This window comes from Taudactylus pleione, unplaced genomic scaffold (genome assembly GCF_031769625.1).
Source record: "Taudactylus pleione unplaced genomic scaffold, aTauple2 ptg000635l, whole genome shotgun sequence".
Taxonomy (NCBI): Eukaryota; Metazoa; Chordata; class Amphibia; order Anura; family Myobatrachidae; genus Taudactylus; species Taudactylus pleione.
In genome coordinates, this window is record NW_028285037.1 from 721,399 (window position 1) to 865,577 (window position 144,179).

A 144,179-nucleotide genomic window follows, 5' to 3' on the forward strand; every position below is an offset into this window, starting at 1 on the left:
ACACAGGCTCTGACCTTACTCAGGAATTACTAACCTCATCACACACAGTGATTACACAAAACTGAGAAACCATCAGTAACATGGAGTACCATCACAGCCTCACACACACTTACACAGGCTCTGACCTTACTCAGGAATTACTAACCTCATCACACGCAGTGACTACACAAGACTGAGAAACCATCAGTAACATGGAGTACCATCACATCCTCACACACACTTACACAGGCTCTGACCTTACTCAGGAATTACTAACCTCATCACACGCAGTGAATACACAAGACTGAGAAACCATCAGTAACATGGAGTACCATCACATCCTCACACACACTTACACAGGCTCTGACCTTACTCAGGAATTACTAACCTCATCACACTCAGTGATTACACAATTCTGTGAAACCATCAGTAACATGGAGTACCATCACAGCCTCACACACACTTACACAGGCTCTGACCTTACTCAGGAATTATTAACCTCATCACACACAGTGATTACACAAGAATGAGAAACCATCAGTAACATGGAGAACCATCACATCCTCACACACACTTGCACAGGCTCTGACCTTACTCAGGAATTACTAACCTCATCACACGCAGTGATTACACAAGACTGAGATACCATCAGTAATATGGAGTACCATCACAGCCTCACACACACTTACACAGGCTCTGACCTTACTCAGGAATTACTAACCTCATCACACGCAGTGATTACACAAGACTGAGATACCATCAGTAACATGGAGCACCATCACAGCCTCACAAACACTTACACAGGCTCTGACCTTACTCAGGAATTACTAACCTCATCACACGCAGTGATTACACAACACTGAGATACCATCAGTAACATGGAGTACCATCACATCCTCACACACACTTACACAGGCTCTGACCTTACTCAGGAATTACTAACCTCATCACACGCAGTGATTAGACAAGACTGAGATACCATCAGTAACATGGACTACCATCACATCCTCACACACACTTACACAGGCTCTGACCTTACTCAGGAATTACTAACCTCATCACACGCAGTGATTACACAAGACTGAGAAACCATCAGTAACATGGAGTACCATCACATCCTCACACACACTTACACAGGCTCTGACCTTACTCAGGAATTATTAACCTCATCACATGCAGTGATTACCCAAGACTGAGATACCATCAGTAACATGGAGTACCATCACATCCTCACACACACTTACACAGGCTCTGACCTTACTCAGGAATTACTAACCTCATCACATGCAGTGATTACACAAGACTGAGAAACCATCAGTAACATGGAGTACCATCACATCCTCACACACACTTACACAGGCTCTGACCTTACTCAGGAATTACTAACCTCATCACATGCAGTGATTACCCAAGACTGAGATACCATCAGTAACATGGAGTACCATCACATCCTCACACACACTTACACAGGCTCTGACCTTACTCAGGAATTACTAACCTCATCACACGCAGTGATTACACAAGACTGAGAAACCATCAGTAACATGGAGTACCATCACATCCTCACACACACTTACACAGGCTCTGACCTTACTCAGGAATAATTAACCTCATCACATGCAGTGATTACCCAAGACTGAGATACCATCAGTAACATGGAGTACCATCACATCCTCACACACACTTACACAGGCTCTGACCTTACTCAGGAATTACTAACCTCATCACATGCAGTGATTACACAAGACTGAGAAACCATCAGTAACATGGAGTACCATCACATCCTCACACACACTTACACAGGCTCTGACCTTACTCAGGAATTACTAACCTCATCACATGCAGTGATTACACAAGACTGAGATACCATCAGTAACATAGAGAACCATCACAGCCTCACACACACTTACACAGGCTCTGACCTTACTCAGGAATTACTAACCTCATCACACGCAGTGATTACACAAGACTGAGATACCATCAGTAACATGGAATACCATCACAGCCTCACACACACTTACACAGGCTCTGACCTTACTCAGGAATTACTAACCTCATCACACACAGTGATTATACAAGACTGAGAAACCATCAGTAACATGGAGTACCATCACATCCTCACACACACTTACACAGGCTCTGACCTTACTCAGGAATTACTAACCTCATCACACACAGTGATTACACAAGACTGAGAAACCATCAGTAACATGGAGTACCATCACAGCCTCACACACTTACACAGGCTCTGACCTTACTCAGGAATTACTAACCTCATCACACGCAGTGATTACACAAGACTGAGACACCATCAGTAACATGGAGTACCATCACAGCCACACACACACTTACACAGGCTCTGACCTTACTCAAGAATTACTAACCTCATCACACACAGTGTCTACACAAGACTGAGACACCATCAGTAACATGGAGTACCATCACAGCCTCACACACACTTACACAGGCTCTGACCTTACTCAGGAATTACTAACCTCATCACATGCAGTGATTACACAAGACTGAGATACCATCAGTAACATGGAGTACCATCACAGCCTCACACACACTTACACAGGCTCTAACCTTACTCAGGAATTACTAACCTCATCACATGCAGTGATTACACAAGACTGAGATACCATCAGTAACATGGAGTACCATCACAGCCTCACACACACTTACACAGGCTCTGACCTTACGCAGGAATTATTAACCTCATCACATGCAGTGATTACACAACACTGAGATACCATCAGTAACATGGAGTACCATCACAGCCTCACACACACTTACAAAGGCTCTGACCTTACTCGGGAATTTCTAAGCTCATCACACACAGTGATTACACAAGACTGAGAAACCATCAGTAACATGGAGCACCATCACATCCTCACACACACTTACAAAGACTCTGACCTTACTCAGGAATTACTAACCTCATCACATGCAGTGATTTTACTAACCTCATCATACGCAGTGATTACACAAGACTGAGAAACCATCAGTAACATGGAGTACCATCACATCCTCACACACACTTACACAGGCTCTGACCTTACTCAGGAATTACTAACCTCATCACACGCAGTGATTACACAAGACTGAGATACCATCAGTAACATGGAGTACTATCACAGCCACACACACACTTACACAGGCTCTGACCTTACTCAGGAATTACTAACCTCATCACACGCAGTGATTACACAAGACTGAGATACCATCAGTAACATGGAGTACCATCACAGCCATACACACACTTACACAGGCTCTGACCTTACTCAGGAATTACTAACCTCATCACACGCAGTGATTACACAAGACTAAGATACCATCAGTAACATGGAGTACCATCACATCCTCACACACACTTACACAGGCTCTGACCTTACTCAGGAATTACTAACCTCATCACACGCAGTGATTACACAAGACTGAGATACCATCAGTAACATGGAGTACCGTCACAGCCTCACACACACTTACACAGGCTCTGACCTTACTCAGGAATTACTAACCTCATCACACGCAGTGATTACACAAGACTGAGATACCATCAGTAACATGGAGTACCGTCACAGCCTCACACACACTTACACAGGCTCTCACCTTACTCAGGAATTACTAACCTCATCACACACAGTGATTACACAAGACTGAGAAACCATCAGTAACATGGAGTACCGTCACAGCCTCACACACACTTACACAGGCTCTGACCTTACTCAGGAATTTCTAACCTCATCACACACAGTGATTACACAAGACTGAGAAACCATCAGTAACATGGAGTACCATCACATCCTCACACACACTTACAAAGGCTCTGACCTTACTCAGGAATTACTAACCTCATCACATGCAGTGATTTTACTAACCTCATCACACGTAGTGATTACACAAGACTGAGAAACCATCAGTAATATGGAGTACCATCACATCCTCACACACACTTACACAGGCTCTGACCTTACTCAGGAATTACTAACCTCAACACATGCAGTGATTACACAAGACTGAGAGACCATCAGTAACATGGAGTACCATCACAGCCTCAAACACACTTACACAGGCTCTGACCTTACTCAGGATTTACTAACCTCATCACACGCAGTGATTACACAAGACTGAGACACCATCAGTAACATGGAGTACCATCACAGCCTCACACACACTTACACAGGCTCTGACCTTACTCAGGAATTACTAACCTCATCACATGCAGTGATTTTACTAACCTCATCACACGCAGTGATTACACAAGACTGAGACACCATCAGTAACATGGAGTACAATCACATCCTCACACACACTTACACAGGCTCTGATTTTACTCAGGAATTACTAACCTCATCACACACAGTGATTACACAAGACTGAGATACCATCAGTAACATGGAGTACCATCACATCCTCACACACACTTACACAGGCTCTGACCTTACTCTGGAATTACTAACCTCATCACACACAGTGATTACACAAGACTGAGACACCATCAGTAACATGGAGTACCATCACAGCCTCACACACTTACACAGGCTCTGACCTTACTCAGGAATTACTAACCTCATCACACGCAGTGATTACACAAGACTGAGACACCATCAGTAACATGGAGTACCATCACAGCCTCACACACACTTACACAGGCTCTGACCTTACTCAGGAATTACTAACCTCATCACACACAGTGACTACACAAGACTGAGACACCATCAGTAACATGGAGTACCATCACAGCCTCATACACACTTACACAGGCTCTGACCTTACTCAAGAATTACTAACCTCATCACACACAGTGACTACACAAGACTGAGACACCATCAGTAACATGGAGTACCATCACAGCCTCACACACACTTACACAGGCTCTGACCTTACTCAGGAATTACTAACCTCATCACACGCAGTGATTACACAAGACTGAGACACCATCAGTAACATGGAGTACCATCACAGCCTCACACACACTTACACAGGCTCTGACCTTACTCAGGAATTACTAACCTCATCACACGCAGTGATTACACAAGACTGAGAAACCATCAGTAACATGGAGTACCATCACATCCTCACACACACTTACACAGGCTCTGACCTTACTCAGGAATTACTAACCTCGTCACACGCAGTGACTACACAAGACTGAGAGACCATCAGTAACATGGAGTACCATCACAGCCTCATACACAGGCTCTGACCTTACTCAGGAATTACTAACCTCGTCACACACAGTGATTACACAAGAGTGAGAGACCATCAGTAACATGGAGTACCATCACATCCTCACACACACTTACACAGGCTCTGACCTTACTCAGGAATTACTAACCTCATCACACACAGTGACTACACAAGACTGAGACACCATCAGTAACATGGAGTACCATCACATCCTCACACACACTTACACAGGCTCTGACCTTACTCAGGAATTACTAACCTCATCACACGCAGTGATTACACAAGACTGAGAGACCATCAGTAACATGGAGTACCATCACAGCCTCACACACTTACACAGGCTCTGATCTTACTCAGGAATTACTAACAACCTCGCACACTATGTGTCCTCAGACTGCGTATGGCATCACAGTGGATAATTTATGTACACCCCTGCAACGGCGTGTGAACGCTCTGTCATGCCTGGGATTCGCCGACCACCCCCCCGTCACCTCCCACGGTGCTTCCTGTCAAACAATCTGCGATAGCAGTCCCGATTGCAATAGCTAGTTCACGCACGTGCACTGCATACGCATGCCGAGAACGCAACAATCGGCTGATTGTGTGCGTATTCGCAGTTGCATACAGTAGTGAATCAGGCCCTTAGTACCTGACCTGAATGAAGGGAAAGTAACCTCCGGTGCCTCATGGAACAGATTATTGTGCAAATTCAGCTAACGGCGACAAAGAGACCAAATCATCTTGATTGGCTGAGAAACTCAAATTAACTTCAAACCATTTACATAGTGACCGCCAAACTTTTCATGTCAATTGTACCGTGATCCAAAACAATGTCCTTGGGAAACCCGAGCAGCCTGAAGATGTCTCTTATGTCGCTTCTGCCAGTTTCGGAGCAGGAGGTAGACTGGTAGATGAGCAGCACAATGATGCTTACAGGAAGCACCTCCCCGGCTGCGGGGGGAGACGCCGTACAGAGGGGATACACAGAGAGAGATCTAAGTGGTATTTTGTTTTTTTACCAATTAGAGAATTTCTAGTCTGTTTTACTACAGGTAAGACTATGGAGAGGTGACATAGGGGCCCATTTATCAATCTTTGCATTTTCAGTGCGATCTGGGAGCGATATTTTGGGCTGAAATCACAGAACGTATAGGACAATACCGCTGGAATGTATGTACTGTAGCTCTGCTTGCTGGGACAGTGGGTGCGGAAAATGGCTATCCCGGCAAGTAGCTTCCCTTTGCATTATATGGAGAATCCCCCCCATCTCAGCCCGGACTGCTGTCACCGTACTGGAGCCAGGCTACTCCCCCAAGCTCCACCCTGCAGCCACACTCGACCTTGTAGAAGGCATTCTTAATCACTGTGGCTAGCTGACCTAATAGATCAGGGGGTGCAGTGCAATTTGGGGGGGTGAGTAATGAGGCAGGGGGCTTTATTGTCTGTAGAGCGGCTGGCCAGCTGCTGACATTATTGGAAACCTCCTGGGACTCCCAGATGTGGTGGCACCAGAATGTAGTGCAGCTACGGAGTACAGGAGAGTGTGCGGGCTCCAGCAGGGTGACCCACGGGCAGTGATCTGTAAAACATATGAGTTAGTTAATGGGGTAAGTTTTGCTACATCTGAGGAGACTGCAGTTCCCATTACAGAGATGGGAACTGTGGGAATAGAAGGTAAATGATAGCTGTACCGGAGTTTTCCACTAAATCAATGCATTTAAGAGACACTTCATTCTCACAGCGCTGCACAATCTTCACATTATGTAATTTTCACAATAAATGGGTTCCATAGGGAGAATGGGTGATAGAGCCGCAGACCGTCTCCAGCAGTAGAGAAGGGATAGAGCCGCAGACCGTCTCCAGCAGTACAGAAGGGATAGAGCCGCAGACCGTCTCAGCAGTACAGAAGGGATAGAGCCGTAGACCATCTCCAGCAGTAGAGAAGGGATAGAGCCGCAGATCGTCTCCAGCAGTACAGAAGGGATAGAGCCGCAGACCGTCTCCAGCAGTACAGAAGGGATAGAGCCGCAGACCGTCTCCAGCAGTAGAGAAGGGATAGAGCCGCAGACCATCTCCAGCAGTACAGAAGGGATAGAGCCGCAGACCATCTCAGCAGTACAGAAGGGATAGAGCCGCAGACCATATCCAGGAGTACAGAAGGGATAGAGCCGCAGACCATCTCCAGCAGTACAGAAGGGATAGAGCCGCAGACCATCTCCAGCAGTACAGAAGGGATAGAGCCACAGACCGTCTCCAGCAGTAGAGAAGGGATAGAGTCGCAGACCATCTCCAGCAGTACAGAAGGGATAGAGCCGCAGACCATCTCAGCAGTACAGAAGGGATAGAGCCGCAGACCATATCCAGGAGTACAGAAGGGATAGAGCCGCAGACCATATCCAGGAGTAGAGAAGGGATAGAGCCACAGACCGTCTCCAGCAGTACAGAAGGGATAGAGCCGCAGACCGTCTCAGCAGTACAGAAGGGATAGAGCCGCAGACCATCTCCAGCAGTAGAGAAGGGATAGAGCCACAGATCGTCTCCAGCAGTACAGAAGGGATAGAGCCGCAAACCGTCTCCAGCAGTACAGAAGGGATAGAGCCGCAGACCATCTCAGCAGTACAGAAGGGATAGAGCTGCAGACCGTCTCCAGCAGTACAGAAGGGATAGAGCCGCAGACCGTCTCCAGCAGTAGAGAAGGGATAGAGCCGCAGACCGTCTCCAGCAGTACAGAAGGGATAGAGCCGCAGACCATCTCCAGCAGTACAGAAGGGATAGAGCCGCAGACCGCATCCAGCAGTAGAGAAGGGATAGAACCGCAGACCGTCTCCAGCAGTACAGAAGGGATAGAGCCACAGAACGTCTCCAGCAGTACAGAAGGAACGGATACTGTAATATGTATAATACATGGGACAAACCTAGGGTTTCTGGTAGGCTACACACAAAGAATATGAAGAGAACACCCAGAGCGATGGCAGACTATGGAGAGTAGGGTCAGTCATGTAGTTACATTAGTGTGTTCATTATATGATGTTCTATGTGGGACAGAGAGACATGGAACACTTACCAGCTTTGGGCCCCGGTAGCTCTGACAGGCACCGTTTTTGCTTTGGCATAGGCTGGCATGGGAGATTTATGCGATAATACACTCACTCCCACAGGAGTAGCCCCCATGCTGTCCATCGGTATATTACATGTTACTGTACAATTGGCCCCGAGGTGTTTTGCAGCCATCGGGCCCTTGTGTATAGCCCCAGATGACTGGGAGCAATCATAGTGTAAACCAAGGAGACTGATTATAATTAGTCCATGCTGTGCTCTGTACACGAGTCATTGGGATTAGCTGATTGGGGAGCTGGGGAATGGCACCACAGACTGACAGTGACCTTAGACGAGTCAGGAGTTTGGCTGGAGGGTAAAGGTTGAGGTGCCAGGTCTAATATTTCTATTTTATATCAAACTTATTACATGTCAGGAAAGTAATAATATGGCATTAACTAAATGGTGCTAAACTCCCTGTCATTGATATTACCATTCTTATCAGTGTTCTTGGACAATAGGGGCTGTTCTTTCCTCAGACTTCATGTCAGAGACAGGCGAGCGTACGTAGTGCAGGATTACAGTGGTCTGTTCTTCTCATATTGCCCTTTGTCTCAGACCTAGAACCAGGGTTGGGGTAGATTTACTAGTTCGGAGTTTGTCAGTCACCGATGATCGGCGACTTTGACTGATGGACTTATAACAGCGTCAGTATTAAATGCTAAATCAGCCTGGTGTTGGATTAATTTCTGTTGCCGCTTTAAATCCATCAAAGACACTGACTATTGGCGACTTTGACAAACCGCGGGTTAGTACACCTACCCCCTTGTGTATTGATACAGTTTTGATATAATTGAACCTTATATAGAATAATTCAGCCACCATAAGGGTGTAACGCGTTTTCAATGTATCTAACATAACATTAATAATTGTATTCTCTACATAATTATGGAATAAATATTTTAAGGTATTTGGCTACACATATAAGTTGTAGCTGTAAATCACAATAGACCATCTGTACACTTACACATGGTCACCGGAATTCCTGCCCGATCAGCTGGGTCACCGACGCCTTGTGTTACAACGAATACACAAAATATGTTTAATATTAAAATGAAGACACCATATTTTCTTAATGTACAACTGTATTAGTCATTGTTCAGTATCTATTAAAAATATTTCTATCAGTGTTCGTCATGGTGACAGCAGAAGGTGCTTTAGTTGTCGGTATAACAATGGCTGCTGCCGGTGCTCAAAGTTCCGTGATGCACCAGTTGAGTGTCAGAGTTTTTGCAGGAGATGCATCGAGGGAACCTAATAAAGGTGTCTCCACTGTATATTGGTGCACTGGACGAAGGAGGCCAAACACTGGTGTCCGGCGTAAGCTGTATCCTAGAATGGTGGGAGTGGAGAAAAGTTACCTAAAAATTGTCACCTATCCCTGAAACTGTGAGCTGTGTAAGTGGCCACCAGAGATTGGCTGAACCTGTGACCACACAAGGTGCCATAGAACATCTGAGAAACTCCAGATACACCAGTCACATATATAATATCATAGGTCATCACTCCAAGAACGGGAGACAAACTGCAAGAAAAACTCAAAGGTAAAACTGACATAATGCAGGACATCAATATAGGAGGAGCTTGTAAAGTATGGCGGGCCACCTGTCAGGGTCATAACTGGGGTGGGCTAGAGGTTATACTGCCCCTGGAGTAGGTCCTAGGGGGTGGAAACTGTTGCTCCTCTGTGGCACCAACAGTTGGCTTGCAAGGTATCTTGGGCGGCCCCCTGCAGCCTAGAAACCACCAGTAGTGTCGATAGGATGCTCCGTTCACCACTACAGAGCTGCCCAGAGTGTCCTTTAAACATTCCGAGCATTCTGCTCCTGAAAACCGACCATAAACCTGACTTTTTAACAATCAATACTTTTACTTACAGAAGAATAGGATCTGCACATCTATTAAATGTCGGTTTTAAAATCTCCAAAAGCCGATGACAAAACTCCGGGAAGCCAGCCCAAGCAACAGACCTGTTTGTGGAAGGAGAGTTTTTAAGAAACACTGCACAGATCACTATGATCTGTGCAGGCCTCTTAGGTGTGAGCCCGATCTGGTACTGGAAAATCTGGGGAAAACCAGAGTGGGGAATATACTTTATTAATAGGGTCCAGACTTCCCGAGGATTTCCAGGCCTGGGGAGAACAGTTTGGGGCTGGTTTATGGTATGGCTGGTTCAAACCTATGCTGGTTACTGGAAAATAGGGGGGACCCCCCACACCGGTTTTACCCCAAATTTTCCAGTACCAGACCAGACTCAGAGGTCCGCGGCTTGTTATGCTTTGTAGGGGGACCCTACCCCATTATTTTTTAAAAGTAGCTCTTTCCTTACATGTTTTAACAAAAAGCCTGCACAGATCATACTGATCTGTGTAGTGGTTCATACAAACAAGCTGCTCACAGGTACAGTAGGTCTCTTCATTGTGATTCTGATCGATTTGACAAACAAGATTTTTAGTAAATCCGCGATCTGTATTCTTGGCAATGTTAACCATATGATGTTTGGTCCAATTGTGTATTGGCGAGTGACGTCACGTTTCACCTGCAATTTGCTGTTCATAGGGCCTTTAGTAACTCTCCGACTTGCAAAATGACACCCAAATCAGAGAAAAACACCAAACTGAGCAAAAACGAATCTTAGTAAATTTACCCCCGAGTCTGGGAATCGTGCTTAAAAACACGTTGGAACATGGAGCAGAATATAAGAAATCAATAGAAGAGCCTGTGAGCTGCGTGTTCTGCCAAGCGCTGCACACATCAGTCAGATCCGTGCGCACAGCGGTCAGATCCGTGCTCACAGCAGTCAGATCCGTGCGCACAGCGGTCAGATCCGTGCGCACAGCGGTCAGATCCGTGCAGCGCTTTTGTGTGTGTACAGTATAACTAAAGGTTTAAAGATTTTATAAAATATCGACGTGGCTTCCCCCTTCCCCCGAGGCATCACTAGGGTTGGTGTCACCCCCCCGTCACTTAGGCGGGATATAGGGTGTGATAAAACAATTGTATTGTCCCCAATGACCAGCTATCCATTGACTTTTTCCACCACCTCATCCCCTCCTCACGTTATACTCATAGTAACAGTAAGATCATATTATAAAAACTAAATTACATGTAAAGAAATATGATCTATTATGCAATAATACAAAATGGACCCTCTCTCCCCCCCTCTTATCTGCAGCCAGGTGTTTATTCAGGGCAAAAGTTTCCAATGCCCCAGCAACGCCCCTTAACCTGTGCCCCCAGTAGCACCTCTTATGCAGTGCCCCTTAAGCTGTGCTTGGTGTGCCCCCAGTAGTGCCCTTATACAGTGCCCCCAGCAATGTCCCTTAAGCTGTGTTTCCAGTGCCCTTTATGCAGTGGCCCCGGCCCCCAGTAATTCCCCTTATGCTGTGCCCCTCCTGTGCAGTGAGTCAGTACTTACCTCTGGGTGTGTCCGGGTGGGGTGCGCACTGCGCACTTAACTTGAGTCCTTCTTCCGTTCTTGGCACGCAGCACGCTCACAGGCCCATAGTCCCTCCTCCATCAGGCTGAGCGGCTCCCAGAAGTACAAGCGGAACCGGCGTGAGCGATGACGTCATCGCGGCCGGCGTCCAGAGCAACACACAGGCACAGAGAGATTCTCTGTGCCTGTGTGTGGCTCTGGACGCCAGCCGCGGTGAGAGAATGTGCAGCTCACCCCGACGGCAGTGGGCAGAGCAGAGGGCCAGCGCGCGGCAGTACGGACCTGCATATACAGTAAATGTGTCTCCTCCGGCCCTAGCAGCATGGTCGGCAGTGGTGCCATGGGTGTGCGGCCCGCGAGTGTGACATGCTGCTCTTCTTGGTGTCACCCCCTTGAAGGGTGACACCTGATGCAGGCCGCACCCCCCTAGTGACGCCACTGTCCCTCTCCATTAAATTTGTTTCTACGCCTCTGGTTGATAGTAATATTGTTTTTTACAGTGGGACTACACGTCCCAGCAAGCCTTCCCTGGCATGGTGGCACTTGTACCCTCTCTGTGAAGAAAATATAAAAAACCCACAAGACACTTTATTACCCGCTCATGCACACTGTACACTTACCTGCTCCATGGCACTGGTCTCCCCCTTCTCCAGGTACTGTACATACTTACCTGCTCCATGGCACTGGTCTCCCCCTTCTCCAGGTACTGTACATACTTACCTGCTCCATGGCATTGGTCTCCCCCTTCTCCAGGTACTGTACATACTTACCTGCTCCATGGCATTGGTCTCCCCCTTCTCCAGGTACTGTACATACTTACCTGCTCCATGGCACTGGTCTCCCCCTTCTCCAGGTACTGTACATACTTACCTGCTCCATGGCACTGGTCTCCCCCTTCTTCAGGTACTGTACATACTTACCTGCTCCATGGCACTGGTCTCCCCCTTCTCCAGGTACTGTACATACTTACCTGCTCCATGGTACTGGTCTCCCCCTTCTCCAGGTACTGTACATACTTACCTGCTCCATGGCACTGGTCTCCCCCTTCTTCAGGTACTGTACATACTTACCTGCTCCATGGCACTGGTCTCCCCCTTCTCCAGGTACTGTACATACTTACCTGCTCCATGGCACTGGTCTCCCCCTTCTCCAGGTACTGTACATACTTACCTGCTCCATGGCACTGGTCTCTCCCTTCTCCAGGTACTGTACATACTTACCTGGGAGCTGGGCAAAAAAACAAACTAGCTCCTAAACCCATGGACGGAAGCGCTGTATGTGAATAATGTACAGTATATACAGCAATTCCCGGACAGTTCCCGTACATGGGCAATCAGTTTCTATCGCAGTGGCCGCCGATTGGCTAAATATAGCGCACAGCCAGCAGTGGCAAACGCAGTATTTTGAAAGGGGGATTTCCAAATCCTTGGTTCCCAAACCAATATATAATATGAGATATGGTAAGAACTTACCTTTGTTATCTCTATTTTTACGAAGTCCATAGGGTTCCACAGGATACCTTGGGGGGTATAGGTGTGATGTCAGTCATCGGGCACCATAGAGTTAAGCTTTCAGCCTCCCAGGATGCACTAGGGTCCCCCTCCTATACCCCGCCCCCGAGCCAAGGCACCTCAGTTAGTTACCAAGCCATAGGCTGGAGGAGGAGAAGGAAGAGAGAAAAAAAGATCTGGATACACACAAGAATCACATTCTCAGCAGAGGGAGACGGAAAAAACGGTGACCAGAGTAAAGCCCATCTGCAGCACAGGTGCGACAGGGCGGGAGTCCTGTGGAACCCTATGGACTTCGTAGAAATAGAGATAACAAAGGTAAGTTCTTACCATATCTCATATTTTCTACTTCAGGGTCCATAGGGTATCCACAGGATACCTTGGGGATGTCCCAAAGCAGTATCCTTTAAGGGTGGGGACGTTCCTGTGCTGAAAGGAGAATCCGCCGCCCGAAGGAAGCAACCTGAGAGGCGAAGGTGTCAAACCTGTAATACCTCACGAAGGTATGGACAGAGGACCACGTAGCAGCCTTGCGGATCTGGACTGCAGAGGCACCACGTCGAGCTGCCCACGAAGGACCCACAGACCTAGTGGAATGAGCCTTCAGAGGAGGAACCGGCAGACCTTCATGAAGATAAGCTTCAGAAATAGCCATACGGATCCAGGCTGCCAAAGTTTGCTTTGAAGCAGGCCAACCCTTTTTACGGGAAGCCATAGAGGACGAACAAGGCATCCGACTTCCTAAACGAAGAAGTGCGGTCAACATAAGTCCTTAAGGCCTGCACAACATCCAAAGTGGCCTCACTCACTGAAAGGCCAGGTGAGTTAAAGGCCGGAACAACTATTTCCTCGTTAACATGAAACTGGGAAACAACCTTGGGAAGAAATTCAGGCCGAGTGCGGAGCACTGCCCTGTTCCCATGAAAAATCAAGAAAGGGGGACTACAAGAAAGAGCCCCTAAATCAGAAACACGTCTGGCCGAAGCTATGGCCAGAAGGAAAACAGTCTTAGCTGTTAGCCATTTAAGATCCACTGAGCCCAGTGGTTCAAACGGCGGTCCTTGGAGAGCCCTCAGGACCACAGCCAAATCCCAAGGCACCACAGGTGGAACAAAGGGTGGCTGAATGCGGAGAACACCTTGCATAAAGGTGCGCACATTCGGGATTGTAGCAATCCTACGGTGAAACCAGACAGATAGGGCCGAAACCTGTACCTTCAAAGAAGCCAGGCGAAGCCCATGATCTAGTCCCGCTTGTAGGAAGGAGAGTATCCGTGACAGACGAAACTCCCGCGGTGCATAACCTCTCGGTCGACACCACTGGAAGAACGTATGCCACACGCGATGATATATCCTCGCGGAAGACGGTTTCCGAGCTCGTAACATGGTACGCACTACAGAGCTGGAAAACCCCCTGGACCTTAACATGGCTGTCTCAACAGCCACGCCGTCAAAGACAGCTGAGTCAGGTCCGGGTGAAGACAAGGACCCTGCGACAGAAGGTCCGGTCGTAGGGGCAACCGCAGAGGACTGTCCACGGACAGACCCTGAAGGTCTGAGAACCAGTGCCATCTGGGCCACGTGGGAGCTATCAACAGGAGCGTCCCTCCTTCCTGTTTGAATTTCCGGATTACTCGTGGAAGAAGGGAAACCGGAGGAAACAGGTAAGCGAACCGAAACGTCCACCGGATGGACAGAGCATCCACCAGAGATGCCTTTTCGTCTCTTGTGCGAGACCCGTACACCGGCAACTTGTTGTTGTGCCGGGACGCCATGAGGTCGATCTCTGGAAGACCCCACTTGTCCACCAGAAGTTGAAAAACGTCCGGGTGCAGGGACCATTCCCCTGGATGAACGTCCTGGCGACTGAGAAAGTCCGCCTCCCAATTTAGCACTCCCGGGATGAAGACAGCTGATATGGCCGGAAGATTGCGTTCCGCCCATACCAGGATCCGAGACACCTCTACGAGAGCCGCCCGACTTCGGGTTCCTCCTTGCCGGTTTATGTAGGCCACGGTGGTAGCGTTGTCCGACTGGACCTGCACTGGGCGACCCTGGCGAACCCGATGTGCCTGCTGGAGGGCATTGAAGACCGCTCGGAGTTCCAAGATATTAATTGGAAGCTCTGCTTCTGTCAGAGTCCACCTGCCCTGGAACAAGTGTGGACCCGAAACTGCTCCCCAGCCCCGAAGACTGGCGTCCGTTGTCAACAGTACCCAATTTGGTACCCAGAACGGACGTCCCTTGTTGAGATGGGTCGTCTGCAACCACCAGGCAAGGGACAGGCAAACCTCCAGGGTGAGCACTATCCTCTGGGATTTGAGAGACTGAGGCAGCCCGTTCCACTTGGACAGAATCAGATGCTGCAGAGGTCTGGAGTGAAACTGGGCATATTCCACCATGTCGAACACCGACACCATGGAGCCCAGTAACCTCATCGCCGAGTGGAGACACCCGGCAACTGTGCAGACAACTGGGCACCCTCGACTGTAAAGCAGATATCTTTTCCCCCGTCACAAAGATCCTTTGCTGTCCCGAGTCCAATAAGGCCCCGAGGTGCAGAATCCGCCGTGACGGGATTAGAGTGGACTTCTGCCAGTTTATTAACCAGCCGTGCCGTTGCAGTAGCGCAATGGTCAGGTCCAAGTGGCGCAGAAGGAGCTCCAGGGAACCTGCCACTAATAAAAGGTCGTCCAAGTACGGCAACATGCGGACTCCCTGCAGCCGCAGAGAAGCCGCCATGACCGCCATCACCTTGGTGAACACACGCGGTGCTGTCGCCAGGCCAAAAGGCAACGCCCGAAACTGAAAGTGGTCGCTGCGGATTGCAAACCTGAGGAACTGTTGATGGCGCAAAAGAATAGGGACATGCAGGTAAGCGTCCTGTATGTCCAATGACACCATGTAGTCCCCAGGTTCCAGCGCCAGAATGATGGACCGTAGGGTCTCCATCCGAAACTTCGGCACCCGCAAAGACTTGTTGAGAGCTTTGAGGTTGAGAATCGGACGATACGACCCATTGGGTTTCTGCACCAAAAAGAGATTGGAATAGAAATCCTGGCCCCTCTGGGAGAATGGAACAGGCACTATAACTCCAGCCTGGAGCATAGTGTGCAAGACCTTCCGCAGCTCCGTGGTCTTGTTCCGGTCTGATGGTAGACCCGTGGTGAAAAATCGAGCCGGGGGTCTGTGCCGGAAAGAGAGGGCATACCGGTGGGAGACCACCTCGAGAACCCAAGTGTCTGTCGTGGTGACCGACCAACAACGGGCGAACTGCAGCAGGCGGCCTCCCACTTTGGGATCCCCAAAGGGAGGCCCGGACCGTCAGGCCGCAGGCTTGTCATCTGGCTTAGGGGCCGGACGTCTGGTACTCCAGGCCTGGTTCCGGGGCTTGGCCGATGTCTTGAGACCAGCCTGTCGGGGAAAAGACTGTGGTTTGGGCCTGCCCTGGGCCCTATAAGACCGAAAGGATGATGGTCCTGAACCAGAAGGGACAGCAGCCGACGGGAGACATGCCGATTTGGCTGCCGCCAGTGTGGCCACAATCTTGTCCAGATCTGGACCGAAGAGAACTTCTCCGTTAAAGGGCAACACCTCCAAACCCTTTTTGGAATCAGCGTCCACCTTCCAGGATCGCAACCACAAGGTGCGACGAGCAGCCACCGCTGCTGAAGAAATTCGAGACACCAGGGTACTAATGTCTAAGGCCGCCTCGTTGATATAAGTGGCCGAATCACTGAGATTACCAATCAACTCCGCCTGCTCAGCCGGACAGTCGGAATCGAAGGACGCCTCCAACGAATCCGCCCAGCGCTCCATAGCTCTGGCAACCCAGCATATGGCCATAGCCGGCCGTGCTGCCCCCCTCCCCCGCAAGGGAATAAGCGGACTTCAGGCAGATCTCCACTTTGTGGTCCGTAGCATCCTTAAGGGAGGACATGGATGGCATTGGTAATGTGGCAGTACGGACAAGACGTGTCACATGAGAATCCACCTGTGGAGGGGATTCCCACTAAGCAAAATAATTATCCGCGAACGGATAAGCCACCGCCAGATGCCTCTGCGGCTGGTATCGCTTGCCAGGTTGTTTCCACGCCTCCTCTAAATGGTCCACCAACTGACCCGAAAGAGGAAAGACTGTGGCGTCACCCTTCACATCCTTAAAAAAGGCATACTTGGATTTAGCCGCTGGGGGAACTTCGTCCTCAATCACCAAGGCTGTGCGGACTGCCCGAATAAGTCCAGGAATATACACCTTGGACCTAGCGTCTGCGTCCTTAGTATGGAGGTTACTGATCGTAAGGATCCAGAATCTCCCCATCATCAGATGTCCCTTCGTCATCCTCATAAGGAGCCGACAGAGACGCCACCGGCCATTTATGTGGCCGCATCACAGACTCCCCTTGCAACACATCCGACAAGTACTGCACAGAACTCGTCAGGGAGTTAACCCACGCCGGCTCCTGAGAAACCGGGAGGGGAAATAGGGAGACTGCGGGGTACCACCAATTGTCTTGGGAAACCCTGCATGGGTGATGACACCACTGATTGCTGGGACAAACCCATCTGCGTAAACGCGGGCTGCGGAGCTAACTGGTCCACTAAGGTTGTAAGCGCCTGAGCGAAACAAGCCCAGGGCGGCTCCTCTACCGGTGCTGTAACCATAATAGGCCGCGCCATTGACAAACACTGCCGACAGAGGCCCTCCGCGCTACCCTCCCCCTCCGCTAAAGGTACTTTACATGTAGTACACTGTAGCCGGAGAGGAAAGTCACTTTCAGACATGATGGTAGAAAAAGTATGTGACCCCTCACCAATTGTTTTAAGGCGAGAGACCACCCTGCAGCACCGCACCGCAAGGACTTTAGCAGAAAGAACAGGGACAGTAATAAGGCTGACAGTCAGAAATGGAAAGTACAGGCAGCAGCGCTAGCACAGTCACATACAATGCAAAGAAACTCAATTCCTGCACTAACCAGCGCTGATAAATCAACTACACAGACAGAGTCTGGTAGGACACAGCGTTGCATACACAGACCTGACCACAGCGGAGGAGAGGTATGCGGGGGGACCAAGACGCCTCCATCCAGACTTCCAGCAGCGTTCACCATGCGTTCTTGAAGATGGCCGCCGAGGAGCAGAGAGGAGGCTGGCCTGGGGGAGGAGCGCTGCCACAGGGCCAGTCGGCGTGTTGCAGAGAGGGCTGTGTGCAGTGGGGGAGGCGCCGGCTGTGAGACAGGGAAGGCGCGCTCCCCTGGTATGCATTTAACCCCCGGGACACCGCAGCGCTACCGCTCTGCTGCGGTCCGCTGTCCCGGGGGGGTAGTGGAAGCGCAGATTATATAACTGGCTCCACGCTGCAGCCAGTCCCCAGGGAGCCCCCTGCCTGGGGACTCTGGACCATGTAACAGCGGGGACCCACCGCGGGACCCCGCTGCTTACCTTGCTGTCCCCCCAGGACTGACTGTCCATGCTGTACTTCCAGATGTGCAGCCACAGCTGCATGCAGAAAACTTCAGGGGCTCTTCTTAGCCCCCACTCCAACAGGTGCACCCGACTCCGGCCGGGCACCAAACTAAACTGAGGTGCCTTGGCTCGGGGGCGGGGTATAGCCCCTCCTATACCCCGCCCCCGAGCCAAGGCACCTCAGTTTAGGGTCCCCCTCGACCCTAGTGCATCCTCCTGGGAGGCTGAAAGCTTAACTCTATGGTGCCCGATGACTGACGTCACACCTATACCCCCCAAGGTATCCTGTGGATACCCTATGGACCCTGAAGTAGAAATATAAATATACACACACTGACTGACACACACCTCTATCACTAAAAAACATGAATGCAGCAGGCAAATAAAAACAGCCAGCATGATTTATTAAAGACCCCCCTCCCACCAGTAGTGTCCCTTATACAGTGCTCCCAGTAGTGGTCTCCCCTATGCAGTACCCCCAGTAGTGGTCCCCCCTATGCAGTGCCCCAGTAGTGGTCCCTCTATGCAGTGCCCCTTATATAGTGCCCCCAGTAGTGCCCCTTATACAGTGCTCCCAGTAGTGGTCTCCCCTATGCAGTACCCCCAGTAGTGGTCCCCCTATGCAGTGCCCCAGTAGTGGTCCCTCTATGCAGTGCTCCTTATATAGTGCCCCCAGTAGTGCCCCTTATACAGTGGCCCCAGTAGTGGTCCCCCCATGCAGTGCTCCTTACATATAAAACACAAGACACACACAATGCACTTACCTGAATCCCCGCTCCTGTACCCGCCACCGTCCGCTCCTCTGTTCTCCCTCTCCGCACTATGTGTGGGTTTCACACAGTTAATTGAGTTCCTGTGACCCCGGTACCAAAATCCATCTTGGTTCCATTTTACCCAAAAAGCCATTCCTCGGTTGTACCAGGACGATAAAAAAAAAAACAACGAATTATTGGCCTACAAAATGCCAATATACCCACTGTCTACCTAACCTCAGATATGTGGACAAGCAGTAGTGGGCAAACTAAAGATTACATGACTGTGACAGCCCACCGGGTAATTCGTCTTTAACAGCAGTAGCAGTAGTATCTAATAAACAATGCCAGCTCACTCAGAGGCAGGCAACTCTGTGTATCACTGGTTTTACTAAGAGGCATACTGCTGACAACCTCTTACAAAAACTAAGGTATACAGAAAAAGAGATTTGCCCCCCAGCACACTGCAGCAAAAACAATACTTAAATCCTACATGATAATAGAGATTTAGAGGTATTAATTACATACATTTGCAAATATATGAATAAGTGCCAGGCCAATCGTCAAGGCTCCTCTATACTGGCGTCCCTAACATTAAGGGGTTTACGTCCGAGAAGCAAGGCACCCCAAAAAAAATCCAGCCAAGTGCCATCCCCAGGGCATCACACGAAAAAGGTGATAGTGAAGTGTAAAGAAAAGATGTGTAAGGATAAATCAATTATACGTCAGTATAGAGGAGCCTTGACAATTGGCCTGCACTTATTCATATATTTGCAAATGTATGTAACTAACACCTCTAAATCTCTATTATCATGTAGGATTTAAGTATTGTTTTTGCTCCAGTGTGTGGGGGGGGGCAAATCTTTTTTCTGTGGTCAGTGTAAACCCCGCCCTTTACAAGCACCTGTGTTATGCAATTAGCTTATTTGAGCAACTACCATTTTTTTTGCAAAAACTAAGGTATGTCATTTCAAAATGGCTTACCCCACTTGGACTCTCCTCAGGATTTGTGTCTTCTGACAACGCCACCAATATTGTGAGAGAATTACTGCTGGGTGAATTCCAACAGGTCCCATGTTATCCTCACACAATTTGGTGGTACAGGGTTTTCAAAAAAATGACAGAGGCGTGCAGGAGATGCTGTCTGTGGCCTGAATAATTTCTGGATATTTTCGCCATTCAGCCACAGGATGCAGGAGATAGCAGCAGCTGCAAGAACAGTTGAATTTGCCCTTCCACCAACTGAAGCAAGAGTTGGTACACAGGTGGAATTCCACCCTTTATATGCTTCAGCGGATGTATGAATAGCAAAAAGCCTTCCATAGCTACATAACAAACCATAACATTGAGAGAGGAGGGGGAGTGTTCCGAAGTCCAGCACAGTGAAGAATGCTTTCCATCTTGTGCAAGGTGCTGAAACCCATCAAAGTACCCACCTGTGAAGTGAGTTCAGACACTGCTAGCTGTCAGGTGATTCCCCTAATTAGGCTTCCGGAAAAGCTCATGAAATTGAAGGAGATTAAACAAAGCGCTTCAGCTAAGTATGCCGGACTTGTAGATAAAGTACTTTGTTCACTTCGCCAAGATCCAAGAGTTGCCAATATCTTGAAATCGGATCACTACATTTTGGCGACTGTGCTTGATCATAGGTTTAAGTAGTACATCGTGTCTTTCTTTCCAACTGACCCAGATCTTAAGAGATAAAAGAGCTCCTGGTGAGCAAGTTGGCATCTCAAGCGGTACACGACACGACAATATCTCCTTCAGTTTCTCCGGAAGCTGTCAGGAAAAAAAAGACCCGGTGGTGATGCAGAGGAGTCAATTTGTGACATCTGGTCGGGTCTAAAAGAATTGCCGAAAATTAGTTACACCGCTACCGTGACTCCATCTGGTAGGGTCACCATCCAAAGAATGGTAGAGGATTATTTTCATGTCACAGAGTTCCTTTGACTACTGGAAAGACAAAAAGGCAATTTGGAGGTTCTTGTACAGAAGGGCTATGCATTACCCTCCAGTGTCTACTCAGTTGTCAGAACAGCCAGGAACCTTATCAGTGATCGGCATAGGAGGCTACTTCCTCAAAATCTGGAAAAGATGATGTTCATCAAAATGAACTGAAAATTCCACAAGGAATACCTTTACCAGCAATTACGTAAAAAAAAATACAACATATAGGTGGATGGGAGGGATCTTTTCTTTGCATTATGCGCTGTTTGGGTGCATTGCTGTCTTTTTATGTAGGCGACAGTTTTAAAATGTATTAAACATCCTGTCTGCCACTGCAGTGCCACTCTTGTTTCCTAGATGTGCCATGTTGGGAGTTGCACTGCCACAGCCGCTGAAGTCTTCGACATGTGGTTGATGAATCCCAAAAATGTCCAGAATTTGTTATGGCCACAGACAGTATCCCCTGTATGCCCATTTTATTTTATTTTTTAATTCTAAACCACCAAGTTGATTGGGCTGGCAAAACATGGCAGAGTTTCAAATGTACCCAGTTTTTTTTAATTGCTCCCACCCCCAACCCCTACCAGCTGTCCCAGGGTTCTGGTGAATTGATAAGACTGTTATAAATAATGGTTCAGCTTAATAAACACTTTCCTCCATTGTATGTAGGTGACTCTAAGCGGAATAACTGGATAATGTGGATGGTGGGTGTCATGCAAGAGACCAGAAATACGAGCAGCAGCGCAGAGCACCTTCCTGCCAGGATCTGTACAATAATGTGCTAATACGTTTAATTCAAAAATTAGTTGTGTATATTGGTCACATACATACATATTTACATAGTACATACAGTGCGTAAAGCAGGCTGAAGTAACCTGAGGCACTCCACCCGTTGTTGACAAACAACTTTCAGCAGGCCCGGCAAACAGCATGAATGCTGGGAGTTGTAGTTCAGCAGGAAAGCCACAGGCTGCTTTCCTCTGATGCAAACAGTAAGTCTTGGTCCTATTATCCCTAACAACCTCCCTGAGCACAAAGTAAATGTCTGTTTACAGTGTGTACTATTTAGCAGCACCTCCACAAGCAAGGCCACCGCATTTCTATTAGATGTATACAAAATATACAGTGTATATGGGCTGAATCAATATTCAATCAGGATGTGGCACAAATGGCTGCCCTCACTGTGTGTTAGCGACCGGTGCTCGGCAGATGTTACTCAGGTGATCAGTGTCACAATCATGGGATTTTGATAAATTGAATAAGCTGCATTTGTGAAGTCTCTTGTCTTTCCAGATGAGATAGAACATTCTGGGAAGAATCCACTCCAGATCCCTGACCACTTGCCGAGTCCATTAGGCCAGTGCAAACTGTCACAATCATGGGATTTTGAGGCTATGTTCCCGGGCTGGGCCTTGGACCTGTATTACTCAACTCAGATGCTCTCTGGAGGAGACTTGGTTTTATGAAGTTTCTCCGCATGAGAGGGTGCAGAAGACTGGAGGAAAGTTTGGTTAAACACAAAGACTGCTTGATGTGGCTGGGGAGCCGTAAGGAGGGTGATGGTAGCTCGGAAGCTACTTGATGCGGCTCGGCAGCCGTTAGGTGAAAGGTGGCAGTATGGACTGCTTGGAGCGGCTGAGATGCCGTGAGGTGAAAGATGGCAGTATGGACAGCTTGGAGCGGCTGGGAAGCCGTGAGGTGAATGGTGGCAGTACGGACTGCTTGGAGCGGCTGGGAAGCCGTGAGGTGAATGGTGGTAGCGTGGAAGCTACTTGGTGCGGCTAGGGAGCCGTAGGAGAATGGTGGTAGCGTGGAAGCTACTTGGAGCGGCTGAGAAGCCTTATGGAGAAGGTGGTAGCGTGAAAGCTACTTGGAGCAGCTAGGGAGCCGGATGAGAATGGTGGCAGCACGGGCTGCTTGGTGCGGCTAGGGAGCCGGATGAGAGTGGTGGCAACACATACGGAGCGCAGTGGGGAGGCTCACTTAGTTAGACTAAGGGCTTGCTGCACTGGCAACTTGTGTCAGCAGTAGGGATCCTTTAATAGGGAACACAGGGTGCTGGCAGGCTGAGAGAGAAGGAGAAGCATCCTCATTGGTGGTAGTGGAGTCACATGGGCAAATCCAAGATGGCCGCGCCCATGGACCGGAGGACAGCACTACCTGGATGTGAGCACCGATGACAAGGCAGTCAGCAGGAGCCGGCATGGAGGCGGGAGAGCAGCGGGACCCATCAGAGAGGACAGCAGCGGGACCCGCACCTGAGGGAGAAGCACCAGCGCACAGCGCGGGAGCCGGAAGACACCGTGGGTCAGCGCCCACAAAGGTAAGTGACGAGGTCTGATCCTGGGGTCTCTGCTGCTGCTTGTGACAGTACCCCCTTCTTCATGAGTGACCACCAGACACTTCCTTGATTTATGAGGAAATTTCATATGGAACGCCTTGACTAGACGGGGAGCATGAATATCGGAAGCGTTTATCCAGATTCGTTCCTCCGGACCATAACTTTTCCAGTCGATGAGGTATTGAAGACGGCTGTATCGACAACAGGAATTTAGGATTCTGTCAACTTCAAACTCCTCTCTTTGCTGTGTCTGAACACTAGAAGCCTTAGGAAGATCCTTCTGGAATCTGTTTAAGACCAATGGTTTCAGAAGAGAAATATGGAAGGAATTAGGAATGCGAAGAAACGGAGGTAGCTTTAGCTTGTAAGCCACGGGGTTCAGGACTCTTGACGATTGGAAATGGACCAATATAACGTGGGGCAAATTTCATTGAGGGTACTCGGAGTCTTGGGTTTCGAGTAGAGAGCCAGACCATATCTCCAGTTTGAAGACTTGGAACAGCTCATCTTTTGTGGCCAGCAAATTTCTTGTACCGAGCTGAGGTTTTAGTGAGAGCGGGACAAACCTTTTTCCAGAAGTTGGAGAATCGCTGAAGAGACATCTTGGCGGCAGGCACATCCAGTGTTGGAAGAAGAGGGAAATCTGGAACCCGAGGATGATGACCAAATACTGTAAGAAAAGTAGTTGAATTGGTGGATGTGTGATAATGGTTGTTGTGAGTGAATTTGGCCCAAGGGAGATGCTCAATCCAGTCATCTTGGGAGGAGGAGATAAAGGTACGAAGGAACTGTTCCAGGTCCTGATTGACCCTTTTGGTCTGACCATTGGTCTGGGGATGATATGCAGTGGAGAATTTAAGTTTTACCTGAAGGGCCGAACAGAGTGACCTCCAGAACTTCGCCATGAAATCTACTCCTCTGTCGGAGATGATTTCTTGTGGAAGACCGTGAAGTCTGAAGATCTCTTTTATAAAGTTTTGGGCAAGTAGGGGTGCAGACGGAAGCCCAGTAAGAGGTAAGAAATGGGCCATTTTGGAAAATCGGTCCATGATAACCCAGACTGTGTTGTGGCCTCAAGATGGAGGAAGAACAGTGATGAAATCCATTGACAAGTGGGTCCATGGTGTAAACAGAATAGCTAGTGGTTGGAGCTGTCGGGGTACCTTGTGCTGGGCACACTTGACACATGACGACACGTAAGACCTAAAGTTCCCTTTCATTGAGGGTCACCAATAGGACGGCTGGATGAATTCAAGAGTCTTGTCCATTCCCAAGTGACTAGAGAGCTGGGAAGCATGAGCCCACTGTAGTAACTTTTTGCGGAGATGAGGAGCAACAAATGTTTTTCCAATAGGTGGAATCGGGGTCACATTAATAGTGGAAAAAATAGTGGGGTCCAAGATCGGATGAGGCTGTTCCAGGGAAGACTCAAGACCACCCTCCATGGAACGGAAAAGAGCGTCGGCCTTGTTATTTTGGGACCCAGGACGATAGGCGAGCTTAAAGTTGAATCTTGAAAAGAACATCGCCCATTTAGCCTGTCGAGGACTCAAACAATTTTCAGATTTTAGATTTAACAGATTTTTATGATCGGTGTAGATGGTGATTGGGTATTGAGCCCCCTCTAAGAGGTAATCAAGTGATAATTTTATAGCAAGCAGTTCTTGGTCACCGATAGCATAGTTCCTTTCAGTGGGCAAGAATTTTCGGGAAAAGAATCCACAGGGATGAAGTTTGTCATCTTCAAATCGTTGGGATTGGATGGCTCCAACCCCTATAGAGGAGGCGTCTACCTCCAGAATGAATGGTCGAGTTAGATCTGGTTGTTTCAAGATTGGAGCGGAAATTAATGCTTGTTTGAGGAGTTGGAATGCGGAAGTGGCTTCGACTGGCCATTTGGTTGGGTCTGCAGTCTTGCAGGTGAGGGCTGAGATGGGTGCTACTAATGTTGAAAAACCCTTCACAAACTTGCGGTAATAGTTGGCGAAGCCTAAGAACCGCTGTATGGCTTTCAGAGATGTCGGGAGAGACCAATCAAGGACAGCTTGGAGTTTGGCAGGATCCATTTGAAGATCAGCTCCAGAGATAATGTATCCCAGAAATGGTACACTTGATACTTCAAAAAGACACTTCTCCAGCTTGCAGAAGAGTTGGTTGGAACCTAGAAAGGACCTTTTTAACTTGATTCCTATGGCTTTCCAAATCTTGAGAGAAAATCATGATATCGTCCAAGTAGACAACCACACTTTTGTACAGAAGGTCTCGGAAAATTTAATTGACGAAAAATTGGAAAACAGCTGGGGCGTTGCAAAGGCCGAAGGGCATAACGAGATACTCATAATGCCCATCCCTGGTGTTGAAGGCTGTTTTCCATACGTCTCCCGGGCGACTACGAATTAAATTGTAGGCCCCTCTTAAGTCGAGTTTGGTGAAGACCGTGGCCCCTTTGACCCTGTTGAACAAATCAGTTATGAGGGGAAGATGGTAGCGATTTTTAACGGTTATGTCATTGAGACCTCGGTAATCAATGCATGAGCACAGCCCATCATCTTTCTTTTTGACGAAGAAAAATCCAGCCCCGGCTGGAGACATGGAAGGTTGAATGAAACCTTTACTCAGATTCTCCTCAAATGACATGGCTTAAGACTCGGGAAGAGATAGAGGATATGTTCGACCTCTGGGAGGTTTCTTCCCTAGGATCAGATCGATTGGACAATCCTAGTTAAGATGAGGAGGAAATATATCTGCATTCTGTTAACTGAAAATGTCTAAAAACTTAAGAATAGAATTTTGGCAGGCCTGCCGGAAGCTGTAGATCAGAGGATCGAACAGGAACAACCCGATGGAGGCAATTCTTAAAACAATCAGAACTCCAGGAGATGATCTGCATAGTCAACCAGTCAATTTGGGGAGAATGTCTCTGTAGCCAGGGTAATCCGAGAACTAGAGAGTGAGAGGCTTTGGGAATCACTAGGAAGGATAACTCTTCAGAATGGAGAACACCAATGGTAAGTTTAAGTGGTAGTGCGATGAGTGACGGTACCACTGGTGATGCGACTACCATCGAGGGTGGTTAGAGTGACGACACGAGGTAAAGCTTCAACGGGAATCCAATGTTGTTGGACAAAGTCCATAGTCACGAAATTCTCTGCAGCTCCGGAATCCAAAAGAGCTAGCGTAGCTCTATAACTCGTGGAAGCTTCAACTGAGCCTAGATGGTGGAATCTGACTTTCTAGGAAAATCAATGGCAACTCCTAACTTAACCTCTCTGTTATAAGTTAGGATGAGGCGTTTCCTGGACGAATGGGACAGATTTAGACTAGATGTTGAAACCCACAATACATGCAGAGATTCTGTCTCTGTCTTTTCTGTCGTTCCTCAGCAGACAAATGGGAGCAATTAACCTGCATGGGTTCTTCACCCACGGTGGATGAATGGATGGATTTTTCTTCGTCAGAAAGAAAGATGATGGGCTGTGCCCATGCATTGATTACCGAGGTCTCAATTACATAACCGTTAAAAATCTTCACCCACGGGGGGTGAATGTAGTCGAGGAACTGGACGTGGTCTTCCACAGTCGAAACTGCCCCTCTCCATGGCACGCTCTCTGTGGCCGGAGATCCACTGTGTTTAGGTGGAAGGTCACGGGAAGCCAGATCGTCTTTGAGTCTCTCAGAAAGCCCAGCCCAAAAGGCCGCTACGAGAGCGTCCTCATTCCAATTGAGTTCCAATGCCAGGGTCTGGAATAGAATGGCATATTGTCCTACAGTTTTGCTGCCTTGCCGAAGGCGTAGAATGTCTGCTGAGGCAGAAGTGGTTCTCCCAGGTTCGTCAAAGATCCTGCGGAACGTGGAAACGAATTCTGGGTAGTTCGCAAGAAGAGGATCCGATCTCTCCCAGAGAGGTGAGGCCCAATCGAGTGCTTGCCCAGAGAGCAAAGAAATTATGTAGGCTACTCGGGTCCTTGCTGTTGGGAAATTAGTTGGCTGAAGCTCGAAATGGATCTCGCACTGGTTTAAGAAACCTCGGCATAGTTTGGGGTTGCCATCAAACTTGCTTGGGGATGCCAGTTGGAGTCGAGCAGCTGGTGGCGCCAAGTGAGGAGGTGACACAAAAGAAGGGGCTGCAACTTGAATGTTTATCGGAGCGGGGTTGGATAACAAAACCTGAATGCCATCCAAGCGCGATGACATGTCCTGAATAAATTGAATAAGCTGCATTTGTGAAGTCTCTTGTCTTTCCAGATGAGATAGAACATTCTGGGAAGAATCCACTCCAGATCCCTGACCACTTACCAAGTCCATTAGGCCAGTGCAAACTGTCACAATCGTGGGATTTTGAGGCTATGTTCCCAGGCTGGGCCTTGGACCTGTATTACTCAACTCAGATGCTCTCTGGAGGAGACTTGGTTTTATGAAGTTTCTCTGCATGAGAGGGTGCAGAAGACTGGTGGAGAGTTTGGTTCAACATGGAGACTGCTTGATGTGGCTGGAGAGCCGTAAGGAGGGTGATGGTAGCACGGAAGCTACTTGATGCGGCTGGGCAGCCGTTAGGTGAAAGGTGGCAGTATGGACTGCTTGGAGCGGCTGGGAAGCCGTGAGGTGAAAGATGGCAGTACGGGCTGCTTGGAGCGGCTGGGAAGCCGTGAGGTGAATGGTGGCAGTACGGACTGCTTGGAGCGGCTGGGAAGCCATGAGGTGAATGGTGGTAGCGTGGAAGCTACTTGGTGCGGCTAGGGAGCCGTAGGAGAATGGTGGTAGCGTGGAAGCTACTTGGAGCAGCTGAGAAGCCGTATGGAGAAGGTGGTAGCACAGAAGCTACTTGGAGCAGCCTAGAAGCCGCGTGAAGATGGTGGTAATGTGGAAGCTACTTGGAGTGGCTGAGAAGCCGTATGGAGATGGTAGCGTGGAAGCTACTTGGAGCGGCAAGGGAGCCGGATGAGAATGATGGGAGCATGGGATCCTTGGTGTGGCTAGGGAGCTGGATGAGAATGGTGGCAGCACAGGCTGCTTGGTGCGGCTAGGGAGCCGGATGAGAATGGTGGCAGCACCTACGGAGCGCAGTGGGTAGGCTCACTTAGTTAGACTAAGGGACTTGCTGCACTGGCAACTTGTGTCAGCAGTAGGGATCCTTTTATAGGGAAAGCAGGGTGCTGGCAGGCTGAGGGAGGAGGAGAAGCATCCTCATTGGTGGTAGTGGAGTCACATGGGCAAATCCAAGATGGCCGCGCCCATGGACCGGAGGACAGCGCTTCCTGGATGTGAGCACCGGGGACAAGGCAGTCAGCAGGAGTCAGCATGGAGGCGGGAGAGCAGTGGGACCCGTCAGAGAGGACAGCAGCGGGAACAGCACCTGAGGGAGAAGGCACCAGCGCACAGCGCGGGAGCCGGAAGACACCGCGGGTCAGCGCCCGCAAGGGTAAGTGACGGGGTCTGATCCTGGGGTCTCTGCTGCTGCTTGTGACAATCAGGTTTTAGGTGGTTGGTTCACATAGGATTGGACACAGTGAGCCTGCTCCCATATACGCGCCCCAAGCATTTCTGTACGATGGTGCAGACACTGCAGAATATCTTCTGACAAACTGTCCATGCTCGAACAGTGAACTTTCTCCAGATCAAAGACGTCTTTCAGGAACTTGATCCTATATTGGTCCTCCCTCAGAAATTCTCATCAGAATCAAAAAATGAAAATACATTTACAAACTAATCACTCCTTCCTTCCATTCCCTGCCTTCATACATTCCTGGTTTCTTTCTATGGGATCGTATAGTTTATTAAACTGCCATCCTGTCTGCCACTGCGGTGCCACTCTGTTTCCTAGGACTTATATAAGGAAAGACCTTAGTGTTGGCCAATGCTCCATACTGCACAGAGAAGGGAAAATGGATGAATGAATGAGATAAGAAGAAAGAAATCAACAAAATGAAAAACAGGAGAGGTCGGGAAGGAGCCAGAAGATGAGAGAAATAATATAGTTACCGGGGTCGCTGCTGCTTGGTGGGCACGTGTCTTTATCAACCTCAATTACTTTTACCATAGAAATTTGTGTCACTTTTCTGTCTGTATTATGTTCCCCTGACCATTCACATTGGAGCTGCAGGGACACAAGTCTCTACTGAGCAACTATTTTTAAGCTGGGCAGCACAACGTCTATGTACTATGACTGAGGCAGGCATCTTGCTGAAGCTTTCCACCAAAGGGACATCTCTGGTAACCCTAGAGAAACCACTGCCCAGAGCTGATAACAAGGAAAAGAAGTTCTGTACAGACGCATGCCCTGTTGTGTTTCTTACTGGTTCTTAGCTGACTGGGGTGAAGAGGTGTGGGTGGGAACCTTATATATAACTGTGCCCCCACATTGATGTTACTGCTCACATTCTCACCAACAGCAATGTGATAACCATAGGAAACACCAGACAGGACACTGGCACAGCAGCCGTACGTCCAGGACATCCTGGCACCTAACCAGAGACTGTGTCAGGTCAAGGGCTGAGAATTTATCCTTTATTGAATAGAGATAGAAAACAGCACTGAAATCAACTGCTGGCAGGTCAGCGACATCGGACAAGAGACGACAGCTGGAGAAGCCGGCACAGGGCCCAGGTCAGTGACATCGGACAAGAGACGACAGCTGGAGAAGCCGGCACAGGGCCCAGGTCAGTGACATCGGACAAGAGACGACAGCTGGAGAAGCCGGCACAGGGCCCAGGTCACCGACATCGGACAAGAGACGACAGCTGGAGAAGCCGGCACAGGGCCCAGGTGTCAGACAGTTTTATGCACTTTCTGCAGGAAATCATAGATTAACGGGAGATATTAGATGGGTAGGGGTCCCAGATTATCTTTGTCAGGGCAAGACTAATACTCCTTTCTGCTGGCTCCCACTAAGGTCAGGGGTCCGCAATGTAACAAAACGCTCCCCACCACCAACAGGTGGGGAGCGTTTAGTAGGGATCCTGGGGGAAGACATAGTCATTGAAGTACACTTGTGGCAAGTGTCCATTCATATGTGGGCCGAAGACACCTCTCAAACACACGTTCAACTTTTTCAAATAAGTTTGTTTTGGTTTGTCCCAGACCCCTCTCCTCGCCCCCTCTGTACAGACTTTACCTCCTCTTTGGTATCTGCCATTGACACTATATATAGGTGTATAAATGATTTATCAGTCCCAGCACTGGGTGACTGGTCTCTTCCATTGGAGGGCGCTCACACGGACACACTGTCTGTCCTGCATATTAGTATTGAATCCTGATAGATGAGATAGTAGAACGTTGCTCTGTGTCTCCTGGATGGGCAATGATAGTTCCATACATGGAGTACCCATGTTCGATGGAAACTGCTACCTATCTACATGCCTCCACCTACATTGCAACAGAGCAGGGCCCGATTTCTCCCTGTATAAGGCAAATTGCTCTATGTTAGTGCCCTGGACTCTCTCAGAACAGTGCCAGGGGGTGTTTATCGCTCTTACGTCTGGTGCGCAGCTGTTCATTCAACCGGTTTCGGATTTCGCTGTGATCAGACTTCCTCAGCGTAAAGTGGCGTTCCACGATTTCCATCACCCGCCTCTTGACATTTAACGGTACGCCCTTCCTGCCTCGCAAGCCGTCCAGGTTCACACGGTTCACCCACCCCTTATAGATATCAAATGGAACAAGGGCACGAAACACAAGAGCAGCAAAGCGGCCCGGCTTCCCCGCGCTCCGGCCCAGGAGATTCCATTCTCTCTCCACGCTCATTGGCTGCAGGGCGATGTTGGGCAGGCGCTCCCCCATGCTGCACGGGGCGTACTGCGGCAGTCCATAAAAAGGAGCCTCTAGAGAGGTGCTCATGTCGGACTCATCCTCACGTTTGATGGTAGTTGTGGGTAACATGTCATCTTCGTCGTGGGGATTATCGTACATCCAAGAGACGTGATCTCTGTTCTGTTCAGACAGCGATTCCAGAGCGTAGCCATAGCCACACTGTAGACTGCTCTCCGGAGAGGCACGGCCAGATTCTGTGGACTGTCTGTCTTCTGAGGTCTGGCTCCACACTGGGCAGGAATTCTGCACCACGACAGCAGGGGGATGAGATGGAGATCTGCAGATATCGGACAATGGGTTGGAGGCACAGAGCGAGGCGACCATCTCCTTCAGGCCCTTCATCTCATGAGCTAGCTGGTCCATCGCTGACCTCATCCAGTCTCGCTCATGCTGAGCCCGAGCTGTGCTCCTCCGAAACCTTTTCAGCTCCCGTAACATCTCCTGGTGCATGCGGCTGGGCCTCTTGTTCTGTCACCAAAAGGAAAAGAAAGCAACACTGAGTTGTGACAGTCTGCAAACAACATACACAATACAGAATACTAAACATCCCCTCTATACCTTGCTAGAAATTCAACAACGAAGGAATAGTGACAAGTGTCTGCTAAAGTAAAATAATATTTAATTGGTGTCTTTTGTACTAAGTATGCGTAAAGAAAAAGGTGAACTTTCTAATAATCTCCCTCCCCGAGAGGGAACAGGAACAAAGAGCGATCGGCGCAGACTCCCCAAATCGCGATTAGAGTAGGCCACTTGCTGACAGCTGATGGCAGCCTCCGTCTAGTGTCGCAGCTCCCCGGGGAGACTGAGGCCATTCAGGGGTGATGTGAAGCAGCATCGGGCCCCATTCAGGGTATCTGGTTACAGGTTGTATATACTCTTGTAGGGAGCAGAGGAAAACGTGTTTTAGCGTCTCGCTAGGGTTTTATTTTGTACATATTAAATGATGCACAAGGAAGTGAGAGAAACATAATTTTACTCCAAATCTTTTAAGCCTCTCTGACACCTCATTTTTGTATTTGTGTTATAGCCAGAATGCTTCTGGGCCAATCCATGATATGTAACATACATGTAACATGCATTATAGTGCATTTATAGTATAATCAAATGATCTATTCAACTTAGATGAAGTGCGAGTGTAACACACGTAACCATGGAATCAGCTCCCCAGTAGCATCTCCATGTTAGATCACAGCTGGGACAGAATCTATGGTCTGATAGATGATTACATTGTACCAATGATGCCACCATCTTATCTAACCAAACGGCTACCACTAGGGTATATCAGTGCAGACATCGAATATTAGTGACTGGAATTGCAGTGAATGTAGATTTTACTTGTACTGACCACAAAGTGATACGGCTGCCGGGCCCCTACCTCTGTCTGCGAGGCCTGGTCTCTCCCGGTAGAAGTCTCGGGAATGTGCTTCTCCTCCTCCACCTCGACTTTTACCGGCTCTACTAACCCATCGTCATCTTGTTCCCGGAGCAGCAGATGCCCTCCTTCCGGGGATTCCGCTTTCCCCTCGGTAGCCCATCGGATGCCCAGCTGAAAGGTAACACTGGTTAGATATACCCTGCAATGTGCCACACCTATACATGGTACTGTAACACACCCTCCAATATGACGTATCTATACATGGTAACACACCCTGCAATGTGCCACACCTGTACATGGTAACACACCCTGCAATGTGCCACACCTATACATGGTACTGTAACACACCCTCCAATATGACGTATCTATACATGGTAACACACCCTGCAATGTGCCACACCTGTACATGGTAACACACCCTGCAATATGAGGTATCTATACATTGTAACACACCCTGCAATAACAAGAGATATGGTAATAACTCACCTTTGTTATCTCTGTTTCTACGAAGTACATAGGGTCCACAGGGTTGACCTTGGGGTATAGCTGGATCTGGATCCACGAGCACCACGCAGTTAAAGCTTTTGCTGCTGCTCCCAGGATGCACTTGGGTCCATCCTCCTCTATACCCCGCCCCCGAGCCACAGGCACCTCAGTTGGTAAGCAGCCCAGGCGGGAGGAGGAGACTAAACAGAGAGAAGGAAGACTGGAACACACAAGAAACCATACTCACAGAAATGGGAGACGGACAACTGGTGACCAGCAACACAGCCCATTTGAAGCCAGGTGCGTCAGGGCGGGCGCCCTGTGGACCCTATGGACTTCGTAGAAACAGAGATAACAAAGGTAAGTTCTTACCATATCTCTTGTTTTCTACTTCAGGGTCCATTGGGGGTCCACAGGGTTGACCTTGGGGATGTCCCAAAGCAGTTCAACTAAGGGCGGGGACGCTCCTGTGCAGAAAGGAGAATCCTGCGCCCAAAGGATGCATCCTGAGAGGCAAAAGGTGTCAAACGCATAAAACCTCAAAAACGTCTGAATGGAAGACCAAGTGGCTGCCTTGGACAGCTGAACAGCGGAGGCACCACGTCTAGGAGCCCAAGAAGGACCCACAGACCGAGTGGAATGAGTCTTAACAGAGGCTGGAACAGGTAAACCTTCCTGTACATAAGCCTCCCTAATAACAGAACAGAGCCAACGGGCTAAGGTTTGTTTGTTGGCAGGCCAACCCCTCTTATGAAAACCAAAGAGGACAAACAAAGAATCGGACCTTCTAATAGAAGCAGTCCGATCAACATAAATTCTGAGAGCACGGACAACGTCCAACGAAGCCTCACCAGCTGTAAGATCAGGGGACTGAAAAGCTGGCACCACCAGTTCCTGATTGATGTGGAACTTAGACACAACTTTAGGCAAAAACTCAGGATGAGTGCGAAGCACTGCTCTGTCCTGGTGAAAAATTAAGAAGGGGGGACTACAGGAAAGTGCCCCCAACTCGGATACCCTCCTGGCCGAAGCAATTGCCAGGAGAAACACAGTCTTAAGTGTTAACCACTTGAGGTCCACCGACTCAAGAGGTTCAAAAGGAGGTCCCTGCAGGACCCGAAGAACCACTGCCAAGTCCAACGGAGCCACTGGAGGTACAAAGGGAGGCTGGATTCTAAGAGCACCCTGGAAAAAGGTGTGAACGTCCGGCAGTGTAGCGATTCTACGTTGGAACCACACAGACAGAGCAGATACATGAACTTTCAGGGAAGCAAGACGTAAGCCCAGGTCAACACCTGAGGATCAAAGTTTCTGGACTCACACCACTGAAAGTAAGTGTGCCACACTCTGTGGTAAATCCGTGCAGAGGCAGGTTTACGTGCCCTTAGCATGGTACTGATGACAGAGCTTGAAACCTTAACACGGCTGTCTCAAGAGCCACGCCGTCAAAGACAGCTGACCCAGATCTGGGTAAAGGCAAGGCCCCTGAGACAGCAGGTCCCGACGCTGAGGTAGAAGGAACGGGGCATCGACGGACAAGCTCCTGAGATCGGAGGCCCAAGGACGTCTGGGCCACGCTTGAGCCACCAGCAGAAACGTGCCCCCGTCCTGTTTGATTTTTCTTAGTACCCGAGGTAGCAGGGAGATCGGAGGGAACAGGAACGCTAGGTGAAATGTCCATTTCACCAACAGCGCGTCCACCAAGCTTGCGCCTGCGTCCCTTGTCCTTGAGCCATACACGGGTAACTTGTAATTGTGACGGGAGGTCATCAGGTCCAACTCCGGCAGTCCCCATTTGTCCACGAGAAGTTGAAACACCTCTGGGTGAAGCGACCATTCTCCCGGGATGCACGTCCTGACGGCTGAGGAAGTCTGCTTCCCAATTGAGGACTCCCGGGATGAAGACTGCTGAGATTGCTGGAAGGTGGCACTCCGCCCAAGCCAGGATCTGAGACACCTCCGACATCGCAGCTCGACTGCGAGTTCCTCCCTGGTGATTGATGTACGACACCGTGGTGGCGTTGTCGGATTGCACCTGAACTGCCTTTCCGTGAAGAGCGGTGCCTGACGACAAAAGAGCCCTGTACACGGACCGCAGTTCCAGCACGTTTATGGGAAGAACTGCTTCCTCCGCAGACCAATGGCCCTGAAGAGACAACGAGCCGGTCACTGCCCCCCAACCCCAGAGACTGGCATCTGTTGTGAGCAGAACCCAGTCCGGGATCCAAAAGGGGCGTCCCTTGATGAGATGAGCTGGCTGAAGCCACCAAGCTAGAGACTGGCGCATTTCCGAGGACAAGACCAGTGTTTGGGATCAGATCCGGTGAGGTAACCCGTTCCATTCCGATAGAATCTGCCCCTGCAGGGGCCTGGAATGGAACTGGGCAAATTCCACCATGTCGAATGCCGACACCATGGACCCTAGGACTCTCATGGCCGAGTGTACCGACACCCTGGTACTGCTCAGGCAACTGTGTATCCGCAGTTGTAGGGAAGACACCTTTTCCGGAGTCAGGAAAATCCTTTGCTGACGAGAATTCGGAAGGGCTCCCAAATGAACCATCCGTTTTGATGGGATAAGAGATCACTTCTTCCAATTTATCAACCACCCGTGTGCCTGAAGACAAGCAATGCTCAGGTAGAGATGTCGAAGAAGTACCTTCGGGGAGCTCGCCAGCAGAAGAAGTTCGTCCAGATACGGCAGCAGCCGTATACCCTGGCCCCGAAGGTGGGCAGCCATAATTGCCATCACCTTGGTGAACACCCTCGGAGCCGTGGAAAAACCAAAAGGCAACGCCCAAAACTGGTAGTGATGTTGCAGGATAGCAAACCTCAGATACTGTACCGCTGGTGTGCCGGTGCTATGGGCACGTGGAGATAGGCGTCCTGGATATCCAGGGAGACCATGTAATCACCGGGTTCCATCGCCAGAATGATCCTGAACTTGGGAACTCTGAGGTATTTGTTCAGAGACTTCAAATTCAGAATAGGGCGATGAGAACCATTGGGCTTCTGTACCAGAAACAGAGTAGAATAGTATCCCGTCCCGCGTTGAGACTGCAGAACGGGAACAATGACCCCTACTTGTAGCAAGGATTGTATAGCCACCTGAATCTGGGAAGCTTTGGTCTTGTCCAGAGAAGGACTCGTGCAAAAAACTGGTGGGGCGGCCTGGCCCGAAAAGACAGGGTGTACCCCTGAGAGACTACTTCTCGAGCCCAGGCATCCATGGTGGTATTGTGCCAATACTGGGCGAATTGGAGAAGTCGGCCTCCCACTCTGAGGTCCCCCAGAGGGAGGCCCGTCCCATCAGGCCGCAGGTTTATCCTCCTGCTTGGAAGAAGGGCGCCGAGCACTCCAGGCTTGCTTCTTGGGTTTAGAGGCGGTCTTAGCTGCCGACTGCCTCGGGAAGGACTGACCTTTTGCCTTACCCTGAACCCGAAAGGAACAAAAGATCGAGCTCCGGACCTTGGCAGGCATTGCCGCTGAAGGGAGGAAAGCTGACTTGGGTATCCACTATTTTGTCCAAGTCCGGACCAAATAGCAATTCTCCATTGAAAGGTAAGGCCTCCAGGCCTTTCTTTGAATCGGAGTCCGCTCTCCAGGACCTCAGCCATAAGGATCGGCGAGCAGACATTGCCACAGCCGATACCCGAGAGGTCAGCAGACTAGCATCCAAAGAGGCTTCTCCAATGTAGGAAGCAGTGTCCCTCATCTGTCCTAACAACGCCCTCTGGACATCCGGAGCGTCGTCCGGAAAGGTATCCTCTAATGCGTTGGCCCAACCCTCAATGGCCTCGGCCACCCAGGAGATGGCCATGGACGGTCGGGCCACTGCCCATGAGAGGGAGTAAATGGACTTTAAGCAAGTCTCAACTTTCCTGTCCGTGGGATCCTTCAGCGAGGATATAGATTGTAATGGCAAAGTAGCGCTCCTTATTAAACGGGTGACGTGGGAATCCACCGCCGGTGGAGTTTCCCATTTTTTACAATGTGCCTCAGGAAAGGGGTAATTAGAATCCAACCGCTTCTGAGGAAGGAATCTCTTACTGGGCGCCTGCCAAGCCACCGCCATATGATCCGTCAACTGATCCGACAGGGGAAACACCGCAGAAGCCACCTTAGTTTTTTTGAAACTAGGATACTTCGACTTAGGAGCCGATGCCTTATCCTCTATAAGAAGAATGGCTCGCACCGCACTAACCAGTGCTCGCACATTAATGGACGACTTGGTAACTATCTCCTAGACCGAGTTGTCCGAGTCAGTGTCTTCATGAACCTCCCCATCATCTGAGGACCCCTCGGAGTCCGATAAATGCGCCACCTGCGCCATTAGTGTGCATTTTTACGCCCTTGAAGGCATGTCACTCTGCAACATTGACTGACTGAAAAGCCGAAAACGCAGCCTCCAAATTTTGTACTGAGTTGGAGAGCACATCCACCCAGGGTGGAGGAGCAGCTACAGGGGCCTGGAAGGGCACCGCAGACAGTGCTGCATCACAGGGGAAGCCTGTATATACATAGGTAACCCCGCATAAGGACCAACAGACTGAGACCCGGGGGGGCTACGCAATAATTGTGGGAAACCCGTGGAATGGGGGATGGCAGGCTGGGGCAACGCCCTAGTAGGAACAGCAGTCGGGACCGACAGACAGTCCGCAATAGACAGCAGAACCTGAGAAAACATCGCCCATGGTGGTTTCTGTGTCATAGGGGGTTTGATGGGCCAGGAACCACCTGGCACCGTCTACACAGGCCATCCTGTGACAAATCCTCCCTATCCACTCCTGCAGAACAGCGTCCGCAGGAGACCAACACCGGAGCCACGGAGTGCTCAATCTCCTCGTCCGACATGACAAAATATATTATATAAATAAATATATCTGGCAACAGAGCCGAATCAAGCGCACTCACCAGTGTGCTGAACAACAGCCCACAATATGGCCCTGTGTAGCACACAACTGTATGTGACAGACCTCACAAATACGTGATTTATATAGGTGAGGTCTGTAGAAATGCCCCTCCCCCACACACCTGTAGGGCTGGTAGGAGAAGGAAAGGGATAGGTATAGGCTGACAGTAAGTAGAAATAAGCACAGACAGCAGCACTAGCAAAAGTCACATACCATGCAGGAAGATATACTCACTGCACCTTTCCACTACAATCAACCTGCCCAGATTCAGTGTCTGGGAGGGCTATAGCGCTGTGTACACTGTCCTTGTCGGGGGAGAGGTACACAGGGGGACCGGTCGGCGTGCTCCGTGAGAGATCAGCGCTGCCACATAGAAAATGGCCCCCAGAGACCTCAGAGGAGGAGTGGCCGAGTAACTGCAGCTCAGCGACGCCAGACTACGTGCTGAAAGGCGCGCTGAGCTGAGGGGAGGAGCCGCTAAACAGGGAAGGCTTCCTCGCCTGGCTAGCTATTAACCCCAGGGCTGCCGGCTTCCCACTTGCCATGTGAAATCCCTGGTGGTCTAGTGGTCTCACAGGGTATACCTCCGCAGAGGGGGAGCCCGCCGCCACCACTAGCAGCCCCCGGTCTGTCCCCTAGAACCGGGGGCAAAGGACTGCATTCCTAGTAAGACCCGCAAGCCGCCGCTAATCGGCGACTCGCGGCTTACCGTGTCCCCGGCGACTCCGGCAGCAGTCCAGGGAGGTCCCCAGAATCCAGCTAGTACGGACTCTGGCCTCCCGCGGCAATCCCCAGTGAGATACTTGCGTCGCGGCGCCAGCGGGGAGTAAGAGCGGCAGCGTGGGCGTCTGTACAGACAGTCCTTCGCTGCCACTGAAGGGTGTGTTACCATATACAGACACGTCGTATTGCAGGGTGTGTTACCATGTACACTCATGTTAAAAATAAAAAACCTAACAGGCTCTTATCTTTTTTTTTTTTTTTTTAAATAAAAAGCTTTTGGGGGACCCGACTCCGGCCGGGCACCAACTCAAACTGAGGTGCCTGTGGCTCGGGGGCGGGGTATAGAGGAGGATGGACCCAAGTGCATCCTGGGAGCAGCAGCAAAAGCTTTAATTGCGTGGTGCCCGTGGATCCAGATCCAGCTATACCCCAAGGTCAACCCTGCGGACCCCCTATGGACCCTGAAGTAGAAATGACGTATCTGTATATGGTAACATACCCTGCAATGTGCCGCACATGTACATGGTAACACACCCTGCAATATGATGTATCTGTACATGGTAACACACCCTGCAATATAACACACCTGTACATGGTAACACACCTGCAATATGCCGCACCTGTACATGGTAACACACCCTGCAATACGACGTATCTGTATATGGTAACACACCCTGCAATATGCTGCACCTCTACATGGTAACACACCTGCAATATGCCGCACCTGTACATGGTAACACACCCTGCAATATGCCGCACCTGTACATGGTAACACACCCTGCAATATGCCGCACCTGTACATGGTAACACACCCTGCAATATGCCGCACCTGTACATGGTAACACACCCTGCAATATGACGTATCTGTATATGGTAACACACCCTGCAATGTGCCGCACCTCTACATGGCAACACACGCTGCAATATGACGTATCTGTATATGGTAACACACCCTGCAATGTGCCGCACCTCTACATGGTAACACACCCTGCAATATGACGTATCTGTACATGGTAACACACCCTGCAATATGCCGCACCTGTACATGGTAACACACCCTGCAATACGACGTATCTGTATATGGTAACACACCCTGCAATATGCCGCACCTGTATATGGTAACACACCCTGCAATACGACGTATCTGTATATGGTAACACACCCTGCAATATGATGTATCTGTACATGGTAACATACCCTGCAATGTGCCACACATGTACATGGTAACACACCCTGCAATATGACGTATCTGTATATGGTAACACACCCTGCAATGTGCCGCACATGTACATGGTAACACACCCTGCAATGTGACGTATCTGTATATGGTAACACACCCTGCAATGTGCAGCACCTCTACATGGCAACACACCCTGCAATACGACGTATCTGTATATGGTAACACACCCTGCAATATGACGCACCTGTACATGGTAACACACTCTGCAATGTGATGCACCTGTACATGGTAACACACCCTGCAATATGACGTATCTGTATATAGTAACACACCCTGCAATGTGCCGCACCCCTACATGGTAACACACCCTGCAATATGACGTATCTATACATGGTAACTCACCCTGCAATATGCCGCAGCTGTACATGGTAGCACACCCTGCAATGTGCCGCACCTGTACATGGTAACACACCCTGCAATGTGACACACCGTACTTGGTAACACACACTGCAATATGACTCACCTGTACACGGTAACACACCCTGCAATATGACACACCTGTACACGGTAACACACCCTGCAATATGACACACCTGTACTTGGTTACACACCCTGCAATGTACAGCACCTGTACATGGTAACACACCCTGCAACATGCCGCACCTGTACATGGTAACACACCCTGCAATATGACACACCTGTACATGGTAACACACCCTGCAACAAGCCGCACCTGTACATGGTAACACACCCTGCAACATGCCGCACCTGTACATGGTAACACACCCTGCAATATGACATACATGTACATGGTAACACACCCTGCAATATGACATACATGTACATGGTAACACACCCTGCAATGTGACACACCTGTACATGGTAACACACCCTGCAATATGACACACCTGTAGATGGTAACACACCCTGCAATGTGACACACCTGTACATGGTAACACACTCTGCAATGTGACACACCTGTACATGGTAACACACCCTGCAATATGACACACCTGTACATGGTAACACACCCTGCAATGTGACACACCTGTACATGGTAACACACCCTGCAATATGACACACTTGTACATGGTAACACACCCTGCAATATGACACACCTGTACACGGTAACACACCCTGCAATGTGCCGCACCTGTACATGGTAACACACCCTTCCTCTGTGCCGCACCTGTACATGGTAACACACCCTGCAATATGACACACCTGTACATGGTAACACACTCTGCAATGTGCCGCACCTGTACATGGTAACACACCATGCAATATAACACACCTGTAAATGGTAACACACCCTGCAATATAACACACCTGTACATGGTAACACACCCTGCAATATGACACCTATCCATGGTAACACACCCTGCAGTATGACACCTATCCATGGTAACACACCTTGCAATATGACACACCTGTACATGGTAACACACCATGCAATATAACACACCTGTACATGGTAACACATCCTGCAATTTGACACACCTGTACACTGTGGAACATGCTGTCACATACAACCTGCAGCAGCAATATCTATAACTGGTGAACAGAACACAATCAGTACCTCCCCTGTGGTTTCGGAGGGAGGGAGATTTGGAGGTTTCTCTGTAGGATACTGAATTTTTGGGTCCATGTCCATAAAGCTGTCGTTCTGCTTCCATCTGGGGTAGTTCAGCTCCCATCCTTCCCGCAAGCTTTCTCCAGAGTGTTTCTGTAGATGCCTCTGTAGAGACTTCTTGCGTATGAACCTGTCCCAGCAGTAGGGACACTCGTAGGGACGCTCCCCGGTGTGCCGTCTCATGTGGGCCACCAGGTCGGTCTTACGGCTGAAACGCTTGGTGCAGCAGGTACAGTGAAAGGGTTTATGTCCAGCATGGCTCCACAGATGGGTGGTGAGGGTAGAACTCTGCCGGAAACTCCTCCCGCACTGGTTACACTTGTACGGTTTGTCCTCTGTGTGGGTTCTCCTGTGAGCACTGAGGTGCTGCTTCTTCACAAAGCTCTTAGCACATATACTGCATTGGTAGGGCCGATCTTGGCAATTTCCCATTTGATGGGATAAGAAGTCAATGAGGCGGCTCCAGCTCTCTCCACACTGAGTGCAAGTGTGCAGGTTGTCTCTGCCTTCCAGTACGTCTGAGGTCTCCGGGACCACACTCTCCTCCTTAAAAGGTTTCTTCAGATTTACAGCGCGGAGATACTGGTTGGCCGCGTACATAGTGGATCTACCTCTAACACGTGACCGCACCTTGCCAGCAATGGGAGACTGGTAATGACTGAGATTGTGTCCTGAGTTATGATTAAACAGAATGGGGGTAGTCTTCTCTGAGTCACGGTTGTGCAGAATGGGGGTAGTCTTCTCTGAGTCATGGTTGGGGTCATGATTGGGCAGATTGGGGGTAGACTTTGTGTTGTGGTTGGGTAGAATGGGGGTAGTCTCCTCTATGGTACACTGGCTGGGCACAATGGGGGAAGTCTTCTCCATGTTGGTGGCATCTGTTTTCCTCGCAGTTCCCTCATCTGTCCAAAGAATGGGGTTTCTCTTTACCAGACGTAGAGATCTCCTACTGACTGCTCTTCCTGCTGCGCAGTTTCTGGAACCTCTCAGATTACCGCGTCTCCTCTGACGTTCCTTACCCGGTCGCTCTATAAGGACCTCAGGAGTCCAGAGAGTCTCTATGTCACTTCTCCTCCTCACAGTTGGCTCAGTGCTTCCGTTTACCTCCCAGGCACCTGTAAGAGAGAAGACTGTTATGTGGGTGGTGACAGGAAATGTCCCTCTGAGCACAGCACTGACACAGCATCTCCTACTGATATAGGTGGCAGCAGTACAGCAGTAAATAATAAGACATTATTACAGTAGTAACCCTTTTCACTGTAACTAATAGAGACAGGAACAAATTAAATAGGGGTTGGGTACGAGATGCCGGCATTCGGGATCCCAGTGGTCAGAATCCCGATCCCGGCATCTCAACTAGGTTACCATCCCGACGGCTCTACTGTAGATAAGTTTCCTAACCTAACCCTCCGTCCCCGATGCCTAAACCTAACCTCCACCTCCCTGCACCCTAAACCTAACCCTGCCCCCTACTGCCTAAACCTAACCTCCCCCTCCCTGCATCCTAAACCTAACCCTCCCCCTTAGTGCCTAACCATATCCCTCCCCTAGTGCCTAACCCTAGTGCCTAACCCTCCCCCCTAGTACCTAACCCTCCCCCCTAGTACCTAACCCTCCCCAGTGAATAACCCTCCCCCTAGTGCCTAACCCTCCCCCTAGTGCCTAACCCTCCCCCTAGCACCTAACCCTCCCCTTAGTGCCTAACCCTCTCCCTAGTACCTAACACTAACCCTCCCCCTAGTACCTAACTCTCCCCCCTAGTGCCTAACCCTAACCTCCCCTTACCTGCACCCTAAACCTAACCCTCCACCCAGTGTCTAACCTTAACCTCCCCGCACCCTATCCCTCCCCCTAGTACCTAACCCTCCTAGAGCCTAATCCTCCCCCTAACACTAACTCTCCCCATAGTGCCTAACCCTCTACCTAGTACCTAACACTAACCCTCCCCCTAGTGCCTTACCCTATCCCTCCCCCTACTGCCTAACCCTCCCCCTAGTACCTAACACTAACCCTCCCCCTAGTGCCTTACCCTATCCCTCCCCCTAGTGCCTAACCCTCCCCCTAGTACTTAACACTAACCCTCCCCCTAGTGCCTAACTGTGGCCGGAGGCAGGCCACACGGGGTTAATGGCTGCCACAGCAGTGAAGGGGTTAACCCCCGTGCTGTGCCGTCATTTTTAAAAGGACAGTGTAAAAGCACACTGCACATGGTTTATAATAAACTGTATTAAAGTATATATGTATTGCTGCAATGCATTAGTGCATGAGGCAACGTATATTTAATAGGCTGTGCACTATATGATTTAAATGTATATTGTGTAGAGAAAATGCATATATACCTGTATAAGACATGAGCAGCCTCTGTGTCTGCAGATACTAGATGCTGATTGTGGTTCCCTTAGCAGGAGGTGTGATGAATAGGGTGACTGGAAGTTCTCTGTGTGAAGGTGTGAAGGTGTCATATAGCCAAACACTACATGTACAGAACTTCCTTTGAAAAGACAATTTGTTTTTAAGAACCTTTTGGATGTCACTGAATGTGATAAGGTTGGAAATGAAAAACTGATTGATAAGGAATCAGGATGAATGTCATTTACTATTTCCTGTGACATGTTATACCAACATTTTAGGAGACAGTATAATGTATGATAAATCAGTTGTGTATAAAGTTTAGGTGGCTGGGCTGGTCCCTTAGCAGATTCCTGGAAGTATGGTTTTTTTAGGAAAACCTCCCCCAGCCCTAGACGAGCTGACTCCTGGGTGGTGACCAAAACACCAGGTAGTCTCAGGCTCAGGGGAGTGACCACTCCCCACTGTCCATAGGGGACAATGTTAAATGTGCATGTGGCTAGCACATGCACTTAAGGTGATTGGTTGGAAACCACAAGGTGGGCTTACCCCCTGTGGTAATGTGTGTTAGAATGACATAAAAAGAGGGACTGTGAGCCCTGTATGGTACAACCCTGTAACTTCTGTGTGGAGAAGACCTGCTGATAAGATTCCTGTATGTGGTACATCTTTGGAAATCCTTTGTGGAGAATTGCTGTTTGATTTCTGTGTGATATTCCCCTTCAGATGGAAGGGAGGGTCTTCTTTAAGACATTGAGCAAATAAACACCGTTTGCCTTTACCAATTGCCTCAATCTTGCGACCAACAGAATTGCGCAAAAACGCTATTCCGTTCTCCTGCTGTTCTGGGTAAGAGCTCCGTGTCTCCAAGTTCACGCCCTCTGCCAGCTACCGTGCAGACCTGGTCCATTGCGAGGGATCAGGTGGGAACAGCCGACACCAAACAGGAGGTGTGTCCGCAGTTAATCAAATGCATACGCAGCAGAAGCGGTTCCAGGTTCCAAGGCAGGAGCCTGAGTGTACCTAGTAAGCGGTTCCAAACGCCGATGGTAGAGTTTGGTGGTGGCAGCATCGTTACACGCCCACGGCGCAGTGGGCGGAGTCAGTGACAGGCGGTCACTGACGGTGAGTGGGAGTCCAAAAGCGCTAACCCGTGACCAGGGACGGCCTAGGCGAAAGGCGTCCGGTCACACTAACCCTCCCCCTAGTACCTAACACTAACCCTAACTCTCCCCCTAGTACCAAACACTAACCCTCCCCACTTAGTGCCTAACCCTAACCCACCCCCTAGTGCCTAACCCTCCCCCTAGTGCCTAACCGTCCACCTAGTGCCTAAGCCTCCCCCAGTGCCTAACCCTCCTCCTAGTGCCTAGTCCTCCCCCTAGTACCTAACACTAACCCTCCCCCTAGTGCCTGATCCTCCCCCTAGTACCTAACACTAACCTCTCCCCCTAGTACTTAACACTAACCCTCCCCCTAGTGCCTAACGCTCCCCCTAGTTCCTAATCCTCCCCCTAGTACCCAACACAAACCCTCCTCCTAGTGCCTAATCCTCCCCCTAGTGCCTAACACTAACCCTCCCCCTAGTGCCTAACCCTCCCCCTAGTACTTAACACTAACCCTCCCCCTAGTGCCTAACCCTACCCACTAACCCTCCCCCTAGTGCCTAACCCTCCCCTCATCCCCGCTACTTACCCTCGGCATTCTGACTGCAGGAATCCCCGCTGTTGGGATAGTGAACGTATCCCATTAAATAGAAATCAACTGCATAACAAACAGCCAGTTAACTATTAATTACCATTGTAAAGCTTACCTGTTTTAAAACTATTAAATACATTCGTTGTCCAAAGGCTAGGTGCACGCTAGACGATAAGTAATCCAATCCCGCGGATCGGAGTGACATATTGGGTGTGTACCCATGATATGCGCACTCCCTCAGAGGCCGGTTTACGTGCTCTGAGCATGATCTGGACCACAGAGCTGGAAAATCCCTTAGCCGTTAGGAGGGATGTCTCAAGAGCCAAGCCATTAAAGACAGACGGGCTAGGTCCGGATGTAGACATGGACCCTGAGACAACAGGTCTACTAATAGAGGAAGTTGAAGAGGAACGTCTATGGAGAGACTCTAAAGATTACCAATGGAGTCTGGGCCAAGCTGGAGCTATCAGCAGGACTGTGCCCCCGCCCCCTTCCAGTTTGAACTTCCGAAGAACTCAAGGAAGCAGGGATATTGGGGGAAAGAGGTACGCCTAATGGAAGGTCCATTTCACTGACAAGGCGTCCACGAAAGCTGTGTCGGGGTCCCTTTTCCTGGTTCCATATACTGGAAGTTTGTGGTTGTGTCTTGAGGCTATGAAATCCACATCCGGCAGAACCCATTTGTCCACCAGGAGCTGAAAGACTTCTGGATGTAGAGACCACTCTCCTGCATGCACATCGTGACGGCTGAGGAAATCTGCTTCCCAATTGAGAACTCCCGGGATGAATACCGCGGAGATGGCTGGGAGATAGCGTTCAGTCCATGTAAGAATGTGGGACACTTCTGCCATTGCTTCCCAACTCTGATTGTCTCCTTGGTATTTGAGGTAGGCCACTGCCGAGGCGTTGTCGGACTGTATTTGTACTGGCCTGTCCTGAAAAATATGAGTGAGTGAGAGCTCTGTAGATGGCTCAAAGTTCCAAGACATTGATTGGTAACTCTGCCTCGACTGGGATCCAGCGGCCCTGGAAGGAGTGTTGGCTGGTCACTGTGCCTGGTCACTGTGCCCCACCCTTGGAGGCTTGCGTCCATGGTGAGGAGAGCCCAGTCCGGGATCCAAAAGGGGCGACCCTTGTCTAAATGGAATGTCGGTAGCCACCAGTAGATGGGGTAGCCCGTTCCACCTGGAGAGGATCAGGTGTTGAAGGGGCCTGGAGTGATACTGAGCGAACTCCACCATGTTGACACCATTGATCCCAATATCTGCATTGCAGTGTGAATTGACACTCGGCGACTGCGGTGAAGTCTGCACACTCTGTGTTATATTAAGGAGATCTTGTCTGTTGTTAGAAAGATCCTCTGAACCTGAGAGTCCAAGAGGGCTCCTAAATGCACTATTCTTTAAGAAGGTGTAAGGGAAGACTTTTTCTCAGTTGTTCAGCCACCCGTGCGTTTGCAGGAAGGCAATTGTTACCTGCAGATAGTGGTGAAGAATCTCTGGGGAGCTGGCCAACAGCAAGAGGTCATCTAAGTACGGGAGTAGTCTGATCCCCTGACGATAAAGGGAGGCCGCCATAACTGCCATGATATTGGACCTGAGGGGTCGTTGAGAGACCAAACGGTAGGGCCTGAAACTGGTAATGCTGCTGTAGGATAGCAAACCGGAAATATTGTTGATGACAAGGCGCTATAGGTATATGTAGGTAAGCGTCCTGAATGTCTAGAGACACCATAAAATCCCCAGGCTCCATAGGCAGGATAATAGAAATCTGAGCACCCTGATAAACTTGTTAAGAGATTTGAGGTTGAGGATTGGCTGATGAGACCCGTTGGGCTTCTGAACCAGGAAAAGGGTGGAATAATAGCCCTTGCCTTGATGTGAGGAGGGGAATGGAATTATTACTGTTGAATTCAGTAAGGACTGAATGTCTTTTTGGAGCAGCAGGGCATTGCTTGGGTCCGATGGAGGCCCTGTGCAAAAGAACTGCTGGGGGGGTCGCCTTAGGAAGTATAGAGCATATCCGTGGGAGACCACTTCTCTTACCCAGGTGTCTGATGTAGTCTGACGCCAAACCTGGGCGAATTGAAGAAGTCGGCCTCCCATCCTAGGAGCCCAGGGAGAGGCCCGCCCTGTCAGGCTGTAGGCTTGTCTTCAGACTTGGTAAGTGGACGTCTAGTAGCCCAGGCTTGTTTGGCCATAGGCTTGGAGGCCTTGGCTGATGCCTGCTGCCGTGGAAAGAACTGACCCTTAGCTTTTCCATGTGGGCGAAAGGACCGAAAGGATGACATCCGAGGCTTTGTATTATATGTAGAGGGCAAGAACGCCATCTTGGATGCTGCAAAAGTAGTCACAATTTTATCTAAATCTGGACCAAATAGGATATCTCCAGAATAATAAAGGGCCTCCAGAGCCCTTTTTGAACAGGAGACTGTTTTCCAGGAACAGTGCCAAATAATACGGCAATACCGAAGAGAGGGAGGGAGGGAGGGAGGGAGGGAGGGGGAGAGAGAGAGAGAGAGAGAGAGAGAGAGAGAGAGAGATATATATATATATATATATCTGCGTCTTCTGCCTCCCCAGATGATATATCAGAGTCAGATAACTGGGAAGATAACAGCACGCTTAGTAGGCTTAGTAGGTAAAGGCTTTTAATTTTGCAGCATTTATAGAAAAACTGTAGCGGTATTAGCCAAACTCTGTACTGAGGAAGACAGTATGTCTACCCATGGGGGGCAAAGGATTTGCAGGGAGCACCTGCTGTGACCGTCCCACAGAGGGGGCTACCACGGGGATTGCTAAGTGGTCCACAATCTTTGCCAGCACCTGTGTAAAAGGCAGCCTAGGGGGGTCGCAGGGTCCCGCGGGTGGGGAAATGTGCGGTGACCCGGTCACTGCCGGTGAATAGGTGCTGGGCGCGTGCGCCCGGCATCTATTTTACCTGTCAGCAGCGCTTGGGGGCAGCCCGGCGTGTCCGGGCACGCCCTCAAGAGTGACGAAAAGGAGACGCGTTTTATAGACACAATCCCTTTTCAATGGCCACGCCCACTTTTCAGGTGCGCGCGCGGAATTGCCCTCTCTAGCTCCGGAACCCTGTCTGCCACGGGAGCTACAGTGAACACTAATTATGGTACAGTGTAGTGTGCAACCGCGCTATATAGTATGTGACAGCCCTCACTAATATAGGTGATGTGAGGTACAATGAACCCCCTACATCTTAGTATGTCAGAATATAGAAGAATAGAGGGAAATGTATAAGCTGACAGTATAGAAAGTAGAGATCAGCGCTAGCACAAGTCACATCCAAAACGCAGAGATAAACGTTACACTGTATATCTGTAATTGGCACTATAATCAACTACACAGAGCGCAGTGGCTGGTAGGATATAGCGCTGTATAACCTGGCCCGTGGGTGCGGTATACAGGGAGACTGGGCCCAGCCTTCCCGGAGACCTGTGAAGATGCCGGGGGGAGCCTCCTAGCTTGTCCCACTCAGAGCCCCGCTGGGAGTTCCTAGCCAGGGTTGGTGTCACGGCGCCGCGGAGGGGTGATGGAGCAGCAGCGCAGACGTCCGAGGGACAGACTTTTGCTGCTGCTCACTTTAAAATACTAGAAAAAAAGGTAAATCATAAAAGTAAGCTTGAAGCAGCCCCACTGTTATAATAATGGTGACCCAGCTCCTGCCGGACACCAACAAAACTGAGGGCGGAGTACAGGGGGAAGGACCGGAGCATCCTGGGATTAGAAAACCCTGAAGAAATAGCGACATTTATAGTGGTAGACTTTCTGACATTCCCACGATACTTATTTATAGCGCAAATTAGACAAAAATCCTTTTTATTTCCGGAAAAATCTGTTACTCACCATTATTAATAATGAAATGTATAGTAAGAGGGAGGATCAGCATGACGATAGCAATAATACAGAAACAATCTGATAATATACAGCGCAGTAAGGTGCTAATCTACGTATGAATGTTTGGAGCACTAAGGGCCTCATTCTATTGCTGCATTTATTGCTGAAGTGGAGTCTGCGTCTTTATGCGAATGCCGCTGCAGAACCCTTCCCTGGCGCACATCCGTGCAACCCGAAGGACTGAGACGCAACTGTCAGCGTCCATAGATGCCGAAATACCACTTGGTGTCCCTGAAGCTGTACCATCCAAGCTTGCACCAGTCCTGTGGCGCTCTCCATCAGAGTGCGGTGGTTCAGCGTCTCTGGGCCTGCTAGAGGCGGATACGATGGCGATTGTTGGTAATCCGCATGTGCGAACACTGTACTGCTCACGGGCAGCGACTGCATTGCGATTACGCACACACAGAGGACCCACTCGCAAAGTGAGTGACAGGTAGTCAGCGTTTGGGGATGGTTTCGGGGCTGCTTAGAACGTGTCTGATCGTATAAACGCCACTCAGGGCCGTGCATAAATTAGCCACTGTGATCTCTTCAGCAGCACGAGAGCTCACAGCGTGTCAGGAGCGCTGCCGCATATGGAGCATAGCTGACTGCTGTGCGTCGATGTTACCAATGTTTGCGCAGTTGCACAATGTCGTAAGGATATGAGAAGGCAGCAGTGAGCGTCCCTGCGATCCCTGCGAGAATGCAGCTGCGTTTGCATTACTGTCCGTCTCTGAATCAGGCCCTCTGGGCCCAACCACCATCTCTGAATCAGGCCCTCTATGCCCAACCACCGTCTCTGAATCAGGCCCTCTGTGCCCAACCACCGTCTCTGAATCAGGCCCTCTATGCCCAACCACCGTCTCTGACTCAGGCCCTCTGGGCCCAACCACCGTCTCTGACTCAGGCCCTCTGGGCCCAACCACCGTCTCTGAATCAGGCCCATAGTGCCCAACCACCGTCTCTGAATCAGACCCTCTGGCCCTAACCACCGTCTCTGACTCAGGCCCTCTGTGCCCAATCACCGTCTCTGAATCAGGCCCTCTGTGCCCAACCACCGTCTCTGAAACAGGCCCTCTGTGCCTAACCACCGTCTCTGAATCAGACCCTCTGTGCCTAACCACCGTCTCTGGATCAGGCCCTCTGTGCCCAACCACCGTCTCTGAATCAGGCCCTCTGTGCCCAACCACCGTCTCTGAATCAGGCCCTCTGGGCCCAACCACCGTCTCTGAATCAGGCCCTCTGTGCCCAACCACCGTCTCTGAATCAGGCCCTCTGTGCCCAACCACCGTCTCTGAATCAGGCCTTCTGGGCCCAACCACTGTCTCTGACTCAGGCCCTCTGGTCCCAACCACCGTCTCTGAATCAGCCCCTTACACATTGTGTGTTCTAATCTGTGCTGAGACTTTGTATGTACATAATTAGGTGTCATGCGCGGTGGGACTCAGACGTATGCGCAGAGGAAAAAATATCGTCCATCTGCATCAATATCAGTATAGAGTCTGACACAATCAGGCCCCAAGTAACTAGATCTGTGTAGATTTAGCCGCACTGTACTCTATGGATACACAGGAGCGTCAGTATGCAATGCTAGCACAATGACAGGGCACTACAGAGACCAGAGGGAAGGACCCACCAGCACAGGCGCCCACCTAGCACAGGCTCCCACCCAGCACAGGCTCCCACCCAGCACAGGCTCCCACCCAGCACAGGCTCCCACCCAGCACAGGCTCCCACGCAGCACAGGCTCCCACCTAGCAGAGGCTCCCACCCAGCACAGGCTCCCACCTAGCACAGGCTCCCACCTAGCACAGGCTCCCACCCAGCACAGGCTCCCACCCAGCACAGGCTCCCACCCAGCACAGGCTCCCACCCAGCACAGGCTCCCACCCAGCACAGGCTCCCACCCAGCACAGGCTCCCACCTAGCACAGGCTCCCACCTAGCACAGGGTAGAGGGTCCCACCTAGCACAGTCTGCCACCTAGCACAGTCTGCCACCTAGCACAGGCTCCCACCTAGCACAGGCTCCCACCCAGCACAGGCTCCCACCCAGCACAGGCTCCCACCTAGCAGAGGCTCCCACCCAGCACAGGCTCCCACCTAGCACAGGCTCCCACCTAGCACAGGCTCCCACCTAGCACAGGCTCCCACCCAGCACAGGCTCCCACCCAGCACAGGATCCCACCTAGCACAGGGTAGAGGCTCCCACCTAGCACAGTCTGCCACCTAGCACAGTCTGCCACCTAGCACAGGCTCCCACCTAGCACAGGCTCCCACCTAGCACAGGCTCCCACCTAGCACAGGCTCCCACCCAGCACAGTCTCCCACCCAGCACAGTCTCCCACCTAGCACAGGCTCCCACCTAGCACAGGGTAGAGGCTCCCACCTAGCACAGTCTGCCACCTAGCACAGGCTCCCACCTAGCACAGTCTCCCACCTAGCACAGGCTCCCACCTAGCACAGGCTCCCACGCAGCACAGGCTCCCACGCAGCACAGGCTCCCACCCAGCACAGGCTCCCACCTAGCACAGTCTCCCACCTAGCACAGTCTCCCACCTAGCACAGTCTCCCACCTAGCACAGGCTCCCACCTAGCACAGGCTCACACCTAGCACAGGCTCCCACCCAGCACAGGCTCCCACCCAGCACAGGCTCCCACCCAGCACAGGCTCCCACCTAGCACAGGGTAGAGGGTCCCACCTAGCACAGTCTGCCACCTAGCACAGACTGCCACCTAGCACAGGCTCCCACCTAGCACAGGCTCCCACCCAGCACAGGCTCCCACCCAGCACAGGCTCCCACGCAGCACAGGCTCCCACCCAGCACAGGCTCCCACCCAGCACAGGCTCCCACCTAGCACAGTCTCCCACCTAGCACAGGCTCCCACCTAGCAGAGGCTCCCACCTAGCACAGGCTCCCACCCAGCACAGGCTCCCACCCAGCACAGGCTCCCACCCAGCACAGGATCCCACCTAGCACAGGGTAGAGGCTCCCACCTAGCACAGTCTGCCACCTAGCACAGTCTGCCACCTAGCACAGGCTCCCACCTAGCACAGGCTCCCACCTAGCACAGGCTCCCACCTAGCACAGGCTCCCACCTAGCACAGGCTCCCACCCAGCACAGTCTCCCACCTAGCACAGGCTCCCACCTAGCACAGGCTCCCACCTAGCACAGGCTCCCACCTAGCACAGGGTAGAGGCTCCCACCTAGCACAGTCTGCCACCTAGCACAGGCTCCCACCTAGCACAGGCTCCCACCTAGCACAGGCCCCCACCTAGCACAGGCCTCCACCCAGCACAAGCTCCCACCCAGCAGAGTCTCCCACCTAGCACAGGCTCCCACCTAGCACAGGCTCCCACCCAGCACAGGCTCCCACCCAGCAGAGTCTCCCACCTAGCACAGGCTCCCACCCAGCACAGGCTCCCACCCAGCACAGGCTCCCACGTAGCACAGGCTCCCACCCAGCACAGGCTCCCACCTAGCACAGGCACCAACCCAGCACAGTCTCCCACCTAGCACAGGCTCCCACCTAGCACAGGGTAGAGGCTCCCACCTAGCACAGTCTGCCACCTAGCACAGGCTCTCACCTAGCACAGGCCCCCACCTAGCACAGGCCCCCACCTAGCACAGGCCTCCACCCAGCACAAGCTCCCACCCAGCACAAGCTCCCACCCAGCAGAGTCTCCCACCTAGCACAGGCTCCCACCTAGCACAGGCTCCCACCCAGCACAGGCTCCCACCCAGAACAGGCTCCCACCCAGCACAGGCTCCCACGTAGCACAGGCTCCCACCAAGCACAGGCTCCCACCTAGCACAGGCTCCCACCTAGCACAGGCTCCAACCCAGCACAGTCTCCCACCTAGCACAGGCTCCCACCTAGCACAGGCTCCCACCTAGCACAGGGTAGAGGCTCCCACCTAGCACAGGCTCCAACCTAGCACAGGCTCCCACCTAGCACAGGGTAGAGGCTCCCACCTAGAACAGGCTCCCAACACAGGCTCCCACCTAGCACAGGCTCCAACCTAGCACAGGCTGCCACCTAGCACAGGGTAGAGGCTCCCACCTAGCACAGTCTCCCACCTAGCACAGGCGCCCACCTAGCACAGGCGCCCACCTAGCACAGTCTCCCACCTAGCACAGTCTCCCACCTAGCACAGTCTCCCACCTAGCACAGTCTCCCACCTAGCACAGTCTCCCACCCAGCACAGGCTCTCACCCAGCACAGGCTCCCACCCAGCAAAGGCTCCCACCCAGCAAAGGCTCCCACCCAGCACAGGCTCCCACCCAGCACAGGCTCCCACCCAGCACAGGCTCCCACCTAGCACAGGCTCCCACCCAGCACAGGCTCCCACCTAGCACAGGCTCCCACCTAGCACAGGCATCCACCTAGCACAGGCTCCCACCTAGCCCAGGCTCCAACCCAGCACAGTCTCCAACCCAGCACAGGCTCCCACCCAACACAAGCTCCCACCCAGCAGAGTCTCCCACCCAGCACAGGTTCCCACCCAGCACAGTCTCCCACCTAGCACAGGCTCCCACCTAGCACAGGCTCCAACCCAGCACAGACTCCCACCCAGCACAGGCTCCCACCTAGCACAGGGTAGAGGCTCCAACCCAGCACAGTCTCCCAACTAGCACAGGCTCCCAACTAGCACAGGCTCCCACCTAGCACAGGCTCCCACCTAGCACAGGGTAGAGGCTCCCACCTAGCACAGGCTCCCACCTAGCACAGGCTCCCACCCAGCACAGGCTCCCACCCAGCACAGGCTCCCACCCAGCACAGGCTCCCACCCAGCACAGGCTCCCACCCAGCACAGGCTCCCACCCAGCACAGGCTCCCACCCAGCACAGGCTCCCACCTAGCACAGGCTCCCACCAAGCACAGGCTCCCACCTAGCACAGGCTCCAACCCAGCACAGTCTCCCAAATAGCACAGGCTCCCACCTAGCACAGGGTAGAGGCTCCCACCTAGCACAGGCTCCCACCCAGCACAGGCTCCCACCCAGCACAGGCTCCCACCCAGCACAGGCTCCCACCCAGCACAGGCTCCCACCCAGCACAGGCTCCCACCCAGCAGAGTCTCCCACCTAGCACAGGCTCCCACCTAGCACAGGCTCCCACCTAGCACAGGGTAGAGGCTCCCACCTAGCACAGGCTCCCACCTAGCACAGGGTAGAGGCCTTCTGGGCCCAACCACTGTCTCTGACTCAGGCTCCCTGTGCTCAACCACCGTCTCTGAATCAGGCCCTCTGTGCCCAACCACCGCTTCTGAATCAGGCCCTCTGTGCCCAACCACCGTCTCTGAATCAGGCCCTCTGTGCCCAACCACCGTCTCTGAATCAGCCCCTTACACATTGTGTGTTCTAATCTGTGCTGAGACTTTGTATGTACATAATTAGGTGTCATGCGCGGTGGGACTCAGACGTATGCGCAGAGGAAAAAATATCGTCCATCTGCATCAATATCAGTATAGAGTCTGACACAATCAGGCCCCAAGTAACTAGATCTGTGTAGATTTAGCCGCACTGTACTCTATGGATACACAGGAGCATCAGTATGCAATGCTAGCACAATGACAGGGCACTACAGAGACCAGAGGGAAGGACCCACCAGCACAGGCGCCCACCTAGCACAGGCTCCCACCCAGCAGATGCTCTCACCCAGCAGAGGCTCCCACCCAGCAGAGGCACCCACGAAGCACAGGCTCCCACCCAGCACAGGCTCCCACCCAGCACAGGCTCCCACCCAGCACAGGCTCCCACCCAGCACAGGCTCCCACCCAGCACAGGCTCCCACCCAGCACAGGCTCCCACCCAGCACAGGCTCCCACCCAGCACAGGCTCCCACCCAGCACAGGCTCCCACCTAGCACAGGCTCCCACCTAGCACAGGGTAGAGGCTCCCAACTAGCACAGTCTGCCACCTAGCACAGGCTCCCACCTAGCACAGGCTCCCACCAAGCACAGGCTCCCACCTAGCACAGGCTCCCACCTAGCACAGGCCCCCACCTAGCACAGGCCTCCACCCAGCACAAGCTCCCACCCAGCAGAGTCTCCCACCTAGCACAGGCTCCCACCTAGCACAGGCTCCCACCCAGCACAGGCTCCCACCCAGAACAGGCTCCCACCTAGCACAGGCTCCCACCTAGCACAGGATCCCATCCAGCACAGGCTCCCACCCAGCACAGGCTCCCACCTAGCACAGGGTAGTGGCTCCCACCTAGCACAGTCTGCCACCTAGCACAGGCTCCCACCTAGCACAGGCTCCCACCTAGCACAGGCTCCCACCTAGCACAGGCTCCCACCTAGCACAGGCTCCCACCTAGCACAGGCTCCCACCTAGCACAGGCTCCCACCTAGCACAGGCCTCCACCCAGCACAAGCTCCCACCCAGCACAAGCTCCCACCCAGCAGAGTCTCCCACCCAGCAGAGTCTCCCACCTAGCACAGGCTCCCACCTAGCACAGGCTCCCACCCAGCACAGGCTCCCACCCAGCACAGGCTCCCACCCAGAACAGGCTCCCACCCAGCACAGGCTCCCACGTAGCACAGGCTCCCACCAAGCACAGGCTCCCACCTAGCACAGGCTCCCACCTAGCACAGGCTCCCACCTAGCACAGGCTCCAACCCAGCACAGTCTCCCACCTAGCACAGGCTCCCACCTAGCACAGGGTAGAGGCTCCCACCTAGCACAGGCTCCAACCTAGCACAGGCTCCCACCTAGCACAGGGTAGAGGCTCCCACCTAGAACAGGCTCCCAACACAGGCTCCCACCTAGCACAGGCTCCAACCTAGCACAGGCTGCCACCTAGCACAGGGTAGAGGCTCCCACCTAGCACAGTCTCCCACCTAGCACAGGCGCCCACCTAGCACAGGCGCCCACCTAGCACAGGCGCCCACCTAGCACAGTCTCCCACCTAGCACAGTCTCCCACCTAGCACAGTCTCCCACCCAGCACAGGCTCTCACCCAGCACAGGCTCCCACCCAGCACAGGCTCCCACCCAGCAAAGGCTCCCACCCAGCACAGGCTCCCACCCAGCACAGGCTCCCACCTAGCACAGGCTCCCACCTAGTAGAGGCTCCCACCTAGCACAGGCTCCCACCTAGCACAGGCATCCACCTAGCACAGGCTCCCACCTAGCCCAGGCTCCAACCCAGCACAGTCTCCAACCCAGCACAGGCTCCCACCCAACACAAGCTCCCACCCAGCAGAGTCTCCCACCCAGCACAGGTTCCCACCCAGCACAGTCTCCCACCTAGCACAGGCTCCCATCTAGCACAGGCTCCAACCCAGCACAGACTCCCACCCAGCACAGGCTCCCACCTAGCACAGGGTAGAGGCTCCCACCTAGCACAGGGTAGAGGCTCCAACCCAGCACAGTCTCCCAACTAGCACAGGCTCCCAACTAGCACAGGCTCCCACCTAGCACAGGCTCCCACCTAGCACAGGCTCCCACCTAGCACAGGGTAGAGGCTCCCACCTAGCACAGGCTCCCACCTAGCACAGGCTCCCACCCAGCACAGGCTCCCACCCAGCACAGGCTCCCACCTAGCACAGGCTCCCACCAAGCACAGGCTCCCACTAGCACAGGCTCCAACCCAGCACAGTCTCCCAAATAGCACAGGCTCCCACCTAGCACAGGGTAGAGGCTCCCACCTAGCACAGGCTCCCACCAAGCACAGGCTCCCACCCAGCACAGGCTCCCACCCAGCACAGGCTCCCACCCAGCACAGGCTCCCACCCAGCACAGGATCCCACCCAGCACAGGCTCCCACCCAGCACAGGCTCCCACCCAGCAGAGTCTCCCACCTAGCACAGGCTCCCACCTAGCACAGGCTCCCACCTAGCACAGGGTAGAGGCTCCCACCTAGCACAGGCTCCCACCTAGCACAGGGTAGAGGCCCTCTGTGCCCAACCACCGTCTCTGAATCAGGCCTTCTGGGCCCAACCACTGTCTCTGACTCAGGCTCCCTGTGCTCAACCACCGTCTCTGAATCAGGCCCTCTGTGCCCAACCACCGCCTCTGAATCAGGCCCTCTGTGCCCAACCACCGTCTCTGAATCAGGCCCTCTGTGCCCAACCACCGTCTCTGAATCAGCCCCTTACACATTGTGTGTTCTAATCTGTGCTGAGACTTTGTATGTACATAATTAGGTGTCATGCGCGGTGGGACTCAGACGTATGCGCAGAGGAAAAAATATCGTCCATCTGCATCAATATCAGTATAGAGTCTGACACAATCAGGCCCCAAGTAACTAGATCTGTGTAGATTTAGCCGCACTGTACTCTATGGATACACAGGAGCATCAGTATGCAATGCTAGCACAATGACAGGGCACTACAGAGACCAGAGGGAAGGACCCACCAGCACAGGCGCCCACCTAGCACAGGCTCCCACCCAGCAGATGCTCTCACCCAGCAGAGGCTCCCACCCAGCAGAGGCACCCACCCAGCACAGGCTCCCACCCAGCACAGGCTCCCACCCAGCACAGGCTCCCACCCAGCACAGGCTCCCACCCAGCACAGGCTCCCACCCAGCACAGGCTCCCACCCAGCACAGGCTCCCACCCAGCACAGGCTCCCACCCAGCACAGGCTCCCACCCAGCACAGGCTCCCACCTAGCACAGGCTCCCACCAAGCACAGGCTCCCACCAAGCACAGGCTCCCACCTAGCACAGGGTAGAGGCTCCCAACTAGCACAGTCTGCCACCTAGCACAGGCTCCCACCTAGCACAGGCTCCCACCAAGCACAGGCTCCCACCTAGCACAGGCTCCCACCTAGCACAGGCCCCCACCTAGCACAGGCCTCCACCCAGCACAAGCTCCCACCCAGCAGAGTCTCCCACCTAGCACAGGCTCCCACCTAGCACAGGCTCCCACCCAGCACAGGCTCCCACCCAGAACAGGCTCCCACCAAGCACAGGCTCCCACCTAGCACAGGATCCCATCCAGCACAGGCTCCCACCCAGCACAGGCTCCCACCTAGCACAGGGTAGTAGCTCCCACCTAGCACAGTCTGCCACCTAGCACAGGCTCCCACCTAGCACAGGCTCCCACCTAGCACAGGCTCCCACCTAGCACAGGCTCCCACCTAGCACAGGCTCCAACCCAGCACAGTCTCCCACCTAGCACAGGCTCCCACCTAGCACAGGCTCCCACCTAGCACAGGGTAGAGGCTCCAACCCAGCACAGTCTCCCACCTAGCACAGGCTCCCACCTAGCACAGGCTCCCACCTAGCACAGGGTAGAGGCTCCCACCTAGCACAGGCTCCCAACTAGCACAGGCTCCCACCAAGCACAGGCTCCCACCAAGCACAGGCTCCCACCTAGCACAGGCTCCCACCGAGCACAGGCTCCCAAATAGCACAGGCTACCACCTAGCACAGGCTCCCACCTAGCACAGGCTCCCACCTAGCACAGGCTCCCACCCAGCACAGTCTCCCACCTAGCACAGTCTCCCACCTAGCACAGGCTCCAACCCAGCACAGGCTGCCACCTAGCACAGGGTAGAGGCTCCCACCTAGCACAGGCTCCCACCCAGCACAGTCTCCCACCTAGCACAGTCTCCCACCTAGCACAGTCTCCCACCTAGCACAGTCTCCCACCTAGCACAGTCTCCCACCCAGCACAGTCTCCCACCCAGCACAGTCTCCCACCCAGCACAGGCTCCCACCCAGCACAGGCTCCCACCCTGCACAGGCTCCCACCCAGCACAGGCTCCCACCCAGCACAGGCTCCAACCCAGCACAGTCTCCCACCTAGCACAGGCTCCCACCTAGCACAGGCTCCCACCTAGCACAGGGTAGAGGCTCCCACCTAGCACAGGCTCCCACCTAGCACAGGCTCCCACCTAGCACAGGCTCCCACCCAGCACAGGCTCCCACCCAGCACAGGCTCCCACCCAGCACAGGCTCCCAAACAGAACAGGCTCCCACCCAGCACAGGCTCCCACCCAGCACAAGCTCCCACCTAGCACAGGCTCCCACCTAGCACAGGCTCCCACCTAGCACAGGCTCCCACCTAGCACAGGCTCCCACCTAGCACAGGCTCCCACCCAGCACAGGCTCCCACCTAGCACAGTCTGCCACCTAGCACAGGCTCCCACCTAGCACAGGGTAGAGGCTCCCACCTAGCACAGGCTCCCAACTAGCACAGGCTCCCACCAAGCACAGGCTCCCACCCAGCACAGGCTCCCACCCAGCACAGGCTTCCACCGAGCACAGGCTCCCAAATAGCACAGGCTACCACCTAGCACAGGCTCCCACCTAGCACAGGCTCCCACCTAGCACAGGCTCCCACCCAGCACAGGCTCCCACCCAGCACAGGCTCCCACCCAGCACAGGCTCCCACCCAGCACAGTCTCCCACCCAGCACAGGCTCCCACCTAGCACAGGCTCCAACCCAGCACAGGCTCCCACCTAGCACAGGCTCCCACCTAGCACAGGGTAGAGGCTCCCACCTAGCACAGGCTCCCACCTAGCACAGGGTCCCACCAAGCACAGGCTCCCACCAAGCACAGGCTCCCACCTAGCACAGGCTCCCACCTAGCACAGGCTCCCACCTAGCACAGGCTACCACCCAGCACAGGCTCCCACCTAGCACAGTCTCCCACCTAGCACAGGCTCCAACCCAGCACAGACTCCCACCTAGCACAGGCTGCCACCTAGCACAGTCTCCCACCAAGCACAGGGTAGAGGCTCCAACCCAGCACAGTCTCCCACCTAGCACAGGCTCCCACCTAGCACAGGCTCCCACCTAGCACAGGGTAGAGGCTCCCACCTAGCACAGTCTCCCACCTAGCACAGGCTCCCACCTAGCACAGGCTCCCACCTAGCACAGGGTAGAGGCTCCCACCTAGCACAGGCTCCCAACTAGCACAGGCTCCCACCAAGCACAGGCTCCCACCTAGCACAGGCTCCCACCTAGCACAGGCTCCCACCGAGCACAGGCTCCCAAATAGCACAGGCTACCACCTAGCACAGGCTCCCACCTAGCACAGGCTCCCACCTAGCACAGGCTCCCACCCAGCACAGTCTCCCACCTAGCACAGTCTCCCACCTAGCACAGGCTCCAACCCAGCACAGGCTCCCACCTAGCACAGGCTCCCACCCAGCACAGTCTCCCACCCAGCACAGTCTCCCACCTAGCACAGTCTCCCACCTAGCACAGTCTCCCACCTAGCACAGTCTCCCACCTAGCACAGTCTCCCACCCAGCACAGTCTCCCACCCAGCACAGTCTCCCACCCAGCACAGGCTCCCACCCTGCACAGGCTCCCACCCAGCACAGGCTCCCACCCAGCACAGGCTCCCACCCAGCACAGGCTCCAACCCAGCACAGTCTCCCACCTAGCACAGGCTCCCACCTAGCACAGGCTCCCACCTAGCACAGGGTAGAGGCTCCCACCTAGCACAGGCTCCCACCTAGCACAGGCTCCCACCTAGCACAGGCTCCCACCCAGCACAGGCTCCCACCCAGCACAGGCTCCCACCCAGCACAGGCTCCCAAACAGAACAGGCTCCCACCCAGCACAGGCTCCCACCCAGCACAAGCTCCCACCTAGCACAGGCTCCCACCTAGCACAGGCTCCCACCTAGCACAGGCTCCCACCTAGCACAGGCTCCCACCTAGCACAGGCTCCCACCCAGCACAGGCTCCCACCTAGCACAGTCTGCCACCTAGCACAGGCTCCCACCCAGCACAGGCTCCCACCCAGCACAGGCTCCAACCCAGCACAGTCTCCCACCTAGCACAGGCTCCCACCTAGCACAGGCTCCCACCTAGCACAGGGTAGAGGCTCCCACCTAGCACAGGCTCCCAACTAGCACAGGCTCCCACCAAGCACAGGCTCCCACCCAGCACAGGCTCCCACCGAGCACAGGCTCCCACCGAGCACAGGCTCCCACCGAGCACAGGCTCCCAAATAGCACAGGCTACCACCTAGCACAGGCTCCCACCTAGCACAGGCTCCCACCTAGCACAGGCTCCCACCCAGCACAGGCTCCCACCCAGCACAGGCTCCCACCCAGCACAGTCTCCCACCCAGCACAGGCTCCCACCTAGCACAGGCTCCAACCCAGCACAGGCTCCCACCTAGCACAGGCTCCCACCTAGCACAGGGTAGAGGCTCCCACCTAGCACAGGCTCCCACCTAGCACAGGGTCCCACCAAGCACAGGCTCCCACCAAGCACAGGCTCCCACCTAGCACAGGCTCCCACCTAGCACAGGCTCCCACCTAGCACAGGCTACCACCCAGCACAGGCTCCCACCTAGCACAGTCTCCCACCTAGCACAGGCTCCAACCCAGCACAGACTCCCACCTAGCACAGGCTGCCACCTAGCACAGTCTCCCACCAAGCACAGGGTAGAGGCTCCAACCCAGCACAGTCTCCCACCTAGCACAGGCTCCCACCTAGCACAGGCTCCCACCTAGCACAGGGTAGAGGCTCCCACCTAGCACAGGCTCCCACCTAGCACAGGCTCCCACCCAGCACAGGCTCCCACCTAGCACAGGGTAGAGGCTCCCACCTAGCACAGGCTCCCACCTAGCACAGGGTAGAGGCTCCCACCTAGCAGAGGCTTGTACTGATTTCTATATGTGACATTCTGAGTGCTGGGGGGGTGACCACACTTATTTCAGCTGCAATGAGATTTGCGCAAGGGTAAACCTGCTATTTGAAAACTGCAATGGTCGTCCGAGCAATCCGGATGGGGTCACACCGTGTATAACCGTCGAGCTGCGGACCCGAACAGCTCTGCGTAAAAGCCGCAGTAAATGTGTCATTTGATCAGTGCACGGACCTGCGGATTCCTGGCAGACACACGGATCTTCCCCTCTCTCAATCTTCACCACAATCTCGGGGGTTGATTCGCTGAGTCCTGCGGGGTGAAAACAAGGTGGATTTTATATACTGTATAACGCTCTGTCCCTCCAGCATTACATCACTATGAAGGGCCCCATGAAGGTGGATTTTATATACTGTATAATGCTCTGTCCCTCCAGCATTATATCACTATGAAGGGCCCCATGAAGGGCTTACACCAAAAAGCACTGACAGTATTATTTCATTGTCCCCTCCATCATAATATTGAATTAAGCTCTTCAGAAAGCTTGGTAATAAAGCACACCAGATGTCTAAACACAAGGAGCAGACCCAAACTAATTTATTTATTTCCTTTTTTTGTTCGTTTTACGAGTAGGCAGCGCTGGGCGTCCTACAAAACACCTGCGCTGCCTCTCCATCAACTCCCGGCGCCGGCGAGCGAGTCCTCATCACACTACACAGAGGACTCCAGTCGCAGCCGGACGCCGGTGGGACGAGTAAGGCGGCTCTCTGCTTGCAGGGAGCCGCATTGGTGCAGCTCTCACCGCTGGTGCTGAAAATGGGTCCCGCACCCCACTAGTCCAAGGCACTCAGTCAGCAGGGGGCGAATACAGTAAGCGGCCACTGCCCTGGGGCTCTTCGTCAGCAGGGGGAGGTAGGCTCGCCATGTTAGCTTCTCCCCCAAGCCCATGGTGTGATCCTCAATGGAGGCTCCCCGCCATTGGGTTACTCCTCCTCCTCCTCCTCTCTCCTCCCTGTCACAGATGCTGAGCAGTCATTGCTGAGCTGGCTCTGGAGAGGCTGGTCCCTGTCTCCCTGTATACCTCCCCTCAGGTCAGGTTATACAGTCTGTATCAGAGAGGCTGGCTCCTGTCTCCCTGTATACCTCCCCTCAGGTCAGGTTATACAGTCTGTATCAGAGAGGCTGGCTCCTGTCTCCCTGTATACCTCCCCTCAGGTCAGGTTATATACAGTCTGTATCAGAGAGGCTCCTGTCTCCCTGTATACCTCCCCTCAGGTCAGGTTATACAGTATGTATCAGAGAGGCTGTCTCCTGTCTCCCTGTATACCTCCCCTCAGGTCAGGTTATACAGTCTGTATCAGAGAGGCTGTCTCCTGTCTCCCTGTATACCTCCCCTCAGGTCAGGTTATACAGTCTGTATCAGAGAGGCTGGCTCCTGTCTCCCTGTATACCTCCCCTCAGGTCAGGTTATATACAGTCTGTATCAGAGAGGCTCCTGTCTCCCTGTATACCTCCCCTCAGGTCAGGTTATACAGTCTGTATCAGAGAGGCTCCTGTCTCCCTGTATACCTCCCCTCAGGTCAGGTTATACAGTGTGTATCAGAGAGGCTCCTGTCTCCCTGTATACCTCCCCTCAGGTCAGGTTATACAGTCTGTATCAGAGAGGCTCCTGTCTCCCTGTATACCTCCCCTCAGGTCAGGTTATACAGTGTGTATCAGAGAGGCTCCTGTCTCCCTGTATACCTCCCCTCAGGTCAGGTTATACAGTCTGTATCAGAGAGGCTGGCTCCCGTCTCCCCGTATACCTCCCCTCAGGTCAGGTTATACAGTCTGTATCAGAGAGGTTGGCTCCTGTCTCCCTGTATACCTCCCCTCAGGTCAGGTTATACAGTATGTATCAGAGAGGCTGTCTCCTGTCTCCCTGTATACCTCCCCTCAGGTCAGGTTATACAGTCTGTATCAGAGAGGCTGGCTCCTGTCTCCCTGTATACCTCCCCTCAGGTCAGGTTATATACAGTCTGTATCAGAGAGGCTCCTGTCTCCCTGTATACCTCCCCTCAGGTCAGGTTATACAGTATGTATCAGAGAGGTTCCTGTCTCCCTGTATACCTCCCCTCAGGTCAGGTTATACAGTGTGTATCAGAGAGGCTCCTGTCTCCCTGTATACCTCCCCTCAGGTCAGGTTATACAGTGTGTATCAGAGAGGCTCCTGTCTCCCTGTATACCTCCCCTCAGGTCAGGTTATACAGTGTGTATCAGAGAGGCTCCTGTCTCCCTGTATACCTCCCCTCAGGTCAGGTTATACAGTGTGTATCAGAGAGGCTGGCTCCTGTCTCCCTGTATACCTCCCCTCAGGTCAGGTTATACAGTCTGTATCAGAGAGGCTGGCTCCCGTCTCCCCGTATACCTCCCCTCAGGTCAGGTTATACAGTCTGTATCAGAGAGGTTGGCTCCTGTCTCCCTGTATACCTCCCCTCAGGTCAGGTTATACAGTCTGTATCAGAGAGGCTGGCTCCTGTCTCCCTGTATATCTCCCCTCAGGTCAGGATATACAGTCTGTATCAGAGAGGCTGTCTCCTGTCTCCCTGTATACCTCCCCTCAGGTCAGGTTATACAGTGTGTATCAGAAAGGCTGTCTCCTGTCTCCCTGTATACCTCCCCTCAGGTCAGGTTATACAGTCTGTATCAGAGAGGCTGGCTCCTGTCTCCCTGTATACCTCCCCTCAGGTCAGATTATACAGTCTGTATCAGAGAGGCTCCTGTCTCCCTGTATACCTCCCCTCAGGTCAGGTTATACAGTCTGTATCAGAGAGGCTGGCTCCTGTCTCCCTGTATACCTCCCGTCAGGTCAGGTTATACAGTGTGTATCAGAGAGGCTCCTGTCTCCCTGTATACCTCCCCTCAGGTCAGGTTATACAGTCTGTATCAGAGAGGCTGGCTCCTGTCTCCCTGTATACATCCCCTCAGGTCAGGTTATATAGTCTGTATCAGAGAGGCTGGCTCCTGTCTCCCTGTATACCTCCCCTCAGGTCAGGTTATACAGTCTGTATCAGAGAGGCTGGCTCCTGTCTCCCTGTATACCTCCCCTCAGGTCAGGTTATACAGTCTGTATCAGAGAGGCTCCTGTCTCCCTGTATACCTCCCCTCAGGTCAGGTTATACAGTCTGTATCAGAGAGGATGGCTCCTGTCTCCCTGTATACCTCCCCTCAGGTCAGGTTATACAGTCTGTATCAGAGAGGCTGGCTCCCATCTCCCTGTATATCTCCCCTCAGGTCAGGTTATACAGTCTGTATCAGAGAGGCTGGCTCCTGGCTCCCTGTATACCTCCCCTCAGGTCAGGTTATACAGTCTGAATCAGAGAGGCTGGCTCCTGTCTCCCTGTATACCTCCCCTCAGGTCAGGTTATACAGTGTGTATCAGAGAGGCTGGCTCCTGTCTCCCTGTATACCTCCCCTCAGGTCAGGTTATACAGTCTGTATCAGAGAGGCTCCTGTCTCCCTGTATACCTCCCCTCAGGTCAGGTTATACAGTCTGTATCAGAGAGGCTCCTGTCTCCCTGTATACCTCCCCTCAGGTCAGGTTATACAGTCTGTATCAGAGAGGCTGGCTCCTGGCTCCCTGTATACCTCCCCTCAGGTCAGGTTATACAGTCTGAATCAGAGAGGCTGGCTCCTGTCTCCCTGTATACCTCCCCTCAGGTCAGGTTATACAGTGTGTATCAGAGAGGCTGGCTCCTGTCTCCCTGTATACCTCCCCTCAGGTCAGGTTATACAGTCTGTATCAGAGAGGCTCCTGTCTCCCTGTATACCTCCCCTCAGGTCAGGTTATACAGTCTGTATCAGAGAGGCTCCTGTCTCCCTGTATACCTCCCCTCAGGTCAGGTTATACAGTCTGTATCAGAGAGGTTGGCTCCTGTCTCCCTGTATACCTCCGCTCAGGTCAGGTTATACAGTCTGTATCAGAGAGGCTCCTGTCTCCCTGTATACCTCCCCTCAGGTCAGGTTATATAGTCTGTATCAGAGAGGCTGGCTCCTGTCTCCCTGTATACCTCCCCTCAGGTCAGGTTATACAGTCTGTATCAGAGAGGCTGGCTCCTGTCTCCCTGTATACCTCCCCTCAGGTCAGGTTATACAGCCTGTATCAGAGAGGCTCCTGTCTCCCTGAATACCTCCCCTCAGGTCAGGTTATACAGTCTGTATCAGAGAGGCTCCTGTCTCCCCGTATACCTCCCCTCAGGTCAGGTTATACAGTCTGTATCAGAGAGGCTGGCTCCTGTCTCCCTGTATACCTCCCCTCAGGTCAGGTTATACAGTCTGTATCAGAGAGGCTCCTGTCTCCCTGTATACTTCCCCTCAGGTCAGGTTATACAGTCTGTATCAGAGAGGCTCCTGTCTCCCTGTATACTTCCCCTCAGGTCAGGTTATACAGTCTGTATCAGAGAGGCTCCTGTCTCCCCGTATACCTCCCCTCAGGTCAGGTTATACAGTCTGTATCAGAGAGGCTGGCTCCTGTCTCCCCGTATACCTCCCCTCAGGTCAGGTTATACAGTCTGTATCAGAGAGGCTTCTGTCTCCCCGTATACCTCCCCTCAGGTCAGGTTATACAGTCTGTATCAGAGAGGCTGGCTCCTGTCTCCCTGTATACCTCCCCTCAGGTCAGGTTATACAGTCTGTATCAGAGAGGCTCCTGGCTCCCTGTATACCTCCCCTCAGGTCAGGTTATATTCAGTCTGTATCAGAGAGGCTGGCTCCCGTCTCCCTGTATACCTCCCCTCAGGTCAGGTTATACAGTCTGTATCAGAGAGGCTGGCTCCTCTCTCCCTGTATATCTCCCCTCAGGTCAGGTTATACAGTCTGTATCAGAGAGGCTGTCTCCTGTCTCCCTCTATACCTCCCCTCAGGTCAGGTTATACAGTCTGTATCAGAGAGGCTCCTGTCTCCCTGTATACCTCCCCTCAGGTCAGGTTATACAGTCTGTATCAGAGAGGCTGGCTCCTGTCTCCCTGTATACCTCCCCTCAGGTCAGGTTATACAGTCTGTATCAGAGAGGCTGGCTCCTGTCTCCCTGTATACCTCCCCTCAGGTCAGGTTATACAGTCTGTATCAGAGAGGCTGGCTCCTGTCTCCCTGTATACCTCCCCTCAGGTCAGGTTATACAGTCTGTATCAGAGAGGCTGGCTCCTGTCTCCCTGTATACCTCCCCTCAGGTCAGGTTATACAGTCTGTATCAGAGAGGCTCCTGTCTCCCTGTATACCTCCCCTCAGGTCAGGATATACAGTCTGTATCAGAGAGGCTGGCTCCCGTCTCCCCGTATACCTCCCCTCAGGTCAGGTTATACAGTCTGTATCAGAGAGGCTGGCTCCTGTCTCCCTGTATACCTCCCCTCAGGTCAGGTTATACAGTCTGTATCAGAGAGGCTGTCTCCTGTCTCCCTGTATACCTCCCCTCAGGTCAGGTTATACAGTGTGTATCAGAGAGGCTCCTGTCTCCCTGTATACCTCCCCTCAGGTCAGGTTATACAGTGTGTATCAGAAAGGCTGTCTCCTGTCTCCCTGTATACCTCCCCTCAGGTCAGGTTATACAGTATGTATCAGAGAGGTTGGCTCCTTTCTCCCTGTATACCTCCCCTCAGGTCAGGTTATACAGTCTGTATCAGAGAGGCTCCTGACTCCCTGTATACCTCCCCTCAGGTCAGGTTATACAGTCTGTATCAGAGAGGCTGGCTCCTGTCTCCCCATATACCTCCCCTCAGGTCAGGTTATACGGTCTGTATCAGAGAGGCTGGCTCCTGTCTCCCTGTATATCTCCCCTCAGGTCAGGTTATACAGTCTGTATCAGAGAGGCTCCTGTCTCCCTGTATACCTCCCCTCAGGTCAGGTTATACAGTCTGTATCAGAGAGGCTGGCTCCTGTCTCCCTGTATACCTCCCCTCAGGTCAGGTTATACAGTCTGTATCAGAGAGGCTCCTGTCTCCCTGTATACCTCCCCTCAGGTCAGGTTATACAGTGTGTATCAGAGAGGCTCCTGTCTCCCTGTATACCTCCCCTCAGGTCAGGTTATACAGTCTGTATCAGAGAGGCTCCTTTCTCCCTGTATATCTCCCCTCAGGTCAGGTTATACAGTCTGTATCAGAGAGGCTGGCTCCTGTCTCCCTGTATACCTCCCCTCAGGTCAGATTATACAGTCTGTATCAGAGAGGCTCCTGTCTCCCTGTATACCTCCCCTCAGGTCAGGTTATACAGTCTGTATCAGAGAGGCTGGCTCCTGTCTCCCTGTATACCTCCCCTCAGGTCAGGTTATATAGTCTGTATCAGAGAGGCTGGCTCCTGGCTCCCTGTATACCTCCCCTCAGGTCAGGTTATACAGTGTGTATCAGAAAGGCTGTCTCCTGTCTCCCTGTATACCTCCCCTCAGGTCAGGTTATACAGTCTGTATCAGAGAGGCTGGCTCCTGTCTCCCTGTATATCTCCCCTCAGGTCAGGTTATACAGTCTGTATCAGAGAGGCTGGCTCCTGTCTCCCTGTATACCTCCCCTCAGGTCAGGTTATACAGTCTGTATCAGAGAGGCTGGCTCCTGTCTCCCTGTATACCTCCCCTCAGGTCAGGTTATACGGTCTGTATCAGAGAGGCTGGCTCCTGTCTCCCTGTATATCTCCCCTCAGGTCAGGTTATACAGTCTGTATCAGAGAGGCTGGCTCCTGTCTCCCTGAAAACTTCCCTTCAGGTCAGGTTATACAGTCTGTCTCAGAGAGGCTGGCTCCTGTCTCCCCGTATACCTCCCCTCAGGTCAGGTTATACAGTCTGTATCAGAGAGGCTCCTGTCTCCCTGTATACCTCCCCTCAGGTCAGGTTATACAGTCTGTATCAGAGAGGCTGGCTCCTGTCTCCCCGTATACCTCCCCTCAGGTCAGGTTATACAGTCTGTATCAGAGAGGCTCCTGTCTCCCTGTATATCTCCCCTCAGGTCAGGTTATACAGTCTGTATCAGAGAGGCTGGCTCCCGTCTCCCTGTATACCTCCCCTCAGGTCAGGTTATACAGTCTGTATCAGAGAGGCTCCTGTCTCCCTGTATACCTCCCCTCGGGTCAGGTTATACAGTCTGTATCAGAGAGGCTGGCTCCTGTCTCCCTGTATACCTACCCTCAGGTCAGGTTATACAGTCTGTATCAGAGAGGCTCCTGTCTCCCTGTATACCTCCCCTCAGGTCAGGTTATACAGTCTGTATCAGAGATGCTGGCTCCTGTCTCCCTGTATACCTCCCCTCAGGTCAGGTTATACAGTCTGTCTCAGAGAGGCTGGCTCCATCTTTCAACTTCTTTTGTCGCCGTTTCCTGCCGGACATCGATTTGATGGCGTCTCGGCACAATCACAAGTTGCCAAGGTACTGCCCTCGCACCAGAGATCCAGGAGCTCTTCTGGTGGACCTTCCATCTCATGTACATATTCTCACCCATCTCGCTCCTTTGGCATGTTCTCTGCAAGTTGAAAGGCGGCACAGTTATTCTGGTAGCTCCTGATTGGTCGCGACAGGCTTAGTACACAGATCTTCAGAGCCTGTCCATCGACGCTGCACTGCGTCTTCCGCTAACGCGGGATCTCTTGCCTCAAGGCCCGTGCTTCCACCTAGACCTGGCTTGTCTTGCTTTCACGGGGTGGCTCTTGAAACATCCGTCTTGAGAGGTAGGGGGATTTCACGGTCGGTCATTCATACCATACTGAATGCACGAAAACCCTTCTCTGCTAGGATTTATCGTCGGGTTTGGCGTACGTACTTCTCCTGGTGTCATACCAGGAGCCTTAACACCAGGTCCTTTTGGCTTTCCCAAGTCCTCTCCTTTCTACAGGCGGGTCTGGACTTAGGTCTTCAACCTGAGCACAGGTTTTGGCCCTTTCGTTCTCTTCCAGGGGAAGATCGCCTTGATGCCTGATGTCTGAACTTTCTTGCAAGGAGCGCTCCACGTGCCTCCGGTGGCTCCATGGGACTTGTCTTGTCCTTGGTGCTTCTTTTGAGCCTTTGGACCCGGTGGAGATTCGTTGGCTCACATGGAAGACTGTCTTTCTTCTGGCTATTGCTTCGGCCACCAGCACAGGAGGTATGGGGTTATTATTGTGTATTCCTGCATACCGGAATCATTTGTAGAGATATTGTGGAGAGTTGTGTTTGGGGACCTACAGTCAGGTGCATAAATATTGGGACATTGACAGAATTTTCATATTTTGGCCTCTATTCACCACCACAATGGCTTTGAAATGAAACAAACAAGATGTGCTTTACCTGCAGACTTTCAGATTTAATTTGAGTGTATAGAAAACACAGTGTAGCGCTGGTAGACAACAAAATATATTTAATTAGCACAATAAGACATACGTGCACATGAATATTACATATAAAGAAGAATAAAACCTGATCAATATGAGATTGATTAACCAAGCTGCTATAATAAAAAGCAAAAATGGTAAAAATAGTATGGGGGGTGAATGCTTTGCAATAAATTCCCTCATGCAAATATGTCCAAATTCGGAGCAATAGAAGGTAAATGTCTCACCCCAATAAGAGATTCTGCAGTATCTTATCCACAAGGCACCAAGGAAAAGTTCCAATAATTTCTACTTGTCGTTGCTGGAGTAGGGAGAACAGGAAAACTGGAGGTATATGAATATGCCGTGGTATAATTCCCTCTTGGGTCCGTGCGGCTCGCCTGAAGCGGGGATGATGTCTCCCAAACTTTTTCCTGCCGTGACAGTGGAATTGCTGTGGAGGCCAACGGGGCCCAAATGATGACCGCTACGTCCACAGTCTCTCTTCTTACCCCCTCCTTCTGATGAAACCGGGAGATAAGTCCCGGAGAAACGCGTTAAGGCACAGGGGATTTCCTGAACCTCGCTGCACTACGCAAGACGCTCTGCTTATTTAACATCTTTCTTTCACTCCACATCGGCACCTTGGGATAACATCTCAGCTGTGACACGCAGCAGCCGCAGTACACACGGAGGACATCCAGCGGCCAGTTCCCGTCTCTCTGTCCAGCTCTGTCGGCCAATTATACACAGGAGCCTACCAGGAAGCAATCTGGCTATCGGTCCACGTTGAAGAGAGACTGTGGACGTAGCGGTCATCATTTGGGCCCCATTGGCCTCCACAGCAATTCCACTGTCACGGCAGGAGAAAGTTTGGGAGTCTATAACGGAGACATCATCCCCGCTTCAGGCGAGCTGCACGGACCCAAGAGGGAATTATACCACGGCATATTCATATACCTCCGGTTTTCCTATTCTCCCTACTCCAGCAACGACAGGTAGAAATTATTGGAACTTTTCCTTGGTGCCTTGTGGATAAGATACTGCAGAATCTCTTATTGGGGTGAGACATTTACCTTCTATTGCTCCGAATTTGGACATATTTGCATGAGGGAATTTATTGCAAAACATTCACCCCCCATACTATTTTTACCATTTTTGCTTTTTATTATAGCAGCTTGGTTAATCAATCTCATATTGATCAGGTTTTATTCTTCTTTATATGTAATATTCATGTACATGTATGTCTTATTGTGCTAATTAAATATATTTTGTTGTCTACCAGCGCTACACTGTGTTTTCTATATTGTCTATATTGAGTGGGTTGCAGATCCCACTTTGTGTGGCAGCTTAGTAGTACAACATAGTGCTCACACAGACCTCAGTGCGCACCTTTTTCCCTTTAACCCTTAATTTGAGGGTAATTACATCCAAATCAGGTGAACGGTGTAGGAATTACAACGGTTTCTATATGTGCCTCCCACTTTTTAAGGGGCCAAAAGTAATGGGACTATCAACTCAAAAGCTATTTCATGGACAGGTGTGGGCTATTCCCTCGTTATTTCATTATCAATTAAGCAGGTAAAAGGTCTGGAGTTGATTCTAGGTGTGACATTTGCATTTGGAATCAGTTGCTGTCGACTCTCAATATGGGATCCAAAGAGCTGTCACTATCAGTGAAGCAAGCCATCATTAGGCTGAAAAATGAAAACAAACCCATCAGAGAGATAGTAAAAACATTAGGTGTGGTCAAATCAACTGTTTGGAACATTCTTAAAAAGAAAGAACGCACCAGAGAGCTCAGCAACACCAAAAGACCAGGAAGACTACGGAAAACAACTGTGGTGGATGACAGAAGAATTATTTCCCTGGTGAAGAAAAACCCCTTCACAACAGTTGGCCAAATCTATAACACTCTCCAGGCGGTAGATGTATAGGTGTCAAAGTCAACAATCAAGAGAAGACTTCACAAGAGTGAATATAGAGGGTTCACCACAAGATGTAAACCATTGGTGAGCCACAAAAACAGGAAGACCAGATTAGAGTTTGCCAAACAACATCTAAAAAAGCCATTACAGTTCTGGAACAACATCCTATTGACAGATGAGACAAAGATCAACTTGTACCAGAGTGATGGGAAGAGAAGAGTATGGAGAAGGAAAGGAACTGCTCATGATCCAAAACATACCACCTCATCAGTGAAGCATGGTGGTGGTAGTGTCATGGCGTGGGCATGTATGGCTGCCAATGGAACTGGTTCCCTTGTATTTATTGATGATGTGACCGCTGACAAAAGCAGAAGAATGAATTCTGAAGTGTTTCGGGCAATATTATATGCTCATATTCAGTCAAATGCTTCAGAACTCATTGGACGGCGCTTCACAGTGCAGATGGACAATGACCCGAAGCATACTGCAAAAGCAACCAAAGAGTTTTTTAAGGCTAAAAAGTGGAATGTTATGCAATGGCCAAGTCAATCCCCTGACCTGAATACGATTTGAGCATGCATTTCACTTGATGAAGACAAAACTGAAGGGAAAATGCCCCAAGAACAAGCAGGAACTGAAGACATTTGCAGTAGAGGCCTGGCAGAACATCACCAGGGATGAAACCCAGCGTCTGGTGATATCTATGCGTTCCAGACTTCAGGCTGTAATTGCCTGCAAAGGATTTGCAACAAAGTATTAAAAAGTGAAAGTTAGATTTAGGATTGTTTAGTTGTCCCATTACTTTTGGCCCCTTAAAAAGTGGGAGGCACATATAGAAACCGTTGTAATTCCTACACCGTTCACCTGATTTGGATGTAATTACCCTCAAATTAAATCTGAAAGTCTGCAGGTAAATCACATCTCGTTTGTTTCATTTCAAAGCCATTGTGGTGGTGAATAGAGGCCAAAATATGAAAATTCTGTCAATGTCCCAATATTTATGCACCTGACTGTATATGTATTCCTGTGTGTGGTCTCATGTGGGTGGCATGATAAGAGGTTAAGTGATGGAATGTGTCACTATGACCCACGTTTATCCGTCAATCACTCATATATGTATCACAGAGCGAGGGTAATACACTGATTTTGCAGGGGTGGCAGGGTACTCACCGAGCGAGGTCAGGTTCTGGTAATTGTCCGTCATCACCTCGCGGTACAGATCTTTCTGCTGCGCATGTAGTCCATTCCACTCCTCCTCGGAGAAAGACACCGCAATGTCAGCAAAGGTGACTCGGTCCTGGAAGAGACACAGCGACAGTGAGACACAACTCTGAGCCACCATACATTGTGAGGGCTCCCCCCACATAACCCCACAGCGAGAGTGAGACACAACTCTGAGCCACCATACAATGAGAGGGCTCCCCCCACATAATCCCACAGCAAGAGTAAGACACAACTCTAAGCCACCATACATTGTGAGGGCTCCCCCCACATAACCCCACAGCAAGAGTGAGACACAACTCTGAGCCACCATACAATGTGAGGGATCCCCCCACAAACCCCACAGCGAGAGTGAGACACAACTCTGAGCCACCATATAATGTGAGTGCTCCCCCCACATAACCCCACAGCGAGGGTGAGACACAACTCTGAGCCACCATACAATGTGAGGGCTCCCCCCACATAACCCCACAGTGAGAGTGAGACACAACTCTGAGCCACCATACAATGTGAGGGCTCCCCCCACATAACCCCACAGTGAGAGTGAGACACAACTCTGAGCCACCATACAATGTGAGGGCTCCCCCCACATGACCCCACAGCGAGAGTGAGACACAACTCTGAGCCACCATACATTGTGAGGGCTCCCCCCACATAACCCCACAGCAGGAGACACAACTCTGAGCCACCAAACAATGTGAGGGATCCCCCCACAAACCCCACAGCAAGAGTGAGACACAACTCTGAGCCACCATACAATGTGAGGGATCCCCCCACAAACCCCACAGCGAGAGTGAGACACAACTCTGAGCCACCATACAATGTGATGGCTCCCCCCCACATAACCCCACAGTGAGAGTGAGACACAACTCTGAGCCACCATACAATGTGAGGGCTCCCCCCACATAACCCCACAGCGAGGGTGAGACACAACTATGAGCCACCATACAATGTGAGGGCTCCCCCCACATAACCCCACAGCGAGGGTGAGACAACTCTGAGCCACCATACAATGTGAGGGCTTCCCTCACATAACCCCACAGCAAGAGTGAGACACAACTCTGAGCCAACACACAATGTGAGGGCTCCCCCCACAAACCCCACAGCGAGAGTGAGACACAACTATGAGCCACCATACAATGTGAGGGATCCCCCCACATAACCCCACAGCAAGAGTGAGACACAACTCTGAGCCACCATACAATGTGAGGGCTTCCCCCACATAACCCCACAGCAAGAGTGAGACACAACTCTGAGCCAACACACAATGTGAGGGCTCCCCCCACAAACCCCACAGCGAGAGTGAGACACAACTATGAGCCAACATACAATGTGAGGGATCCCCCCACATAACCCCACAGCAAGAGTGAGACACAACTCTGAGCCACCATACAATGTGAGGGCTCCCCCCACAAACCCCACAGCGAGAGTGAGACACAACTATGAGCCACCATACAATGTGATGGCTTCCCCCCACATTACCCCACAGTGAGAGTGAGACACAACTCTGAGCCAACATACAATGAGAGGGCTCCCCCCACATAACCCCACAGCGAGAGTGAGACACAACTCTGAGCCACCATACAATGTGAGGGATCCCCCCACAAACCCCACAGCGAGAGTGAGACACAACTCTGAGCCACCATACATTGTGAGAGCTCCCCCCACATAACCCCACAGCGAGGGTGAGACACAACTCTGAGCCACCATACAATGAGAGGGCTCCCCCCACATAACCCCACAGCAAGAGACACAACTCTGACCCACCATACAATGAGAGGGCCCCCCCCACATAACCCAACAGCAAGAGTGAGACACAACTCTGAGCCACCATACATTGTGAGGGCTCCCCCCACATAACCCCACAGCGAGAGTGAGACACAACTCTGAACCACCATACATTGAGAGGGCTTCCCCCCACATAACCCCACAGCGAGAGTGAGACACAACTCTGAGCCATCATACAATGTGAGGGCTCCCCCCACAAAACCCCACAGCGAGAGTGAGACACAACTCTGAGCCACCATACAATGTGAGGGCTTCCCCCACATGACCCCACAGCGAGAGTGAGATACAACTCTGAGCCACCATACAAAATGAGGGCCCCCATGTTGGTGGTAGGGGGGAGACTGAGAAGCATTGCAGTAGTGTACAGAATAGAGGGAGGTAAAGAACATAAAAGCTGTATATCCATGCTGTAATGCACTCGTCTGGGTAACAAAGTTTATTGAGCTGTTAAAGATACTTGAGGACATTTAGGAAATGTGTAGCAGGTGAAATGTGCTGTAACCAGTCAGACGTTCGGTTTTATTTTATATAGTTCATTATTTGGCGAATGGTATCACCATGTGGAACCTGGAAACGCTTACTGCAGGGAGGTGTGTGTAGCTACTGCAGCACCTCTTTGATGGGGACTATGGCTGGATCTCCCCCGTCCACTAATGGGTATCATCAGCACCTCATTACATTACCGCATTTACATAAATATACACAGAGCGCATCTCGCAATCAGCATAAATACATATATACTGTACAGAACAATCATCTAACCCAGTGAATTATAGCCTATAACAAAATGCATGTTGTTGTTACTCATTCAATAAAAATGAGATCAATATGGTGATGCCACGTGTGAAAGGATAACACATCTGCCGTGATCCCTACTGGGGAACTGGCATGCAACAGCCAAAACACTGCCATACCAAAGTCTAATACTGCCGGGACTGCCATACCGAGGATAACACATCTGCTGTGATCCCTACTGGGGAACTGGCAGCATGCAACAGCCAAAAGACTGCAATACCAAAGTCATACTGCCGGGACCATCATACTAAGGATAACACATCTGCCGTGATCCCTACTGCTGAACTGGCAGCATGCAACAGCCAAAACACTGCCATACCAAAGTCTTATACTGCCGGACTGCCATACCAAGGATAACACATCTGCTGTGATCCCTACTGGGGAACTGGCAGCATGCAACAGCCAAAACACTACCATACCAAAGTCTTTTACTGCCGGGACCACCATACCAAGGATAACACATCTGCTGTGATCCCTACTGGGGAACTGGCAGCATGCAACAGCCAAAACACTGCCATACCAAAGTCTTATACATGCCGGACTGCCATACCAAGGATAACACATCTGCAGTGATCCCTACTGGGGAACTGGCATGCAACAGCCAAAACACTGCCATACCAAAGTCTAATACTGCCGGGACTGCCATACCGAGGATAACACATCTGCCGTGATCCCTACCAGGGAACTGGTGTGCGACAGCCAAAACACTGCCATACCAAAGTCTTATACTGCCGAGACTGCCATACTAAGGATAACACAATTGCAGTGATCCCTACTGGGGAACTGGCATGCAAAAGCCAAAACACTGCCATACCAAAGTCTTATACTGCCGGACTGCCATACCAAGGATAACACATCTGCAGTGATCCCTACTGGGGAACTGGCATGCAACAGCCAAAACACTGCCATACCAAAGTCTAATACTGCCGGGACAGCCATACCGAGGATAACACATCTGCCGTGATCCCTACCGGGGAACTGGTGTGCGACAGCCAAAACACTGCCATACCAAAGTCTTTTACTGCCGGGACTGCCATACCGAGGATAACACAATTGCAGTGAAGAAAGGGGGCGCCAGATACTTGGACACTTGATACTTGGATACTTGAAATAAATACTCTAAAATGTCACAGAAGTGGAGCAGTACTGAGAGGAGGAATGAGCCAGAATTCAGCAAATGCTGTGTAAAAACTGAGGGCCTGATTCAGAGCCGGACGCTATTTGCGCTCGCTCTTTCAGAAAAAGGGGCCGGCTATTTAAATTGAGCGCTCGCTCTTTGCGGTCTGTTGACGCCTCTATGTCTGAGCGAGCGAACGAAATATGCGCTCGCTATTTTGTAAAGACGCCCCCTGGCCGCTCGCATCCTACGTCATCTCCGCTATTTATTTGATTAATCGAGTACATCGAAAGGCGTCTGAACTGCTCGCAGTGCTTGTGGTTGGATTTTCCTACCGCAATCATGCGAACAGTTCAGGCTAAAAGACAACCAAGTGACGTGCTCGATGACGCTGCTTTGTTAATTATGCACACCCTTAAAACGCCCATTTTGACCGTTTGGCACGCCTGCGTTCGGATCTCCACTCCCCGTTTTCAAGCACCTTCCCCTCTTACCACCCACAAATGCCTCATCCTGTCACTCAAATTAGCAGGCATTCGCTATTTTGCGAGCACACAATTTCCGACTGCAATGAATGGTTCGCGCATGCGTATTACAATCCATACGCATGCGCAGTTGTGCAAACATCGCTCGGAGCAAACGAGCGGCCGCTTACGAGCGGTTCTGAATCAGGCCCTGAATCTCCTAAATAACCGGTGGCTGTTACTGCTGTATAGTGGGGTCCAACATAAAATATTAACATATGGCTGGTTCTTGATTTATTTTGCTTTTTATGCCACTTTTATTTATCGACTGCAATATCTCACAAGTAAAATTGGTTATATGTTATTCTTTGGCAGTTTTAGAACTTGGGTCCTCATTCAGACCGGGTCGTTGTTTTTCCCCTGCGCACACGCAGCGGCCGCACTGCGCGTGCGCAAGCCCCGGAGCGAGAGAGAAACTCTCTCGCTCCGGAGCACACTATAAAAGGGCCGGCTGTTGATGTTGATCGAGAGCTCGGCTCGTTTTGTAGGCGGGGAGGGGGGGTGGCTACACAAACGGAGGCGTTCCTTAAGGAACGCCTGCCGTTTTGTGGGCGGCAGCACTGACATCAGCAATGATGTCAGTGGGGAGCTTCCTGCTCAATCAGAGCGGTTGCCGAGACCCAGCCTTAGGGTCTCGTCGCAAGCCCCGACGGTTGCGATGGTCTTGACCATCGCGACCATCAACCTGGTCGGTCGCTAAAGCTGTGGGTGGTAACTCACAGCTTAGCTAGCGACCAGGAGGCCGCACTTAAAAAAAGAACCGGCCGCCCTCATTCAGAACGAGCGCCTCTAAATGAGGGCCTTGGTGAGGACTAGATGATTGTTAATTATGTCCCAAAAAGTAAAGAGAGAGATGTGACAACGGGTGAGCTTTCCTGTACACGCAATGTGCTGGTAGTACGTGTATATAGCAGCACCTGATGGGGTCCTCTCCGTCCATTCAACATGTCAGGTTATAAGATAAATTAAATATGCGCTTGTAATGATCAGACGCCATCATGTATAATGCAGATATTGTACAATGTGAGTGGGGGGGGCACGGATGTCAGTAGCAGATGTTATGTGGTAATCAGCACTAGATGTCGGGGGAATTACTGGCAGTGTACACTGTACAGTACAGATACAGCATCATCATACCCCGAGCAGCTCGCGCATTAATGCTGCGCTGATACACGTTACTGCGCTGTCTGCGTGCTCAGTGTGAGGTATTTACATACACTTCAGCGTCATCTTACAGAAACCGAGCGCATGTGGAAACTCAATGATAAACACTGTCTAATGGCGTCTCACTGCGGTTACAACACGCTCGCACTGAGACCTACTGTAAAGGGACAAGCTACCTTCAATACACTGCACGGCGGTGCCACGCCGGTAATAACGCTAGTATGCACACATCGAGTCGGTAGTGAGACGCAGCCTAAGGCTGGCAATACCGCATGTCGCACGCGCTGTATTACGGATCACCTGCATCATAGTCTGGGCACCGGTCAGCGGGTGACACCTCGCAGTGAGCCCATCTTCCTCATATGTCACTGGATTTGCTGCAGTCTCGTCGCTGTAGAGGTCTTTACATAGCGTACACAGAGGCGACGTCTGTCTATGTGTATATAGGGGAGTCTCTGTCTATCAGATGGGGTCTCTGCACATAATGTGTAGTAGAAGTGGGGGTCTCTCTGTGATAAGACAGTGTAATAGATATGAGGGTCTCTGTAGTGGGGGTCTCTGCAGTAACTGTCAGTCTGATGGATGTAGTGGAGGGGGCGGTCTCAATAATAGATATGGGAGTCAGTGTGACAGAGGTGGGGGTCTTTGTATAGTGGGGGTCAGTGTAGCATGTGGTGAGGGGGTCTCTGTACAGCGGCGTCAGTGTGACAGATTTGGGGGTCTCTGTAGGGGTCAGTGTGACAGATGTGGGGGGTCTCTGTAGGGATCAGTGTGACAGATGTGGGGGTCTCTGTACAGTGGGGGTCTCTGTAGTGGTCAGTGTGACAGATGTGGGGGTCTCTGTACAGTGGGGGTCTCTGTAGTGGTCAGTGTGCCAGACGTGGGGTCTCTGTAGGGGTCAGTGTGACAACTGTGGGGGTCTCTGTAGGGGTCAGTGTGACAGATGTGGGGGGTCTCTGTAGGGATCAGTGTGACAGATGTGGGGGTCTCTCTACAGTGGGGGTCTCTGTAGTGGTCAGTGTGACAGATGTGGGGGTCTCTGTACAGTGGGGGTCTTTGTAGTGGTCAGTGTGCCAGACGTGGGGGTCTCTGTAGGGGTCAGTGTGACAGATGTGGGGGGGTCTCTGTACTGTGGGGGTCAATGTGACAGATGAGGGGGGTCTATGTACTGTAGGGGTCTGTGTGACAGATGTGGGGGTCTCTATACTGTGGGGGTCAGTGAGACAGATGTGGGGGTCTCTGTAGGGGTCAGTGTGACAGATGTGGGGGTCTCTATACTGTGGGGGGTCTCTGTAGGGGTCAGTGTGACAGAAGTGGGGGGTCTCTGTACTGTAGGGGTCAGTGTGACAGAAGTGGGGGGTCTCTGTACTGTAGGGGTCAGTGACAGATGTGGGGGTCTCTATACTGTGGGGGTCAGTGTGACAGAAGTGGGGGGTCTCTGTACTGTAGGGGTCAGTGTGACAGAAGTGGGGGGTCTCTATACTGTGGGGGTCAGTGAGACAGATGTGGGGGTCTCTATACTGTGGGGGTCAGTGAGACAGATGTGGGGGTCTCTGTAGGGGTCAGTGTGACAGATGTGGGGGTCTCTATACTGTGGGGGGTCTCTGTAGGGGTCAGTGTGACAGAAGTGGGGGGTCTCTGTACTGTAGGGGTCAGTGTGACAGAAGTGGGGGGTCTCTGTACTGTAGGGGTCAGTGACAGATGTGGGGGTCTCTATACTGTGGGGGTCAGTGTGACAGAAGTGGGGGGTCTCTGTACTGTAGGGGTCAGTGACAGATGTGGGGGTCTCTATACTGTGGGGGCCAGTGTGACAGATGTGGGGGGTCTCTGTACTGTGGGGGCCAGTGTGACAGATGTGGGGGGGTCTCCGTGTAGTCAGTGTAATGGATGTAAGGGGGTGTCTCAGGGTGCCGGGCTCCGCCCTCCCCCGGGTGTTTCTCTCTCTCTCTAGCTCTCTCTCTGAGCTCCCAGTGATGCATTGCGGCCGGAAGCGCCCGGGACCCGACCATTCCATTCCCCTGACAGGGGGGACGACGAACATATATATATGTAGCGATCCCTCTGTGCCACCCGATATCATGTAACATACATCATGCCACATACATGTCACATACCCCGGACATCACCTCGCGCCTCATCCCGGCCGCTGTGTGTACAGATCCCCCATCCGCTGCCGCCAGGGGGCGCCCGGGGGGAGGAGGGGGTGACGTCACTAGCTCCTCCCTCTGACAGTGACTCTTGGTGTCAGCCCGGGGGACCCTGCTCTGCTGTCATTACACAGGGGCCCCTGCTCTGCTGTCATTACATAGGGGCCCTGCTCTGCCTGCTGTCATTACATAGGGGCCCTGCTCTGCCTGCTGTCATTACATAGGGGCCCTGCTCTGCCTGCTGTCATTACATAGGGGCCCCTGCTCTGCTGTCATTACATAGGGCCCCTGCTCTGCCTGCTGTCATTACATAGGGGCCCTGCTCTGCCTGCTGTCATTACATAGGGGCCCTGCTCTGCCTGCTGTCATTACATAGGGGCCCTGCTCTGCCTGCTGTCATTACATAGGGGCCCTGCTCTGCCTGCTGTCATTACATAGGGGCCCTGCTCTGCCTGCTGTCATTACATAGGGGCCCTGCTCTGCCTGCTGTCATTACATAGGGGCCCCTGCTCTGCTGTCATTACATAGGGCCCCTGCTCTGCCTGCTGTCATTACATAGGGGCCCTGCTCTGCCTGCTGTCATTACATAGGGGCCCTGCTCTGCCTGCTGTCATTACATAGGGGCCCCTGCTCTGCTGTCATTACATAGGGGCCCTGCTCTGCCTGCTGTCATTACATAGGGGCCCTGCTCTGCCTGCTGTCATTACATAGGGGCCCTGCTCTGCCTGCTGTCATTACATAGGGGCCCTGCTCTGCCTGCTGTCATTACATAGGGGCCCTGCTCTGCCTGCTGTCATTACATAGGGGCCCCTGCTCTGCTGTCATTACATAGGGCCCCTGCTCTGCCTGCTGTCATTACATAGGGGCCCTGCTCTGCCTGCTGTCATTACATAGGGGCCCTGCTCTGCCTGCTGTCATTACATAGGGGCCCTGCTCTGCCTGCTGTCATTACATAGGGGCCCCTGCTCTGCTGTCATTACATAGGGGCCCTGCTCTGCCTGCTGTCATTACATAGGGGCCCTGCTCTGCCTGCTGTCATTACATAGGGGCCCTGCTCTGCCTGCTGTCATTACATAGGGGCCCTGCTCTGCCTGCTGTCATTACATAGGGGCCCTGCTCTGCCTGCTGTCATTACATAGGGGCCCTGCTCTGCCTGCTGTCATTACATAGGGGCCCCTGCTCTGCTGTCATTACATAGGGCCCCTGCTCTGCCTGCTGTCATTACATAGGGGCCCTGCTCTGCCTGCTGTCATTACATAGGGGCCCTGCTCTGCCTGCTGTCATTACATAGGGGCCCTGCTCTGCCTGCTGTCATTACACAGGGGCCCCTGCTCTGCTGTCATTACATAGGGGCCCTGCTCTGCCTGCTGTCATTACATAGGGGCCCTGCTCTGCCTGCTGTCATTACATAGGGGCCCTGCTCTGCCTGCTGTCATTACATAGGGGCCCTGCTCTGCCTGCTGTCATTACATAGGGGCCCTGCTCTGCCTGCTGTCATTACATAGGGGCCCTGCTCTGCTGTCATTAGGGGCCCTGCTCTGCCTGCTGTCATTACATAGGGGCCCTGCTCTGCCTGCTGTCATTACATAGGGGCCCTGCTCTGCCTGCTGTCATTACATAGGGGCCCCTGCTCTGCTGTCATTACATAGGGCCCCTGCTCTGCCTGCTGTCATTACATAGGGGCCCTGCTCTGCCTGCTGTCATTACATAGGGGCCCTGCTCTGCCTGCTGTCATTACATAGGGGCCCTGCTCTGCCTGCTGTCATTACATAGGGGCCCTGCTCTGCTGTCATTAGGGGCCCTGCTCTGCCTGCTGTCATTACATAGGGGCCCTGCTCTGCCTGCTGTCATTACATAGGGGCCCTGCTCTGCCTGCTGTCATTACATAGGGGCCCCTGCTCTGCTGTCATTACATAGGGCCCCTGCTCTGCCTGCTGTCATTACATAGGGGCCCTGCTCTGCCTGCTGTCATTACATAGGGGCCCTGCTCTGCCTGCTGTCATTACATAGGGGCCCTGCTCTGCCTGCTGTCATTACACAGGGGCCCCTGCTCTGCTGTCATTACATAGGGGCCCTGCTCTGCCTGCTGTCATTACATAGGGGCCCTGCTCTGCCTGCTGTCATTACATAGGGGCCCTGCTCTGCCTGCTGTCATTACATAGGGGCCCTGCTCTGCCTGCTGTCATTACATAGGGGCCCTGCTCTGCCTGCTGTCATTACATAGGGGCCCCTGCTCTGCTGTCATTACATAGGGCCCCTGCTCTGCCTGCTGTCATTACATAGGGGCCCTGCTCTGCCTGCTGTCATTACATAGGGGCCCTGCTCTGCCTGCTGTCATTACATAGGGGCCCTGCTCTGCCTGCTGTCATTACATAGGGGCCCTGCTCTGCTGTCATTAGGGGCCCTGCTCTGCCTGCTGTCATTACATAGGGCCCCTGCTCTGCCTGCTGTCATTACATAGGGGCCCTGCTCTGCCTGCTGTCATTACATAGGGGCCCTGCTCTGCCTGCTGTCATTACATAGGGGCCCTGCTCTGCCTGCTGTCATTACATAGGGGCCCTGCTCTGCCTGCTGTCATTACATAGGGGCCCTGCTCTGCCTGCTGTCATTACATAGGGGCCCCTGCTCTGCTGTCATTACATAGGGCCCCTGCTCTGCCTGCTGTCATTACATAGGGCCCTGCTCTGCCTGCTGTCATTACATAGGGGCCCTGCTCTGCCTGCTGTCATTACATAGGGGCCCTGCTCTAACTGCTGTCATTACATAGGGCCCCTGCTCTGCCTGCTGTCATTACATGGGGGCCCCTGCTCTGCCTGCTGTCATTACATAGGGGCCCCTGCTCTGCCTGCTGTCATTACATAGGGGCCCTGCTCTCCCTGCTGTCATTACATAGGGGCCCCTGCTCTGCTGTCATTCCATAGGGCCCCTGCTCTGCCTGCTGTCATTACATAGGGCCCTGCTCTGCTGTCATTACATAGGGGCCCTGCTCTGCCTGCTGTCATTACATAGGGCCCTGCTCTGCTGTCATTACATAGGGGCCCTGCTCTGCTGTCATTACATAGGGGCCCTGCTCTGCTCTGCTGTCATTACATAGGGGCCCTGCTCTGCTCTGCTGTCATTACATAGGGGCCCTGCTATGCCTGCTGTCATTACATGGGGGCCCCTGCTCTGCCTGCTGTCATTACATAGGGGCCCTGCTCTAACTGCTGTCATTACATAGGGCCCCTGCTCTGCCTGCTGTCATTACATGGGGGCCCCTGCTCTGCCTGCTGTCATTACATAGGGGCCCCTGCTCTGCCTGCTGTCATTACATAGGGGCCCTGCTCTCCCTGCTGTCATTACATAGGGGCCCCTGCTCTGCTGTCATTCCATAGGGCCCCTGCTCTGCCTGCTGTCATTACATAGGGCCCTGCTCTGCTGTCATTACATAGGGGCCCTGCTCTGCCTGCTGTCATTACATAGGGCCCTGCTCTGCTGTCATTACATAGGGGCCCTGCTCTGCTGTCATTACATAGGGGCCCTGCTCTGCTCTGCTGTCATTACATAGGGGCCCTGCTCTGCTCTGCTGTCATTACATAGGGGCCCCTGCTCTGCCTGCTGTCATTACATAGGGGCCCTGCTCTGCCTGCTGTCATTACATAGGGGCCCTGCTCTGCCTGCTGTCATTACATAGGGGCCCTGCTCTGCCTGCTGTCATTACATAGGGGCCCCTGCTCTGCTGTCATTACATAGGGCCCCTGCTCTGCCTGCTGTCATTACATAGGGCCCTGCTCTGCCTGCTGTCATTACATAGGGGCCCCTGCTCTGCCTGCTGTCATTACATAGGGGCCCTGCTCTAACTGCTGTCATTACATAGGGCCCCTGCTCTGCCTGCTGTCATTACATGGGGGCCCCTGCTCTGCCTGCTGTCATTACATAGGGGCCCCTGCTCTGCCTGCTGTCATTACATAGGGGCCCTGCTCTCCCTGCTGTCATTACATAGGGGCCCCTGCTCTGCTGTCATTCCATAGGGCCCCTGCTCTGCCTGCTGTCATTACATAGGGCCCTGCTCTGCTGTCATTACATAGGGGCCCTGCTCTGCCTGCTGTCATTACATAGGGCCCTGCTCTGCTGTCATTACATAGGGGCCCTGCTCTGCTGTCATTACATAGGGGCCCTGCTCTGCTCTGCTGTCATTACATAGGGGCCCTGCTCTGCTCTGCTGTCATTACATAGGGGCCCTGCTATGCCTGCTGTCATTACATGGGGGCCCCTGCTCTGCCTGCTGTCATTACATACATAGGGGTCCCTGTTCTGCTGTCATTGCATAGGGCCCCTGCTCTGCCTGCTGTCATTACATAGGGCCCCTGCTCTGCCTGCTGTCATTACATAGGGGCCCTGCTCTAACTGCTGTCATTACATAGGGCCCCTGCTCTGCCTGCTGTCATTACATGGGGGCCCCTGCTCTGCCTGCTGTCATTACATGGGGGCCCCTGCTCTGCCTGCTGTCATTACATACATAGGGGTCCCTGCTCTGCCTGCTGTCATTACATAGGGGCCCTGCTCTGCTGTCATTAAATAGGGGCCCTGCTCTGCTGTCATTACATACATAGGGGTCCCTGCTCTGCTGTCAATACATAGGGGCCCTGCTCTGCCTGCTGTCATTACATAGGGGCCCCTGCTCTGCCTGCTGTCATTACATAGGGGCCCCTGCTCTGCCTGCTGTCATTACATAGGGGCCCTGCTCTGCCTGCTGTCATTACATAGGGGCCCTGCTCTGCCTGCTGTCATTACATAGGGGCCCCTGCTCTGCTGTCATTACATAGGGCCCCTGCTCTGCCTGCTGTCATTACATAGGGGCCCTGCTCTGCCTGCTGTCATTACATAGGGGCCCCTGCTCTGCCTGCTGTCATTACATAGGGGCCCTGCTCTAACTGCTGTCATTACATAGGGCCCCTGCTCTGCCTGCTGTCATTACATGGGGGCCCCTGCTCTGCCTGCTGTCATTACATAGGGGCCCCTGCTCTGCCTGCTGTCATTACATAGGGGCCCTGCTCTCCCTGCTGTCATTACATAGGGGCCCCTGCTCTGCTGTCATTCCATAGGGCCCCTGCTCTGCCTGCTGTCATTACATAGGGCCCTGCTCTGCTGTCATTACATAGGGGCCCTGCTCTGCCTGCTGTCATTACATAGGGCCCTGCTCTGCTGTCATTACATAGGGGCCCTGCTCTGCTGTCATTACATAGGGGCCCTGCTCTGCTCTGCTGTCATTACATAGGGGCCCTGCTCTGCCTGCTGTCATTACATAGGGGCCCTGCTATGCCTGCTGTCATTACATGGGGGCCCCTGCTCTGCCTGCTGTCATTACATACATAGGGGTCCCTGTTCTGCTGTCATTGCATAGGGCCCCTGCTCTGCCTGCTGTCATTACATAGGGCCCCTGCTCTGCCTGCTGTCATTACATAGGGGCCCTGCTCTAACTGCTGTCATTACATAGGGCCCCTGCTCTGCCTGCTGTCATTACATGGGGGCCCCTGCTCTGCCTGCTGTCATTACATACATAGGGGTCCCTGCTCTGCCTGCTGTCATTACATAGGGGCCCTGCTCTGCTGTCATTAAATAGGGGCCCTGCTCTGCTGTCATTACATACATAGGGGTCCCTGCTCTGCTGTCAATACATAGGGGCCCTGCTCTGCCTGCTGTCATTACATAGGGGCCCATGCTCTGCCTGCTGTCATTACACAGGGGCCCCTGCTCTGCCTGCTGTCATTACATAGGGCCCCTGCTCTGCCTGCTGTCATTACATAGGGGCCCCTGCTCTGCCTGCTGTCATTACATAGGGGCCCTGCTCTACCTGCTGTCATTACATAGGGGCCCTGCTCTGCTGTCATTAGGGGCCCTGCTCTGCCTGCTGTCATTATATAGGGCCCCCTGCTCTGCCTGCTGTCATTACATAGGGACCCCTGCTCTGCTGTCATTACATAGGGGCCCTGCTCTGCCTGCTGTCATTACATAGGGCCCCTGCTCTGCTGTCATTACATAGGGGCCCTGCACTGCCTGCTGTCATTATATAGGGGTCCTGCTCTGCCTGCTGTCATTACATAGGGCCCCTGCTCTGCCTGCTGTCATTACATAGGGCCCCTGCTCTGCTGTCATTACATAGGGGCCCTGCTCTACCTGCTGTCATTACATAGGGTCCCTGCTCTGCTGTCATTACATAGGGTCCCTGCTCTGCCTGCTGTCATTACATAGGGGCCCTGCTCTGCCTGCTGTCATTACATAGGGGCCCTGCACTGCCTGCTGTCATTATATACGGGCCCTGCTCTGCCTGCTGTCATTACATAGGGCCCCTGCTCTGCTGTCATTATATAGGGGCCCTGCTCTGCCTGCTGTCATTACATAGGGGCCCCTGCTCTGCCTGCTGTCATTACATAGGGGCCCCTGCTCTGCCTGCTGTCATTACATAGGGGCCCTGCTCTGCTGTCATTACATAGGGGCCCTGCTCTGCCTGCTGTCATTACATAGGGTCCCTGCTCTGCTGTCATTACATAGGGGCCCTGCACTGCCTGCTGTCATTATATACGGGCCCTGCTCTGCCTGCTGTCATTACATAGGGCCCCTGCTCTGCTGTCATTATATAGGGGCCCTGCTCTGCCTGCTGTCATTACATAGGGGCCCCTGCTCTGCCTGCTGTCATTACATAGGGGCCCCTGCTCTGCCTGCTGTCATTACATAGGGGCCCTGCTCTGCCTGCTGTCATTACATAGGGCCCCTGCTCTGCCTGCTGTCATTACATAGGGGCCCCTGCTCTGCCTGCTGTCATTACATGGGGGCCCCTGCTCTGCCTGCTGTCATTACATGGGGGCCCCTGCTCTGCCTGCTGTCATTACATAGGGGCCCCTGCTCTGCTGTCATTACATAGGGGCCCTGCTCTGCCTGCTGTCATTACATATTGGCCCTGCTCTGCCTGCTGTCATTACATAGGGGCCCTGCTCTGCCTGCTGTCATTACATAGGGGCCCTGCTCTGCCTGCTGTCATTACATGGGGCCCCTGCTCTGCCTGCTGTCATTACATAGGGGCCCCTGCTCTGCCTGCTGTCATTACATAGGGGCCCTGCTCTGCCTGCTGTCATTACATGGGGCCCCTGCTCTGCCTGCTGTCATTACATGGGGCCCCTGCTCTGCCTGCTGTCATTACATGGGGCCCCTGCTCTGCCTGCTGTCATTACATGGGGGCCCCTGCTCTGCCTGCTGTCATTACACAGGGGCCTGCTCTGCTCTGCTGTCATTACATAGGACCCCTGCTCTGCTGTCATTACATAGGGGCCCTGCTCTGCTGTCATTACATAGGGGCCCCTGCTCTGCCTGCTGTCATTACATGGGGGCCCCTGCTCTGCCTGCTGTCATTACATGGGGGCCCCTGCTCTGCCTGCTGTCATTACATGGGTCAGTGGTCTCTTCATTCCTGTGCCGGGACTCCTGCTCATGCTCCACAGCCATTGCTGGGGAAGGTCCCTATGGAATCCTCACCTGGTAGTTTTTTTCGATATGTAGCCAATAGGTTATAGTGCGCTACTGCCATCATCAGATGCGTTAGCTGCGGCGGCCACTCTCTGGAATGCACCGCATTGGGAAGTTGGCAAATACGGTAGCATCACATCCCCCCCATAGAAACCTATGGGGTGTGGGCTGCCGGCGGGAATGGATGCATCGCATCAAGTTTCAGTGATATCTGCTGCACTTCCTCTGCCATACATTCGGGGGATACTAAATATTTCCAGTTACCCCCGAATACGGGTGTTTTCGGGGAATAAGCCGCAAATATATATATTGATAAATGGGCCCCAGTGACTCTTAGGACCAGACTAAGGATTTTTAATTAAATGTTTATATATTTTTCCTTATGTGGATAATGTAGGCTGGCAAGTTACAAAGCCCATCCAGTCGCAAGGAACAGTGACCCCTGTACGGGTGGCAAAGTAACCCCATCTGGTCACAGATATTGGCGGTGTAACGGTGGGATAATCCCAGGCGGCTCTTTGGGTACCAGGTGCAGAATAACTACAGCAGGGGAGAATGCACAGGATGGCTGAGCACAGCGGCTCTCCCCACGCCAGTTCTCTAAATTGTGTGCTGGTAGGAGGCACTGACCTCTCTTATACAGCGATGAGAAGCAAAGAAGACAATGATGAGAAGCAAAGAAGGCACTGATGAGGAGCAAAGAAGGCACTGATGAGGAGCAAAGAAGGCACTGATGAGAAGCAAAGGAGGCACTGATGAGGAGCAAAGAAGGCACTGATGAGGAGCAAAGAAGGCACTGATGAGAAGCAAAGAAGGCACTGATGAGAAGCAAAGAAGACACTGATGAGAAGCAAAGGAGGCACTGATGAGGAGCAAAGGAGGCACTGATGAGAAGCAAAGAAGACTGATGAGAAGCAAAGGAGGCACTGATGAGGAGCAAAGAAGGCACTGATGAGGAGCAAAGGAGGCACTGATGAGAAGCAAAGAAGGCACTGATGAGAAGCAAAGGAGGCAATGATGAGAAGCAAATAAGACACTGATGAGGAGCAAAGAAGGCACTGATGAGGAGCAAAGGAGGCACTGATGAGAAGCAAAGGAGGCAATGATGAGAAGCAAATAAGACACTGATGAGGAGCAAAGAAGGCACTGATGAGGAGCAAAGAAGGCACTGATGAGGAGCAAAGAAGGCACTGATGAGGAGCAAAGGAGGCACTGATGAGAAGCAAAGAAGGCACTGATGAGAAGCAAAGGAGGCAATGATGAGAAGCAAATAAGACACTGATGAGGAGCAAAGAAGGCACTGATGAGGAGCAAAGGAGGCACTGATGAGAAGCAAAGGAGGCAATGATGAGAAGCAAATAAGACACTGATGAGGAGCAAAGAAGGCACTGATGAGGAGCAAAGAAGGCACTGATGACGAGCAAAGAAGGCACTGATGAGGAGCAAAGGAGGCACTGATGAGGAGCAAAGAAGGCACTGATGAGGAGCAAAGAAGGCACTGATGAGAAGCAAAGAAGACACTGATGAGAAGCAAAGAAGGCACTGATGAGAAGCAAAGGAGGCACTGATGAGGAGCAAAGGAGGCACTGATGAGGAGCAAAGAAGACACTGATGAGAAGCAAAGAAGGCACTGATGAGGAGCAAAGAAGGCACTGATGAGAAGCAAAGGAGGCACTGATGAGGAGCAAAGGAGGCACTGATGAGAAGCAAAGAAGACACTGATGAGGAGCAAAGAAGGCACTGATGAGGAGCAAAGGAGGCACTGATGAGGAGCAAAGAATGCACTAATGAGGAGCAAAGGAGGCACTGATGAGGAGCAAACAAGGCACTGAAGGCACTGATGAGGAGCAAAGGAGGCACTGATGAGAAGCAAAGAAGGCACTGATGAGGAGCAAAGAAAGCACTGATGAGGAGCAAAGAAGGCACTGATGAGGAGCAAAGAAGGCACTGATGAGGAGCAAAGGAGGCACTGATGAGGAGCAAAGGAGGCACTGATGAGGAGCAAAGGAGGCACTGATGAGGAGCAAAGAAGGCACTGAAGAGGAGCAAAGAAGACACTGATGAGCAGCAAATAAGGCACTGATGAGAAGCAAAGGAGACACTGATGAGAAGCAAAGAAGACTGATGAGAAGCTAAGGAGGCACTGATGAGGAGCAAATGAGGCACTGATGAGGAGCAAAGAAGACACTGATGAGAAGCAAAGAAGGCACTGATGAGGAGCAAAGAAGACACTGATGAGAAGCAAAGAAGACTGATGAGAAGCAAAGGAGGCACTGATGAGGAGCAAAGAAGGCACTGATGAGAAGCAAATAAGGCACTGATGAGGAGCAAAGAAGGCACTGATGAGAAGCAAAGAAGACAATGATGAGAAGCAAAGAAGGCACTGATGAGGAGCAAAGAAGGCACTGATGAGGAGCAAAGAAGGCACTGATGAGGAGCAAAGGAGGCACTAATGAGGAGCAAAGGAGGCACTGATGAGAAGCAAAGAAGACACTGATGAGAAGCAAAGGAGACACTGATGAGAAGCAAAGAAGACTGATGAGAAGCAAAGGAGGCACTGATGAGGAGCAAATAAGGCACTGATGAGAAGCAAATAAGGCACTGATGAGAAGCAAGAAGACACTGATGAGAAGCAAAGGAGACACTGATGAGAAGCAAAGGAGACACTGATGAGAAGCAAAGAAGACTGATGAGAAGCAAAGGAGGCTCTGATGAGGAGCAAATAAGGCACTGATGAGGAGCAAAGAAGACACTGATGAGAAGCAAAGAAGACTGATGAGAAGCAAAGAAGGCACTGATGAGAAGCAAATGAGGCACTGATGAGAAGCAAAGAAGGCACTGATGAGGAGCAAAGGAGGCACTGATGAGGAGCAAAGAAGACACTGATGAGAAGCAAAGAAGGCACTGATGAGGAGCAAAGAAGACACTGATGAGAAGCAAAGAAGGCACTGATGAGGAGCAAAGAAGACACTGATGAGAAGCAAAGGAGACACTGATGAGAAGCATAGAAGACTCATGAGAAGCAAAGAAGGCACTGATGAGGAGCAAAGAAGGCACTGATGAGAAGCAAAGGAGGCACTGATGAGAAGCAAATAAGGCACTGATGAGAAGCAAAGGAGACACTGATGAGAAGCAAAGAAGACTGATGAGAAGCAAAGGAGGCACTGATGAGGAGCAAATAAGGCACTGATGAGGAGCAAATAAGGCACTAATGAGGAGCAAAGGAGGCACTGATGAGGAGCAAAGGAGGCACTGATGAGGAGCAAAGAAGGCACTGATGAGAAGCAAAGAAGACAATGATGAGAAGCAAAGAAGGCACTGATGAGAAGCAAAGAAGACACTGATGAGAAGCAAAGAAGACACTGATGAGAAGCAAAGAAGACACTGATGAGAAGCAAAGGAGGCACTGATGAGAAGCAAAGGAGGCACTGATGAGGAGCAAAGAAGGCACTGATGAGGAGCAAAGGAGGCACTGATGAGAAGCAAAGAAGGCACTGATGAGAAGCAAAGGAGGCAATGATGAGAAGCAAATAACTGATGAGGAGCAAAGAAGGCACTGATGAGGAGCAAAGGAGGCACTGATGAGAAGCAAAGAAGACACTGATGAGAAGCAAAGGAGGCAATGATGAGAAGCAAATAAGACACTGATGAGGAGCAAAGAAGGCACTGATGAGGAGCAAAGAAGGCACTGATGATGAGCAAAGAAGGCACTGATGAGGAGCAAAGGAGGCACTGATGAGGAGCAAAGGAGGCACTGATGAGGAGCAAAGAAGGCACTGATGAGGAGCAAAGAAGGCACTGATGAGAAGCAAAGAAGGCACTGATGAGAAGCAAAGAAGGCACTGATGAGAAGCAAAGGAGGCACTGATGAGGAGCAAAGAAAGCACTGATGAGAAGCAAATAAGGCACTGATGAGAAGCAAGAAGACACTGATGAGAAGCAAAGGAGACACTGATGAGAAGCAAAGGAGACACTGATGAGAAGCAAAGAAGACTGATGAGAAGCAAAGGAGGCTCTGATGAGGAGCAAATAAGGCACTGATGAGGAGCAAAGAAGACACTGATGAGAAGCAAAGAAGACTGATGAGAAGCAAAGAAGGCACTGATGAGAAGCAAATGAGGCACTGATGAGAAGCAAAGAAGGCACTGATGAGGAGCAAAGGAGGCACTGATGAGGAGCAAAGAAGACACTGATGAGAAGCAAAGAAGGCACTGATGAGGAGCAAAGAAGACACTGATGAGAAGCAAAGAAGGCACTGATGAGGAGCAAAGAAGACACTGATGAGAAGCAAAGGAGACACTGATGAGAAGCAAAGAAGACTCATGAGAAGCAAAGAAGGCACTGATGAGGAGCAAAGAAGGCACTGATGAGAAGCAAAGGAGGCACTGATGAGAAGCAAATAAGGCACTGATGAGAAGCAAAGGAGACACTGATGAGAAGCAAAGAAGACTGATGAGAAGCAAAGGAGGCACTGATGAGGAGCAAATAAGGCACTGATGAGGAGCAAATAAGGCACTGATGAGGAGCAAAGGAGGCACTGATGAGGAGCAAAGGAGGCACTGATGAGGAGCAAAGAAGGCACTGATGAGAAGCAAAGAAGACAATGATGAGAAGCAAAGAAGGCACTGATGAGGAGCAAAGAAGGCACTGATGAGGAGCAAAGGAGGCACTGATGAGGAGCAAAGAAGACACTGATGAGAAGCAAAGAAGACACTGATGAGAAACAAAGAAGACACTGATGAGAAGCAAAGAAGACACTGATGAGAAGCAAAGAAGACACTGATGAGAAGCAAAGGAGGCACTGATGAGAAGCAAAGGAGGCACTGATGAGAAGCAAAGGAGGCACTGATGAGGAGCAAAGAAGGCACTGATGAGGAGCAAAGGAGGCACTGATGAGAAGCAAAGAAGGCACTGATGAGAAGCAAAGGAGGCAATGATGAGAAGCAAATAACTGATGAGGAGCAAAGAAGGCACTGATGAGGAGCAAAGGAGGCACTGATGAGAAGCAAAGAAGACACTGATGAGAAGCAAAGGAGGCAATGATGAGAAGCAAATAAGACACTGATGAGGAGCAAAGAAGGCACTGATGAGGAGCAAAGAAGGCACTGATGACGAGCAAAGAAGGCACTGATGAGGAGCAAAGAAGGCACTGATGACGAGCAAAGAAGGCACTGATGAGGAGCAAAGGAGGCACTGATGAGGAGCAAAGGAGGCACTGATGAGGAGCAAAGAAGGCACTGATGAGGAGCAAAGAAGGCACTGATGAGAAGCAAAGAAGGCACTGATGAGAAGCAAAGAAGGCACTGATGAGAAGCAAAGGAGGCACTGATGAGGAGCAAAGAAGGCACTGATGAGGAGCAAAGAAGACACTGATGAGAAGCAAAGAAGGCACTGATGAGGAGCAAAGAAGGCACTGATGAGAAGCAAAGGAGGCACTGATGAGGAGCAAAGGAGGCACTGATGAGGAGCAAAGAAGGCACTGATGAGGAGCAATGAAGGCACTGATGAGGAGCAAAGGAGGCACTGATGAGGAGCAAAGAAGGCACTGATGAGGAGCAAAGGAGGCACTGATGAGGAGCAAAGAAGGCACTAATGAGGAGCAAAGGAGGCACTGATGAGGAGCAAACAAGGCACTGAAGGCACTGATGAGGAGCAAAGGAGGCACTGATGAGGAGCAAAGGAGGCACTGATGAGAAGCAAAGGAGGCACTGATGAGGAGCAAAGAAGGCACTGATGAGAAGCAAAGGATGCACTGATGAGAAGCAAAGAAGGCACTGATGAGGAGCAAAGAAGGCACTGATGAGGAGCAAAGAAGGCACTGATGAGAAGCAAAGGAGGCACTGATGAGAAGCAAAGAAGACACTGATGAGAAGCAAAGAAGACAATGATGAGAAGCAAATAACTGATGAGGAGCAAAGAAGGCACTGATGAGGAACAAAGGAGGCACTGATGAGAAGCAAAGAAGGCACTGATGAGAAGCAAAGGAGGCAATGATGAGAAGCAAATAACTGATGAGGAGCAAAGAAGGCACTGATGAGAAGCAAAGAAGACACTGATGAGAAGCAAAGGAGGCAATGATGAGAAGCAAATAAGGCACTGATGAGGAGCAAAGAAGGCACTGATGATGAGCAAAGAAGGCACTGATGAGGAGCAAAGGAGGCACTGATGAGGAGCAAAGAAGGCACTGATGAGGAGCAAAGAAGGCACTGATGAGGAGCAAAGAAGGCACTGATGAGGAGCAATGAAGGCACTGATGAGGAGCAAAGGAGGCACTGATGAGGAGCAAAGAAGGCACTGATGAGGAGCAAAGGAGGCACTGATGAGGAGCAAAGAAGGCACTAATGAGGAGCAAAGGAGGCACTGATGAGGAGCAAACAAGGCACTGAAGGCACTGATGAGGAGCAAAGGAGGCACTGATGAGGAGCAAAGGAGGCACTGATGAGAAGCAAAGGAGGCACTGATGAGGAGCAAAGAAGGCACTGATGAGGAGCAAAGAAGGCACTGATGAGAAGCAAAGGATGCACTGATGAGAAGCAAAGGATGCACTGATGAGAAGCAAAGAAGACACTGATGAGAAGCAAAGAAGGCACTGATGAGAAGCAAAGGAGGCACTGATGAGAAGCAAAGGAGGCACTGATGAGAAGCAAAGAAGACACTGATGAGAAGCAAAGAAGACACTGATGAGAAGCAAAGGAGGCAATGATGAGAAGCAAATAAGACACTGATGAGGAGCAAAGAAGGCACTGATGAGGAGCAAAGAAGGCACTGATGATGAGCAAAGAAGGCACTGATGAGGAGCAAAGGTGGCACTGATGAGGAGCAAAGGAGGCACTGATGAGGAGCAAAGAAGGCACTGATGAGGAGCAAAGGAGGCACTGATGGGGAGCAAAGAAGACACTGATGAGAAGCAAAGGAGGCACTGATGAGGAGCAAAGGAGGCACTGATGAGAAGCAAAGAAGACACTGATGAGGAGCAAAGAAGGCACTGATGAGGAGCAATGAAGGCACTGATGAGGAGCAAAAGAGGCACTGATGAGGAGCAAAGAAGGCACTGATGAGGAGCAAAGGAGGCACTGATGAGGAGCAAAGAAGGCACTAATGAGGAGCAAAGAAGGCACTGATGAGGAGCAAACAAGGCACTGAAGGCACCGATGAGGAGCAAAGGAGACACTGATGAGGAGCAAAGGAGGCACTGATGAGAAGCAAAGAAGGCACTGATGAGGAGCAAAGAAGGCACTGATGAGGAGCAAAGAAGGCACTGATGAGGAGCAAAGGAGGCACTGATGAGAAGCAAAGAAGACACTGATGAGAAGCAAAGAAGGCACTGATGAGAAGCAAAGGAGGCAATGATGAGAAGCAAATAAGACACTGATGAGGAGCAAAGAAGGCACTGATGAGGAGCAAAGGAGGCACTGATGAGGAGCAAAGGAGGCACTGATGAGGAGCAAAGGAGGCACTGATGAGGAGCAAAGAAGACACTGATGAGAAGCAAAGGAGGCACTGATGAGGAGCAAAGGAGGCACTGATGAGAAGCAAAGAAGACACTGATGAGGAGCAATGAAGGCACTGATGAGGAGCAAAGGAGGCACTGATGAGGAGCAAAGAAGGCACTGATGAGGAGCAAAGGAGTCACTGATGAGGAGCAAAGAAGGCACTGATGAGGAGCAAAGAAGGCACTGATGAGGAGCAAACAAGGCACTGAAGGCACCGATGAGGAGCAAAGAAGGCACTGATGAGGAGCAAAGGAGGCACTGATGAGAAGCAAAGAAGACACTGATGAGGAGCAAAGAAGGCACTGATGAGGAGCAATGAAGGCACTGATGAGGAGCAAAGGAGGCACTTATGAGGAGCAAAGAAGGCACTGATGAGGAGCAAAGGAGGCACTGATGAGGAGCAAAGAAGGCACTAATGAGGAGCAAAGAAGGCACTGATGAGGAGCAAACAAGGCACTGAAGGCACCGATGAGGAGCAAAGGAGGCACTGGTGAGGAGCAAAGGAGGCACTGATGAGAAGCAAAGAAGGCACTGATGAGGAGCAAAGAAGGCACTGATGAGGAGCAAAGAAGGCACTGATGAGAAGCAAAGAAGGCACTGATGAGGAGCAAAGAAGGCACTGATGAGGAGCAAAGAAGGCACTGATGAGGAGCAAAGGAGGCACTGATGAGAAGCAAAGAAGACACTGATGAGAAGCAAAGAAGACACTGATGAGAAGCAAAGGAGGCACTGATGAGGAGCAAAGGAGGCACTGATGAGAAGCAAAGGAGGCACTGATGAGGAGCAGAGAAGGCACTGATGAGGAGCAAAGAAGGCACTGATGAGAAGCAAAGAAGACACTGATGAGAAGCAAAGAAGACACTGATGAGAAGCAAAGGAGGCACTGATGAGAAGCAAAGGAGGCACTGATGAGAAGCAAAGAAGACTGATGAGAAGCAAAGGAGGCACTTATGAGGAGCAAAGGAGGCACTGATGAGGAGCAAAGGAGGCACTGATGAGAAGCAAAGAAGGCACTGATGAGAAGCAAAGGAGGCACTGATGAGAAGCAAAGAAGACACTGATGAGGAGCAAAGAAGGCACTGATGAGGAGCAATGAAGGCACTGATGAGGAGCAAAAGAGGCACTGATGAGGAGCAAAGAAGGCACTGATGAGGAGCAAAGGAGGCACTGATGAGGAGCAAAGAAGGCACTAATGAGGAGCAAAGAAGGCACTGATGAGGAGCAAACAAGGCACTGAAGGCACCGATGAGGAGCAAAGGAGACACTGATGAGGAGCAAAGGAGGCACTGATGAGAAGCAAAGAAGGCACTGATGAGGAGCAAAGAAGGCACTGATGAGGAGCACAGAAGGCACTGATGAGGAGCAAAGGAGGCACTGATGAGAAGCAAAGAAGACACTGATGAGAAGCAAAGAAGGCACTGATGAGAAGCAAAGGAGGCAATGATGAGAAGCAAATAAGACACTGATGAGGAGCAAAGAAGGCACTGATGAGGAGCAAAGGAGGCACTGATGAGGAGCAAAGGAGGCACTGATGAGGAGCAAAGGAGGCACTGATGAGGAGCAAAGAAGACACTGATGAGAAGCAAAGGAGGCACTGATGAGGAGCAAAGGAGGCACTGATGAGAAGCAAAGAAGACACTGATGAGGAGCAATGAAGGCACTGATGAGGAGCAAAGGAGGCACTGATGAGGAGCAAAGAAGGCACTGATGAGGAGCAAAGGAGTCACTGATGAGGAGCAAAGAAGGCACTGATGAGGAGCAAAGAAAGCACTGATGAGGAGCAAACAAGGCACTGAAGGCACCGATGAGGAGCAAAGAAGGCACTGATGAGGAGCAAAGGAGGCACTGATGAGAAGCAAAGAAGACACTGATGAGGAGCAAAGAAGGCACTGATGAGGAGCAATGAAGGCACTGATGAGGAGCAAAGGAGGCACTTATGAGGAGCAAAGAAGGCACTGATGAGGAGCAAAGGAGGCACTGATGAGGAGCAAAGAAGGCACTAATGAGGAGCAAAGAAGGCACTGATGAGGAGCAAACAAGGCACTGAAGGCACCGATGAGGAGCAAAGGAGGCACTGGTGAGGAGCAAAGGAGGCACTGATGAGAAGCAAAGAAGGCACTGATGAGGAGCAAAGAAGGCACTGATGAGGAGCAAAGAAGGCACTGATGAGAAGCAAAGAAGGCACTGATGAGGAGCAAAGAAGGCACTGATGAGGAGCAAAGAAGGCACTGATGAGGAGCAAAGGAGGCACTGATGAGAAGCAAAGAAGACACTGATGAGAAGCAAAGAAGACACTGATGAGAAGCAAAGGAGGCACTGATGAGGAGCAAAGGAGGCACTGATGAGAAGCAAAGGAGGCACTGATGAGGAGCAGAGAAGGCACTGATGAGGAGCAAAGAAGGCACTGATGAGAAGCAAAGAAGACACTGATGAGAAGCAAAGAAGACACTGATGAGAAGCAAAGGAGGCACTGATGAGAAGCAAAAGAGGCACTGATGAGAAGCAAAGAAGACTGATGAGAAGCAAAGGAGGCACTTATGAGGAGCAAAGGAGGCACTGATGAGGAGCAAAGGAGGCACTGATGAGAAGCAAAGAAGGCACTGATGAGAAGCAAAGGAGGCAATGATGAGAAGCAAATAAGACACTGATGAGGAGCAAAGAAGGCACTGATGAGGAGCAAAGGAGGCACTGATGAGGAGCAAAGAAGGCACTAATAAGGAGCAAAGAAGGCACTGATGAGGAGCAAACAAGGCACTGAAGGCACCGATGAGGAGCAAAGGAGGCACTGATGAGGAGCAAAGGAGGCACTGATGAGAAGCAAAGAAGGCACTGATGAGGAGCAAAGAAGGCACTGATGAGGAGCAAAGAAGGCACTGATGAGAAGCAAAGGAGGCACTGATGAGAAGCAAAGAAGACACTGATGAGAAGCAAAGAAGGCACTGATGAGGAGCAAAGAAGGCACTGATGAGGAGCAAAGGAGGCATTGATGAGAAGCAAAGAAGACACTGATGAGAAGCAAAGAAGACACTGATGAGAAGCAAAGAAGACACTGATGAGAAGCAAAGAAGACACTGATGAGAAGCAAAGAAGACACTGATGAGAAGCAAAGAAGACACTGATGAGAAGCAAAGGAGGCACTGATGAGGAGCAAAGGAGGCACTGATGAGAAGCAAAGAAGACTGATGAGAAGCAAAGGAGGCACTGATGAGGAGCAAAGAAGGCACTGATGAGGAGCAAAGAAGGCACTGATGAGGAGCAAAGAAGGCACTGATGAGAAGCAAAGAAGACACTGATGAGGAGCAAAGAAGGCACTGATGAGGAGCAAAGAAGGCACTGATGAGGAGCAAAGGAGGCACTGATGAGAAGCAAAGAAGACACTGATGAGAAGCAAAGAAGGCACTGATGAGAAGCAAAGGAGGCAATGATGAGAAGCAAATAAGACACTGATGAGGAGCAAAGAAGGCACTGATGAGGAGCAAAGGAGGCACTGATGAGGAGCAAAGGAGGCACTGATGAGGAGCAAAGGAGGCACTGATGAGGAGCAAAGAAGACACTGATGAGAAGCAAAGGAGGCACTGATGAGGAGCAAAGGAGGCACTGATGAGAAGCAAAGAAGACACTGATGAGGAGCAATGAAGGCACTGATAAGGAGCAAAGGAGGCACTGATGAGGAGCAAAGAAGGCACTGATGAGGAGCAAAGGAGTCACTGATGAGGAGCAAAGAAGGCACTGATGAGGAGCAAAGAAGGCACTGATGAGGAGCAAACAAGGCACTGAAGGCACCGATGAGGAGCAAAGAAGGCACTGATGAGGAGCAAAGGAGGCACTGATGAGAAGCAAAGAAGACACTGATGAGGAGCAAAGAAGGCACTGATGAGGAGCAATGAAGGCACTGATGAGGAGCAAAGGAGGCACTTATGAGGAGCAAAGAAGGCACTGATGAGGAGCAAAGGAGGCACTGATGAGGAGCAAAGAAGGCACTAATGAGGAGCAAAGAAGGCACTGATGAGGAGCAAACAAGGCACTGAAGGCACCGATGAGGAGCAAAGGAGGCACTGGTGAGGAGCAAAGGAGGCACTGATGAGAAGCAAAGAAGGCACTGATGAGGAGCAAAGAAGGCACTGAGGAGGAGCAAAGAAGGCACTGATGAGAAGCAAAGAAGGCACTGATGAGGAGCAAAGAAGGCACTGATGAGGAGCAAAGAAGGCACTGATGAGGAGCAAAGGAGGCACTGATGAGAAGCAAAGAAGACACTGATGAGAAGCAAAGAAGACACTGATGAGAAGCAAAGGAGGCACTGATGAGGAGCAAAGGAGGCACTGATGAGAAGCAAAGGAGGCACTGATGAGGAGCAGAGAAGGCACTGATGAGGAGCAAAGAAGGCACTGATGAGAAGCAAAGAAGACACTGATGAGAAGCAAAGAAGACACTGATGAGAAGCAAAGGAGGCACTGATGAGAAGCAAAGGAGGCACTGATGAGAAGCAAAGAAGACTGATGAGAAGCAAAGGAGGCACTTATGAGGAGCAAAGGAGGCACTGATGAGGAGCAAAGGAGGCACTGATGAGAAGCAAAGAAGGCACTGATGAGAAGCATAGGAGGCAATGATGAGAAGCAAATAAGACACTGATGAGGAGCAAAGAAGGCACTGATGAGGAGCAAAGGAGGCACTGATGAGGAGCAAAGAAGGCACTAATGAGGAGCAAAGAAGGCACTGATGAGGAGCAAACAAGGCACTGAAGGCACCGATGAGGAGCAAAGGAGGCACTGATGAGGAGCAAAGGAGGCACTGATGAGAAGCAAAGAAGGCACTGATGAGGAGCAAAGAAGGCACTGATGAGGAGCAAAGAAGGCACTGATGAGAAGCAAAGGAGGCACTGATGAGAAGCAAAGAAGACACTGATGAGAAGCAAAGAAGGCACTGATGAGGAGCAAAGAAGGCACTGATGAGGAGCAAAGGAGGCATTGATGAGAAGCAAAGAAGACACTGATGAGAAGCAAAGAAGACACTGATGAGAAGCAAAGAAGACACTGATGAGAAGCAAAGGAGGCACTGATGAGGAGCAAAGGAGGCACTGATGAGAAGCAAAGAAGACTGATGAGAAGCAAAGGAGGCACTGATGAGGAGCAAAGAAGGCACTGATGAGGAGCAAAGAAGGCACTGATGAGGAGCAAAGAAGGCACTGATGAGAAGCAAAGAAGACACTGATGAGAAGCAAAGAAGACACTGATGAGAAGCAAAGGAGGCACTGATGAGAAGCAAAGGAGGCACTGATTAGAAGCAAAGAAGACTGATGAGAAGCAAAGGAGGCACTGATGAGGAGCAAAGAAGGCACTGATGAGGAGCAAAGGAGGCACTGATGAGAAGCAAAGAAGGCACTGATGAGAAGCAAAGGAGGCAATGATGAGAAGCAAATGAGACACTGATGAGGAGCAAAGAAGGCACTGATGAGGAGCAAAGGAGGGACTGATGAGAAGCAAAGAAGACACTGATGAGAAGCAAAGGAGGCAATGATGAGAAGCAAATAAGACACTGATGAGGAGCAAAGAAGGCACTGATGAGGAGCAAAGAAGACTGATGAGAAGCAAAGGAGGCACTGATGAGGAGCAAAGAAGGCACTGATGAGGAGCAAATAAGGCACTGATGAGGAGCAAATAAGGCACTGATGAGAAGCAAAGGAGACACTGATGAGAAGCAAAGAAGACTGATGAGAAGCAAAGGAGGCACTGATGAGGAGCAAATAAGGCACTGATGAGGAGCAAATAAGGCACTGATGAGAAGCAAAGGAGACACTGATGAGAAGCAAAGAAGACTGATGAGAAGCAAAGGAGGCACTGATATGGAGCAAATAAGGCACTGATGAGAACCAAAGGAGACACTGATGAGAAGCAAAGAAGGCACTGATGAGGAGCAAAGAAGGCACTGATGAGGAGCAAAGAAGGCACTGATGAGGAGCAAAGGAGGCACTGATGAGGAGCAAAGAAGGCACTGATGAGGAGCAAAGAAGACACTGATGAGAAGCAAAGAAGGCACTGATGAGAAGCAAAGGAGGCACTGATGAGGAGCAAAGGAGGCACTGATGAGGAGCAAAGAAGACACTGATGAGAAGCAAAGAAGGCACTGATGAGGAGCAAAGAAGGCACTGATGAGAAGCAAAGGAGGCACTGATGAGGAGCAAAGGAGGCACTGATGAGGAGCAAAGAAGGCACTGAAGAGGAGCAAAGAAGACACTGATGAGAAGCAAATAAGGCACTGATGAGAAGCAAAGGAGACACTGATGAGAAGCAAAGAAGACTGATGAGAAGCTAAGGAGGCACTGATGAGGAGCAAAGAAGGCACTGATGAGGAGCAAAGAAGGCACTGATGAGAAGCAAAGGAGGCACTGATGAGGAGCAAAGGAGGCACTGATGAGAAGCAAAGAAGACACTGATGAGGAGCAAAGAAGGCACTGATGAGAAGCAAATAAGGCACTGATGAGAAGCAAAGAAGACACTGATGAGAAGCAAAGGAGACACTGATGAGAAGCAAAGGAGACACTGAGGAGACGCAAAGAAGACTGATGAGAAGCAAAGGAGGCACTGATGAGGAGCAAATAAGGCACTGATGAGGAGCAAATAAGGCACTGATGAGAAGCAAAGGAGACACTGATGAGAAGCAAAGAAGACTGATGAGAAGCAAAGGAGGCACTGATGAGGAGCAAATAAGGCACTGATGAGGAGCAAATAAGGCACTGATGAGAAGCAAAGGAGACACTGATGAGAAGCAAAGAAGACTGATGAGAAGCAAAGGAGGCACTGATGAGGAGCAAGTAAGGCACTGATGAGAACCAAAGGAGACACTGATGAGAAGCAAAGAAGGCACTGATGAGGAGCAAAGAAGGCACTGATGAGGAGCAAAGGAGACACTGATGAGGAGCAAAGAAGACTGATGAGGAGCAAAGAAGACAATGATGAGGAGCAAATAAGGCACTGATGAGAAGCAAAGGAGGCACTGATGAGGAGCAAAGAAGACACTGATGAGAAGCAAAGAAGGCACTGATGAGAAGCAAAGAAGACACTGATGAGAAGCAAAGAAGACACTGATGAGAAGCAAAGAAGGCACTGATGAGGAGCAAAGAAGGCACTGATGAGGAGCAAAGGAGACACTGATGAGGAGCAAAGAAGACTGATGAGAAGCAAAGGAGGCACTGATGAGGAGCAAAGGAGGCACTGATGAGGAGCAAAGAAGACACTGATGAGAAGCAAAGAAGGCACTGATGAGGAGCAAAGAAGGCACTGATGAGAAGCAAAGGAGGCACTGATGAGGAGCAAAGGAGGCACTGATGAGAAGCAAAGAAGACACTGATGAGGAGCAAAGAAGGCACTGATGAGGAGCAATGAAGGCACTGATGAGGAGCAAAGGAGGCACTGATGAGGAGCAAAGAAGGCACTGATGAGGAGCAAAGGAGGCACTGATGAGGAGCAAAGAAGGCACTAATGAGGAGCAAAGGAGGCACTGATGAGGAGCAAACAAGGCACTGAAGGCACTGATGAGGAGCAAAGGAGGCACTGATGAGGAGCAAAGGAGGCACTGATGAGAAGCAAAGGAGGCACTGATGAGGAGCAAAGAAGGCACTGATGAGGAGCAAAGAAGGCACTGATGAGAAGCAAAGGATGCACTGATGAGAAGCAAAGAAGACACTGATGAGAAGCAAAGAAGGCACTGATGAGGAGCAAAGAAGGCACTGATGAGGAGCAAAGAAGGCACTGATGCGAAGCAAAGGAGGCACTGATGAGAAGCAAAGAAGACACTGATGAGAAGCAAAGAAGACACTGATGAGAAGCAAAGGAGGCAATGATGAGAAGCAAATAAGACACTGATGAGGAGCAAAGAAGGCACTGATGAGGAGCAAAGAAGGCACTGATGAGGAGCAAAGGAGGCACTGATGAGGAGCAAAGGAGGCACTGATGTGGAGCAAAGAAGGCACTAATGAGGAGCAAAGGAGGCACTGATGAGGAGCAAAGAAGACACTGATGAGAAGCAAAGGAGGCACTGATGAGGAGCAAAGGAGGCACTGATGAGAAGCAAAGAAGACATTGATGAGGAGCAAAGAAGGCACTGATGAGGAGCAATGAAGGCACTGTTGAGGAGCAAAGGAGGCACTGATGAGGAGCAAAGAAGGCACTGATGAGGAGCAAAGGAGGCACTGATGAGGAGCAAAGAAGGCACTGATGAGGAGCAAAGAAGGCACTGATGAGGAGCAAACAAGGCACTGAAGGCACCGATGAGGAGCAAAGGAGGCACTGGTGAGGAGCAAAGGAGGCACTGATGAGAAGCAAAGAAGGCACTGATGAGGAGCAAAGAAGGCACTGATGAGAAGCAAAGGAGGCACTGATGAGAAGCAAAGAAGGCACTGATGAGGAGCAAAGAAGGCACTGATGAGGAGCAAAGAAGGCACTGATGAGAAGCAAAGAAGACACTGATGAGAAGCAAAGAAGACACTGATGAGAAGCAAAGGAGGCACTGATGAGGAGCAAAGGAGGCACTGATGAGAAGCAAAGGAGGCACTGATGAGGAGCAGAGAAGGCACTGATGAGGAGCAAAGAAGGCACTGATGAGAAGCAAAGAAGACACTGATGAGAAGCAAAGGAGGCACTGATGAGAAGCAAAGGAGGCACTGATGAGAAGCAAAGAAGACTGATGAGAAGCAAAGGAGGCACTTATGAGGAGCAAAGGAGGCACTGATGAGGAGCAAAGGAGGCACTGATGAGAAGCAAAGAAGGCACTGATGAGAAGCAAAGGAGGCAATGATGAGAAGCAAATAAGACACTGATGAGGAGCAAAGAAGGCACTGATGAGGAGCAAAGGAGGCACTGATGAGGAGCAAAGAAGGCACTAATGAGGAGCAAAGAAGGCACTGATGAGGAGCAAACAAGGCACTGAAGGCACCGATGAGGAGCAAAGGAGGCACTGATGAGGAGCAAAGGAGGCACTGATGAGAAGCAAAGAAGGCACTGATGAGGAGCAAAGAAGGCACTGATGAGGAGCAAAGAAGGCACTGATGAGAAGCAAAGGAGGCACTGATGAGAAGCAAAGAAGACACTGATGAGAAGCAAAGAAGGCACTGATGAGGAGCAAAGAAGGCACTGATGAGGAGCAAAGGAGGCATTGATGAGAAGCAAAGAAGACACTGATGAGAAGCAAAGAAGACACTGATGAGAAGCAAAGGAGGCACTGATGAGGAGCAAAGAAGGCACTAATGAGGAGCAAAGAAGGCACTGATGAGGAGCAAACAAGGCACTGAAGGCACCGATGAGGAGCAAAGGAGGCACTGATGAGGAGCAAAGGAGGCACTGATGAGAAGCAAAGAAGGCACTGATGAGGAGCAAAGAAGGCACTGATGAGGAGCAAAGGAGGCACTGATGAGAAGCAAAGAAGACTGATGAGAAGCAAAGGAGGCACTGATGAGGAGCAAAGAAGGCACTGATGAGGAGCAAAGAAGGCACTGATGAGGAGCAAAGAAGGCACTGATGAGAAGCAAAGAAGACACTGATGAGAAGCAAAGAAGACACTGATGAGAAGCAAAGGAGGCACTGATGAGAAGCAAAGAAGACTGATGAGAAGCAAAGGAGGCACTGATGAGGAGCAAAGAAGGCACTGATGAGGAGCAAAGGAGGCACTGATGAGGAGCAAAGGAGGCACTGATGAGGAGCAAAGAAGACACTGATGAGAAGCAAAGAAGGCACTGATGAGGAGCAAAGAAGGCACTGATGAGAAGCAAAGGAGGCACTGATGAGGAGCAAAGGAGGCACTGATGAGAAGCAAAGAAGACACTGATGAGGAGCAAAGAAGGCACTGATGAGGAGCAATGAAGGCACTGATGAGGAGCAAAGGAGGCACTGATGAGGAGCAAAGGAGGCACTGATGAGGAGCAAAGGAGGCACTGATGAGGAGCAAAGAAGGCACTAATGAGGAGCAAAGGAGGCACTGATGAGGAGCAAAGAAGGCACTGAAGAGGAGCAAAGAAGACACTGATGAGAAGCAAATAAGGCATTGATGAGAAGCAAAGGAGACACTGATGAGAATCAAAGAAGACTGATGAGAAGCTAAGGAGGCACTGATGAGGAGCAAAGAAGGCACTGATGAGGAGCAAAGAAGGCACTGATGAGAAGCAAAGGAGGCACTGATGAGGAGTAAAGGAGGCACTGATGAGAAGCAAAGAAGACACTGATGAGGAGCAAAGAAGGCACTGATGAGGAGCAAAGAAGGCACTGATGAGGAGCAAAGGAGGCACTGATGAGGAGCAAAGGAGGCACTGATGAGGAGCAAAGAAGACAATGATGAGAAGCAAAGAAGACACTGATGAGAAGCAAAGGAGACACTGATGAGAAGCAAAGAAGACTGATGAGAAGCAAAGGAGGCACTGATGAGGAGCAAATAAGGCACTGATGAGAAGCAAATAAGGCACTGATGAGAAGCAAAGAAGACACTGATGAGAAGTAAAGGAGACACTGATGAGAAGCAAAGGAGACACTGATGAGACGCAAAGAAGACTGATGAGAAGCAAAGGAGGCTCTGATGAGGAGCAAATAAGGCACTGATGAGGAGCAAAGAAGACACTGATGAGAAGCAAAGAAGACTGATGAGAAGCAAAGAAGGCACTGATGAGGAGCAAAGGAGGCACTGATGAGGAGCAAAGAAGGCACTGATGAGGAGCAAAGGAGGCACTGATGAGGAGCAAAGAAGACACTGATGAGAATCAAAGAAGGCACTGATGAGGAGCAAAGAAGACACTGATGAGAAGCAAAGAAGGCACTGATGAGGAGCAAAGAAGACACTGATGAGAAGCAAAGGAGACACTGATGAGAAGCAAAGAAGACTCATGAGAAGCACAGAAGGCACTGATGAGGAGCAAAGAAGGCACTGATGAGAAGCAAAGAAGACACTGATGAGAAGCAAAGGAGGCACTGATGAGAAGCAAAGAAGGCACTGATGAGAAGCAAAGAAGACTGATGAGAAGCAAAGGAGGCACTGATGAGGAGCAAATAAGGCACTGATGAGGAGCAAATAAGGCACTGATGAGAAGCAAAGGAGACACTGATGAGAAGCAAAGAAGACTGATGAGAAGCAAAGGAGGCACTGATGAGGAGCAAATAAGGCACTGATGAGGAGCAAATAAGGCACTGATGAGAAGCAAAGGAGACACTGATGAGAAGCAAAGAAGACTGATGAGGAGCAAAGGAGGCACTGATGAGGAGCAAAGAAGGCACTAATGAGGAGCAAAGGAGGCACTGATGAGGAGCAAACAAGGCACTGAAGGCACTGATGAGGAGCAAAGGAGGCACTGATGAGGAGCAAAGGAGGCACTGATGAGAAGCAAATAAGGCACTGATGAGGAGCAAAGAAGGCTCTGATGAGAAGCAAAGGAGGCACTGATGAGGAGCAAAGGAGGCACTGATGAGGAGCAAAGAAGACACTGATGAGAAGCAAAGAAGGCACTGATGAGGAGCAAAGAAGGCACTGATGAGAAGCAAAGGAGGCACTGATGAGGAGCAAAGGAGGCACTGATAAGAAGCAAAGAAGACACTGATGAGGAGCAAAGAAGGCACTGATGAGGAGCAATGAAGGCACTGATGACGAGCAAAGGAGGCACTGATGAGGAGCAAAGAAGGCACTGATGAGGAGCAAAGGAGGCACTGATGAGGAGCAAAGAAGGCACTAATGAGGAGCAAAGGAGGCACTGATGAGGAGCAAACAAGGCACTGAAGGCACTGATGAGGAGCAAAGGAGGCACTGATGAGGAGCAAAGGAGGCACTGATGAGAAGCAAAGGAGGCACTGATGAGGAGCAAAGAAGGCACTGATGAGGAGCAAAGAAGGCACTGATGAGAAGCAAAGGAGGCACTGATGAGAAGCAAAGAAGACACTGATGAGAAGCAAAGAAGGCACTGATGAGGAGCAAAGAAGGCACTGATGAGAAGCAAAGGAGGCACTGATGAGAAGCAAAGAAGACACTGATGAGAAGCAAAGAAGACACTGATGAGAAGCAAAGGAGGCAATGATGAGAAGCAAATAAGACACTGATGAGGAGCAAAGAAGGCACTGATGAGGAGCAAAGAAGGCACTGATGAGGAGCAAAGAAGGCACTGATGAGGAGCAAAGGAGGCACTGATGAGGAGCAAAGGAGGCACTGATGTGGAGCAAAGAAGGCACTGATGAGGAGCAAAGGAGGCACTGATGAGGAGCAAAGAAGACACTGATGAGAAGCAAAGGAGGCACTGATGAGGAGCAAAGGAGGCACTGATGAGAAGCAAAGAAGACATTGATGAGGAGCAAAGAAGGCACTGATGAGGAGCAATGAAGGCACTGATGAGGAGCATAGGAGGCACTGATGAGGAGCAAAGAAGGCACTGATGAGGAGCAAAGGAGGCATTGATGAGGAGCAAAGAAGGCACTGATGAGGAGCAAAGAAGGCACTGATGAGGAGCAAACAAGGCACTGAAGGCACCGATGAGGAGCAAAGGAGGCACTGATGAGGAGCAAAGGAGGCACTGATGAGAAGCAAAGAAGGCACTGATGAGGAGCAAAGAAGGCACTGATGAGAAGCAAAGGAGGCACTGATGAGAAGCAAAGAAGACACTGATGAGAAGCAAAGAAGGCACTGATGAGAAGCAAAGGAGGCAATGATGAGAAGCAAATAAGACACTGATGAGGAGCAAAGAAGGCACTGATGACGAGCAAAGAAGGCACTGATGAGGAGCAAAGGAGGCACTGATGAGGAGCACAGAAGGCACTGATGAGGAGCAAAGAAGGCACTGATGAGGAGCAAAGGAGGCACTGATGAGGAGCAAAGAAGACACTGATGAGAAGCAAAGGAGGCACTGATGAGGAGCAAAGGAGGCACTGATGAGAAGCAAAGAAGACACTGATGAGGAGCAAAGAAGGCACTGATGAGGAGCAATGAAGGCACTGATGAGGAGCAAAGGAGGCACTGATGAGGAGCAAAGAAGGCACTGATGAGGAGCAAAGGAGGCACTGATGAGGAGCAAAGAAGGCACTAATGAGGAGCAAAGAAGGCACTGATGAGGAGCAAACAAGGCACTGAAGGCACCGATGAGGAGCAAAGAAGGCACTGATGAGGAGCAAAGGAGGCACTGATGAGAAGCAAAGAAGACACTGATGAGGAGCAAAGAAGGCACTGATGAGGAGCAATGAAGGCACTGATGAGGAGCAAAGGAGGCACTGATGAGGAGCAAAGAAGGCACTCATGAGGAGCAAAGGAGGCACTGATGAGGAGCAAAGAAGGCACTAATGAGGAGCAAAGAAGGCACTGATGAGGAGCAAACAAGGCACTGAAGGCACCGATGAGGAGCAAAGGAGGCACTGGTGAGGAGCAAAGGAGGCACTGATGAGAAGCAAACAAGGCACTGATGAGGAGCAAAGAAGGCACTGATGAGGAGCAAAGACGGCACTGATGAGAAGCAAAGGTGGCACTGATGAGAAGCAAAGAAGGCACTGATGAGGAGCAAAGAAGACACTGATGAGGAGCAAAGATGGCACTGATGAGAAGCAAAGGAGGCACTGATGAGAAGCAAAGAAGACACTGATGAGAAGCAAAGAAGACACTGATGAGAAGCAAAGGAGGCACTGATGAGGAGCAAAGGAGGCACTGATGAGAAGCAAAGAAGACTGATGAGAAGCAAAGGAGGCACTGATGAGGAGCAAAGAAGGCACTGATGAGGAGCAAAGAAGGCACTGATGAGAAGCAAAGAAGACACTGATGAGAAGCAAAGAAGACACTGATGAGAAGCAAAGAAGACACTGATGAGAAACAAAGGAGGCACTGATGAGAAGCAAAGGAGGCACTGATGAGAAGCAAAGAAGACTGATGAGAAGCAAAGGAGGCACTGATGAGGAGCAAAGAAGGCACTGATGAGGAGCAAAGGAGGCACTGATGAGAAGCAAAGAAGGCACTGATGAGAAGCAAAGGAGTCAATGATGAGAAGCAAATAAGACACTGATGAGGAGCAAAGAAGGCACTGATGAGGAGCAAAGAAGGCACTGATGAGGAGCAAAGGAGACACTGATGAGGAGCAAAGAAGACTGATGAGGAGCAAATAAGGCACTGATGAGAAGCAAAGGAGGCACTGATGAGGAGCAAAGAAGACACTGATGAGAAGCAAAGAAGGCACTGATGAGAAGCAAAGAAGACACTGATGAGAAGCAAAGAATACACTGATGAGAAGCAAAGAAGGCACTGATGAGGAGCAAAGAAGGCACTGATGAGGAGCAAAGGAGACACTGATGAGAAGCAAAGAAGACTGATGAGGAGCAAAGAAGACAATGATGAGGAGCAAAGAAGACACTGATGAGAAGCAAAGAAGGCACTGATGAGGAGCAAAGAAGACACTGATGAGAAGCAAAGAAGGCACTGATGAGAAGCAAAGAAGACACTGATGAGAAGCAAAGAAGGCACTGATGAGAAGCAAAGAAGGCACTGATGAGAAGCAAAGAAGACACTGATGAGAAGCAAAGAAGACACTGATGAGAAGCAAAGAAGGCACTGATGAGAAGCAAAGAAGACACTGATGAGAAGCAAAGAAGGCACTGATGAGAAGCAAAGAAAGCACTGATGAGGAGCAAAGAAGGCACTGATGAGAAGCAAAGGAGGCACTGATGAGAAGCAAATAAGGCACTGATGAGAAGCAAAGAAGGCACTGATGAGGAGCAAAGAAGGCTGATGAGAAGCAAAGGAGGCACTGATGAGGAGCAAAGAAGACACTGATGAGAAGCAAAGGAGGCACTGATGAGGAGCAAAGAAGACACTGATGAGAAGCAAATAAGGCACTGATGAGAAGCAAAGAAGGCATTGATGAGGAGCAAATAAGGCACTGATGAGGAGCAAAGGAGGCACTGATGAGGAGCAAAGAAGGCACTGATGAGAAGCAAAGGAGGCACTGATGAGAAGCAAATAAGGCACTGATGAGAAGCAAAGAAGGCACTGATGAGGAGCAAAGAAGGCTGATGAGAAGCAAAGGAGGCACTGATGAGGAGCAAAGAAGACACTGATGAGAAGCAAAGAAGGCACTGATGAGGAGCAAATAAGGCACTGATGAGGAGCAAAGGAGGCACTGATGAGGAGCAAAGAAGGCACTGATGAGGAGCAAATAAGGCACTGATGAGGAGCAAAGGAGGCACTGATGAGGAGCAAAGAAGGCACTGATGAGAAGCAAAGGAGGCACTGATGAGGAGCAAAGGAGGCACTGATGAGAAGCAAATAAGGCACTGATGAGAAGCAAAGAAGGCACTGATGAGGAGCAAATAAGGCACTGATGAGGAGCAAAGGAGGCACTGATGAGGAGCAAAGAAGGCACTGATGAGAAGCAAAGGAGGCACTGATGAGGAGCAAAGGAGGCACTGATGAGAAGCAAAGAAGGCACTGATGAGAAGCAAATAAGGCACTGATGAGGAGCAAATAAGGCAGTGATGAGGAGCAAAGAAGGCACTGATGAGGAGCAAATAAGGCACTGATGAGGAGCAAAGGAGGCACTGATGAGGAGCAAAGAAGACACTGATGAGAAGCAAAGGAGGCACTGATGACGAGCAAAGGAGGCACTGATGAGAAGCAAAGAAGGCACTGATAAGAAGCAAAGAAGGCACTGATGAGAAGCAAAGAAGGCACTGATGAGCTGGGATGGGAAGCAGCGGTCACAGGTGGATGATAATGATGGTGACAGTGACAAAGAGGTCAGTCTGCCAGCGGAATCCCAGGATTCCGGGGCCAGCGATACATCTCCGGGGCCAGCGATATATATTACAGTAGATGCCCTTCACCACGTGGACCAGAGAGCCTTGCCAATGATGGCAGGTCAGCTACTCTAGCAATGCACTGGACGCCATAGGAGACTAGGCCTCTGACATAAAAGCATTATTGATCTGTGGGTACCGAAGCTGGCACCAGCTGCTGTGCCCAGAGTGGGATCTATGCACTTTTCCAAATTTGAGAAAAGTATTGGAGACATTGATGGATATTTCCAAGTATTTGCAATTATGTGGAAAACAAGTTGCCCAGCAAGGAGTGGGTAAACTGCGTGGTCCCTACTTTGAGAAAGGCAGTGGAGGCTTATTGAGGAGTGGCTCACGAAGATTTAATTGAGTTAGCTGTTTGTCCCTATGACGTAGGGGTCTATTTACTAAGCATTGTTAGGAGACAAAGTGAAATGAGATAAGGTACCAGCCAATCGGCTCCTAACTGCCATCTCACAGGCTGTGTTTGAAAAATGACATTTGGGAGCTGATTGGCTGGCACCTTATCACTTTCCACTCTGTCTCCTCACACTGCTTAGTAAATAGATCCCATAGTCACAAGGGCCCTCCTAAACCGGTATGCTCTTACCCTTGAGTCCTACAATCAGAAATGTCATGGCTTATACAAGAGTCCTCACACCACCCATGAGCAAGTCACCAACCAGCTGTAGCAGTACATGGTGAAGTGGGAGGATCTGTTGGCACAACTTGATGTGCAGAAAGTAGTTTTACCATAGAAGTGAAGGAATAGATGCTAGACTGGGAACCAGCTACCTTAAATTCAGCTACCCAGTTTGTGGACAGGGTATGTGGCAGTTTGGCACCTGCCCAATAACCCCCCCCCAATGGACTGTGCATTCATGGGAACAACCCCCCTCCCTCCCTTCAAAGTATCTACCAAAGAAGAACTTTGAAACAGGTTTTGCATTTTTATGACTTCTGAGGGTGACACTGGGAGCAACACCTCTCACCCCTCTCTTTTGCTTATCAGGAGGTGCTGCCGAAGCTCACTTCTTTATCACCTTTTATTTACTTTAGGGCTGTAGAACCTGCCCTGGGAGTCTTGGGAAAGGGGAGCTGACTCGCTGGGATGTTTCCATGGTGGAGTATGTGCTAAAGGTCAGGCATTGGTTGGAGAATCTGGGACTTGTGCAAGAAAACCTTCACGGAGCGTAAACCAAGCAGAAGACTTTGTATAACCAGGGCACCTGTGTCTTTTCCGAGTTTAGCAGAAGGTGCTTGTTCTGGTGCCTATATGCCAGAACAAGCTCTAGGTTGCGTGGGCTGGACCATGCCCAGTCTCAAAATGCGTTAATGACAACACCTGTGGTGACCTTTGACAGCGATGGCAAGAGGTAGTGTACCTACCATTTCAACATTTAAAGGCATACCAGCAATGTGTGAAGCCGGAAGCCGCTGTTTGCTGCCTACTGGTGGAGGAACCAGGAAGTGATTCCAAGATGCCAATGATGAAAGTGGTGTAGAGTAAAGGAGCTTGAGAAAGGAACCAGGTGACCTCAAGAGGCAGTAAGTCCTGTGGTCCTTTGAGGCCAGTTCAGTAGAAAGAACAGCCTGACTTCCGTATAAATGCACCACATTGACACTGGTCAGCATAGGCCAGTTTGGCAACCCGTGTATTGGGTCTCACCAGGTGTGCAGGTTAATATATATATATATATATATAGGTAGGTGCAGGAGATGATAGTCATGATACAGCTTTTGAAGAATCCCTTGGTATTCTCCATTGTACTGGGTCCCAAGAAGAACCAGACATGTTTCTTGTAGATCACAGCCAATTGAAAGACATGACCAAGTCCGAAGCCTATCATATACCCCATGATGATGATGATGTGTTAGATGAGTTTTCAAGGGGCAAAGTGCTCATCACCCCATTTGGCTTGATTGAGTTCAAAACCACCTTCCAGAATGTAGTCACTGACCTGCTGAACAGGTTTAGACTTACTTGGATCATCTCCGTCTTCAGCTGAACTTTGGAAGGTCATCTGAAGCATGCGAGGCTTGTGCTAGGAAGGGATGGTCTGACCATCAGGGAAGATAAGTGCAAAATGGTGATGTCAGAGGTACACTATATGGGACATCATGTGGGAGAAGGCCGTGTGAGGCCTGAATCAGCAAAGGTAGAGGGATCATAGGGTACTACAAATGCAACTTTGACTATGAAGAAATTCCCCAAGGGAGTTGACATTCCAGCCACTTAATGTGGCTACAACACAGCTCTGCGGAATGGGGCAGACTGTTGCGGTGGAACCTTGCTCTTCATATTATCCACAGAAAAGGCCAATGCAATGTGGATGGACGGTCTCAACAGGGAATGTCTGGACCCCTGGTACCTCCAAAGCCCAATTGTAGGGCCAGGTCCCAGCCACACTCCTCATTTGGTGAAAATGGGCGCATCAGCACTGGAAGTATAATGTGCGGCAACAACAGAGTTAATCCCAGGTGAGATGTGTACCTGGGATTTATAAGTGTGTAAAAGTGCCAAGAAAATGGAATTGTAATGGTGTATTGTGTCGTAGTGTTGGACACAGTCTGCCATATGAGGCGTCCGGGCTAGTGTACTGAAATATGTAGTTCTGCAGCCAAACACAGGGTATGGAGTCTGAATATGGAGTGTTTAAAATATTAAAAGGTGTATAAAATATAGTTCTAACTAAAAATATTTCCACTGACCTTGGAACCAAAGCATTGGTGGACCATAATGGTCATGTTTGCTGCATGAAAACATTCAGGACTGTGACCAGAGGGCAGCAGCTTTCAACGGAATCGGTATGAAATATCGACGGCTGAATAGCCGCCAGTTCTCATACCGACACCAGAAGCGCGATGAAGACAGGCACGTAAGTACCCTAACCCTCTCCCCCTCCTAACCCTCCCTTGGTGGTGCCTAACTTTCACCCCGGTGGTGCCTAACCCTAAACCGCCCCTCCCCGCACCCTAAACCTAACCATCCCCTCCCGCGGTTAAGAGCTAACAAGCCCCGATTACCTTCGTTCAAGATGTCGGCCGTCAGGATTTCGTTGTCGAGCTAAAGATAGGCATCTGGATTTTGACACCTATCTTTAGTCCCGGGTCAGCCTTCCAACGTTGGTGGCTACTTTATTCTCCAATGACGAAAGACAATAACAGAGGGCCTGATTCAGAGCTGGACGCTATTTGCGCTCGCTCCTTCAGAAAAAGGGGCCGGCTATTTAAATTGAGCGCTCGCTCTTTGCGGTCTGTTGACGCCTCTATGTCTGAGCGAGCGAAACATGCGCTCGCTATTTTGTAAAGACGCCCCCTGGCCGCTCGCATCATACGTCATCTCCGCTATTTATTAGATTAATCGAGTACATCGAAAGGCGTCTGAACTGCTCGCAGTGCTTGTGGTTGGATTTTCCTACCGCAATCATGCGAACAGTTCAGGCTAAGAAACAACCAAGTGACGTTGTCGATGATGCTGCTTTGTTAATTATGCACACCCTTAAAATGCCCGTTTTGACCGTTTGGCACGCCTGCGTTCGGATCTCCACTCCCCGTTTTCAAGCACCTTCCCCTGTTACCACCCACAAACGCCTCATCCTGTCACTCAAATTAGCAGGCACTCGCAATTTTGTGAACACACGTTTTCCGACCGCACTGACTGGTTGGCGCATGCGCATTACGTCCCGTATGCATGCGCAGAAGTGCGAACATCGCTCGGAGCGAACGAGTGGCCGCTTACGAGCGGCTCTGAATCAGGCCCAGAGTACACTATCTGTTTGGTAGTGGAGTGTTGGAGAGGAATTGCTGCTCTCTTGGAGAATCTACTACAAAGAGCTTTGTAACTAATGTGTGCAAGTCCTGCCATAATAACCTCACACTGTCATATAATTGCCCTTTTAACAATATAGGGGCTGAATCAGAGATGGGCGCTATAGCAACAGTCGCTGGAGCGGCTGTGCTAAAACATGCAATAGCCGCAGGATTCTTTTGCAGGTAAAGAGACTCCTACTGATGGCTTCTGTGATCCGATAGCTGCGTGACCATCGGACATGTGAGTGAACCTCAGGTGAAATCACACTGCCGTGGCCAGTGACGCTGCATCTAAGGACGTAGCCACTGGCTTCGGCACGCCAAGAAAACGGCAGACACCACCAATTTCTGGGATGCTGCCTATTGACGCCACCCCCCCATACCAGCAGCCTTGCGGCACTGCGTCCGATGTCGCCGGACTGGATCTGCACATGCGCAGTGCGGCTTCTACATTTGCGCAGATCTGCAAACATCTGAGATGTACGTAAATATTGAATTTACATACACACCCAGTAGCGGATTTACGGCTAGGCCACTCCGGCGGCTGCCTAGGGCCCGGCGGGTGCCAAATCATGAAGGACTTTTCTCATTTCTTGCGGACTGCGAGCTTCGCCGGAAATGTTCGAGTGCTGGGCTGGCAGAGTCCCGGTGTCCTGGCAAGCTGTCGGTAATTAGACAGCTGCCGGGTGCTAGCTCCAGCGCACGTCTGCATCCCATTCATTGTGTTGTGCGTATGACGTCACACGCACAGTGAGGTACGTGCTTCTGGTGCAGCGGCTGCATGCAGTGTTTGGGTGCCTTATCAGGCATCTGCTACAAATGGGGGGTGCGGGTAGGGGTGGAGGGGGCACAAACTGACTGAGCCAGCCTGGCCCTGACTGCTACAATCGGGGGAGGAGGGGTGTACACTGATTGAGCCTGGCCCTGCTCGATACAAATTGGGGGGGTATACACTGGCTGAGCCTGTCCCCGCTTGTTACAAATTGAGGGTGGGGGAGGGCATACACTGACAGCCTGGCCCTGCTTGCTACAAATGGGGGGCATACACTGTCTCTGACTGGCCCTGTTTGCTACAATGAGGGGGGAAGGGGATATAGGGCTATGGATTGTTTGAGGAAGGGGTGGCCCAAATCGGTGTCTCGCTTAAGGCCCCATGAAGTCTACACACCAACTGGTGTGGTGCTCAATCTGCCCTCACAAGCTCAGGAAAAACAATCCTGACCCCCGGCTTCAGTGTAGGACAATGGTTTCAGTTTTCATAGAAATAAGTTATTTAACATATGAAGACTTTTGGCCAGTACTAGTCGCACGTCGTTGCCGTCCCTGCTCTATGACAGAAAATAATAAGCTCAATGTACGCAAGTGCTTCTAAAATTAGTCAGGAGACCCTCTCTGTCTCACATGAAACACGCCCATCCTTCACTTGGAACCTCCTCATGGCCGTCTCCCACCTTTCCTGCTCTGGAAACTCCTCAGAAGAGAACAACAACGCAACCTCGGGGTCTCATCGGGGGGACAAACTCCAACTCTCCGCTAGTTTCCAGTAATACTTTTGTTACTGGTCGTATATTTATGGAGTCCCTCACCACCAGGTCATGATTGGTAGAAGCAGATGTATCATCAATATATAAAATGTCACCTCAAAATTCAAGCTCCTCTCCCTCTCTAAAAACATCCCTTTTCACATAAAGTTTTTGAGTATTTCTCCTAAAAGAGTTCTCTGGGTTTAGCCTCATATCTGGCTTGTGTTACTCCTGAGAGCGCGGGGCACGAGAGAACTATTACAGTTGTCACTGGTGAGTAGGAAGCTGTTTTACATTGCTCAGAGTTCGCCAAGGATTCCGCCTCACTGCTGGACGAGCCGCAAATCAGGTCTTTTACTTGTGTATTGTGTAAAGTTTGGTTTGTGCTCTGGAGAGTTTATTTAGTTATTTTATCTGTTTATTTATAATGTTCGTACATGACGGAGTGTAGGCAAACAGAGTAACAACACCACGGCTGGCAGTATGGAAGGCCAAAAGCGCAGGAGAAATAAATATACCAATCAAAATATTGTTTATACAAAAGTCACAAATACTCGTCATAGACAGATGTAAATTGTAAGTGTATATTGCATGAAGTAAGACTAATTTGTAATATGGGGAGGAACAGGGAAAGGGGGGATACTAGATATTAGATGCGCTCAAGGATTAAGCTATCTCTTGATGTGGGATATACCCTGCCACATCATTCTTTTAATTGAACCCCTTTTATAGGAATAAAGGCCCTCAATCAGAGGCAAGAAGTGAGCGCTCGCTCTGAATGAGGGCGGCCGCTTGACTTTCAAGTGCGGCCTCCAGGTCGCTAGCTAAGCTGTGGGTTACCACCCACAGCTTTAGCGACCGACCAGGTTGATGGTCGCGATGGTCAAGACCATCGCAACCATCGGGGCTTGCGACGAGACCCTAAGGTTGGGTGTCAGCAACCGCAAGCCCCAGGGAGCTTCCTGCTCTGATCGAGCAGGAAGCTCCCCCCACTGACAACACTGCTGATGTCAGTGCAGCCGCCCACAAAATGGCAGGCGTTCCTTAAGGAACGCCTGTTTGTGAAACCACCCCCCCGCCATGCCTACAAAATGGGTTGAGCTGTCGGTCAACATCGACAGCCTGCCCTTTTGTAGTGAGCTCCGGAGCGAGAGAATTTCTCGCGTCGGGGCTTGTGCGTGCGCAGGGCGTAAACATCGACCCGGTTGCAGCACTCAGCGCTTGCAACCGGGTCTGAATGAGGTCCCAAATCTTGTAACTAAAGGCCCCCATACACAGTGCGATTTTTTTTACACGATTTGTCCGTTTTTCATCGATTGGTCATTTGTACAATCGTTCCGTGTGTGGGCACAGTATCGTATGACTGGGAAAGTTCAGGAATTCAAGAGAAATTGCAAACGAGATTGGATCGTAAGCAAATCGCACCGTGTATGGGGGCCTTCAGACCATCACTGTACCACTGTGAGCTTACATAAACTTAGGCTGGAATGCGAGTCTATCACAGCGCCCTTCTCCTGTATCTCATCCTTCAAATAAATCCTGAGTCTCCCTGGATTGGTGCACAGCACTCAGCATTGTCAATATAGGTGATGTCTGCAGTAGTGAAACCAGAGCCCCGTTGACACGGCTGGTGAGGAAAGGTGCCTATACCTAGCGTCCTGCTCCACTCTACAGTGCATCTGTACCTGCTGCAAACTCCAACGGCTTTGCGCAGCACCTCGAGCACTGCTGTCGGTGGGTACTTCACCCTCCTCTGTGGTGAGGCTTGTCCACTGCTATCTGGTGGTCTCCATCATCGGGGGCTGCCATTTCATTAATTTCCTTCCACTCTGGCTGCGTGGGGTTAGTAAATTGTCTGCCTGTTTATTACTGGGTGGGCTATATCCCCTTCCCCTGCATTCTGCAATGGAGAAGACCAGCCACACTGCAGCAGCCGCCGCCAAGCTGGAGCGTTATGTCTGCTCCTCTACCCCTCAAGCTTCTGCCAGGGAGGACGTACAGGGCCCCTCTTCATCCTGCTCCACAGCCCTCACAAGACCAGGGCCTGCGTGCGCCCCAGGAAGTCACTTACAACAAGTGCTAGAGGCTGTTAATAAGGGATTTAGTCGGCATCACGGCGCACACAATGCCGACCGTCAAAGTCCCGGCACCGGAATCTCGACAGTAGTCAGAATCCCGGCTAAAAAATCCCAGCAGTATTAGGTTTAGGCACTGGGGGAGGGTTATGCTGTAGGAAAAGTGGGTTAGGGGCAGGTTATGGGAAAGGTTAGGATGCTTACCTGCATGCATTAGGATTTCCACCCACGGGATTACACTGCCGGGATTCTGACAGCTGGCATTGTGTGCGCCGGGATCGAGTACCCAACCCGTTAATAATAGTGAGAAGAGGGTCACATACAAAACTGAAGTACAGTCGGATCTCTACCTACTGCAACAAGATTTGCAGAGTCCGAAAGAGGGTTGGCAAAGGCCAAGACCACATTACCACGTCGGAGGACTGTGCATTAAAGGCTCAGGTAGAGACTCTTGTGGTTCAGATGTCAGCCATGCAGCATAAAGCCTTGGACATGGAAGTTTGTCTTAAAAGGTGAGATTAGTGAGCCTCCTCCAGAAGGATCCTGTCCTGAGGGCATCTTGGAGACGTGCTTGGTTACTATAGATGGCCGTGATCCCTACTAGAGGATTATCACTCAGTGCCCCTCCCCCCACACCATTATAGCCAAAAATCTGTCGCTATCAAGATCGGGATGTTGTGCTTCGACTGGCTCATACTAAAGGCCCGTTGGAACATCATGGTGTCAGGATCTCCAATTTCTCCCCAATAAACACAGTCTCTGGTACTTGAACTTGCCTTGGTGCCTTACACTTACTGGATGGGTTAACCTTTTTAAAATAACAACAATCCCATATTTATCTCCTGATATTGCTTTTACGTACACTAAACAGCCATGTGTCCGCTCTGGTCTGGTCGGGCTGTCAAGCCCGTATACAACTTGATTTTCTCCCTAGTACTAGAGCCTCAGGAGGCCCATCCAGAGCCCAATTTTAGACTTTACTATAATGCAGCATAATTGGCACAAAATGACGACATTGGTTACAGGATAATACTATGGACGTCTTACTGTACTGGTATCTCAGGTGGCTCTGGGTCACACTCCTACAGGCTTTATTGATTGATAGGGAACTTGGGACGGGCCCCTTCTGATCACACAGGCAGTAAAAATTTGGACTGCGGTATCCAAACTGTTGCGCTTTCAGGGCATAGACCCGGCTACTCCACTGTGGAGCGCTTGTGCATTGTCGGAACTCTCCTCTCTGGTGACTAGGACTGCGTGGGGTCGGTGGGGGTGACTGCCTTAGGTTGAGCTATACGACAATGCAGTATTAAAATAATTCTCACCCCTGTAGTCTGCTTATTGGGAGTTGTGGCAGAGAAGCTTGGTAAATATGATATACAATGTGTTGTTAATCTGTGCACACTTGAGAAGGTTTGTGTGGCTTGCCCGCCGGATCTGAAGTTTGGTGAATGGGCGTCACTGGCCAATACCACAATTGCACAAGAAAAGTACCTGTATTTCCTGAGAAACACCAAGTTAAAATGTGATCTTATATTGGTGGCAACAGTCCAGGCATAATAAAGCGTCTGTGCGGACTGATGAGCCCCCTCCTCTCCTGACTAGTGGTGGGGAATGTTACTCTTTATAAACACTCTCCTTCTGATCTATACGTTGGTGCATTCTTGCTGTTGAGGGTCCATTAACTGTTGTATCCTGCCCGCGGTTATGTGACAGCGATGGCCGGTGCCGCTGCATTCCCAGGACTTTTATTCTATGTCCGTATGTACTGTACCCCCTCTTGTTTCATCCCATGCTTGCACCCTGCTGATACTCGTGCTCTCCACACTTTCATATACAGTATTCATGCTTGAACCTGAGGGATATCAGTGGGATGTAGTCAGAAAGCCGACGGTCTGAATGCTGACCACCGACTTCCCGACTGTCAAATCCCAGCAAGGTACTAATGACAGGCGTCGAAAACCTGAGGCCTGTCATTAGACCTACGCCAGGAGCCCGGCATACCAAACGAAGGTAAGACGGGCACAGCCAGCCACTGAGGGTTAGGTTTTATGGCTCCCGGGAGGATTAGGGTTAGGCTAGGGGAAAGGGGGCTAGGGTTAGACACTTAGAGGGGGCGGTCAGGCATCCCTAAGGGAGTGTTAGGGTAGGGACTTGGGTTAACAGCACTTACCATAATTAGCTATTGGGATCTTAACCCCTGCCGGGCTGCCGCTGCCTGGATTTGAACCGCCGGCCATGCGCCCGGCCGTAATACTTACTACACCCATATTATTGTAACTCCAGTTAATGTCTTGCTCTGTGATCCTGACCCGTTTCATGTAATCATTGCTATTGGTGTATTTGGTGTTTTTATGCCGGTTTGTTTTCTATTTTTTTTTAGTTGTTGAAAAACCAAAAAAAACAATTCAACATAAAATAAAAAAAAGTTTGTTACTTTGTATCAGTAGACTACAGTAATTACGATGCACAAATGTACCAGCAGCCAGAACATTTTTTGTTCTCTATTAAATGTTCTGTACCAAGGACCATACAGACGATGGGGGTGTAGGAAGTGGTCTTTACTGCGAGGGAAGTTACGCTGCGCATTCCATGGGGCAGTGGTGACAAATTCACTAACAGAATGTATTGGAGACTTTCTTACCAGAAATGATATTGGGGAGTTTATGGGGAATAAATGATACAGGGAATGTATCCTATTGCTATTATTGAGCTCAGGAAGGACGAGAAGTAGGGCATGGTTAGACATGGGACAGTGCAGATGACACGGGACAGGACAAGTGCTCGGCCGCAGCGTTTGTCTGGTTAGATGTATTGTGACCGGTGCTCTCTTTTCCAGCTTGGCAGCTTTGGTGACATAAAACGGACACGTTACAGCTCCTGTATGAACCTTCGTACGAGCTCACGCACACCAGCCACCTCCAACTTGTAAGAGACTGCTTGTAGGAGACCCCCGATGAGCAATGAAGGCAAAATATTTTATTACTGGTTCAGGCTGAGTTGGATAAAATAATAGCTATTTTGGTAGCTTCAAAATCAGCAGGTCCGCCATCTACAGCGACTGTAAAGTCTAGGCAGGTTTCATTTCGGTCCTTCCATCCTCAGGGACGAGCAAGGGAGCAGCCTTCCTCTAAGACGTCTAGTTTTTGCAAAATGTCAAGGCATCAAACTAAGAGGTCTGGCCTGGCAAGATGTCCAGCGTCTAAACTGGACGACAAATCCCCGGCCTGATGGACCGGGCCTCCTCCTGGGGGATTTCAGGGTGGGAGACCGATTTCTTCAGTTTGTGGATTGTTGGTGTCAAACAACAATAGATGCCTGGGTCCGAAAAGTGGTCTCTCGGTTGTACGCCCTCACTTTCAGGAGGCATCCTCCCCAGAAGATCTTTTGCACAAATCCTCCATCAGATACGGTCAAGACTTGGCTCTTCAGAAAGCTATGCATTCCCTGCTGCAGGCAGGTGGGGGGGGGGGGGGTAATACTCCCGGTTCCTGTGTCACAACAAGGAAGGGGTTATTCCGATCTATTTCTGGATCAGAAACCAACTGGGGCTTATCGCCCTATACTAAATCTAAAAACCCTCAACAGGTTTATCCAGGTACTCAAGTTCTGTATGTAAACTGTGCAATCAATTATTTTGTCGGGGGATTACATGGTTTCCCTGGACATTCAGGATGCATAGCTGCATGTTCCTATTATACCAACCCACCAGCAATTTTTACGGTTTGCTGTCCTTCAGCAACATTACCAATTTGGCCTATCTACAGTTCCCCGGGTATTTACCAAAATAATGGCAGGCATGACGGTCTCTATCAGGCGTCAGAATTCTGCCATATCTGGACGACCTTCTGATATTGGCACAAACTCCAATTATTTTACAAAACCATCTTCAACTGACCATAGCTTGCCTTACAAAAGCACGGCTGGATCATCAATTGGAAGAAATCATCACTTTTTCCAACACAGCAGATTAATTCTCGGGCACAGATGGTGTTTCTGTCAGAGGACAAGATTGTGGCCCTATAATTGCGAATACGCAAGCAAAGGGTATCCTTTCTGCTATCAATGCAGGTCCTGGGATCAATGGTATCCACCTTCGACAGGATGGGGTATGCTCAGTTCCATTCCAGGCCCCTGCAGAAATTGATTATCTCCTAGTGGAATGGACAGTATCATCTAATAAGGTCCCAGAGGATCCTTCTTACTCCAGAGGTTCGTCACTCCCTCCTGTGGTGGCTGAGAAAGGATCATCTGAACAAAGGGCGCCCATTCTGAATTCCAAATTGGTTGCTTCCCACCACAGACACCAGTCTTCGCGGATGGGGAGCAGGGACAGGTCATCACACCTTTCAGGGAAATCAGGAAAGTCACCTGCCAATAAACATTCTGGAACTGCGAGCAGTATACAAAGCGCTTGTCATGGCACAGGACCTGCTTCACGGCAAGCCGGTCCAGATCCAGTCTGACAATGCAACAACAGTGGCCCACCTCAACCATCAGGGAGGCACAAGAAGTTACGCTGCCATGAAAGAAGTGACAAGGGTTCTGATTTAGGCAGAACGTCATCATCCGACCATCTCGGCAATATTCATACTGGGAGTACTCAATTGGGCAGCAGACTTCCTATATCTCCAGGACATACATGGCGGAAAATGGTCTCTCCAACCTGGAGTGTCTCAGCTCCTGGTAAACAAATGGGGTCTAATAAAGATAGATCTCATGGCATCATGTCACAACCACAAGGTCCCCAGGTACGAGTCCAGATCCAGAGACTCCTCAGCAGCCTTCGTGCACGCACTGGCAGTAAGATGGGACTTCAAGCTGGTGTTTCTCTTTCCTCCAATCTTCCTTCTCCCAAGAGTTCTCAGGAAATTCTATAAGGAAGGCGGAACAGTAATACTGGTGGCTCTGGCTTGGCCCAGACGTCATTGGTTCACCGACATACAGAATCAGTCAATAGACAGTCCGAGTCCTCTTCCTCTATTTCAGGATCTGCTAATGCAGGGTCCCTGCCGGCATCCGGACTTATCTCGTCTGGCTTTGACGGCGTGGCTCTTGAATCTCCCATCCTAAGAGGGAAAGGTTTTTCCAGTTCTGTAATTAGAACAATGATTAGGGCACGGAAGTCTGTCTCTGCCCACATCTATCACAGAGTTTAGCATTCTTTATGGTGTTCCCATAGGAAGTATGATCATACGGTGTTTAGTATTTCTAGGGTACTGGCTTTTCCCCATGCCGGTTTAGACAGTGGTCTCCATCTGGCCACTTTGAGAGTGAAGGTTTCTGCACTGTAAGTCTGGTTCCAGAGGAAGATTGCCTCATTACCAGATGTTATAATTTTTTTTCAAGGAGTTATGCAAGTTCAGCCTCCATTTGTTCCACCGGTAGCACCGTGGGATTTGTCTTTGGTTCTTCAAGGGCTATAAAAGCTCCCCCATTTGAACCTCTGGACTCTGTAGATTTTAAGTGGTTGACAGTGAAGACACTTTTTCGCCTCGCTCTCTCTTCTGCAGACTGAGTCTCTTATTTGGAAGCGCTTTATTGTTGCTCACCATTTTTGATTTTTTTTCACCAGGATAAAGCTGTTCTTCGTACAAATGAGGGTTACGTTCCTAAGGTAATGTCCCATTTTCATGTGAATGAAGAAATTGTAGTTCCAGTTTTTCAGACTCCACATCTTTCTGTAGGTGAAGCCTCCCTGGATGTAGTTCGTGCTCTCCGTATCTATGTGGAGCGTACAAACTGTTAGAAACTCAGATGCTCTTTTTTGTATTCTATGGTTTTCACAAATGAGGATTTCCAGCTAATAAGCAGACTGGTGAGATGGCTACGTATGACTATCTCTCAGGTGTACACAGGCTGATCTCCCTGTTCCAAGCACGGTGACAGCACATTCTACTCGGTCTGTAGAGCCATCGTGGGCATTTAGTCGTGGTGCCTCTGCGGAACAATCGTGCAAGGCAGCCACATGGTCTTCTGTCCACACTTTTCTTAGGTGTTATGCCTTTGATACTTTTGCCTCTCAGGATGCTTCCTTTGGGCAACGCGTTCTCCTTTCTGCTCAGGAGCACCCACCACCCTACAGGAACTGCTTTAGGTCATCCCCATGGTATCCCTGTGGACCCTGAACAAGAAAATTAGAAATATGGTAGAAATATGCAGCCTTTTTTTCGAGGTCCATAAGGCACCCACCCTGATGCACCAGGGCTGCATGGGTAATTTTTTCTTTCGGTCACAGATTCCCTCATCTTGTGTAAGAGTGTTTCTGGTGTACGATTGCTCTTCCTTCTCATGCCTTGAAGCTTGTTAACTAAACTGAAGTCCTATGGCTAGGGGCAGGGTATATATGGAGGAGGACCCGAGGAATCCTGGGAGCTGAAGCTTTAATTGTTTGGTGCCTGGTCTCTCCAACCATAATATCCCCATGGTATCCCTGTGGACCTCGAAGAAAAGGAGTTACCTAGGTAAGTCTACCATAACTCTGCACTGGCTCCCTATACCACATCTCTCCCCCACCCCACGCCTCCTACATCTCCAGCCTTATTTCCTCACATAAATCTGCCAGTCACTGCACCGGCTCCCTATACCACACCTCTCCCCCACCCCAGCCTAATTTCCTCACATACGCCCCTCCCACCCTCCTCTGCCAGTCACTGCACCGGCTCCCTATACCACTCCTCTCTCCCCCACACCTCCTACATCTCCAGCCTCATGTCCTCACATACCCCCCTCCCACCCTCCTCTGCCAATCACTGCATCGGCCCCCTATACCATTCCTCTCTCCCACCCCGCAACTCCTACATCTCCAGCCTCATTGCCTCACATACCCCCCTCCCACCCTCCTCTGCCAATCACTGCACCGGCTCCCTATACCACTCCTCTCTCCCACCCCGCAACTCCTACATCTCCAGCCTCTTTTCCTCACATACCCCCCTCCCACCCTCCTCTGCCAGTCACTGCACCGGCTCCCTATACCACTCCTCTCCCCCACCCCACACCTCCTACATCTCCAGCCTCATTTCCTCACATACCCCCTCCCACGCTCCTCCTCTGCCAGTCACTGCACCGGCTCCTTATACCACTCCTCTCTCTCCCCCACCCCACACATCCTACATCTCCAGCCTAATTTCCTCACATACCCCCCTCCCACCCTCCTCTGCCAGTCACTGCACCGGCTCCCTATACCACTCCTCTCTCCCCCACCCCACACCTCCTACATCTACAGCCTAATTTCCTCACATACCCCCTCCCACCCTCCTCTGCCAGTCACTGCACCGGCTCCCTATACCACTCCACTCTCCCCCACCCTACACCTCCTACATCTCCAGCCTCATTTCCTCACATACCCCCTCCCACCCTGCACTGCCAGTCACAGCACCGGCTCCCTATACCACTCCTCTCTCCCACCCCACACCTCCTACATCTCCAGCCTCATTTCCTCACATACACCCTCCCACCCTCCTCTGCCAGTCACTCCATCGGCTCACTATATCACTCCTCTCTCCCCCACACCTCCTACATCTCCAGCCTCATTTCCTCATATACCTACCTCCCACCCTCCTCTGCCAGTCACTGCACCGGCTCCCTATACCACTCCTCTCCCCCACCCCACACCTCCTACGTCTATGGCCTCATTTCCTCATGCCCCCTCCCACCCTCCTCTGCCAGTCACTGCACCGGCTCCCTATACCACTCCTCTCTCCCCCACCCTGCATCTCCTACATCTCCAGCCTCATTTACTCACATACCCCCTCCCACCCTCCTCTGCCAGTCACTGCACCGGCTCCCTATACCACTCCACTCTCAACCACCCCACACCTCCTACATCTCCAGCCTCATTTCCTCACATACCCCCCCTCCCACCCTCCTCTGCCAGTCACTCCATTGGCTCCCTATAACACTCCTCTCTCCACCACACCTCAAACATCTCCAGACTCATTTCCTCATATACCTACCTCCCACCCTCCCCCAACGGCTCCCTATACCACCATCTCTCCCACACCCCACACCTCCTACATCTCCAGCCTCATTTCCTCACATACCTCACATACCCCCCTCCTCTGCCAGTCACTGCACCAGCTCCTTATACCACTCCTCTCTCCCCCACCCCACACGTCCTACATCTCCAGCCTAATTTCCTCACATACGCCCCTCCCACCCTCCTCTGCCAGTCACTGCACCGGCTCCCTATACCACTCCTTTCTCCCACCCCGCAACTCCTACATCTCCAGCCTCATTTCCTCACATACCCCCCTGCCACCCTCCTCTGCCAATCACTGCATCGGCTCCCTATACCACTCCTCTCTCCCACCCCGCAACTCCTACATATCCAGCCTCATTTCCTCACATACCCCCCTCCCACCCTCCTCTGCCAATCACTGCACCGGCTCCCTATACCACTCCTCTCTCCCACCCCGCAACTCCTACATCTCCAGCCTCATTTCCTCACATATCCCCCTCCCACCCTCCTCTGCCAGTCACTGCACCGGCTCCCTATACCACTCCTCTCCCCCACCCCACACCTCCTACATCTCCAGCCTCATTTCCTCACATACCCCCTCCCACCCTCCTCCTCTGCCAGTCACTGCACCGGCTCCATATACCACTCCTCTCTCCCCCACCCCACACCTCCTACATCTCCAGCCTCATTTCCTCACATACCCCCCCTCCCACCCTCCTCTGCCAGTCACTGCACCGGCTCCCTATACCACACCTCTCTCCCACCCACACCTCCTACATCTCCGGCCTCATTTCTTCATACCCCCTCCAACCCTCTGCCAGTCATTGCACTGGCTCCCTATACCACTCCTCTCTCCCCCACACCTCCTGCCTCATATACCTACCTCCCACCCTCCTCTGCCAGTCACTGCACCGGCTCCCTATACCACTCCTCTCCCCCACCCCGCACCTCCTACATCTCCAGCCTCATTTCCTCACATACCCCCCTCTGCCAGTCACTGCACCGGCTCCCTATACCACTCCTCTCCCCCACCCCACACCTCCTACATCTCCAGCCTCATTTCCTCACATACCTCCTCCAACCCCCCTCTGCCAGTCACTGCATCGGCTCCCTATACCACTCCTCTCTCCCACCCCACACATCCTACATCTCCAGCCTCATTTCCTCATACCCCCTCCCACCCTCCTCTGCCAGCCACTGAACCGGCTCTCCCTATACCACTCCACTCTCCCCCACACCTCCTACATCTCCAGCCTCATTTCCTCACATTCCTACCTCCCACCCTCCTCTGCCAGTCACTGCACCGGCTCCCTATACCATTCCTCTCTCCCCCACCCCACACCTCCTACATCTCCAGCCTCATTTCCTCACATACCCCTGTCCCACCTTCCACTGCCAGTCACTGCACCAGCTCCCTATACCACTCCTCTCCCCCACCTCCTACATTTACGGCCTCATTTCCTCATGCCCCCTCCCACCCTCTTCTGCCAGTCACTGCACCGGCTCCCTATACCACTCCTCTCTCCCCCACCCTGCACCTCCTACATCTCCAGCCTCATTTACTCACATACCCCCTCCCACCCTCTACCAGTCACTGCACCGGCTCCCTATACCACTCCTCTCTCCCCCACCCCACACCTCCTACATCTCCAGCCTCATTTCCTCACATACCCCCCTCCCACCCTCCTCTACCAGTCACTCCATTGGCTCCCTATAACACTCCTCTCTCCCCCACACCTCCTACATCTCCAGCCTCATTTCCTCATATACCTACCTCCCACCCTCCCCCACCGGCTCCCTATACCACCCTCTCTCCCCCACCCAACATCTCCTACATCTCCAGCCTCATTTCCTCACATACCCCCCTCCTCTGCCAGTCACTGCACCGGCTCCTTATACCACTCCTCTCTCCCCCACCCCACACATCCCCAGCCTAATTTCCTCACATACGCCCCTCCCACCCTCCTCTACCAGTCACTGCACTGGCTCCTTATACCACTCCTCTCTCCCCCACACCTCCTACATCTCCAGCCTCATTTCCTCACATACCCCCCTCCCACCCTCCTCTGCCAGTCACTGCACCGGCTCCCTATACCACTCCTCTCCCCCACCCCACACCTCCTACATCTCCAGCCTAATTTCCTCACATACCCCCCTCCCACCCTCCTCTGCCAGTCACTGCACCGGCTCCCTATACCACTCCTCTCTCCCCGACACCTCCTACATCTCCAGCCTCATTTCCCCACATACCCCCCTCCCACCCTCCTCTGCCAGTCACTGCACCGGCTCCCTATACCACTCCTCTCTCCCCGACACCTCCTACATCTCCAGCCTCATTTCCTCACATACCCCCCTCCTCTGCCAATCACTGCATCGGCTCCCTATACCACTCCTCTCTCCCACCCCGCAACTCCTACATCTCCAGCCTTATTTCCTCACATACCCCCCTCCCACCCTCCTCTGCCAGTCACTGCACCGGCTCCCTATACCTCTCCTCTCCCCCACCCCACACCTCCTACATCTCCAGCCTCATTTCCTCACATACCCCCCTCCTCTGCCAATCACTGCACCGGCTCCCTATACCACTCCTCTCTCCGCCACCCTGCACCTCCTACATCTCCAGCCTCATTTCCTCACATCCCACCCTCCTCTGCCAGTCACTGCACCGGTTCCCTATACCACTCCTCTCCCCCACCCAACACCTCCTACATTTACGGCCTCATTTCCTCATGCCCCCTCCCACCCTCCTCTGCCAGTCACTGCACCGGCTCCCTATACCACTCCTCTCTCCCCCACCCTGCACCTCCTACATCTCCAGCCTCATTTACTCACATACCCCCTCCCACCCTCCTCTGCCAGTCACTGCAACGGCTCCCTATACCACTCCTCTCTCCCACCCTGCACCTCCTATATCTCCAGCCTCATTTCCTCACATACCTCACATCCCACCCTCCTCTGCCAGTCACTGCACCGGCTCACTATACCACTCCTCTCTCCCCGACACCTCCTACATCTCCAGCCTCATTTCCTCACATACCCCCCTCCCACCCTCCTCTGCCAATCACTGCACCGGCTCCCTATAACACTCCTCTCTCCCACCCCGCAACTCCAACATCTCCAGCCTCATTTCCTCACATACCTCCCTCCCACCCTCCTCTGCCAGTCACTCCACCGGCTCCCTATACCACTCCTCTCTCCCACCCCACACCTCCTACATCTCCAGCCTGATTTCCTCACATAAATCTGCCAGTCACTGCACCGGCTCCCTATACCACACCTCTCTCCCACCCACACCTCCTACATCTCCAGCCTCATTCCTCACATACCCCCTCCCCTGCCAGTCACTGCACCCGCTCCCTATACCACTCCTCTCCCCCACCCCACATCTCCGGCCTCATTTCCTCACATACCCCCCTCCCACCTTCCTCTGGCAGTCACTGCACCAGCTCCCTATACCACTCATCTCTCCCCCACCCCACTCCTCCTACATCTCCAGCCTCATTTCCTCACATACCCCCCTCCCACCCTGCACTGCCAGTCACAGCACCAGCTCTCTATACCACTCCTCTCTCCCACCCCACACCTCCTACATCTCCAGCCTCATTTCCTCATATACCTACCTCCCACCCTCCTCTGCCAGTCACTCCATCGGCTCCCTATACCACTCCTCTCCCCCACCCCACACCTCCTACATCTCCAGCCTCATTTCCTCACATACCTCCTCCCACCCCCCTCTGCCAGTCACTGCATCGGCTCCCTATACCACTCCTCTCTCCCACCCCACACCTCCTACATCTCCAGCCTCATTTCCTCATACCCCCTCCCACCCTCCTCTGCCAGCCACTGCACCGGCTCTCCCTATACCACTCCACTCTCCCCCACCCCACACCTCCTACATCTCCAGCCACATTTCCTCACATACCCCCCTCCCACCCTCCACTGCCAGTCACTGCACCGGCTCCCTATACTACTCCTCTCTCCCACCCCACACCTCCTACATCTCCAGCCTCATTTCCTCACATACCTCACATCCCACCCTCCTCTGCCAGTTACTGCAGCGGCTCCCTATACCAGTCCTCTCCCCCACCCCACACCTCCTACATTTACGGCCTCATTTCCTCTTGCCCCCTCCCACCCTCTTCTGCCAGTCACTGCACCGGCTCCCTATACCACTCCTCTCTCCCCCACCCTGCACCTCCTACATCTCCAGCCTCATTTACTCACATACCCCCTCCCACTCTCTGCCAGTCACTGCACCGGCTCCCTATACCACTCCACTCTCCCCCACCCCACACCTCCTACATCTCCAGCCTCATTTCCTCACATACCCCCCTCCCACCCTCCTCTACCAGTCACTCCATTGGCTCCCTATAACACTCCTCTCTCCCCCACACCTCCTACATCTCCAGCCTCATTTCCTCATATACCTACCTCCCACCCTCCCCCACTGGCTCCCTATACCACCCTCTCTCCCCCACCCCACATCTCCTACATCTCCAGCCTCATTTCCTCACATACCCCCCTCCTCTGCCAGTCACTGCACCGGCTCCTTATAACACTCCTCTCTCCCCCACCCCACACATCCTACATCCCCAGCCTCATTTCCTCACATACCCCCTCCCACCCTCCTCTGCCAGTCACTGCACTGGCTCCTTATACCACTCCTCTCTCCCCCACACCTCCTACATCTCCAGCCTCATTTCCTCACATACCCCCCCTCCCACCCTCCTCTGCCAGTCACTGCACCGGCTCCCTATACCACGCCTCTCCCCCACCCCACACCTCCTACATCTCCAGCCTCATTTCCTCACATACCCCCTCCCACCCTCCTCTGCCAGTCACTGCACTGGCTCCTTATACCACTCCTCTCTCCCCCACACCTCCTACATCTCCAGCCTCATTTCCTCACATACCCCCCTCCCACCCTCCTCTGCCAGTCACTGCACCGGCTCCCTATACCACTCCTCTCCCCCACCCCACACCTCCTACATCTCCAGCCTAATTTCCTCACATACCCCCCTCCCACCCTCCTCTGCCAGTCACTGCACCGGCTCCCTATACCACTCCTCTCTCCCCGACACCTCCTACATCTCCAGCCTCATTTCCTCACATACCCCCCTCCCACCCTCCTCTGCCAGTCACTGCACCGGCTCCCTATACCACTCCTCTCTCCCCGACACCTCCTACATCTCCAGCCTCATTTCCTCACATACCCCCCTCCTCTGCCAATCACTGCATCGGCTCCCTATACCACTCCTCTCTCCCACCCCGCAACTCCTACATCTCCAGCCTTATTTCCTCACATACCCCCCTCCCACCCTCCTCTGCCAGTCACTGCACCGGCTCCCTATACCTCTCCTCTCCCCCACCCCACACCTCCTACATCTCCAGCCTCATTTCCTCACATACCCCCCTCCTCTGCCAATCACTGCACCGGCTCCCTATACCACTCCTCTCTCCGCCACCCTGCACCTCCTACATCTCCAGCCTCATTTCCTCACATCCCACCCTCCTCTGCCAGTCACTGCACCGGTTCCCTATACCACTCCTCTCCCCCACCCAACACCTCCTACATTTACGGCCTCATTTCCTCATGCCCCCTCCCACCCTCCTCTGCCAGTCACTGCACCGGCTCCCTATACCACTCCTCTCTCCCCCACCCTGCACCTCCTACATCTCCAGCCTCATTTACTCACATACCCCCTCCCACCCTCCTCTGCCAGTCACTGCAACGGCTCCCTATACCACTCCTCTCTCCCACCCCGCACCTCCTACATCTCCAGCCTCATTTCCTCACATACCTCACATCCCACCCTCCTCTGCCAGTCACTGCACCGGCTCACTATACCACTCCTCTCTCCCCGACACCTCCTACATCTCCAGCCTCATTTCCTCACATACCCCCCTCCCACCCTCCTCTGCCAATCACTGCACCGGCTCCCTATAACACTCCTCTCTCCCACCCCGCAACTCCAACATCTCCAGCCTCATTTCCTCACATACCTCCCTCCCACCCTCCTCTGCCAGTCACTCCACCGGCTCCCTATACCACTCCTCTCTCCCACCCCACACCTCCTACATCTCCAGCCTCATTTCCTCACATAAATCTGCCAGTCACTGCACCGGCTCCCTATACCACAACTCTCTCCCACCCACACATCCTACATCTCCGGCCTCATTTCCTCATACCCCCTCCCACCCTCTGCCAGTCATTGCACTGGCTCCCTATACCACTACTCTCTCCCCCACCCTGCACCTCCTACATCTCCAGCCTCATTCCTCACATACCCCCTCCCCTGCCAGTCACTGCACCCGCTCCCTATACCACTCCTCTCCCCCACCCCACATCTCCGGCCTCATTTCCTCACATACCCCCCTCCCACCTTCCTCTGGCAGTCACTGCACCAGCTCCCTATACCACTACTCTCTCCCACCCCACACCTCCTACATCTCCAGCCTCATTTCCTCACATTCCCCCTCCCACCCTCCTCTGCCAGTCACTCCATCGGCTCACTATACCACTCCTCTCTCCCCCACACCTCCTGCCTCATATACCTACCTCCCACCCTCCTTTGCCAGTCACTGCACCGGCTCCCTATACCACTCCTCTCTCCCCCACACCTCCTACATCTCCAGCCTCATTTCCTCACATACCCCCCTCTGCCAGTCACTGCACCGGCTCCCTATACCACTCCTCTCCCCCACCCCACACCTCCTACATCTCCAGCCTCATTTCCTCACATACCCCCCCCACTACCAGTTACTGCATCGGCTCCATATACCACCCTCTCTCCTCCACCCTGCACCTCCTACATCTCCAGCCTCATTTCCTCACATACCCCCCTCTCACCCTCCTCTGCCAGTCACTGCACCGGCTCCCTATACCACTCCTCTCTCCCCCACACCTCCTACATCTCCAGCCTCATTTCCTCATATACCTACCTCCCACACTCCTCTGCCAGTCACTGCACCGGCTCCCTATACCACTCCTCTCTCCCCCACCCCGCACCTCCTACATCTCCAGCCTCATTTCCTCACATACCCCCCCCACTACCAGTTACTGCATCGGCTCCCTATACCACTTCTCTCTCCCCCAACCATACCCCCCTCTGCCAGTCACTCCATCGGCTCCCTATACCACTCCTCTCCCCCACCCCACACCTCCTACATCTCCAGCCTCATTTCCTCACATACCTCCTCCCACCCCCCTCTGCCAGTCACTGCATCGGCTCCCTATACCACTCCTCTCTCCCACCCCACACCTCCTACATCTCCAGCCTCATTTCCTCATACCCCCTCCCACCCTCCTCTGCCAGCCACTGCACCGGCTCTCCCTATACCACTCCACTCTCCCCCACCCCACACCTCCTACATCTCCAGCCACATTTCCTCACATACCCCCCTCCCACCCTCCACTGCCAGTCACTGCACCGGCTCCCTATACCACTCCTCTCTCCCACCCCACACCTCCTACATCTCCAGCCTCATTTCCTCACATACCTCACATCCCACCCTCCTCTGCCAGTCACTGCAGCGGCTCCCTATACCAGTCCTCTCCCCCACCCCACACCTCCTACATTTACGGCCTCATTTCCTCTTGCCCCCTCCCACCCTCTTCTGCCAGTCACTGCACCGGCTCCCTATACCACTCCTCTCTCCCCCACCCTGCACCTCCTACATCTCCAGCCTCATTTACTCACATACCCCCTCCCACCCTCTGCCAGTCACTGCACCGGCTCCCTATACCACTCCACTCTCCCCCACCCCACACCTCCTACATCTCCAGCCTCATTTCCTCACATACCCCCCTCCCACCCTCCTCTACCAGTCACTCCATTGGCTCCCTATAACACTCCTCTCTCCCCCACACCTCCTACATCTCCAGCCTCATTTCCTCATATACCTACCTCCCACCCTCCCCCACCGGCTCCCTATACCACCCTCTCTCCCCCACCCCACATCTCCTACATCTCCAGCCTCATTTCCTCACATACCCCCCTCCTCTGCCAGTCACTGCACCGGCTCCTTATACCACTCCTCTCTCCCCCACCCCACACATCCTACATCCCCACCATAATTTCCTCACATACGCCCCTCCCACCCTCCTCTACCAGTCACTGCACCGGCTCCCTATACCACTCCTCTCTCCCCCACACCTCCTACATCTCCAGCCTCATGTCCTCACATACCCCCCTCCCACCCTCCTCTGCCAATCACTGCACCGGCTCCCTATACCACTCCTCTCTCCCACCCTGCAACTCCTACATGTCCAGCCTCATTTCCTCACATACCCCCCTCCCACCCTCCTCTGCCAATCACTGCACCGACTCCCTATACTACTCCTCTCTCCCACCCCACAACTCCTACATCTCCAGCCTCATTTCCTCACATACCCCCCCTCCCACCCTCCTCTGCCAGTCACTGCACCGGCTCCCTATACCACGCCTCTCCCCCACCCCACACCTCCTACATCTCCAGCCTCATTTCCTCACATACCCCCTCCCACCCTCCTCTGCCAGTCACTGCACCGGCTCCCTATACCACTCCTCTCCCCCACCCCACACCTCCTACATCTCCAGCCTAATTTCCTCACATACCCCCCTCCCACCCTCCTCTGCCAGTCACTGCACCGGCTCCCTATACCACTCCTCTCTCCCCGACACCTCCTACATCTCCAGCCTCATTTCCTCACATACCCCCCTCCCACCCTCCTCTGCCAGTCACTGCACCGGCTCCCTATACCACTCCTCTCTCCCCGACACCTCCTACATCTCCAGCCTCATTTCCTCACATACCCCCCTCCTCTGCCAATCACTGCATCGGCTCCCTATACCACTCCTCTCTCCCACCCCGCAACTCCTACATCTCCAGCCTTATTTCCTCACATACCCCCCTCCCACCCTCCTCTGCCAGTCACTGCACCGGCTCCCTATACCTCTCCTCTCCCCCACCCCACACCTCCTACATCTCCAGCCTCATTTCCTCACATACCCCCCTCCTCTGCCAATCACTGCACCGGCTCCCTATACCACTCCTCTCTCCGCCACCCTGCACCTCCTACATCTCCAGCCTCATTTCCTCACATCCCACCCTCCTCTGCCAGTCACTGCACCGGTTCCCTATACCACTCCTCTCCCCCACCCAACACCTCCTACATTTACGGCCTCATTTCCTCATGCCCCCTCCCACCCTCCTCTGCCAGTCACTGCACCGGCTCCCTATACCACTCCTCTCTCCCCCACCCTGCACCTCCTACATCTCCAGCCTCATTTACTCACATACCCCCTCCCACCCTCCTCTGCCAGTCACTGCAACGGCTCCCTATACCACTCCTCTCTCCCACCCCGCACCTCCTACATCTCCAGCCTCATTTCCTCACATACCTCACATCCCACCCTCCTCTGCCAGTCACTGCACCGGCTCACTATACCACTCCTCTCTCCCCGACACCTCCTACATCTCCAGCCTCATTTCCTCACATACCCCCCTCCCACCCTCCTCTGCCAATCACTGCACCGGCTCCCTATAACACTCCTCTCTCCCACCCCGCAACTCCAACATCTCCAGCCTCATTTCCTCACATACCTCCCTCCCACCCTCCTCTGCCAGTCACTCCACCGGCTCCCTATACCACTCCTCTCTCCCACCCCACACCTCCTACATCTCCAGCCTCATTTCCTCACATAAATCTGCCAGTCACTGCACCGGCTCCCTATACCACACCTCTCTCCCACCCACACATCCTACATCTCCGGCCTCATTTCCTCATACCCCCTCCCACCCTCTGCCAGTCATTGCACTGGCTCCCTATACCACTACTCTCTCCCCCACCCTGCACCTCCTACATCTCCAGCCTCATTCCTCACATACCCCCTCCCCTGCCAGTCACTGCACCCGCTCCCTATACCACTCCTCTCCCCCACCCCACATCTCCGGCCTCATTTCCTCACATACCCCCCTCCCACCTTCCTCTGGCAGTCACTGCACCAGCTCCCTATACCACTCATCTCTCCCCCACCCCACTCCTCCTACATCTCCAGCCTCATTTCCTCACATACCCCCCCCCACTACCAGTTACTGCATCGGCTCCCTATACCACTTCTCTCTCCCCCAACCATACCCCCCTCTGCCAGTCACTCCATCGGCTCCCTATACCACTCCTCTCCCCCACCCCACACCTCCTACATCTCCAGCCTCATTTCCTCACATACCTCCTCCCACCCCCCTCTGCCAGTCACTGCACCGGCTCCCTATACCACTCCTCTCTCCCACCCCACACCTCCTACATCTCCAGCCTCATTTCCTCACATACCTCACATCCCACCCTCCTCTGCCAGTCACTGCAGCGGCTCCCTATACCAGTCCTCTCCCCCACCCCACACCTCCTACATTTACGGCCTCATTTCCTCTTGCCCCCTCCCACCCTCTTCTGCCAGTCACTGCACCGACTCCCTATACCACTCCTCTCTCCCCCACCCTGCACCTCCTACATCTCCAGCCTCATTTACTCACATACCCCCCTCCCACCCTCTGCCAGTCACTGCACCGGCTCCCTATACCACTCCACTCTCCCCCACCCCACACCTCCTACATCTCCAGCTTCATTTCCTCACATATCCCCCTCCCACCCTCCTCTACCAGTCACTCCATTGGCTCCCTATAACACTCCTCTCTCCCCCACACCTCCTACATCTCCAGCCTCATTTCCTCATATACCTACCTCCCACCCTCCCCCACCGGCTCCCTATACCACCCTCTCTCCCCCACCCCACATCTCCTACATCTCCAGCCTCATTTCCTCACATACCCCCCTCCTCTGCCAGTCACTGCACCGGCTCCTTATACCACTCCTCTCTCCCCCACCCCACACATCCTACATCCCCAGCCTAATTTCCTCACATACGCCCCTCCCACCCTCCTCTACCAGTCACTGCACCGGTTCCCTATACCACTCCTCTCTCCCCCACACCTCCTACATCTCCAGCCTCATGTCCTCACATACCCCCCTCCCACCCTCCTCTGCCAATCACTGCACCGGCTCCCTATACCACTCCTCTCTCCCACCCTGCAACTCCTACATGTCCAGCCTCATTTCCTCACATACCCCCCTCCCACCCTACTCTGCCAATCACTGCACCGACTCCCTATACTACTCCTCTCTCCCACCCCACAACTCCTACATCTCCAGCCTCATTTCCTCACATACGCCCCCTCCCACCCTCCTCTGCCAATCACTGCACCGGCTCCCTATACCACGCCTCTCCCCCACCCCACACCTCCTACATCTCCAGCCTCATTTCCTCACATACCCCCTCCCACCCTCCTCTGCCAGTCACTGCACTGGCTCCTTATACCACTCCTCTCTCCCCCACACCTCCTTCATCTCCAGCCTCATTTCCTCACATACCCCCCTCCCACCCTCCTCTGCCAGTCACTGCACCGGCTCCCTATACCACTCCTCTCCCCCACCCCACACCTCCTACATCTCCAGCCTAATTTCCTCACATACCCCCCTCCCACCCTCCTCTGCCAGTCACTGCACCGGCTCCCTATACCACTCCTCTCTCCCCGACACCTCCTACATCTCCAGCCTCATTTCCTCACATACCCCCCTCCCACCCTCCTCTGCCAGTCACTGCACCGGCTCCCTATACCACTCCTCTCTCCCCGACACCTCCTACATCTCCAGCCTCATTTCCTCACATACCCCCCTCCCACCCTCCTCTGACAGTCACTGCACCGGCTCCCTATACCACTCCTCTCCCGCACCTCCTACATCTCCAGCCTCATTTCCTCACATACCCCCCTCTCACCCTCCTCTGCAATCACTGCACCGGCTCCTTATACCACCCTCTCTCCCCCACCCCACACCTCCTACATCTCCAGCCTCAATTCCTCACATACCCCCTCCTCTGCCAGTCACTGCATCGGCTCCCTATACCACTCCTCTCCCCCACGCTGCACCTCCAGCCTCATTTCCTCACATACCCCCCCAGTACCAGTCACTACACCAGCTCCCTATACCACTCCTCTCTCTCCCACCACACACCTCCTACATCTTCAGCCTCATTTCCTCACATATCCCCCTCCCACCCTCCTCTGCCAGTCACTGCACCGGCTCCCTATACCACTCCTCTCCCCCACCCCGCACCTCCTACATCTACAGCCTCATTTCATCACATACCTCCCTCCCACCCTCACTACCAGTCACTGCACCGGATCCATATACCACTCCTTTCTCCCCCACCCCACACATCCTACATCTCCAGCCTCATTTCCTCACATACCCCCCCAATACCAGTCACTGCACCGGATCCATATACCACTCCTTTCTCCCCCACCCCGCACCTCTTACATCTCCAGCCTCATTTCCTCACGTACCTCCCTCCCACCCTCCGCTGCCAGTCACTGCACCAGCTCCCTATGCCACTCATCTCTCCCCCACCTCCTACATCTCCTCACATACCCCCCTCCCACCCTCCTCTGCCAGTCACTGCATCGGCTCCCTATACCACTCCTCTCCCCCACCGAACACCTCCTACATCTCCAGCCTCATTTCCTCACATACCCTCCTCTGCCAGTCACTGCACCGGCTCCTTATACCACTCATCTCTCCCCCACCACCTACATCTCCAGCCTCATTTCCTCACATACCCCCCTCCCACCCTCCTCTGCCAGTCACTGCACCGGCTCCCTATACCACTCCTCTCTCCCCCACCCAACACCTCCTACATCTCCAGCCTCATTTCCTCACATACCCCCCTCTCACCCTCCTCTGCCAGTCACTGCATTGGCTCCATATACCAGTCCTCTCTCCCCCACCCTGCACCTCCTACATCTCCAGCCTCATTTCCTCACTTACCCCGCTCCCACACTCCTCTGCAATCACTGCACCCGCTCCCTATACCACTGCTCTCTCCCCCACCACACACCTCCTACATCTCCAGCCTCATTTCCTCACATATCCCCCTCCCACCCTCCTCTGCCAGTCACTGCACCGGCACCCTATACCACTCCTCTCCCCCACCCCGCACCTCCTACATGTCCAGCCTCAATTTCTCACATACCCCCCACTACCAGTCATTGCACCGGCTCCCTATACCACTCCTCTCTCCCCCACCCCTCCTACATCTCCAGCCTAATTTCCACATACCCCCTCCCATCCTCCTCTGCCAGTCACTGCACCGGCTCCCTATACCACCCTCTCTCCCCCACCCAACACCTCCTACATCTCCAGCCTCATGTCCTCACATACCCCCCTCCCACCCTCCTCTGCAATCACTGCACCAGCTCCCTATAACACTCCTTTCTCCCACCCCACACCTCCTACATCTCCAGCCTCATTTCCTCACATACCCCCCTCTCACCCTCCTCTGCCAGTCACTGCACCGGCTCCTTATACCACTCCTCTCCCCCACCCCACACCTCCAGCCTCATTTCCTCACATATCCCCCTTCCACCCTCCTCTGACAGTCACTGCATCGGCTCCCTATACCACTCCTCTCCCGCACCTCCTACATCTCCAGCCTCATTTCCTCACATACCCCCCTCTCACCCTCCTCTGCAATCACTGCACCGGCTCCTTATACCACCCTCTCTCCCCCACCCCCACACCTCCTACATCTCCAGCCTCAATTCCTCACATACCCCTCCTCTGCCAGTCACTGCACCGGCTCCCTATACCACCCTCTCTCCCCCACCCCGCACTTCCTACATCTCCAGCCTCATTTCCTCACATATCCCCCTCCCACCCTCCTCTGCCAGTCACTGCACCGGCTCCCTATACCACTCCTCTCCCGCACCTCCTACATCTCCAGCCTCATTTCCTCACATACCCCCCTCTCACCCTCCTCTGCAGTCACTGCACCGGCTCCTTATACCACCCTCTCTCCCCCACCCCACACCTCCTACATCTCCAGCCTCAATTCCTCACATACCCCCCTCCTCTGCCAATCACTGCACCGACTCCCTATACCACCCTCTCTCCCCCACCCCGCACTTCCTACATCTCCAGCCTCATCTCCTCACATACCCCCCCACTACTAGTCACTACACCAGCTCCCTATACCACTCCTCTCTCCCCCACCACACACTTCCTACATCTCCAGCCTCATTTCCTCACATAGCCCCCTCCCAGTCACTGCACCGGCTCCCTATACCACTCCTCTCCCCCACCCCACACCTCCTACATCTCTAGCCTCATTTCCTCACATACCTCCCTCCTCTACCAGTCACTGCACCGGCTCCATATACCACTCCTCTCCCCCCCACCCTACACCTCCTACATCTCCAGCCTCATTTCCTCACATACCCCCCTCTCACCCTCCTCTGCAATCACTGCACCGGTTCCCTATAACACTCCTCTCTCCCCCACCCCTGCACCTCGTACATCTCCGGCCTCATTTCCTCACATACCCTCTCCCACCCTCCTCTGCCCGTCACTGCACCAGCTCCCTACACCACTCCTCTCTCCCCCATCCCACACCTCCTACATCTCCAGCCTCATTTCCTGACATACCCCCCTCCTCTGCCAGTCACTGCACCGGCTCCCTATACCACTCCTCTCTCCCCCACACCTCCTACATCTCCAGCTTCATTTCCTCATATACCAACCTGCCACCCTCCTCTGCCAGTCACTGCACCGGCTCCATATACCACTCCTCTCTCCCCCACCCCGCACCTACTACATCTCCAGCCTCAATTCCTCACATACCCCCCACTACCAGTCACTGCACCGGCTCCCTATACCACTCCTCTCTCCCCAACCCAACACCTCCTACATCTCCAGCCTCATTTCCTCACATAGCCCACTCCCACCCTCCTCTGCCAGTCACTGCACCGGCTCCCTGTACCACTCCTCTCTCCCCCACCCCTCCTACATCTCCAGCCTAATTTCCTCATACCCCTACCCACCCTCCTCTGCCAGTCACTGCACCGGCTCCCTATACCACCCTCTCTCCCGTACCCCACACCTCCTACATCTCCAGCCACATTTCATCACATACCCCCCTCCCACCGCCAGTCACTGCACCGGCTCCCTATACCACTCCTCTCCCGCACCCCGCACCGCCTACATCTCCAGCCTCATTTCCTCACATACCCCCCCCACTACCAGTCACTGCACCGGCTCCCTATACCACTCCTCTCTCCCCCACCCCGCACCTCCTACATCTCCAGCCTCATTTCCCCACATACTTCCCTCCCACCCTTCTCTGCAATCACTGCACCGGCTCCCTATAACACTCCTCTCTCCCCCACCCCGCACCTCCTACATCTCCAGCCTCATTTCCTCACATACCTCCCTCCCAGTCACTGTACCGGCTCCCTATACCACTCCACTCTCCCCCACCCCACACCTCCTACAGCTCCAGCCTCATTTCCTCACATACCTCCCTCCTCTACCAGTCACTGCACCGGCTCCATATACCACTCCTCTCTCCACCACCGCGCCGCTCCTACATCTCCAGCCTCATTTTATTACAAACCCCCCTCCCACCCTCCTCTGCCAGTCACTGCACCGGCTCCCTATACCACTCCTCTCCCCCACCCCGCACCTCCTACATCTCCAGCCTCATTTCCTCACATACCCCCCTACTACCAGTCACTACACCAGCTCCCTATACCACTCCTCTCCCCTACCACACACCTCCTACATCTTCAGCCTCATTTCCTCACATATCCCCCTCCCACCCTCCTCTGCCAGTCACTGCACCGGCTCCCTATACCACTCTCTCTCCCCCACCCAATACCTCCTACATCTCCAGCCTCATGTCCTCACATACCCCCCTCCCACCCTCCTCTGCAATCACTGCACCGGCTCCCTATAACACCCCTCTCCCCCACCCCGCACCTCCTACATCTACAGCCTCATTTCATCACATACCCCCCAATACCAGTCACTGCACCGGCTCCCTATACCACTCCTCTCTCCCCCACCCAACACCTCCTACATCTCCAGCCTCAGTTCCTCACATACCCCCCTCTCACCCTCCTCTGCAATCACTGCACCGGCTCCCTATAACACTCCTCTCTCCCACCACACACCTCCTACATCTTCAGCCTCATTTCCTCACATATCCCCCTCCCACCCTCCTCTGCCAGTCACTGCACCGGCTCCTTATACCACTCTTCTCCCCCACCCCACACCTCCAGCCTCATTTCCTCACATATCCCCCTCCCACCCTCCTCTGCCAGTCACTGCACCGGCTCCCTATACCACTCCTCTCCCGCACCTCCTACATCTCCAGCCTCATTTCCTCACATACCCCCCTCTGCAATCACTGCACCGGCTCCTTATACCACCCTCTCTCCCCCACCCCACACCTCCTACATCTCCAGCCTCAATTCCTCACATACCCCTTCCTCTGCCAGTCACTACACCGGCTCCCTATACCACCCTCTCTCCCCCACCCCGCACTTCCTACATCTCCAGCCTCATTTCCTCACATATCCCCCTCCCACCCTCCTCTGCCAGTCACTGCACCGGCTCCCTATACCACTCCTCTCCCGCACCTCATACATCTCCAGCCTCATTTCCTCACATACCCCCCTCACCCTCCTCTGCAGTCACTGCACCGGCTCCTTATACCACCCTCTCTCCCCCACCCCACATCTCCTACATCTCCAGCCTCAATTCCTCACATACCCCCCCACTACTAGTCACTACACCAGCTCCCTATACCACTCCTCTCTCCCCCACCACACACTTCCTACATCT

The 144,179-nt window shown here is 52.1% G+C and overlaps 1 protein-coding gene across 4 annotated transcripts; it reads right to left on the reverse strand.

Moving 5' to 3' along the window:
• Positions 1 to 30,187: 30,187 nt before the first annotated feature.
• Positions 30,188 to 81,364, reverse strand: LOC148479129 (uncharacterized). 4 transcript variants are annotated; one of them, XM_088454911.1, is made up of 6 exons: positions 81,302 to 81,364; positions 73,749 to 73,875; positions 62,586 to 62,663; positions 41,786 to 42,954; positions 32,875 to 33,075; positions 30,196 to 31,997 (listed from the first exon to the last, which is right to left on the reverse strand). In XM_088454911.1, exons 1-6 carry the CDS (start codon positions 81,323 to 81,325, stop codon positions 31,161 to 31,163), a joined length of 2,436 nt encoding a protein of 811 aa, XP_088311037.1. In that variant the 5' UTR covers positions 81,326 to 81,364; the 3' UTR covers positions 30,196 to 31,160. The 4 variants fall into 4 exon arrangements, with proteins under 4 accessions (XP_088311040.1, XP_088311037.1, XP_088311038.1 ...); XM_088454912.1 differs by lacking the exon at positions 81,302 to 81,364 and adding an exon at positions 79,488 to 81,172; XM_088454913.1 differs by having other exon boundaries at positions 30,202 to 31,997; positions 32,905 to 33,075.
• Positions 81,365 to 144,179: the final 62,815 nt, after the last annotated feature.

What these genes read in the sequence shown, in the direction of transcription:
- LOC148479129 (XM_088454911.1), bottom strand. Translation starts at nt 81,325, where the DNA reads ATGAGGCGCGAGGTGATGTCCGGG. An exon ending in CCTCCGAAACCACAGGGGAG is followed by an intron (nt 33,076 to 41,785) that starts GTACTGATTGTG and finishes GTTACCTTTCAG; the next exon opens with CTGGGCATCCGATGGGCTAC. An exon ending in GGCAGCCGTATCACTTTGTG is followed by an intron (nt 31,998 to 32,874) that starts GTCAGTACAAGT and finishes TTTTGGTGACAG; the next exon opens with AACAAGAGGCCCAGCCGCAT.